This window comes from Lissotriton helveticus, chromosome 5_1, assembly GCF_964261635.1.
Source record: "Lissotriton helveticus chromosome 5_1, aLisHel1.1, whole genome shotgun sequence".
Taxonomy (NCBI): Eukaryota; Metazoa; Chordata; class Amphibia; order Caudata; family Salamandridae; genus Lissotriton; species Lissotriton helveticus.
In genome coordinates this window covers 1,223,705,457-1,223,849,635 of record NC_136065.1, presented here as the reverse complement: position 1 = coordinate 1,223,849,635, position 144,179 = coordinate 1,223,705,457, and the positions used below count along the sequence as shown (strand labels likewise).

Sequence of the window (144,179 nt, the reverse complement as noted above, 5' to 3'; positions counted from 1 at the left end):
CCACGTCTGATGCTGCATTGCAGAGTCCGGTAGTTGGCTGACTACCCCGAGTTGGAGAACTGGTCAGAGAGAAGATCGAGAACAAGAAAGAATTTGGTCCCTCATATCGAGCTCCAGTTCCTGTACTTGGCGTGCAGGGCACACGAACAGTCATTTTACCTCCACTTCCAGGTCGAAAGGAAAAAAGGTACATCTCCATTGACAATGTCAATTGCACAGATTGGCCGATTCTTCTTAGTATGACTCCTGCGCTCTCCTGTCCATTGATACTGAGAAAATCTGTTTTGGCTCCTGCCCCTAACAACAGGCCTGATGTTGCCTTTGAGATGCCTGCAATTTCAAGTCTTTTGTTGAATACCCCACCTGATGCTCAACTTGATGAGACTGAGTATACTTACCCCACAGACTTATCTATGCCCGATTTGCAAACATGTTTGGCCACTGACTCCATATTTTCATTTGACACTAAATCTACCACCTCGAAGTCCCCTTCAAAACTTTCTGTTTTTGCAACATGGTTTAAGAAACATTTTTTGATTCCTCCTTGGACTTGCATTTGGTTAGTACTTTTGAAAAAAAATGTGTTCATGTCAATTGGCACCCCATTCCTCTTCACACAGTTTGAAGAGGGATCTAAGCTTTGTAAACATTACTGCTTGGCCCGTTTTAGATGGGATTGTATGGGATGCTTTTAAATTTCAAATCCATGGTCCCACAGAGGTTAATAATGTCCCGAATGTACTAAGAGTATCTATGGGGGTTGTAATAAAACAAAATATACACTCTGATGATTGGGATGTTCAAGCCGTAGAGGCTTTGTTTTCAGATTTGGAATATTCTGCTGCCTTTGATGCTGAAGATTTGTACTTAGATTCTGCTAATTATGGTGATCTGTTCTGTTATCAACACTATGGCAATCACTACCTGCATAAGGCAAACACAAGGAGGAATATGGTTAATTATACACAATTGGAACATTGCCCCGCGCCTATAGAAGGCAGCTCAAATTCTCTTTTAAAGCGATTCACTTATTTTACTGATTTCAATCAGTCCAATCCTGATGCATTTTATTTTAAGATGACCGAAAACTCCTCGATTGACCCACACTAAATTATTGTATTCGAAGTCCTTTCTTGACGAATTGGCTATTGGGGGCTATGAACTGTGGAAGGATACTATTGATCTTCAATCTGTTTGGGGGGTCTAAGAGTTGGTAAGTCAAGGCACGGAGGCTTTGCATCGTGCATGCCTCCTCCCAAACCATATGTTGTTTTTTAATTCAACTATTTCACAAACCACCTGCTTTGGATTGGCTACAACTAAAACATTAAATGCTCCTTCTTTTCCAGGATTGGAAGAGTACCCCGGTTGGGATAATAATGCCAGTGTTTCTATCAGGGAGTTACAGACCCTGTTGCTGAATTATTCTTTTAACATATCCAGTTTGGATCCTAAGGGTTGGCTGTTGTGGCACAGAAGTGCAGATTCTTGCCAACATAGTTTTCTGGGTTTAGCCCCTGGCTACACACAGGTTAGGGTGGATCCCATTTTGAGAGTGACCATTCTGTGACTACCTATTCTGTCGCAGGGATTCTGCTCCTACACAGAACTGTGCATAGAGACGTAGAACCTCAGTGAATTAGGGTGTACCAAAACTCACCTCAGTATCCAAAATCCCCTACCAGACTAGCAATCAGTGTCTCATTGGTTCTTCCATACCCCCAATGATTAGACAACCCAGAACATGGACTTAGAACACCTCAGGTAACGTGGAACACATGAACACTCTTTCGTTATACTAACATACCATTCCAAAACGAGGAGTAAATGAAGACACGTGCAAGTTTGAAATGTTTATTTCTAATGCCGTGTTCTCAAGCGCAGTATCTTAGCTAATACTAGCAAACATATTACAAGCAACAAGTTTATCAGCATAGTTACTAGTCCATAAAATACAAAGGGAGAAAGCATGTTAATATGCTAAAGGGAAGAAGGCTACATGGCACCTAAGTCTTACCCTCCCTTGCTAGTATATTATATTTAGGGCTCCCGGTTTTATGGTATTTATTTTTTTGTCATTTCCGTCTGTATTTATCCATATTTATTTTTTGGACATTTTTTCTGTATTTATCCACATTTATTTTTGTCACAAGCAAAAGACGACGCTACAGCTAGTATTTTTCTACATTTATTCAAATTGTGAATGCACACATGCGCTCGGTTGTTATTGGTCAACACTATACATTTATCTGAAAACGTTGCCATTTGCAGAATGTCCCAAATATGCTTAAAAGTGCTATCACAAGCCATTTGTCTCAGAGCCTTGCAGTTTCTGCCATCGGCAGAGTGCCACATCCTCTCCCCCACTGAACACCTTACTGCCCCACTGAGAGAAACTCACACTGCCTTCAGCTGTAACCCGCTTGTGCCCCACTATAAATACCTGAAAGCAATTCAATTCAAATTATGCACTAGACTCCAGTAATATGCTGCCTGAAAAAAGTAACAACATACTGGAAAAAAGCAAACACTCATAGTTGACAGATGTTATTGATACCCAAATAATAAGTGAGCTCTGTGAAGCCACCCTGGCCCTTTTGTTTGAAAGGATAGAAAGCTCCACCATGGAGTACACCTATCATATTTAATAAGAATTTCCTCTGAAAGAGTCCTTAAAGTTCATCTCTCCAGATTTAAAAGCTTTAAATGTGGGAACCCCTGAAAAAGCATCCCTCCTTGCATAACTGGGTATTGTGAAGTGTAGAGGTGCAGGGGAGAGACTAGAGCAATTAAAACTGGCTCACTTGAGCTTGTCAAAAATATAATTTCAGCCAAACTCAAGAAGCCTTAACCAAGCAGAGTGCAAAGGACTTTGTGTAAAGTCGACGCTTTAATATTGTAATAAAGTATTTATTTAGATCAGCACAGTGCAGGGGATTAAGAGACGTTTTCGACATAAGATTTTTTTTTAAAACGAGAAACAAACAGAGAGCTTTATTGTGCGTGCGCTGAGAAATGAGACAAGAGGTTGAAGCACCACAATGAAATGGATCCAAAAAAAGAAGAAACACTTTTACTGCATATGTGTTTGTGGCTGTGTTCTGTCCAACTTTTTCGACAAACAGGACATGTGGCATGCAGTCGTTGTGGTGATTGCACCTCGTTATACACCACAATCCTCACAATTCCTAATTATACAGAATCCTACACACATTTAAAAGTTAGGTGCAAACCGGGCACTCTAACACAGAATCTGCTCTTGTAAAACCCAGTCTGCGAGGAAAAGACGGGTCCTGGAGCAATCAACGGAGTGAAGAGGCAGGGGCTGAGGGGTGAACAATAAAGCCTCCTTAATGGTCTTTCAAAGACCAGTGAAGTACTTGGGTGCGGCTGTGTGTGCGAGCACCGGGAAACTGTCTCAACCGGGCTGACACCTCTTAACCCTCTAGGGAGGGGGAGACACCAGATGGTTGGGGGTGTGAAGTCAATGACAAAATATACTAGTATTTTCCCATTTTTATATATAAATACAGATAAAGGAAAACTTGTTTTCCGTCTGTATTTATATATAAAAATCCGTTTAAGCGGAAAAACGGGAGCCCTAATTATATTATATCTAAAGAAGGTCTCTTTGGGTTTTAGAAGGGCGGCTCCATACCTTTGATCTTAGTGGAAAGGGATCACATCATCTTCCACCAGCTCTCTGCATGCGAATTTTCATCAAGTGTATGTGAATGCTCTGCGCAGTGCATTATTAAACGCGGCAAAAGCCAGAATTGGCCACAGCTGCATATGTGTTATGTCTAGGACGTGCACTGATCAGACCTCACAACAACCACTGTGTTGAAATAACCTTGAAGGCCTCAGCACTCACTGTATAGACATAGCTTACCAAGCAAAGCTGATACAATAGGAAAACATATTATTCTTGTGTGAAGCAAAATATTCTACTAGGCTCAAAGCTCTAATAACAATATGTGCCGTGTGCAGAAGCAGCAGAAAGGAAAAATGGCGTTTAAACTTATAATAAGCTCATGCTAACTTACCACAGTCTGAAGGTAAAGCACATCTATATGACAATTCTGTAGGCAAGCTGTGTCAGAATTGGCTCAAACACTCCACTTTAGCGTCAGTTAAGCTTCATTTGTCTAAATTGACTGACGATGTTGATCTGAATGACTTTGTCAAGGGCCCTGCTTCTGGCAGATCCAAAAGGTGAATATATGCTATTTACAATGAAGTTTGGAAACTGTCCCAAATTGAAGCTGCTTCCCGCTTACGAGCTATAGATCAAGCTAATTTAGAAAAAGTGCTAGCAGTTGTAGATAACAGCATTAACACGCTTTCTTCCCGCATTTACACATTAGATAACATTGTTTTGTCTGTTGTTGATATTGTGCAAGAAGATGTCTTTGTTTTGTACCATGGGCCGAATCAATTGCGTTCCATTATGCAGTTTGCATGGTCTTTACAAACGTTAAAGGCTGGGAAAGTGCCTTGGGACTACATGAACACGTCCTCATTATTTGCCCCTTTTAATTTGACTGACAAACAGCAGTTTATGTCTATGAAAGATGCAACTTTTTCTATGTTACATATTGAAAAGTTAGAACCTTTGCCGTTTTCTGTGGCCGAGACAAATTCTGCTGTGTGGCTCGTACATGGGCGAATAACATTAGCTTTCCCTCTGTTCAAGGTCAAAGCTTGCATGAAGTACTATGCTATTGGCAGCTATGAACCTCTGGGTACCTCTTATCTCCATGAAGCTTGGTCTCTTCCATTTACCTATAGGTGCCTGAGGGAGGGAAAAGAGGTTTATTTGAATGGTGAAGATTGCACAACAACACCGGACCACTCGTTAGCGTGTAGAAATATCCAATTGCATGGCTCATGTAACCAGAATGCGCCTAATTTAGCCTGTATTTTAAAAGGTACACCTACGCCTGCTATCACACCCACATTCACATTACTAGCAAACGGTAGTTATTTATTTTTAAATAATGAAGATTGTTGTGGGATGTTAGCTGGAATTCCTTACATCATTACGGTCTCCCAACTTGTAGTTTGTTGTAAAAACGTAATGTTTCCTCCTCTACATGGGAAGCTGGATGTTTCCATCTGGCCGTCGATTCCGACCTTGAAAGCAGAGTTCAACAAGATGAGTTGAATAAGAGCTCTTTTGTCCCAGAAAGAAGTCGCCCTTACTTCGGCCCATGAAACATTTGTCCTTCACGTGGCAAACACCCGCACAGAAGTTGCATGCCTTATTAAATACCGACCTGCCTCTGCATTTCGGGGAGTTAATTCACACTATCTTCAATGCCTCCTCGATAACAGGGCTGGTTCACTTTTTTTAAATTGTTAGTAGTGGCCTTGTGACTTCTTTCCAAACTATATTCGGTGTGTTCCTAGCATTTTTTTATTCAATTTTCTCCAGCCTGTTTGGTGGATTTCCCTTGATGCTTGCTCTGGTTGGCGGAGTACTTCTACTGCTTTGCTTATTTCAGAATGGATGCACATCCTGTGCCACGAGACGATTTTCCCCGGCTGTTGCTGCTCTGCAACCGAATGCTTAATTTCTATGAAGCACTGCCTCTTGCTACGGTGAGTGCAGCTTATGGATTATCGTTTCGATTTTCCTTTTTCACATGCGTCCAGCCTGTTTTTCATTGCCTGAGCTGCGATTTTGAATGGGCTCTGGATTTGTGTCTCTGCAGTACGGTGTCTCCCAACGCAGATTATGATCAACTGATGAGCCCCTTGGTTGCTCATGAATTGCTTTGTTCTGAAGGCGGGATTATGGCCTTTGCAGCGATGCTTGGAGTACTGGGACGTTGGAATATATTTGCTGCGGCGCATGAATTCTTGGCACGCAGTTATATTGAAGTAAATCCAAGTTGTCCTCTGATGGTACTAGTGGCTCCGGTTATTGAGGAACATGTATGTTCATTCCCGTTATTGAATTGGATGGCTGAAATGTTTTCGGATGAGAACAATGACTTCCTGTTGGAGGCTGTTGCAACGTACTGTGCATATACACTGTTGGAGTGAGGTGCATTTCCTGCACTCTCTCTTTCAAGACTGGATTCACGTGTTGGACATCAGATTTTTTTAGTTATTTTTTTTAAGGCCTATTGGCTTTGCTATGCCCAAAAGTGATTACTAATTTGAGGTTATTTTTTTCTCTCAAAATTCGGAGTTTTACTCCTGTTTTTTCCATTTATGGCAAATTTGAACTTGATTCTATCTCTCGAACTTGAACTCTGCGTTCCTGCTTTGCCCACATTTCTTATCCGTGCTCCGATCAAGGGAGGGTGTAGTGGGGCTGAGCCTTGCATTTCTACAGTGTTAAGTCAGCACAAGCTTATTAGAAGTTTAAACGCCATTTTACCTTTTTGCTTTCTGTTGCACATGACACACATGTTAGTTATTGTTTCACGTTTGGCTGAGAGTTTTGTTTCACATGAGAATGACTTGTTTTTCCACATTGCTAGACTTGCCTCGTAAGCATAGTCTGAACAGTGAGTGCCGAGGCCTTCACGGTTATCAACACTGTTGCTTTTGTTCCTACTAATCAGCGGACGTTCTGGACATAACATATATGCAGCTGCAGACAACTCAGATAATGGCGCCATTAATAATACACTGTGTAGGCATGATTGAACACACTTGGAGAACTTTCGTATGCTGAGAGCTTGTGCAGAATTCGATGTGATTCACTCCTGCTAAACTCTGAGGTATGGGGTCGCCTATGCAAGCCTAAGAGACCTTCTGTAGTTATAAAATAACCTACTAGCAAGGGAGGGTGAAATATAGGTATATATTTAACCTGTTTCCATTTAGCATTATAACATGCTTTCTCCCTTTGTATTTTATGGAATAGTAACTATGCTGGCAATCTTATTTCTTATTATATGTCTGCTTGTATTAGCTAAGATGCTGCACCTGAGATCACGGCGTTGAAATAAATATTTTAAACTTGCTCGTTTCTCCCTTTACTCCCTGTTCTGGACTGGTATGAGAGAATAACGAAAGAGTGCTCATGTTTCCCACCTTACCTGAGGTATCCTAAGTCGCATGTTCTGGGTTGTCTAATCATTGGTGACTTTGCTATAGGACGAAGAGCTAATGTGACACTGATGCTAGTCTGGTAGGGGATTTTGGGTGCTAAGGTGAGTTTTGGCACACCCTAATTAACTGAGGTCTTGAGTCTCTGTGCACAGATGTGTGACTGAGCAGAATCCCTGCAACACCAGCACAAGTTTCTAAATGCATATTGAAAGACCCCACACAGCACTACCAACTCCGTGCCAGGACAATTGCTATTTCGGAAGCCCACGAGGGATAGCATTCCCGCCAGCCCAGAATGGCACCAGGTGGACTTCAATAAAGAGGCCGCCCAAGCTAGAAGAGAAGTAACAAACTTGAAAGCTAGTATAAGCCGGAGAGTCCATTTCCCCTCGCTACAAGTGGGTGGGAGTGACGTCGTCAAGAACAGATACCCTGGATGTAAAGTCAGAACAGCCTATGAACCGGAAGTTTGGAAAGTCATCACGGTTAATGGCACGATGATCACCGAGCGAGCAGCGAGGTCCTCACACAGTCATAAGGAATGTGTTGTGGTTTAAAAAGGTGGCTGCCTTCACACAGGTAGTTGAAGGGGAAGCCGAGTTGGCAACTGAAGAGGAGCCCGCCAAGTCGGAAATCGTCGTTCCAGCGAGAAGCAGGGGATGCCCATCACCGTACAGAGAATGTGGAAGCAGCAGCTATGGCCAGCAAAGTGGAAGGACTCTCGAAGATAACACTGTGAATGAAAGCCTGCTTGAGCAAGGGCTTGGAAACAACTACTACTACCAGCTGTATGGACTCGGGACAAACCCTGCTCCCAGGCAAAGAATCAGAGGCAACCTGCTACCCGAACAATAGAGGGTTTGGTCGATCTAACTAAAGAATAGGAGGGATGTAGAGAGCCATCCGGCCTCTCTATTACTTTGTTGCCAATTGTGTCTGTGGTCTTGCTGCATTCCACTTTGGAATGTGCCCTGCATCATTATGAGGTATGTTGGAATATAGGGTTGTGGGTGTTCTGGGGGCAGCAGTTGGACTGAGCCAGGTTGCGAAGTGGCTGTACTTGCTGTCCCGTGGGAGCAGAGCTGAGAATAAAGGGAGGTGTTAAACTATATGGCCTGGTCCTTACATTACGAAGTTGGCGACGGGCTTAACTCTGCAAGTTCCTGCGTGTCAGTGTTGTAATTGGCCAAGGATGTGTTAAGCAGTCAAGAGATTCAAGCGACAGAGGTGGTTGAATATGGTTTTAAAGAAGTTAACTGCAAGCGCAGGAGTTGGTATTACGGATTTACAAATGGTGAGCAGAGGTACGGCAGAGAAGTGAGAGACATCTCAAGGTTGGAAGGAGGCATAGGGGTCTTGAGGAAGGCATTGTTGCCCTGCAGTAAGGAGGAGGTCACAGGCAGAGTTCCATGAAGAGAGGTGACGTCACAAGCATCTGCGGTGAGGAGGAGGTAGCGTGAGGTGAGACGACGTGCAAGGAGTCTCGGGAGAAGCAAGCTCATACGTCAAACGTTGGTGGTGGCCATCTTAGTTTGGGACAGAGCATACTAGAAGTGGGCAGCGTCTTTACGTCATACATCTGAGATGGCCATTTTGGTTCGGACGAAATACTGTTTACTCTGTGCTACGCACACCATGAGTATTGGAGTTTATTCATCCCAGCGGCATACCTACATCTTCGGTGACGCGCACACCAGTTAAGTGTTTACTTTTCAATTACGTTTTATTATTATTATTATTATTATTATATATTAGGCGCAAAATGAATCATCCCTAAGGGAATCTCTCCGTGCCACAATAACAGGCAGAGCAGAAGCGGACACAACTAGTTATTGATGGAACAGCCGGGTTTTAAGAAGTTTTTAAAACTGCATGTGGTTGGTGCAGGCGCAAATGTGGTCGGGCAGTTTGTTCCAATGGCAGGGAGCCAGATACAAGAACGTATCTAGTTTTATTTATCCTCATAGGGCACAGCAACCGCTGGCTGCTAGGTCTCAATTGACGGGAAGGAATATACGGTTTTAGCCTCTTTTTTAGGGAGCCTGGACCATTCCCTGTAGTGTTTTAAAGACCAGACACAGAAGCTTAAACACTGCTCGTTTCCTAATGGGCAGCCAGTGGAGAAGTCGCAGGAGGGGTTTGGAAGGTGTTCGAGAGGGCCGATTAAGGGCTAGGCTAGTGGCTGTGTTCTGCACTACCTACAGCCTTAAAAGTAGATCTTCCCTTAGCCCTACCAGTAGGGAAATTCCATAGTCTAGTCTACTTACTAATAGTGCCTGAATAAGAGATTTTCTTGCTGAGAGAGGGATCCATGGGAATAGCTTCCTGAGCATTCGCGTCAGGCCGAAGCATGTGTCCAAGATGCTTTTCACATGTTCTTCCATGGAGAGTTTGTCATCCAACAGGACACCCAGGTTTTTCACCCATTTTTTTAGAGTAAAGGGTTCACTAAGCTCAGAAAGCCACCAATCAGTAGACCAGAACTTCTCCGCCTTTCCGAATAGCAAAATCTCGGTTTTGATTGTGTTAGGCTGTACAAAATTCGCAGTCATCCATGCAGCCGTTTTTAACATGCAGTTTTAAAAAATTTCCCTGGACGTAACGGGATCTGTGTCAATGGTGATTATCAATTGTGTGTCGTCTGCATACGAGATGGTATCAAAGCCACAAGATCTAATAAAGTGGCCAGGGAGGACACATAGATGTTGAATGAAGTGGGGCTTAAAATGGATCCCTGGGGAACCCCTTTGCCTACAGCCGTGGTTTGAGATGTAAATTAATCTAGTTGGACTAGCTGTGTTCTGTCCGCGAGGAAGCTTTCAAAACATTTTAGCACCATTATGCTGACACCTATCTCTTGTAACCTTTGCACTAGGATTCGATGAGAATTAGTGTCAAACGCTACTGACAGGTCGAGGAGGATCAACATGGTTGGAGTCCCCTTATCTAAGGCCAGCTTAATCATATCCGTTACTTCCGTTACAGCGGATTTAGTACTATATGACGCACAGAAGCCTGACTGGGAAGGGTCTAGTAAGTTATTCAATATAAGAAATTCAGTTAACTGCTTAATAACTGATGCTTCCATAATTTTAGAAAAACAGGAAGAAGTGATATGGGTCTATAGTTTTGTGAGTCCTGTGGATCGGCCAGTGTTTTTTTTTAGTATGGGTCTTATTCGAGCCTTCTTCCAATTCTGAGGGAAAGTGGCTGTGGTTAGTGATAAGTTACAGACTTCAGTGATAGGAGCCGCAAGGGCCGAGGCAAGAGCTGAGATGATGAAAGGGGAGGCTGGACAAGAGGGGAGGCTGATTTTATTTGAGCTAGTAAGGACTGGACTTGCTCCAAAGTGATAGCATTAAAAGCTTCCAATGGGGGAGAGATAAGATCTGGAGCTTCATGGTTACGTGATGCCGCGCCAAGTTCCTCCTCTATGCTAAAAGAGCTATAGATTTTATCGATCTTTAACTTGAAGTGATTTGCAAGATTATCACAGAACTTTTGAGTCAAAGGAATAGTAGGATTATTAACCCTTGGGTTGGTGAAATCTTTAAGAATCTTGAACAGCTCTTTGAAGGAATTTTTAGCTTCACTGATTCTAACCCCTAGGTGGGATCTTCTTACGGTGTTACACTTTTTAAGAATGCTCTGAGAGCCGTTTTATAGGCTAGTTTATCTTCCTGCTGTTTTGATTTCCTCCATTTCATTTCCCATTTCCTACAGGCAGCTTTCTCTTTCTCAAGACTGTCGGTATACCATAGTGCAGGGTCTACCTTTTTCCAGGTTTTGCCTACTTTTCATGGGGCAATAGTGACTAGAGCCTTTGCTTAAGAGTCCTCTAGCATTCCCAGTGCCGTATCACTGTTTGCACAGTCCTGAAATACTGGGGGTTTAAAAGCAGAGGTGAATGAGGCAAGGGTCCCCTTCCTCCATGATCTCCAAGATCCCAGGATGTACTGATGTTTGTTGATAACATTAGGGATTTTTAACTAGAATTTTAGTGCAAAATGGTCCTGTATATTAGAAAAGATGGTATCCAATGTGTGTCCTGCTATGTGAGTGGGGCTAAGTACTTTAGGAGAGAGACCAAGAGATTCCATAGCTGACATAGACAGGCGGAATCAAGGTCTGGAGGAATGTCTAAATGACAATTAAAATCTCCTACTAGTAGAAAGTTATCTGCATGCAAGGTGAGGAGAGCACGGAATTCCAATAGTGATGATCCAAAAACTTTTTTGGTTTCACCCGGGGGACAATAGACCACATCTCCGATCCAGTTTGGGCCATGTGCGATCTCCAATTTGAATGTCATCATCTCTAGGCTAGAGGAGGCGATTGTGTCCAAAAGCTTGATGCATAAAGGTAAGCGGGTTGCAATGGCTAAACCACCTCCCTTCTTCTCCACTCTGTCAAGTCTCGAAACTCTGGACTCTCCTGGAAAAGCATTAGCCAAAGAAGGGGAGTCAAGCTTATGCAGCCATGTTTCAGTGAAGAAAGAGATGTCTGGTTTAAAGATGTCTAACAAATCCCAGACTTCAGCCGCGTGTTTGGGGATGGACCAAGAGTAAAGAAACAGATCCTGTAGGTCGTATTGTTTACCTCCCTTCTCATATGTCTTCTTACTAGAAGAATTATTGCTTAGACCTTGAGAGGTTGTGGGGTGAATGTGAGAATGTGTGGCCAAGGTTGGGGGGGAGGGGGGATTGGGAGGTGCCAGGAACTGATTGCATCTTGAGCAATGGCCAAAAAGCGGGCCCCTAATCAGGGATTTTTTCCCCTTACATCTTGTTTTTTCAAAGTTGTTTCCAATCTCCACGAGCACAGATTTTGAATAAGTAAGTGGGGGCATTTTGATCTAACTATTTGGAGCGATAGGCAGACTCTCTGGCTGCTGGCCGCGTTCGGGTGCGGACGGGTGCAGACGGGCTTGCATTTGGTGGGCGTTTGGCGTGCCAGCGGCTCGCCGCTGCGAGTCCACGTAAGGGCCTGTTTAATGTACGTGGGCCCAGGCCCAGTACACTGAGCTATGTGGAACAACTAGAGTGTAAACCGCTTAAAGATGGCGGCGATCAACAGGCTAGTCGAACACCAACAGAGCTGCCTCTCTTCACGTAATCGGTCTCCTAGTAAGACCGCGGTGGACCGGAGAGTAGCCTCAGAAAGGTCAGGTGCCCTAAGGTAAGCAAACTAAGAATAAGGGAAATATCACACAATAGCAATACTATGCAAACAGTTAAAATTATGTTTTAAAGTTAAAATTCATACAAAGATACTCAATATGCACAGAGCATAGTTTCTGGTGCCAAATAGCTAAGAGTAAAAATAATCTCTGAGATCAGATGTCTGCAATTCTGGCATCACCTGCTATTTTGTGGAGCATACCATACAAGTAAATAGCGGTAGTGTTACTGTTGGGACAGCATTTAAACGCAAGAGCCGTGCAACTGTGTGCACACTCCTCACATTAGAGTGCATTTTATTTAATTTTTTTTACAGCAATTAATTTGTTTATGGATTAAGGAGGGAGTAGGAAAAGTAGAGGTAAAAATGTTTGTTGTGAGGGGTTATTTCCAATTTTTTGTGATGTATGCAGCACAACCTTTTACATTAACCTCTCCTATTACATTTTTACCAGCTCTAGGGGAGCCATGCATGAAATGGCAAGAATGGAAAGACAATTTTATTAACTATATAGTTACCATTAACAATGGCACTTTAAAAGCTGATATAAAAAAGGTATTCTGTTACATTCACTAGTGCCAAAAGTTATTAGGCAATACAATTGAATGGAAAAGAAGGTGCGTGGTGTGCTGCAACTGGTGTGTATGCAAATGCTTTCGATGATTTGGAAAAATATTATATTATGCACCTATGGTGTGTATTGCAATAGACAGATATACGTGTTTCCCTAGGAAACAAGAACAAAATGAAACAATTGACAATTAGTTGTCTATACTTAAAAAAATGTCAGTTTCATGCAGATTTGGTCCAATACAGGAGGAGCTAATAAGGTATCAGATTATTATGCTGACTTATAATAAGAGGGTCTAAGAAAGATTATGGGCCATGGGGGATGGCACCTTCAACAAAGTTTTAGCTGTGGTGAAAAAGGCAGAAGTATCTCTGAGATGTGCAAAGGCCGCTTTGGAAGATGGTAAAGAGTGGGAAGAAGTATGTGTGATTAATGAAAAAAAATAGTAAACCACCTAAAAAGATGGCAGTGAGTTGTAAAGCGCCAGATTTACAGGAACAAAGGAGATTTCCTGTTCCAGCCAAGGTGGATTTTAGAAAGGAGGGTCAAGGAGGTTTGTGTTGTTATAGGTGTGGTAGTCAAGAACATTTAAAGAACAGTAAAACTTTTAGAGCAAGGGACCAGAAGTGTTCTACATGTGGATTAATTGGACACTTTGCATGTTTTTGCAGGAGAAAGGGTAGAAGAGAGAGGATTCAGTGTGTGTCAGAGTGTCAGAAAGAGACTATCACGGATGAGGAGTTTTCAGGTGAGGATGAGTAAGCTTTAATAGTGAAGGATGTGGTTTTAGATATTGAGAGTCAAGGGAGGAATAAACTGATGTGTGAAGTAGTGGTTGCAGGTGTTCCTGTTGTTCTAGTGGCAGACTCAGGGTTACCGTTCTGTCAGTACTCAAAGCGTACTCACTTATAGTTCTGGTACTCTCAGGAGCAGAATGTCAAGAATTGCCCAATTCTCCCTACAGGCCTTCCCACGAACACCCAATAGCACAGGAGGTCGCGTGAACCCTGCTGGGGAAAAAGGGGTAGGGGAAAGAGAAGAGACTACCTGCCTTGTCTTCGGTTCTCCACTCTCTCACCTCTTCTTCTTTCTTTCACGTGTCTGCAATTTGCTTTTCTTTCTACTCTCTCTCTCTCTAAGTGGGTGAACTGGAAAACAAATTATATCATTAATACCTCCTAAACTGTTTGCTAAACTCTGGCTTCCTTACCCTCTAAGCCTATGGCATTAGCTCCTCTTTGTAAGTTTAATTGAGAACAAATTATATGAAGTGAAGTTTTAATTGACTTTTCCTTTTTTACATGAGTTTTATACTCCACAGGTTAGAAGACTTGAATTGCGGTAATTATTTCACTAGACTATTGTAACTCACTCTTGTTTAGCGTAAACATATCAATACTCTTATGAACACTATACTATTTTCTCCAACAGGAGAATACTTGTGGTTTGGTGTCTGAGCCAGAAAACGCTGTCTCCAGGGATTCAGCCGAACCAGCCGTGAGAAGACAGCCACCTCAGAACTACTCGGGTCTCTGGTAAGCATGCGCGTTTTAAAGTGAATATTTAATATTCACAGGAACGCCTCACTAACTTACCGTTTGGGGAAACTAAACAGACGTCTAACCTGCACCTAAAACTGGCAAAAACTCTAGGACTATACCTGACCTACTACGGAAGCGCCCAAGTTGTTTCCTCCTCAAAAGCGTCGGTGAAGTGCTCGGTTTGGAACGCTGCCGCCGCACTTCACACCTTGTCCTGCCCTTGCGCTCGAGACCAGACCCGAAAGACTAGACCAGTGATTGCACTGGCACACCTCCATTTTAGGCGTGCCCATCCAAACGCTCGGCATTTAGTCACAATAACTCGAGGTCTCCGGAAGATTGGTACGGAGCTCGGGAATTGTTTGACTGGTGTTTTGAATATGCAGGGCAGTACATGGGTTCTTGCAACCCGAGCCCTTACAGAATCCCCCCCCCCCCACAAGGCTAAGCCTCTGGGCTAGGGTTTGTGTGGGTTTTGCAGATGAAATGCCTTAATCAGTCGTGGAGGATGAACATCAGATTGCACCTCCCAAGACCTCTCCTCAGGACCATAACCATTCCAATACACAAGATAGAAAATTTACCTCGAATTAGTTTGGAGTTTAAAATTCTTTTAACCTCAAATTCTTCTTGCCCATCTACGACTAGGGGTCTAGGTTTTCTTGACTCTTTGAAGTTAGGAGATAACTTCTTCAGTAAGGATATGTGAAACACTGGATGAATCTTCAACCATGTTGGAAGACTTAATGTATAAGTCACGGGATTCAAAACCTGTTCTACTGGGAAGGGTCCTACAAAATGTGGCTGGAATTTTCTATTTCCCTTGAGTCGTAGATGTTTAGAATTCAACCAAACTTTATTTCCTTCCTTTCTTCTCTTCTTATCAGCATACTTCTTATAGCTCTCCTTAGCTAACTCTAAATTCTTGGTGGCAGACTCATGCACCTCACTAAGGGCCAGATGTAGGAGCCAAAATACCGGTCGGTAACGGCCGATTTCGGCCGTTACCGACCGGTATTCAGGATTTGGCATGTAGGGGGCATGTCATTTACAGAATCGGTAAATTTACCGATTCGGTAAATATACAGAATCTGTAAAATACCGAATCTGTAAATTTACCGATTCTGTAAATGAGATGTAGATGGCACTTCAGAAAGTGCCACAGGCCCTTAAGAGTCGGTATTTTACCACCCAATCCTATTGGGTGGTAAAATACTGAATACAGGTGTGCATGCACATCTGTGCATGCACACCTGTGCAATGTGACACACAGACATGCCCTTAGGGCATGTATGTGTGCCACATGTTAGACGTGCCTGTATTTGGGGTGCTAGAGGGTGTCAAAGTGACACCCCCTGCACCCTTGCAGAAATCGGTATTTACCGAATCGGTAAATACCGAATCGGTATTGCCCATGGATTCCTATGGGCTTCAAGGCCCATAGGAATCAATGAGCAATACCGAATCGGTATTTACCGATTCGGTAAATACCGATTTTTACAGATTCGGTAAATCAAATAAAGATTTTACCTACATCTCCCTCCTTCTGTTTTACCGATTCATAAATACCGATTCGGTAAAATTCGGTATTTATGAATCGGTAAAATAGAATTACCTACATCTGGCCCTTAGTGTTGGACTAGTTCTTGTGCTGCAGGTACAGAAACTTCTTGAGTTGAAACCACAGAGTTTGGATGCCTTCCATAATTTAAATAGAAAGGGGAATATCCTGTAGAGGCATTTTTCTCATTATTATTTGCGAACTCTGAGGTCCAAAGAAGATAGGCCCATTCTCCTTCTTGATCTTGAAGAAACAGTCTAAAGTACTTTTCTAGTTCCAGATTGGTCCACTCAGTCTGGCCATCTGTTTGTGGATGGAAACTAGTAGACTAATGTGTCTCTATCCCTAATTTCATGGTGTAGGCCCTCCAATAATGAGATGAAAATGGAGACCCTCGGTCAAAAATCAAAACTTTTGGGATTTCATGTATCTTAATCAAACTCTAATTTAACTGTGTGGCTATTTGTTTTGCTGATGGGATTCCCTTCAAGGCAACAAGATGCGCCCATTTTCGAGAAGGTGTCCATCATCACCAAAATTGAGTTGAATCCCTGGCTAGAAGGCAATTCCACAATTAGATCCATTGGACTGTGTGCCAGGAGTATGGGGGAATAGGTAAGGGCCTCAACAAACCTTGAGGGGCCCGCCTATCCTTCTTTCCCATTATACAAGTCCCACAGCCTTCTAAGTAAACTCGAACATCTTTGGAGAGCCCTGGCCACCAGAACTGTCTCTTCAGCAACTTCTCGGTGCAATGGTTTACGGGATGACCAGCCAAGGGAATGTCATGTCAATCTGCAAATACTTGTTGTTGGAGTTCTTAGGTCAGTAGGAACAAGGTTTTGGCATGGAATGACAACTCATTGTGAATTTCTCGAGCCAAATCTTCTTGAACCCAGTTCTGCATTTCCTCTGGATTCATAGCTTCTTTGATTTTGTCAACTAGAGTATTCTCTACTGTTGCTCCTATGATCTTTGTCTCCGGAATAATTTTTTGCTCACAAATTAGATTCTTTTTTCCATCAGTGTCAATTTGTGACAATACATCCGCTTTTCCATTATTTTTCCCGGGCCGATAAGTAATTACGAAATCGTAATTGGCGAAGTACAGAGACCATCTCAATTAAAGTGGCGTTAGAGTTTTTGCTGACTTTAAGAATTGAAGGTTTTTGTCATCAGTGAACACTGTGACCACATGCCTCACTCCGAGAAGATAGTGTTGACATTCTTGGAAAGCATCTTTAATGGCGAGGCGCTTATCAGAAATGGTATAATTTATCTCTGCTGGTATTAGCTTCCTGGAATGGTATGAGACCGGGTGCAACTGTCCAGTATCCTTGTGTCCCTATGCTAGCACCCCTACAATTGCCTGCTCAGAAGCGTTGGTCTCAAGGTAAAAAGGCTGAGTAGAACCAGTGTGCAGAAGAATGGGTGCTGTGGTAAAACTTTTCTTCAGAAACTGGAAGGCATCTTCAGCCTCTGTAGCTCATTGAAAGGGGACTCCCTTTCGTAATAGTCTAGTAATGGGTGCAACCTTTAAGGAGAAATCTCGAATGAATCTAGGATAGAAATTCGCAAACTTAATGAGCTCTGTATTTCTTTCACAGAAGTTGGTGGGGGCCAATTCAGTACGGCCGCAATCTTCTTGACATGCATGGTAAAGCCTTCAGGTGCGATAACCAACCCCAAGAAATTCACAGACTTCACTCCAAAGGCACACTTTTCCAATTTAACCTAGAGGTCATTTTCTTTCAGACAGCGTAAGACCTTTTTAACTTGGCGTTGATGTTCTTCCTCAGAAGTAGAGTAAATCAAAATATCGTCGATATAGATGATAGCGCATTGGTCTATGAACTCCTTCCAGACATTGGGCCCGATTCACAGAACTAACTTAAGACAAAATCCTAAACTTACTACCATGTTGGTATTCACAGAAGGCACTTACTCATTTTGGTATCCACAGAAGGCACTTACTCATTTCGGTATGCACAGAAGTTAGGAGTCCTAACTTTAGGAATCCTAAATGCCTTCTGTGAATAGCGAAAGTCTTAAATTCGGATTTTTCTCAGTTTAGTAGTAGTAAAGTTAGGACTCCTAACTTTAGGACTCCTAAATGCCTTCTGTGAATATCGGAAGTCTTAAAATTAGGATTTTTCTAAATTTTTTAGTAGTAAAGTTAGGACTCCTAAATTTAAGTTAGGAGTCCTAACTTTACTGCTCCTAAACTGAGAAAAATCCTAACTTTAAGACTTTCGGTATTCACAGAAGGCATTTAGGAGTCCTGAAGTTAGGACTCCTAACTTCTGTGAATACCGAAATGAATAAGTGTCTTCTGTGAATACCAAAGTGAGTATGTGCCTTCTATGAATACGAAAATGGTAATAAGTTTAGGATTTTGTCTTAAGTTAGTTCTGTGAATCAGGCCCGTTGTTTATGAAATATTGGAATGCTGCGGGGGCGTTACACAGCCGTAGGGCATGGCTTGGAACTCATATAATCCATACTTGGTTCTTAATGCGGTTTTCCATTCATCGGCACTCCGCACTCTGATTAGATGGTAAGCCCCCCTGCAAGTCTAACTTTGTTAAAATGTTTGCATCTTTTAATTGATTCAGAAGGACGGGAATCAAGGTTAACAGGTAACTGTTCTTAATTGTAATCTTGTTCAAGGCTCAGTAGTCAATACACAACCTAAGACCCCCATACCGTTTTGGGACGAAAAATAGTAGAGAGGAGACCGGGGACTGGGATAGACAGATGAACCCGTTTCCCAAGTATTTTTGTATGTAATCCTTACAGTGTTGATTCTCAGCTTCTGAGAGCCATATATCTGGCTACAAGATTGGCTCCAGGCTCAAGACCAATTTTATAATCATATGACCGATGAGGGGGAAGCTTCTTTGATTCCGACTCACTGAACTCTTCAGCAAACTCCAGGTATTCGACTGGTAGGCTCTTAGTTTGCACAGCACTCACCATAATCTTATTCTCACATAACAAGGCTGCTGGATTTCTCTCTTATATCTCCGACTTCTCACAGTAGCAAAGCTCCAAGTAGTAGCTGGAGTTTAACTTCACCGTCCTCTCGCTCCAGTTTATGGTGGGGTTGTGCTGCGTCATCCAAAGAAGACCCAGAATGATTCCAAACTGCGGGGCATCAATCAAATTGAATTGAATCTCTTCTCTATGACCTTCATTAGAAATGAGTACCATGACCTCCGTATGACTGGTAATGGGACCGGACGATAAAGTAGTACCATCGACAGCCCTCACTGCTTCACTTTTCTCCTTAAGTAAGGCCTTCAGACCAATTTTAGAGGCATATTTGAGGTCATAAAAATTCCCTGTAGCACCCGAGTCCAGCATCACAGCTACTCCAGGAAGAATGTGTTCTCGAAATTTCAGAGTCATTGTCAAGATGAGGTGCGGAGCAGAGGACTGCAAGGTGTTAGCAACTTGGTGATGAATTGGAGTTGTATGTTCGTTAGTAACCACTAGCCCAACTCCCTCTACTGGTGGTGCAGCAAGTTTTCCTTCTTAAATGTTTTAGGTTTCTTTGGGCACCCTTTCACAAAATGACCACTGGTTCCAAAATAAAGGCATTGATTATTTAGACTTCGCTTTTCTTTCTCTTCCTCGGAAAGTGGGCCTCTAATGGTTCCTATTTGCATAGGTTCTTCACTTTGCTCTTTCTCAACAGATCTTGTAACATCACGCCTTGACCTGTCGAAGCACGGGACACTCGGACGAAATTCTCGTTTTCTTTCACCTCTTCTTTCAGTTTGCCTATTCTCGATTTCTAAAACCAGGTCTATCAAGGCTCTGTGGGCCGATTTGGAATTTGCGACAAGGCATCTTTCAAGTCGTCTTTTAAGCCACGATAGAATAAGATGGCTCTTTTGGACTCTGGCCATTCTGTTTCTACAATGAGCTTGTTGAAATGTGCTAGATATGTTACTAGTTCTCGATTCCCTTGCCTCAATTCCAACAGTTCATTATCTGTAGCCTGCCTACCTTCCTACGATCAGAAATGCGCAGAAATTCTTTCTTGAATTCATCGAAAATATACAAGATTGGTGTGTCTTGAGTGACAAAGGGCATTGACCACGCAGCTGCGTTTTCATTGAGGTAAGACAGAATAAACGCAATTCGAGACTGCCCATCTGGGAAGACGGTAGGTCGACATATAAAATGCAAGGAGCATTCGATCAGGAAGAACTGGGCCTTTTGGGGATCCCCACTAAAGCGTTCAGGTGGTGCCAACAAAATAACAGGGGCCAAAGAGTGTACTACTTGGGTGATGGACCCTGAGCTAGTCACTGAACTGGGATTAAATATGTTAGCTCCTGAAGGGGGAGCATGAAACCTATCTCCAGAACCTTCTCTCTTCATCTGAGCTACCATTTTTTTTGTCTCTAGTCTAGTTGCCTCCATCTCAGACATAATAGCCTTATTCTCCTCCCTAACTGCAAGTAATTCTTGCTGAATCACCCATAGGACCTTCCCTAAGTTCTTTAAGTGGAACCCCTCTGCCATTCTGATCAGTGAATACAATTCATGGCTACTTCACTCTGTCAGTGCTCAATGCGTACTCACTTCTAGTTCCGGTACTCTCTGGAGCAGAATGTTGAGAATTGCCCAATTCTCCCTAAAGGGCTTCCCACAAACCTCCAATAACACAAGAGGTTGCATGAACACTGCTGGGGGAAAGGGGGTAGGGGACAGAAAAGAGACTGCCTGGCTTGTCTTCGGTTCTCCACTCTCTCACTCTTTCTTTCACTTGTCTGCAATTTGCTTTTCTCTCTACTCTCTCTCTTTTAGTGGGTGAACTGGAAAACAAATAATATCATTAATACCTTCTAAAATCTCCCTCCTTGGCTCTCTCTGAACTGTTTGCTAAACTATGGCTTCCTTTCCCACTAAGCCGAAGGCGTTAGCTCCTCTTCGTAAGTTTAATTGATAGCAAAAATTATATGAAGTGAAGTTTTAATTGACTTTTCCTTTTTTACAGGCGTTCTATACTCCACAGGGTAGAAGACTTATATTGCGGTAAGTATTTCACTAGACTATTGTAACTCGCTCTTGTTTAGCGTCAACATATCAACACTCTTATGAACACTATACTCGTTTCTTCAACAGGAGAATACTTGCGGTTTGATGTGTCAGCCGGAAAATGCTGTCTCCAGGGATTCAGCCGAACCCGCCGTGAGAAGACAGCCACCTCAGAACTGCTCAGGACTCTGGTAAGTGTGCAGGTTTTAAAGTGAATATTTAATATTCACAGGAAACTGCTTCACTAACTGACCGATGGGGGAAATGAAACGGACCTCTAACCTGCGCCTAAAACTGGCAAAAACGCTAGGACTAAACCTGGCTGACTACGGAAGCAGACAAGGTGTTTTCTCATCAAAAGCATCGGTGAAGTGCGCGGCTTGGAACGCTCCCGCCGCACTTCACACCTGGTCCTGTTCTTGCACTAGCGTCCAGACGCGAGAGACTAGACCAGCGATTGCACTGGCACGCCTCCATTTTAGGCGCGCCCGTCCAATCGGTCAGCATTTAGTCATAATAACCTGAGGTCTCCTGTAGATTGATAAGGAGCTCAGGAATTGTTTGACTGGTGTTTCGAATATGCAGGGCAGCACACAGGTTCTTGCAACCCGAGCCCTGACACATTCACAATAATTAATCTGGATATGTGGAAGGAAAAATTTGAAAGTGTGATTGGTGAGGAATTGAAGGTGTGTGACATAAAACCAGAAAGTTTTACTGGTGAAGCCATACCCATGGTGGAATGCAGGGATGTTTCATTTGTGTTTAAGGGTCAAAGAGCTGAAGGAAGAATGTATGTGGCTGAGTATGGACCTTGTGTATTGGGTTGGAGAGATCAATGAAGTTTGAATATTATTCTTAACCCTAATAGTAAGGAACAGGTGTTGGTGTTGAATGAAGAAGACACTGTAGGGAAAAAACTGTGTGAAGACTGTAAGGTGAGGTTTTCAGGAAAAATTGGATTCTTGAAAGGATTCACACATAAGATTAGACTTAAGGAGAACACAGTTCTGGTATATTTCAAAGTAAGGAATGTTCCTTTTGCTGTACAAAGTGAAATAGAGAAAGAGTTCAATAGGTTGAATGAGGCCGGAGTGATTGAACAGATAGAGTCATTGGTTTGGATGTCTTCAGTGGTATTGGCCCGGAAGTCCAATGGCAAAATTAGGCTATGTGTGGACTTGAGAGGTGTGAATTGACAAATTCAGGTGGACAAATTTCCCTTACCGAAAATTTGTGAACCTTTGGTAAAAACAAAGGACATGAAATGGTTTTCTACGGTGGATTTGTCGTCGGCATATCACCAAGTCCAGTTACACGATCAAAGCAGGAAAATAACAGCGTTTATTACACCGTTTGGGTGTTTCCAACATGTGTGGCTGTTGATCTCTCCCGGCTCAGCGCGGCAACCTGAACTATGGGGTCTAACTCTTCTCGGAAGCAAGGTCTCTAAAGAAAGAAAAACAGATTGCCCGTGAACACAACATCGTGCCCACCGAAATTTCACTGAGACTACCCCTTCAGTGCCTTGAAGCCCCATCATTTGAACAGTAGGATCATCAGTTCACTCACTTTACAACTCTTCACTAATTCAACGCCAACAATCAGTTTCTCAAGACCCAGTCCTAGTCCTGAGGAGAACCCCCCAGCAAGTCAAGGTTCGAAACACGTTAGCTCTGGAGTATGGGTTGACTAACACAGGGTGTGCCTCGAGGGAATCAGTTTGAATTGTTGCTCCCCCCTTTTGACAACACCTTCTCTAATTGTGTAACCCTGCTACTCATCTCACAGGCAGGACAATAGGCGCAATATTGCTAAACAAGACAGTGTCTGCCTAGTGCTAGTTTGTAAATAAGGACTGGTCATTCGTACTGTTTATTAGTGTTTATGCATGTTTATTTTTCTTTTGATCTTTTCACACTAGGGCTGTTTTAATGTATTCATGTGTATTATTTATGTAAATGTTTCCACACTCACAAGGTGCATCTAAATGACGTGTTGCCCATCTCATGACATGAAATGAACTGTACAATTTTGTTCTTGAAAAAGTCACAAGCTTAAGTGAAATAAAGCACGTAGACTTTAGAACTGTGTGTCTAAGGTTCTATTCAACTTGGCAGTAATAGCCTACCTGGTCATTCTGTTTGTTTGATAATATTGGAGTGGTCCAGGCCAGGTAGTGAGAGGACCCAAGCCTTTCTTGTTCTTACAGTTTGGGAGGGCATCAGCAGCCTCAGTTTTCCAGAGGTTGATGAGTGAAGTCATGAAGGATATTAAAGGGGTTTTATACTTCCAAGACGATGTTCTGATCATGGGGGAGAACAGAAGGGAGCATGATCAAAGATTAATAGAGGTCATAGAAGTGTTTAAAGCAAAAGGTTTAACAGCAGAGTTTGCAAAGTGTATTTTTGTGCAAATCAAAGAAACGTATTTGGGTCATGTAATCGTAAAGGATGGAATTTCACCTAAAAAAGAATTACTTGAAGCATTAAGTGAGGCTCCAGAGCCGGGAAATAAGGAAGAACTTCACTCATTTTTGGGACTTGTGGAGTTCTACTCAAAATGTGTGAACATTTTTGCAGAAAAATCATATGATTTAAGGCAGATGTTGAAACAGCAAAGGAAAATCGAGTGGGGGGGAAATGTGTGGAAGTTTTCAAACTGATAAAAAATGAAATTGTGTAATGCAGCACCTATCCAAGGTTTTGATCCAGATTTGCGTTGTATACTTACAGTGGACGCGAGTGGAAAAGCGTTGGGTGCAGTGCTTACTCAGATTGAGGATGGTGCAAGAGAAGTGGTGATTGGTTTTGCTTCAAGGAGTCTCACACTTGCTGAAGAAATGTATTCTGTAATTGAGAGGGAGACTCTTGCATGTGTGTGGGGTATGGAGCATTTCTGTGGGGTACCGAATTTGATGTCTGAACTGATCACAAGCCATTATTGAACTTACTTACCACTGGAGGTTTTGTGAAGGCCTCAGCGAGAATTGCTAGACTTTCAATGAGGTTACAAGACTATAAGTACAGAATTAAGTGCGTGCCAGAGGTGCACAACAAAGTTGTGGATTGTTTGAGCCGTATTCCTTTGCCTGTTAAAGAAGTACCGAGGAGTAAGTGGGATGATTACCAAATTCCATTTGTGTAAGAAGAAGGGTTGAATTCTATAAAGAGGGGAGAGTGGATGGCGGAATATGAAAAGGATGGCTTGCTCAAAAAGGTGAAGGCTTGCATTTTGGAATGTTGGGGTGCCAAGCAGCCGGACAAAGCAGAGGTGAGGAGTTTTTGGGAAGTACGTAATGAGTTGGGAGTGGAGTCTGGATTTGTGATGAGAGGTGAAAAAAATTGTACCCCCCTAGGTCTTACAAATAAACTTTTGGATTTATGTCATAAAGGACATTTCGGAATTGTAAGAACTAAAAAAAGAGTTAAAGCTTCATATAAGTGGCTGGGGATTGATCTTGAAGTTGAGAGGAGAGTGAGGAATTGTGAGCAATGTGTTAATTCAGATACAAGTCTACATACTATGAGACCTTCTTTGATGCCTATTGAGTGTCCGAAGATGGTTTGGGATATGTTGGCGGTGGATTTTGTGGGTCCAGTGCAGTCCTTGTCAGGTGAGAACAACTACATTATTGTGTTAGTGGACTATTGCAGTAAGTGGGTAGATTTGGAGGTTGTACAGAGGGACATAGTGGTGACGTTTTTGGAAGATTTTTTTTTTTTTTAGAGGGGCTGCCAAAAAGGCTTCTGGGTGACACTGGAGCACATTTTACAGCATCAAAGGTGGAGCAGTTTTTGAAGAGAAATTGTGTATGGCATGTAAAAACTTCGGTCTATCATCCAGCTGGAAATAGTGCCATTGAGCGTTTTAATCGTGTGATCAAAAGTACTATTCAGATTGCATTGTGAGAATAGGAGGAGATGGGAAGTGGAATTTTAAAAAATGTTGTGGGGTTACAGATTGACACCATCCCTTACTGGGTACAACCCATTTGTTTTGATGTGAAGCAGGGAGCCATTTACTAATGATAGCATTGGCTGGATGGATAGTACTAGACATGTGGAGTGGTCACCTGCAGTGGTCAAGGGTAACATCATTAAAACACAAAGTGTGTACAAAAAAATTATGATTTGAGGAATGCAACTAAGATGGAGATGTTAAAGGCAGCTGATTGGGTGAAGGCTAAGTAAATGGGTAAATTGGCAAAAGGGCAGGGTGTATTTTCTGAACCATTGAGGGTGGAGGAATGTTTAAAAAACTCTGCGAGACTGAGTGATAATCGTGTGTGACACAAGTCATCTTGAAAAATGCAAAGGTGTTGAAAAAGATAAAGGAGGAGATGTTGGGGCGCATTGGATTTGAGTAATTGGTTGTGGGAGGGTGAAGTGGATGAGGAGCGTGAGGAGCATGAACAGGTCCTGTGTGCGCCTGAGGTTCTAGATGGAACTATGGTGGAACAGAAGTGTGTGGATGCCGGTACAAGGAGGTTGGGTAGGATGGGAAGAGTTATTCACACTCCTTACAGGCTGAAGGATTTTGTGTTATGTTAGCTCATGCTTGTTAGAGCTCATTATTTTATTCTTGCTTATGTTTTCAATGTAAAGCATTTTTTTGTAGATAGTTTCATGTGTTAATTTGTTACATTCTTTATACTGTGGTTACTCATTGTATGCAGAAGGTGGATGTGTGGCATTACTACATTCCACTTTGGAATGCATTCTGCATCATTATGGGAGATGTTGGAATGTAGGGTTGTGGGTGTTCTGGGGCGGCAGTTGTACTAAGATGGGCTGCGAAGTGGCTGTACTTGATGTCCTGTGTGAGCAGAGTTGAGAATAAAGGATGGTGTTTAAACTACAAGGCCTGGTCTTTACATTACAGTGTCACGGATAAATAAACGGGCGGGTCCTTGGGGGCAAGTGACTATGGTGTGTGCGTATTGTCACTTCATCGCAGTGTCTAGCGAGGTCATAGCGGGGATAACCCAGCGCCTCCCCCACTACAGGACTCTTCCTTCTCTCACCACCAGTGGTCGAAGTGGGCAGGATCAGCAGGGCACGGCGTGCCCCAACTTCTTTAATTCCATAGATTCCATTGCCCTACTTTTTAAATTTGAACAAGTGTCCCAGGATGGCAGAAATAGCCACGGCCTGTAGATAAGGCTCAGCGTTTGTGGCCGTTCGAGGACGGGCTGGGCAGGGCAGGGCAGGCAGAGAAGGAAAATTACCCTGTCTTTGCTTCTTGCCCAGAGAATACATCAACAGTGTCGACTTCTGCTTTGCCGCTTCATCTGCCCCCCCTTTTTCGTTCTTCCTCTTATTCCCTTTCTTTCTGTCTAGCAGCTCCTCTCACATACTGAAAACCGTGACCTCAAGAAACGGTTCTCACCCTCTCTTTCCTCCTTTCGTTTATTTGTTCCCCCGTGGAATGGATCTAAAAAAGAAAAACACTTTGCTGGAAACGTTGTCTTTTTCTGACATTTTTCTATTACAAAGTGCAGCCTCGGGAATATAAGGTTACAAATATGAAAAAGAAAGAAAGACAGAGTGGTAGCAAAGTGGTCAGATTGATTTTAGTCCCACCCAAACAAATTAGGACCACTTTACAGAGTTTGCCAATGAAGCGCTAATTTTGTTTTCTTGTCTTTCTTTGAACAGCATTGTTTTCCCCGGGCCCTGTATTCAGGGATGTGGTCTTTTTACCATACTGCTTATGTTTTGTAAGGATATAAGCAATGGGCATTGAAATGGATCCATTCCAGGCCCTGAAGTCATGTCCTTAAATTTTCAGGCAAAAACACTCAGTGATTTCTAAATAGTGAGTTTAAAAGCGTTAGGGTAACCATGTTGTTCCTGCTTACATTTCACATGCTTTGCAATCCCTATGAGTGTTTGCTCTTTCCAGGATGTTGTTACTTTTTTTTAGGCAGCATATTGCTCTTATCTAGTGTGGAATTTAAAATAAGCTGCATAGCGGGCACAATTGGGCTGTAGTTGAAGGCAGTGCGAGTTTCTCTCAGTGGGGCAGTGTGGTGTTCAGTGGGGGTGAGGATGTGGCACTATGGTCAGAGCTGCCAAATTTAAAACTGGGAAACCAGGTTTAGCCTTCATGGCCAGTCCCCCAGACCACTCTCCTGAGGGAGCACATTCCCATGCTAGACCTTAGAAGGCCCTGCAAGACCTTAGAAGGTCTGGTGTTTTAGCACCAGCAGGTGCACCCTAGCGGTGGCGAGTGGGGGTTAACCTTGAAGGCTTGTCCACCACAATCAATGCTGAAGTTCACCTCTAATCTTGCAGGCAGGCCTATGAAGGAGTACACCCTAGTGCAACAGTGACTCTGCCACTGAGGTCACAGGACCCTGGAGAAGGGCCAGCTCTAGGATGGTGTAACCGGTGTGACCACACCAGCCACTTACTTTGGGTGGTGGCATCGTGCTTGCAAGTATAATTTGGTTTTAAAAGTGCTTGCTTCCTCCTTCCTCGACTCCAGCAATTTTCAGCAACAAAAATGTTATGATAAATCTGGTGAATAATGTTCTTCCTAGAGAGAGATCGGAGTTTTGTCTAGTGGAAGTTTTGACTCATGTAAAGGTAGCACAGAGGATTAATGTGCCTGCTGCAAAGAACATGTACCATGCAGATCACAAAGTGTGCATAATGTAAATAGGTCAGTGAGTTACTGTTCTTATCAGAGAGATCCTTTTGTTACTTGCAGTTTATAAATTAAAATCCTAACAGTGAGTTATTAACTGTCATACGAACTGCAAGGTATAAATTAGAGCGTTATGTTTTCCTCCCTGTGTTCTTTTGGATAGAAATCAATTCTGAGTATTAAAGAAAACCCCCAACCATGGTATTAAAAATTCAATTATGAGTTTATGTTTCTCCAGACCAATCACTATTAAACTAAGCAGCCTAGTAGTATGGTTGTGATATGACTCCTACACCTTGTAGTCTCTAGTCTTATGTAACATTTTCAATACAGTGATTTACACACATATAATTGTTTGTCTCTGTGTAATGTGTGTGATGTAAAGTGCTCTGACACCCTACACTGGTATTAGTGTGCTGTAAATCAAATTAAATGCATCTGAGAGAGAGAGTGGGTATGGAGAGTTGAGGGGCACTGTTAAAGGGTGGGAGTGAGGGAATCGATGGCGGAGGTGGTCATTGGGGGCACCAACAATCATTGTTTCACAGGGCGCCACTAGCGCTAAAGCCCGCCCTGCCTTTGAGGCCAGTCTGCCTCACCCATCGGTACCTCCACTGGCTTTTGTTTCAGCAATAGTAGCTGCAACTCACCAGGGATCGGCAATGCAGGATTTGCACCCACACCAAACTAAGTTGGCAAACTTCACAGTCTCTCTGCTTCATTCACAAGCACTTTTAGCATGTGCTGCCTGCTTTGGGGCAATGGGATTATGCAGCAAAGGAGGACAAAACGATGCCCCAGTGTTGACTTTATTATGCAGCAAAAAAAAGGCTGCAGAGTAAGGCAGTATATTTTCTGATATTTTATTATTTTTACATTTGTACACATGTTAACAGTCTCTGGAAAGATTTTGCCATATTAGTACAAGTGTAACATACAAATGAAGCAGTGAGAAAGGTGATCAGTCAACCTTTGCAAAGGGCCATCCACTTCGCAGCAACACAAGTCCTATTTTTTAGTAACTTTTGATCCGTTTGAGCTACAATTTATTATTTACAATTGTCAGATTATGCAGCAGATCTTGTATTATGTGGCAAATATGGCAGAGCCATAATTTTACAGAAGATATTTGCAAACCAGGATATTTTGCCATTAATGTTTGAACTGCTATTGTGGAAAAAAAGGGAGGAGAAGTGCTGATGACAGAAACTCCGTGGCTTGGAGACAAATGGCTTATCCTTCCACTTTTAAGCTATTTGGGACATTCTGTGATTGGAAACTGTAGTGGCGGTCTAGTGTTCCGTCTCCGGAACAGGAAGTGCGGGAACAGGAAGCGGAAGGCGGCCATCTTGTTATTGGCGCCGACCGCAGGGGATAACAGTCACGGCTCCCGGCGCTCCGGGTAATAAAGTAGTTAAACGACTTCCCGAGTCAGTGTGGTGATTTACACGGTTCTACAATGGCGACGAAGGTTGGTCTCTAAACCCGCGCACAACCAGCGGCGCAGTACGGCACCGCCGGCGAGGAGAACCACCGCCGGCATCCGGAGCGTGGCAGAGGAGCCGAGGGGGCACCAGAAAAAGAGCGCGAAAACACGCCAGCGCTCCACAAGGCCAAAACGGACCCAGGAGTATGCCAGGTGGCATCCTTCTGTTGAGAGAGGCTTGGAGAATATATAATCTAGCACAGTGCGGCGTAGTGGGCACAGGCAGGGGACACATAGCCACATTCAGTGGTGCACCCCACCCCTGGCTGTAGCGACGGTGTGCCCGGCAACCTGGCGGAGCAGCGATCAGGCGAAGAGGTGCCTGGCTCGATGAACCCACCCAAGGGGAACAGCCTACAGGCGTTACCAGGTCCCTCTGAGGTAGAAAGGGGAGAAGATAGCAACAGTGATCGCGGCGAAGGGGACACAGCAGAGCAGCATACGCCAGGGAGCCCACCTGGTCGGACGATCCCCGTTCCTGCGAACCAGAGAGGTGCACCCAAGATGGCTGCCCAGTCATCCTCCCTCACTCAACTGGTGCCATTCCTGACAAAGAGCGGAGAACCGGAGATGCAATGGGAAGACTGGAAAAGGTACTTCCTTAACTACCTTGATGCCCTGGAAGAGGAAGGTGATACTCCGTTCTCGAGCAAGAGAAGAAAAAAATACTATTACACAACTTGAGCCCGGAAGGGATCAGGGTATATGATACCATAGTCAAAGGCGTGAGGGACGCCGCGGACACAGACGTCTTCAGCCACGCCATTGCGGACCTTGACGCACACTACAGGCCGGTTGTGTGCGTCGCGATAGACAGATACAACTTCTTTCAAAGGAAGCAGAAGAGCGGAGAGACGGTGGACGAGTACGTCGTAGCCTTGCAAAAGTTAGCCCTCACGTGCAAGTTTGGCACGCTACACGACGACCTAATTAGAGACCAAATTATCATGCACACGTCCAGCACCCACGTCCAAGAGAAACTGTGGGTAAATGGAGACGCTCCCCTCAAGGAAATATGGGCGATGGTAAAGAAGGCTGAATTGTCGAAACGTTGTGCGCAGGCTACCAAGAAGGATGCCGGTGGGACGCAAACAGTATGCAAGATAATGACGCCGATGAGAGGTGAACGGCCGAGGCAGAGAGACCTACAAAGGAATCAAGACGGAAGACGAACCGCCCACACCAACCAGATGGACAATAGGACGAATAAAGGGAGACGGCCGAGCTGCTACAGGTGTGGCAGTACTTCACATATGGGTAACGACAAAGTGTGCCCTGCGTTCAGGGCGAAATGCTCGTATTGCAGTGTTTTCGGGCACTATGAGAAGGTGTGCCGCCGGAAGCCCAAAGGAGCGATGGTCAGATATGTGGACCAAGAGCAACAAGATAATGCAGACGGCCAAGAAGACACTGAAGACCAGGAAGAGTTCCTCTACATTGATGTCCAGGTATTGGAAATGGAAGGATCGGAAACGGACAAACCCAGACTGAATATGCATATCGGTGGGATACCCATGGAAATGATTGCGGACAGCGGGGCACCCATCTCCATCATACAGAGACGAGTATGGGAGGAAAAGTTCGTATCTAAGATTGAGGAGAAACTGCACCCGATGGACTTGAGACCTGTCACATATACAGGACAAAGAATTCCCATGTTGGGGTATTGCCCCCTCCTGTTCGAGTTCAGGGGCCGCCACGCAAATTGCAAGTTGTACATTGCTGAGAAAGGCCCCTCAGTGCTGAGCTGGAAGGACCAAAGAGCGTTGGGTATACAACTCAATCCAGGGGGCATTGGAAAAATCCTACTAATGGACATGGAAGGGAAGGACGACGTGGAGTCATGGCATAGGGCATACCCCAAAGTATTCAATGGACAAATTGGAGAACTGGCAAAATACAAGCACCTCATAATGCTAAAAGAAGGAGCGAAACCCGTGGTACACAAGGTGAGGAACATCCCGTTCCGATGCAGGGAAGCAGTGCAAACGGAGCTGGACAGGCTAGAGTGATCAGAGCCATAGAGAGCGCGGAATGGCTTTCACCTCTGGTGGTAGCCCAGAAGCCCAATGGTAAAGTACGGCTGTGTGTCGATCTCAGGGAACTGAACAAAAACATCGTAATTGACAAATTTCCCCTGCCCCGCATAAATGAGATGCTAGCGAAGACTAAAGACATCAAGTGGTTCTCCACAGTGGACTTGTCGTCGGCATACCACCAAGTAAGACTACATCCATCTTGCAGCCATCTCACGTCTTTCATCACGCCTTTCGGCTGCTACGAATTCGTGAGAATGCCGTTTGGCCTAGCATCAGCGGCTGCGGTCTTTCAGAAGATGATGCACAGACTACTGAAGAATGTAGAAGATGTACAGTTCTTCCAAGACGACATCTTAGTAATGGGACGAACCAAACAGGACCACAACGTGAAGCTCCACAAGGTGCTACGAACATTGCAGGACAATGGTCTAACGGCGGAATGGTCGAAGTGCAAATTTGGAGTGCAGTCCGTCACGTACCTAGGTCATGAGGTGAGCGAAAAAGGGATAGAGCCAAAAAGAGCCAACATGAAAGCCATTCTGGAAGCCCCCACTCCGAGCAAGAAAGAAGATGTTCGGTCATTCCTGGGAATGGCCGAGTATTACAGTAAATTCATTCCCCACTTTGCCACAAAAACGCATCTCCTACGCCAGTTACTGAAGGAAAAGAACAAATTCCTATGGAGTCAGGATGAACAGGCGGAATTTGAAGCCCTTAAACGAGAGATGAGTGCTACCATTCCCCTGAAGGGATTTGACCCAAGTGCAGAATCTATCCTCACAACGGATGCCAGTGACCGTGGCCTAGGGGCGGTACTGATGCAGCAGTCGGAGAATGGAGAAACGTCGACGATCAGCTTTGCCTCAAGGTCACTTGCGCCCAACGAGGAAAAGTTTAGTGTCATTGAGAAGGAGATGCTGGCCGTGGTTTGGGCGATGGAAATATTTAGGCAGTACTTGTGGGGAGCGAAATTCCTGGTGAGAACGGACCACAAGCCCTTGGTCCGAGTGCTGACTTCCAGTGGCCATGCTCACGCGGCCCCTAGAATTGCGAAAATGACGCTTAGACTGTTGGACTTCGTGTACGAAGTGGAACACATTCCGGGGCCGCAGAACAAAGTGGCGGACTTCCTCAGCAGAGCAGCGGCCATGGAAGAGGCGGATAGCCATGAGAAACAAAGATGGGAAGGATACGTGGTAGCCACCATCCAGGATACGGAGAAAGTGATCAGTGCCCAAGAGTGGGAAGAAGCATACAAGGAAGACGTCGACTTGGAGGCCATCAAAGGGTATGTGGTCCATGGGTGGCCGGAAAAGAGACACCTCAAAGAAGAACTGAGGAGGTACTGGGAAGTAAGGGATGAACTATCGCTGGCGGAGAACCCGATATTCCTGCTTAGAGGTGACAAGGTGATCCCACCACAAGGCATACTGGATCATTTGATGACTTTATTGCACGAGGGGCACTAGGGCATCACAAAGACCAAAGCCCTTGCCAGGCAGGCGTACTGGTGGCCAGCCATTGATGCGCAGATGGAACGATATGTGCGGCAGTGCGAGTCATGTGCCAAGGCTGACAAATCACAGAGCATGTTAAGACCACTCCTGGGAAAGTTTCCAGTACCAGATGGACCATGGGAAATGGTATCAGTTGACATAATGGGCCCCATCCTCAACAAAGCAGGAACACAGAAGTATGCAGTAGTTCTCATCGACAAGTATTCCAAGTGGCCAGAGGTAGAGGTGATGGAGAACGTGGACACGGAGGCAGTGGTGAGCTTCTTACGCGCCACGTTTGTCAGAGAAGGAATCCCTAAGATCATCACGTGCGATAATGGGCCGCAATTCACCTCGGCAAAATGGGTTGCCTTCACGGCCAGGAACGGAATAGAGGTAAAACATACGCCCATCTACCATCCCGCTGGAAACGGTCAGGTGGAGCGTTTCAATCGGGTGATCATGGGCACCATTCAAGCGGCCATTAATGATGGACAGGACTGGGAAAAGGAATTGGAGAAGATGATCTGGGCCTATTGGATCACCCCGGGGAGCACGGGATACAGCCCATTTAAGGTGTTGAGAGGAAGAGAAGCCTTCACCAAGAACAACATGGCATGGAGGAAATTAGTGGTGCAAAGTAAATGGTCACCAGCCATGGTCAGAAGAAATCTAGAGAAGGCACAAGAAGTATAAACGACACACTTTAACAAGAGACGCAGTAGAGCTGGAGAAGGGCGACTGGGTAAGAGTGAAACTGGCTATCCTCAAGAAAAAGGGAGAAAGCAAATTTTCACCACCCTTGCAAGTGCTGGAGCCCTATGGCCGGTCTGCCCTGCTCAGTGACGGGAAAGTGTGGTCACAGGACAGAATGGTCAAATGCAGCAAGATCTTGAAGTGGGGAGATGAGACAGAGGAAGGAGCAGAGTATGTAGGAGATGAAGGCGAAAAAGAAGGTAGTGGAAGGAGTGACGAGAATGTAGAGGAAGGAGTGCAGCAAGTGGAAGACAGCGATGGAGAAGGAGGAACGAGCGAAGGTACGAGGAGCTGGTGCAAGGAAGAACGCAGTGAGGACGTGATGGACAGAGAAAGAGAATGCGCAGGGAGAAAGTCGGACAGAAGGGAACCGGAAGAAGAAGGAAGTATTGGAGTGGTGAAAACCAGAGTTGGAAGATCTGTAAAGGTACCTGAGAAGTTCAAGGACTATGATATGAACTGGAAGTAAGAACTGCATTGTACAATGTTTTGTTATTGCATAAAGGGGGGAGATATGTAGTGGGGGTCTAGTGTTCCGTCTCCGGAACAGGAAGTGCGGGAACAGGAAGCGGAAGTCGGCCATCTTGTTATTGGCGCCGACCGCAGGGGATAACAGTCACGGCTTCCGGCGCTCCGGGTAATAAAGTAGTTAAAAGACTTCCCGAGTCAGTGTGGTGATTTACACGGTTCTACAGAAACATATCCCATTTTGTGAATGTATTTTAATGTCTCATGCGTATCCATTGGTTGAATTAAATAACATAAGCTTTAACTGGGCAGTGAAATGCCGAACAAATACTGAAAATTGGGCTGTTGACCTCTGACTCCGACCTCTGATCCAATACTTGGGTTATTCCTGGCCTCTGGTTCTCTGCTCACAGTACCCCTATTTCCCCATCGCCCCCCACCCCACTTCGACCACTGCTCACCACCTTTTATATTACACTTACAACACTGCGTACAGTGTTATTGTTGTAATATCCAAAGGCTCCCATAGCTATTTTGGGACTGTCATTTCTCATTGCGTGTCCGTCGTCACTTCTCAGGTTCAGAGAACTTTTCTTGGCTAACTTTTCTTCGCGTGTCTGTCTATGTCATTTACAATCTATAAGAGGTTTTAGGCTTGTTTTCAGAGGCGCGCGGTCCTACTGGTTTTACTTTCGACCTATCAGCGTAACTTCCGGTTCGAGTTTGCTTTTCTGTCAGTGGCGGCAGCATACAGAGCGGCATGGTGCAGTCTGTGCAGAGAGGAAAACAGGACTCCTTGCGCGTCGGGGAGGCCTGGGAGAGATTCTGGGACAGTGTCCTCGGAGATCTGTGAGGCGGACAGCAGGAAACCTTTGTCAAGTGCCGGAATAATACTGTGACTGGGAAAACAACTTGGGAAACTCCGTGCAGGAAGGCGCAGGAAGGCCACAGGGGACCACAGAGGAGAGATCCCGAGGAGCTCCTCGTGGAGTAACGGGAAACTGAGGACAGCCAGTGATACTGTTTTGGAAGCGAGACTGGGAATATAGTGAAGAACAAGGACCGGGTAAAAACGCGGTGTGGCTCAGGGAGGCTGGGCAAGACCGAGAGGACCTCGTTTCCACAAGGAGAGCGGGGGAGGCGCAGCTGCATCGGGGATAGAGGCGTGAGGCTCCGAAAGACACTGGAAAAAGGCTGAGGTTTTGGCCCATTGAGGCTGGGAATAAAGAGGCTGTAAGGGTACCTAAAGCCGGGAAATAGTGGCTCTGGGTGTTACTGAAGAAGAGTGAGGTGAGCAGAGCAACTAAGATAGAAGTCCACGGAGGGACTTGTTGGGGCCGGGTACCAATGAGAAAGGCCCCTACACTTTAAGACGTTTAACAATGTCGGAGTCTAATACTCCCGGAAGGTCGGGGTTCAGAGGTGGTTCCCATCGAGGATCAGGGCACACTCCGGGCCCTCTCCCATCACCCAGGACCCCAGGCCTCCCCCGCTCGCCAGGCCCCGTACCTTCCCCTCGTACACCAATGCTTGTAGGATCGCCCGCACCTTCTGATGAGCAAGAAGAGGTCCTGAACTCGGGCGCCAGCAATGGAGCTGAAGGGGATGATACAAGCCGCAGGCAGATTCGGCATCAATACCGTGAGCTCATCAACAGTGTACAACGTAAGTCTCTTACTTGCAGTCATCTGACTAGAAGTCTTAAACTGGGTGCAACTAACAGCTCATCTAAGGCAAGCCGCGCATGCGTGAGGTTAACACTAGCTATTTTAACAGAGCATTCGGGCTATACTCCTTACTTCTTAATACACCTTATCACATTCAGTACTGTAGAACTCGCTTGATGCTGCATAAGCAGTTCGATTAGCTATCAATGCAAACACACTACCTTGCACAACGTGAACACATTCAGTGCAGCCGAAGTTGTATCCCAACATCCAGCGCCACATATACCACATGAACCAACACCACACTCACACCGGTGGTCGAAGTGGGCGGGATTAAAGGGCACAACGCGCCCATACTTTTTTAATTTAAGGAAAACAGTTCCCATACTTTCAACATAACCGTCCCTGGATGGGTATTTCAGAGAGCTGAAATGCATTCGCTGCAGTGTAGGGCCAGAAAGATGAACAAGCCTCTTGCCAGGGTGCCTGCTTGTCTGAAAGAAATGTAAATATACACAGCCGGTCAATTCGCAAATGTAAAGGTTACTTGGAAGCCGGTATTGGCTTTGATTAATGGAATCACTTGACATTATTGATGACACATTTTTTGGAGTGGCAGTGGAAAGGAATAACCAACTGAACTGTGAAGTGTGTGCTTTTTTAAAGGGGTGTAGCACAGGCCCCTGCACCCCTGACTATTCTGCTCCAACCAGGATTCAATTCCGTGACTCTCTGGTTACAGACACAGACCTCTGCAGTGCATTAACTACTATATGATAGTGCATTTCCCACTGATTAATTTAACTTGCATGTAATTTAATTTCTGCGTTATTTTATATGTACATACCTAAAGATGAAAGAAGGAAAAAAGTAACAATATTTTGTTTTTTGATTTAGCCACGCCTTTGACCCCACCCCCAACACTAACCTGCCCCCATTGTCCACTGTATCACAGTTCCCTTACTTTTTTAATGCACTTCGACCGCTGACTCCCACACACCTATCACAGACCATACAAATTGTAACCTGTCGCTTTACAGTATTCAAAGGCAAACTTAATGCATTCCTTGGATGCCCCAGTACACTGTTGTCCAATCGTAATGAAATGTAACCAGTTTTAGGCTCAAAGATCGTACAGTTGGCATCGGTTCGCTCTGCCAAGCCCAGTCTTCCCTGCTTTTTATGTTGATCAGAGGCATCAGCAAGGTTGTCAATTCAGCTGGGCTAGTAATCTGTTGACCCAGTGTTCAGTCAGATTAGTGAGGTCAAAGTTTGCTAGATCTGCCCTTAGTATTTTATCATCTTTCATAAGGTGCTCCGATGCCTCCCATATAAATATGCACACCCATACTTTGGTGTGACGTTTTTTGCTACATTCAAAGACACAAAAGATGACGGGAGGATGCTTTCAATAAGTCAAGCACCTTTCGTGTTTTTGCTGCATTCACCACAGATTTAAGGCATCATTTTGATGTGAACACTCACAACCTGCTTTACCTTCCCTAATTCTGACATGCTCTACATTTCATAGCTAGTCTCTTCGGTTTACTTCCTACCTTCACTTGTCCACTGCCACAGAAGCTAAGGTCACCCTAACGCTAATATTTTGCTCTCATCTCAACACGTCCATCCCCCCTACATCTGCCCTCACATGTCTACTTACTAACCCACTGGCCAGCACACCGACTACTAAACCTGCACTAAGCATTTCCTGCATGCTGTCCACAACAGTTCCATAGGCCAGTACACTGGCACTGTCACTCGGCGCCAGTGCTTAGTTTGTAATGTAATGGTAAGGGCTGTTGCCCAAAGCTGTGCTCAGAAGCCTGCTGCCGGCGATATTAAATGTCAGGGTACCAAGGCTGTGTAGTCCTGAATCCACCCCAAGTGTCTTTAATATACTGCAAAACAGTCCTTGCCCATTTATCTCTCTTGCTGGTCCCTTCTTCCTTCCTTTGTGGTGGTTTTCAGACATTCTCTTCTTACACCTTACCACTTTGTGTGTTTTCCCCCTCTTGCAACCAGAAATTGTCTGACGTAGGAAAATAAGTGCAGGTACCCAACAATTAGTGCTGGTGCCATCCACCAGCTCAAATTAAGCACGGTTCAGCGCAACACCAGTTCCCTCTACCCATCCTTAAAGCAATGTTCCTAAACCATGGCTCTGAATGCCATGTTGCTCTTAACTCAATGCTTGTACACCTTTCCTCTTTTCCCATCCCTTGCACTATCTGTACTTACATCAGCAGGCCCATCATCACATGGACTTGCAGCTGCATGTTTTATTTCCTTCACATGGTTTGACAGATAGTGCCACAAAAGGTGATGGTAGGAATGCTTGCAGTACGTCTAACCACAGTCAGTCGCTCAGGGTAGCATTTCAACCCATCATTATTTTGGCCACCATGCCACCTCCGTTTGCACCCAGCCATATGAATATCAGCCTTGACCATGCTCCAATGCGAACATTCATGCAAATCAGTCTTGACCATGCCCCGATATGAACATCCAACCCGAACTGCCAGGCCTAGTCTTCCCCCAACCCGGAACACAAGCAACCCAAGAACATTTTTGCCAAGATTGGGGCTTTTCAAATGGGTGTAGCTTAGTGACAGTGAGAACAAAACCCATATCTGGGCATACACTTAGCCTCTGAGGGCATTGCATCTAACACAGAAAAGGTGATCGGAGAAATGCTTGCAATAAATTTAACCAAAGGCAATTGCTCGGGGTAGCATTCCACCCCATTGTTCTTTTGCACACCATGCCACCTCTGCAAGAGATTATGCTACACTACCTCTGGTGTCCGAGCCTTTAAGAGCTGTCTGGTAACGTAACCTGTGACAACGCATATTTTGATCATGGTCATTCAAGACAATCCAGAATACTGCAGCAATGTGCCCAAGCACAAAGGTCCAGTCAGTGGTAGAAATATGATTGTTATACACATCAGTAATTCTTTTTAATTAAAAAAAAAAATACACATCAGTAATTTAATGTGATTTTTGAACATGGATGTTGGCAACTATTCCCCCTCATGTCGTCATTAAAGAGCAGTGAACAAATACACAACTAACATGTTCTAGTTCTTGTTGATTAAACATACATCCTGTATAGTCAAAGGCCACATGGAGCCTGTCCCCTTCCACCTCTGTAAGCATGATCCAAAATATCGCTAACACACATCGTTTTTTAGGTCTCGCCTGTCGATGCGCATGCGCATCGAGCAAGGCGAGAGTATTGGCACTTATCCGCTCTTTATCCACACTGCAAGGAATCGTGGCGATTCCTTGCAGTGCACGAGAAATTTAAGCTCAATGCGCATGCGCATTGAGCTTAAATGCGCGTGCACATGCCCCCAGCCGCCTGCCTTGCCTACTCTCTTCCACAGCCTCCCCCAGCTCCGCCCCCTCACTACTTGATTGCACGGCCGCTAGGCCGTGCCTCCCCTACTCTCCTCCCCCCTCCTCCTCTCCTCCCCTGCCTGCCTGCCGCTAGCCTTGCCTCCCCTACTCTCCTCCCCCTCCTCCTCCTACTCTCCTCCCCTCGCACCTCTCCCCTCTCCGCCCCCTCCCCTGCCCGCCGTGTTACGGTGAAAGCACATGGTTATTGGTGTGTCTAGGCTCTAAAACAAACGTGGTCACAAAGGCATTCACTTTTCCTTTTAATTTTCAATGGGGAGAGCTGATACCGAGAACCCGTCCACACTCTGTTAATACTGAACAGGAAGGTATTAGAGACTAGATGCAGCTTTCCATTGTCACCGCTAGCTTCAGCCTCCCCTTTTGCGCTCCTCCTCCCTCAGATTCATTTGCTCCAGAGCCAAAACACCGGCCAGGAAAGCAGACCACCACTTCCTGGAGAAGTCCTGGCTCCAGCATTCAGAGTCCCCTCCCACCGAAGCTAGTTCTCCCTCCCATTGTTTGACTGGCTTTGGGCTTCTCCAGAGCGCCCTTCCTGCAGCTCCAATGAAGGTAGGCATGGTATAAGCAGCTGCCTTAAAGTCACAACAATGCACTGCAAAAAAGGGCGCACATAGAGCCAGGAACACATATACTCCAGTGTTAGACGGGGACCCTGAGGGTCGGCCGGATACCGAGGGAGAGATCCCCGAGGGGGACCGTCTCCGGCGATCGTACAGACAAGTACCCTCCCTCCCCACAAACAGGCACCACACCAAGTCGAGTTCAAGGCTTTATATAAGGTTCTTAAGGCAAGGATATCAGCGATACAGGATAACTTGGACCCGGGGGTCCTCTCACTTCTAGTCTCTGTAGGGAAAGGGGGTAGCGGGACAGTCTTGGTACCGGATCGGTACAGGTTGTGGTAAAAGGCGAGCTCACAATCCTCGAGCTGGAGAGTCTGTGGATCGGGCCGCGGCAGCGCCAGCAGGCCAAGGTGATAGTCTCATAAAGCAGAGGGCCGCGGCAGCGCCAGCAGGCCAAGTCGATGGTTTCACGAGGCAGAGGGCCGCGGCAGCGCCAGCAGGCCAAGACGATGGTTTCACGAGGCAGAGGGCCGCGGCAGCGCCAGCAGGCCAAGACGATGGTTTCACGAGGCAGAGGGCCGCGGCAGCGCCAGCAGGCCAAGACGATGGTTTCACGAGGCAGAGGGCCGCGGCAGCGCCAGCAGGCCAAGACGATGGTTTCACGAGGCAGAGGGCCGCGGCAGCGCCAGCAGGCCAAGTCACGGATGAGTTCTTCTCGGGTCTCTCGACTCCAGGATACAACTGGCTTCCTGGTCTGGCCCTGCCCCAGTTATAGGTCTGGTCCCCTTTGATGTCCGGACCCTCGCGCCTGGGGGCCGGGAGGTCCGGGATGAGGGAGTCCAGACACCCAGCAGGGGGGTGGAGCCAGCGCCCAGGCGGCCGGGGGTGATCGACACCTGGCGGAGGAGAGCCGTTGACGATTCCCTCTCCCATTGACTCGCCAAGTGGTCACTCTGCCTCCTGGGGGGAGGTTGGTGCCTCGATGTCGGGGCCGGTCGGGCCCAGGGTGAGGGTCGAGTTGAGGCCACGCGGCCTCGTGCTGCAGTGCCCCAAGATGGCGGCTGGGCCGAGGCCGTGGTGTGGATGGTGACCCGGGCCAGCTGGGTCCGGAGCTGGTGTCTTGTGGTGGAGGAATTTGCAGTGTACTTCGGGTGGTCGTCGGGGACTCTGGCTGGGGATGCAGGGGGAGCCAGGGTCCAGGTCCCATTGCGGGGATGGGGGGCAGCCCGACCATGCGGCCTGTCCAACATGCGTCCCCCCCAGCTGAAGGCGGGGAGAGTCAGCCATCTTCCTGGGGACTCTCCTCGCTGAGGCGGAAAAAGCGTGACAGGCCGTCGGCGTTGGCGTGGTCCTGGCCTGGACGATGTTCCACCGTGAAGTCCATCCCCTGCAGGGAGATGGACCAGCGCAACAGCTTCGGGTTTTCCCCCCGCATTTGCATCAGCCATTGCAGGGGTCGGTGGTCTGTTTGCACCCGGAAGTGGGTGCCGAAGAGGTATGGCCGGAGCTTCTTGAGGGCCCAGACTACGGCGAAGGCCTCTCTCTCAATGGTGCTCCAGCGCTGTTCTCGGGGCAAGAGGCGTCTGCTGATGAAGACCACCGGATGGTCGACCCCTTCGGCGTTGAGTTGGGATAGGACGGCCCCCACACCATGATCGGAGGCGTCCGTCTGCACAATGAATTCCCGGCTGTAGTCGGGAGCCTGGAGCACGGGGGCCGTGCACATGGCGGTCTTTAGCTTTTCGAAGGCCGATTGGCAGGCCGGGGTCCAGTTGACGGTTTTGGGGCTCTTTTTGGAGGTGAGCTCCGTGAGGGGCCCCACGATGCTGCCATAGTCCTTCACGAACCGCCGGTAGTATCCGGTGAGCCCCAGGAAGGCTCGGACCTCCGTTTGGATCGTAGGGGGTTGCCAGGCCTGGATGGCAGCGATCTTGAGTTGGAGAGGGGCCACCAGCCCGCTTCCCACTTGGTGTCCCAGGTAGGTCACGGACCCTTGGCCAACTTGGCACTTGCTGGCCTTGATGGTGAGCCCGGCTTGCTGGAGGGCGTGTAGAACCTCCCGCAGGTGGCGGAGGTGGTCGGTCCACTGGTGGCTGTACACAGCAATGTCGTCCAGGTAGGCGGCGCTGAAGTCTTCCAGGCCCGCCAGTACCTGGTTTACCAGCCGTTGGAACGTTGCCGGGGCGTTTTTCATGCCGAAGGGCATGACTTTAAAGTGGTAGTGCCCGTCTGGGGTAGAGAAGGCGGATCGTTCTTGGGCCCTAGGGGTGAGGCCGATCTGCCAGTAACCCGCTGTTAGGTCGAAGATGCTCAGGTAGCGGGCGGCCCCCATCCGGTCAATTAGCTCGTCTGCCCGGGGGATGGGATGAGCGTCGGTCCGGGTAACTGCATTCAGCCCTCGATAGTCCACGCAGAACCGGAGCTCAGGGGCAACGCCCGGGGCAGCTGCCTTGGGAACCAGGACGACCGGGCTCGCCCAGGGACTGTCTGAGGGTTCGATCACTCCTAGGGTCAGCATCTTGGACACCTCGGTCTGGATGCAGGCTCGTACCCGGTCTGGTACGCGGTATGCTCGGTGTCGAATAGGAGGGCTGTCCCCGGTGTCCACATCGTGGAGGCACCAGGGGGTGACTCTGGGGGTGAGGGAGAACAGGGAGGCGAACTGCCTCAGGAGCGTTTGGCAGTCTTGGCGTTGCTCCGGGGACAGGGCCTCGGAGAGCTGGACCCCTTCCACTGAGCCATCCTGCTCGAGGGCCCTCAGTAAGTCCGGAAGGGGTTCGGAGTCTTCTTCTGTCCCAGTATCGGTAGCCATCAGGAGGCTGAGTTCGGATCGCACAAAATGGGGTTTGAGCCTGTTGGCATGGAGGACCCGTAGGGGGTTCCGGGCAGTCTCCATGTCGATTAAATAGGTGACGGGCCCCTTGCGTTCGATTACCTTGAAGGGCCCGGACCATCTGTCTTGGAGGGCACAGGGCTCAACCGGGGACATCACCCAGACCTGTTGTCCAGGTTCGAACTCAATGGAGGACGTGTGCTGATCGTACCACCTCTTCATGTCCTCCTGACTGGCCTCGAGGTTGGCTTTGGCGGTGTCTCGGAACCGCCGGGTCTGGTTGCGGAGAGCCAGGAGATACCGGTAGATGTCCGGGGGAGTTTTCTGGGGAGGCTGCTCCCAACCTTCCTTGACTAGGCTGAGGGGGCCCCGGACGGGGTGCCCGTACAGTAGTTCAAAGGGGCTGAAGCCGAGGGACTTCTGCGGGACCTCCCGATAGGCAAACAGGAGGCATGGAAGCAGTACGTCCCACTGGCGTCGAAGGGGTTCTTCTAGACCCATAATCATCCCCTTGAGGGTGCGGTTGAATCTCTCGACCAGTCCGTTTCCTTGCGGGTGATAGGGGGTCGTGAATTTGTAGGTGACCCCGCATTGCTGCCAGAGGGACTTCATATATCTGGAGATAAAGTTCGTGCCCCTGTCACTGACGACCTCCCGGGGGAACCCCACCCGGGAGAAGATCCCCATCAGGGCCCGGCCCACCACGGGGGCCGTCACAGTCCAAAGAGGGATGGCCTCGGGATAGCGGGTGGCGTGGTCTACAAGGACCAGGATGAACCGGTGTCCTTGGGCTGTTCGAGGGTCGAGGGGCCCCACAATGTCTATTCCCACTCGTTCAAACGGGGTGGTGACGACAGGAAAGGGTTGTAATGGTGCTTTGATTTTTCGGCCACTTTTTCCGCTGGCCTGGCAGGTGGGGCAGGCCTTGCAGTGGTTGGTGACATCCTTCCGCATGTGGGGCCAGAAAAAATGGGTCACCAGGCGGTCGTAGGTTTTATCCTGCCCCAGGTGTCCGGCAAGGGGGACATCGTGGGCTAAGTTCAGGAGGAAGTCTCGGAAGCGAAGGGGCACCACCAGCACCCGACTGGCCCCTAGTTCTGCAATTTTCTGCTCGCTGTAGAGCAGGTCTTGGTCCCAGTAGATCCAGTGGGCCCCCGAGGTATCCCCGGTGCTCTGGGCCAGGGCTTGCTGCCGGAGTCCTTCGAGAGAGGGACATGTTTTCTGTTCGGCCCGGAATTGTTCCTGCGTGGGGCCTCCCTCCTGCCGCCATTGTGCCAGGTCAGGGACGTCCCGAAGCTGGTCGGGTCCTTCTTCGGTTTGGGTCAAGGGAATGGCTTCTGGGGCGGCCTCCTCTGGGATGAGCGCGGGAGGAGGTTCTGGCCACTCGGGCTCTTCTGGGCTGGGGACCGCGCGGGCGGTCATGGACCGGGTCGTGACGCAGACCCATTCGGGGAGGCCAAGCATCCCCAGGTGCTCCCTCCGTTCGACAGCTGCCCAGGGAGAGCTTTCAAGGTCGTTTCCTAGGAGGCAGTCCACGGGGGCATCATCGCGGACAGTTACTTTTAACATCCCTGTTACTCCTCCCCACTCGAAGGGGACGCAGGCCATGTGGCATAGGCTTTCGGAGTTGTCGGCTGATCGAACAGGGCAAAGAATGTTCGGCAAGATTTGGTCTGGAGTGACGAGGTGGCGTCGGACCGCCGTTACACTGGCCCCGGTGTCGCGGAGGGCTTCCGCCCGGCGACCATTGATGTTAACCCATTGACCGTACTTCTGTGTGTTGGCGGGAAGGGGGGCCCGCGGAATCATGTCTCTCTCCCCTAAGCAGACCAGTGCCATGGCGGCGGGTGCCCATTCCGAGGGATCGGTCTCGTACTCCTCTTGGTCTTCCGGGATTATTTCTTCCCCTAGGGCCGCCGCTGCAACTTGGCGGGGAGTCGTGTTCGGATTCTTTGGGCAGTTGGGATCACTGGCGTAGTGGCCGGGTCGCTGGCACCTGTGGCACGTAATGTTGGCCCGGAAACCGGCCCGGACGGCAGGGCTTCCCCGGCCAACCGGGGTCGAGGGGTTTCTGGGGGGTGACGAGGGGCCGGGGTCTCTCCCCCGACCCTGACCTCCTCCTCCCCCTCGGGGGCGATACGATCTGGATACTTCGCTGGGTGCGCTCCGGCCAACTCGGGTGCTTTCCCACCGGTCGGCTTCGGCGGCGAGTTGTCGAGGGTCGGTTAGCTTGCTGTCCAGGAGGTGTTGCCGGAGCTCCACGAAGCAGTTGTTCGACAGGTGTTCCCATACGATAAGGTCAAAGAGTTGTTCGTAGGTGGTTACTTTGTTGCCCTTGATCCACCCCTCGAAGGCTCGGCTAAAAAAGTTCACGTACTCCACCCAAGTTGTACCCGGAATCCGTTTGCAGTCGCGGAACCGTTGGCGGTACATCTCAGGTGTGAGCCCGTATCGAGTGAGGAGGGCGGCCTTCATGTGGTCGTAGGAGGTCATTAGCTGGTCCGGGAGTTGCAGCAGGGCGTCCCGCCCTTCGTTGACAAACCTCCCCCATAATCCGGCTCCCCAATCGCTTCGGGGAATCCGGTGGGAGGTCATTGCCACCTCATAGGCTTTAAACCACTGCTGGATATCATCGTTCTTGTGGTATTCCCGGATGACATCTTTGGGGATGTGAACCTTGGGCTCGGTCGAGGCAGACGGGGTCGGTCGTTCGGGGAGCCCGAGGTCTTTATTCTGTTTCTGAATCTCCAGTGCTTTGAGATTGCGCTCATGTTCGTATTCTAGTCTCTTTTCCTCTAGCTCCCTCTGTCTTTGCTTGTCTTCCCGCTCTTCCCTGAGCCGTAAGTGTTCCAGGGTTATTTTTTGTTCTGCCAGCTTGAGTTCCCCATCCAAGCGAAGTCGGGCAAGTTCTAGTTCGTGGAGTCTGGTTTTTTCTCTTTCTCGGATCTCTTCCAGGGAGAGATCCGCTCTTTCTTTAGCTGGTGCGGGGCTCGTTTCGGTTGTTTGTGTTCGGGGTACGGCCGTACCCGTTTCTGCCCAAGCTTCTAGGGCTCGCTTGAAGTCTTCCTTTGTGCTAAGACCTGTGGTTGGAAGTCCAAGTTCTATGCAATATTGCTTCAGTTCCCGGTGGTTGTAGTCTTCCAATTTTTCCATCTGAAATTTTTCCGTTGTTCCGCTCTCTATTGACATGGTTGTTGTGTGTGGTGGGGCGAGTGACTTTCTGTACGATTATGCGTAGGTTCGGATCCCGTCGCTGGCCACCAATGTTAGACGGGGACCCTGAGGGTCGGCCGGATACCGAGGGAGAGATCCCCGAGGGGGACCGTCTCCGGCGATCGTACAGACAAGTACCCTCCCTCCCCACAAACAGGCACCACACCAAGTCGAGTTCAAGGCTTTATATAAGGTTCTTAAGGCAAGGATATCAGCGATACAGGATAACTTGGACCCGGGGGTCCTCTCACTTCTAGTCTCTGTAGGGAAAGGGGGTAGCGGGACAGTCTTGGTACCGGATCGGTACAGGTTGTGGTAAAAGGCGAGCTCACAATCCTCGAGCTGGAGAGTCTGTGGATCGGGCCGCGGCAGCGCCAGCAGGCCAAGGTGATAGTCTCATAAAGCAGAGGGCCGCGGCAGCGCCAGCAGGCCAAGTCGATGGTTTCACGAGGCAGAGGGCCGCGGCAGCGCCAGCAGGCCAAGACGATGGTTTCACGAGGCAGAGGGCCGCGGCAGCGCCAGCAGGCCAAGACGATGGTTTCACGAGGCAGAGGGCCGCGGCAGCGCCAGCAGGCCAAGACGATGGTTTCACGAGGCAGAGGGCCGCGGCAGCGCCAGCAGGCCAAGACGATGGTTTCACGAGGCAGAGGGCCGCGGCAGCGCCAGCAGGCCAAGTCACGGATGAGTTCTTCTCGGGTCTCTCGACTCCAGGATACAACTGGCTTCCTGGTCTGGCCCTGCCCCAGTTATAGGTCTGGTCCCCTTTGATGTCCGGACCCTCGCGCCTGGGGGCCGGGAGGTCCGGGATGAGGGAGTCCAGACACCCAGCAGGGGGGTGGAGCCAGCGCCCAGGCGGCCGGGGGTGATCGACACCTGGCGGAGGAGAGCCGTTGACGATTCCCTCTCCCATTGACTCGCCAAGTGGTCACTCTGCCTCCTGGGGGGAGGTTGGTGCCTCGATGTCGGGGCCGGTCGGGCCCAGGGTGAGGGTCGAGTTGAGGCCACGCGGCCTCGTGCTGCAGTGCCCCAAGATGGCGGCTGGGCCGAGGCCGTGGTGTGGATGGTGACCCGGGCCAGCTGGGTCCGGAGCTGGTGTCTTGTGGTGGAGGAATTTGCAGTGTACTTCGGGTGGTCGTCGGGGACTCTGGCTGGGGATGCAGGGGGAGCCAGGGTCCAGGTCCCATTGCGGGGAGGGGGGGCAGCCCGACCATGCGGCCTGTCCAACATCCAGCCTGACCGGAGGAACCATGTGCTGCACGCAAACACACTGTGTAGAGCGCCTCGCCAGCCGCCCAATAATCATTACCAGCAGTGCAGCGCGTGAGTCAGAGTTGAGGGGTTGGTGTGTTGTATTTTATTGTTATCGTTGATTTGGAGTGAGTTGTTCGGCACTCTTCTTAAGGGCAGCTTCTAAGTCACAGGTATGCTTAGCTGACTAGAGAGTCGGCTTTTTGTGGCAGGTGATATCTGTATGTTTAAACTATTCTGTGTTTTTAGTCGGTTTTCACATGATGTTTACTTCTTTTTCTATGTTTTCTATGTACCTGAGCTCGAGTGGAAGCTATTGAAGGATTTTACAAAAGCAACACTTATATAATAGAAGGGCACGTTCATTTTGCTTTAGGCACGGGGAAATTAAGTGACTTGCCCAGAATCTCAGGTTTTGAACAGACGCAAGGACTAAAGCCTGGTTCCACAGTTCCAAAAAACGGCAGCTGTAGCCCTTCCTACAACTGCTCAATACGTCAGTTGCAGCATCTCACCCTCACATTATCCAGTACATGATCTCACCCTCACGTTACTCTTTCTACGTGTTCTTCACCCATCACCTATGTTCCTTCCCCCTCCCGTGCCCTCATATGGTTTTACAAAATGCCGTCTCTGATTCCTTACAACCCCCACATTGTTATTGCTCTCTCCTCCCGCTCCACAGTTTTGTTTTTCTATACCAGTCAAACTCAAACCAGCAAGCAAAATCTTTTTTATTTAAAACTGCCTGTGTGTAGGTGCATGCATGCTTGGTGCTTGCGCCTACAAATTACAAAGCCGACTGCTTGTACCCTTTTTCCTGTTATAAAAAAAAAAGCAGCGCTGTACAAAATCGGGATGCTGTACGACAGGGCTTACAATCTTAGCAACGTCAATTGGGGCAAGGGCGAGATATATTGACTTTGCCAAGAGCGGTTTTTGTACTAATATCCCCTTCTCTGACATCTCAGACATGCCCAATAATCCCTATAAAATCTCTCACTTATCAGCAAATCTCATGTTGAGGCGATTACTATTAGGTCTTCTCTCTGGGACTTTGCTTATCACACATGTTGGTGTTACAGAGAGAGCCTTCAGTGTCTCTGTTTCACTTTACAGTTGTTTTCACTTCACCCTGTGATGTTTTTTCACATGTTCATACTGGGGACCCAAATGTTTGGGTTATGCTTTACAAGGGTTTCACTACGCTCTGATTAGTTGTTTTTTTAAAATAATTAACAGACGTTTTTACTATCTCATGTGTTTTATTTAACATGTTCACATTGGGGATTTTGGGAATTCCACTTTAAAAAGGTTTACTACACCTTAAGGTCTTAATACTCCTTATGATGTGTTTAACCTACTTGTTTTTGTGCAACTGCGGATTCCAGTCCTTACATTTTACATTTTAGAGGTTTTGTTTCGCACCCACCACTGTCAACAAAATGCGTCTGTCTTCTATTTCTGCAAATCGCAATGCCGAGAGCATTTCCCAGCCGGCCGACTTACTGCTTCCTTCCTTTCCATTTCTTTTCACGGTTTCTTTCATTCGCCCATCTCTCACTTTTTAATTAGTGCTCTGTTTTCTTCATTATTTTTCTTTATTTTAATATTTCCCTTTAAATTACCTTTCTTCTCTCTGATCCTCATTGTAACCTCTATTCGCTCTGTGTGTCGTCCCTTTCGCAGGCATCCCACCCCCTCCCTCTCCAGCGCCTGCCTTCTCTCTGCCCACGCATCACTCTCTCACGTTCCATTATTCTCCAGCTGCCTCAGTCTGCCTCGTCTTCCTCATCCTCCCTATGACAGTCCTTCTCTCACTTCAGGGCTTACTTCTTCTTTCCCTGTACTCCACAGTTTCCTTCTCTCAATGCGTAATTCTTTTTCTTCCTTCTTTTTTCCCTTTAAATTACCTTTCTTACGACTCTGAAACAACGCACAAGGAACAGTCGCACGGGCAATTGTTTAACTCACAATCACCACAAGAAGACTTCCATCCGTTTCTAAAAAACACGAAAGACCCAAAACTGTAGCAAATGCAGACATACCGAATTTGTGTACTAAACTCACCAACAAACATTGACATGCGTATAAAACAATACAAGACAACACTGAAGGATTAAAGAAGAAAGTTAATCCACCCGAAAACTAACTGACAATCAGAAACATTATAACTAAACGTGCGACACTGGTTATAGCAGTGTATATTGAACTAAATGCAGAAAAACAGCCTACACTTTAACTGTAATAATACTAAGAAAATAGAGACTAATTTATTTTATATGTGCACATAAACCCAGCTGCTCATTTTATCGACCGCAGAAACATGAGAGGCTGCGTCGGCCCTAAGGGTCTCCAGCGTGTTAACTGCATATCACAGGTAGATCGGTCGTCAGCGCTTTAACCCTCTGAGCTAGCTTTATTAATCCAGCTATCAGCAAACAACAAATTGCACATTCATGAACTGTACATATATTGTGGGAGTAACCCAACATCATTTCTTGGCCTTTCATCATGTATAATTTACGTGTAATCTGGGGTCATTTGAGCACGAACACTAGTACAGATGAGTGGAAATAAATAAAAAAGCCCTCTGCTTGCATGCTACTTTCGCGGCTCCTTTGATGTGCGTCCATTTGCCACCAGCCACTTAGCCACTTAGCCAATTTGTGTGCAGGCGCCGCCTCTGCTGGCGCGCGCCGCCTCTGCTGCCAGGCTTCAGCACACCAGGCTGCACACCCCTCACCCCCCAGTCACTTCATCCGCGCCCATTTCACACGCGCTCTGCAGGTCATAAACAGGACCATCTGCTCCACTCCCAGCACTGCATGACCATCTTCAAAGCAAGCTTGTAACACGAGCTGCCCTCAGACGTTCCAAGACACACACTTTTAATGCTTCTGAGGTCGATAACATGAGCCCCGTTGCATTGACACACACTGCCCTCACACACACAAGTTACTGTCACACACACACCCTCAACCCCTCACCCTCAATCCCTCACCCTCACCCTCACTCACCCTCACTCACCCTCACCCTCACTCACCCTCCCTCACCCTCAACCCCTCACCCTCAACCCCTCACCCTCAACCCCTCACCCTCAACCCCTCACTCATCCTCACTCACCCTCAACCCCTCACCCTCACTCACCCTCAACCCCTCACCCTCACCCTCACCCCCTCACCCCCTCACCCTCCACCCTCACTCACCCTCAACCCCTCACCCTCACTCACCCTCACCCTCACTCACCCTCAACACCTCACTCACCCTCAACACCTCACCCTCAACCCCTCACCCTCACTCACCCTCACTCACCCTCACCCTCCCTCACCCTCAACCCCTCACCCTCACTCACCCTCAACCCCTCACCCTCACTCACCCTCACTCACCCTCAACCCCTCACCCTCACTCACCCTCAACCCCTCACTCACCCTCACTCACCCTCACTCACCCTCACTCACCCTCACTCACCCTCACTCACCCTCACTCACCCTCACTCACCCTCACTCACCCTCACTCACCCTCAACCCCTCACCCTCACTCACCCTCACTCACCCTCAACCCCTCACCCTCCCTCACCCTCACCCACTCACCCTCAACCACTCACCCTCAGCCACTCACCCTCAGCCACTCACCCTCAACCACTCACCCTCAGCCACTCACCCTCAGCCACTCACCCTCAGCCACTCACCCTCAGCCACTCACCCTCAGCCACTCACCCTCAGCCACTCACCCTCAGCCACTCACCCTCAGCCACTCACCCTCAGCCACTCACCCTCAGCCACTCACCCTCAGCCACTCACCCTCAGCCACTCACCCTCAGCCACTCACCCTCAGCCACTCACCCTCAGCCACTCACCCTCAGCCACTCACCCTCAGCCACTCACCCTCAGCCACTCACCCTCAACCACTCACCCTCAACCACTCACCCTCAACCACTCACCCTCAACCACTCACCCTCAACCACTCACCCTCAACCACTCACCCTCAACCACTCACCCTCAACCACTCACCCTCAACCACTCACCCTCAACCACTCACCCTCAACCACTCACCCTCAACCACTCACCCTCAACCACTCACCCTCAACCACTCACCCTCAACCACTCACCCTCAACCACTCACCCTCAACCACTCACCCTCAACCACTCACCCTCAACCACTCACCCTCAACCACTCACCCTCAACCACTCACCCTCAACCACTCACCCTCAACCACTCACCCTCAACCACTCACCCTCAACCACTCACCCTCAACCACTCACCCTCAACCACTCACCCTCAACCACTCACCCTCAACCACTCACCCTCAACCACTCACCCTCAACCACTCACCCTCAACCACTCACCCTCAACCACTCACCCTCAACCACTCACCCTCAACCACTCACCCTCAACCACTCACCCTCAACCACTCACCCTCAACCACTCACCCTCAACCACTCACCCTCAACCACTCACCCTCAACCACTCACCCTCAACCACTCACCCTCAACCACTCACCCTCAACCACTCACCCTCAACCACTCACCCTCAACCACTCACCCTCAACCACTCACCCTCAACCACTCACCCTCAACCACTCACCCTCAACCACTCACCCTCAACCACTCACCCTCAACCACTCACCCTCAACCACTCACCCTCAACCACTCACCCTCAACCACTCACCCTCAACCACTCACCCTCAACCACTCACCCTCAACCACTCACCCTCAACCACTCACCCTCAACCACTCACCCTCAACCACTCACCCTCAACCACTCACCCTCAACCACTCACCCTCAACCACTCACCCTCAACCACTCACCCTCAACCACTCACCCTCAACCACTCACCCTCACCCTCACCCACCCTCACCCTCACCCACCCTCACCCACCCTCACCCTCACCCACCCTCACCCTCACCCACCCTCACCCTCACCCACCCTCACCCTCACCCACCCTCACCCTCACCCACCCTCACCCTCCCTCACCCTCACCCTCCCTCACACTCAACCCCTCACCCTCACTCACCCTCACTCACACTCAACCCCTCACCCTCACTCACCCTCACTCACCCTCACTCACCCTCAACCCCTCACTCACCCTCAACCCCTCACCCTCACACAGTGCAATAGGTCTCAGACCATTTCAGTTACAGCTTTAAGAAATGTTTATGGCTTTTTTTATTTGTAATTCTTTAACATTGGCTACAGGAAACAAAAATGCTAAACATTTACAAAAAAAACCCATAAACAATTCTAAAAGCACTAACTCTAATGGTGCGAGACCTATTGCATTTCCAATGCTTGTTTTAGTTTACCACATAGACTTTCCCTGGTAGCATTTTATTTAGTATCAGATGGTACAGGCTTCATTATGCTGCTTTGTCTTTTACACAAGTGGCTGTGATCGTTAATCTGTGCTTACTTGAAGGTTTAGCCAGAGACTGTTTCACCATTTTCGGTTTATTTAATTAGAAATACAAGATCAGTTTAGATGTAGCATCTTAAAGAGACAGTTCAATGCCGTGGCGCAGTAGAGTCAAGGTCAGAAAAGGCGTAGCTCTAGGTGGCGGTGTTGCAAGGGGTCATAGCAGTGGCCTTTATTTGGACAGGCAGTTCTCTAGACTTGGTATTGTCTCCTGAAGTGTAAATGTGCATGTGCACACCCTGCGTCTCACATTGGCTGTATTACTGTATGTTCTCCCTTTAACTCTTCTGTCATGTGTGACCAGTGTTTTGATATGTGCTTGCTTTTCTTTAGTTCTGCAACTTTTCAAATTTGTTTTGTGCAGAGAATCGGGAGGACATGCTAAGTTCACGGAGCAACAAGCTGACAGAAGCCCTGCAAGAATGTAACAAACTCTTTACAGGAGGTAAGTTTATCTCTTCTTAGATAAGACTCTGCTGATAGATATCCAGTGGCAATGTCGATCGCATACTTCAGCTTGTCTATGGCCAAATATGGCTGGATTGTATTTTGACTTCAATATAAGACACAAGGCCCTCTGTATTACCGAAGGCTCCCAGCACCTTTTTTCCTCTTACACACATGACCCATAATAATTTACTTGCACTTGGTAATTCTGAGGCAAGTGAGCTAATGTCCTCCAGCTTTGCCTGTTCTGCAAGTCACCTAGATCGTCAATAGATGGCAAACTCAAGGCCATAAATCTTTATATTATGCTAGCCATACTTTGAGCTATGGATGGGATCATGTGTATTTTATGGTGGTTCTGCCCCAGGCAGTCTTGTACTACTTCATAGTTGCAATAGTTATGTAGAATCTGTGACCTATATTTGAAAATTACTTCTTACTTACCAGATTATAAATTGATTGTTCACTGAACCTTTTAATACTAACAAAAGCCATTATAGATCAGTGCAAATGTGATGTTACTGAGTTTTTAATTCCAGATTTCTTTTTGTTCTGTATTTCTTTTTTTCTATATCCAAGCTTTGAAAAGAACATTGAAGATTTTTTTTATTTTTTAAATATTTTTAATATTTTATTCATCATTTTCTCAAAGAAGATGCAATACAACAATACATGACAATATATGAGCTCCACATCAAGACACCACGCAGGGTGACAGGTTATTTCCTTACACAGCCATGTTCAAAGCAGTAGATGGCGAAAAAGCAGCAAACAGTTCTCAGAAACATTAATGTGGCAACCCTGTGCTCCCAGGTAAGAAAGTCACCCGGGCTGGATAGCGTGAGTGGCGGAAACCCCTGAATCAATGGTGCAGAGGCGGTTAAACAGGAGACAGGTGGAGACCAAGCGGAAACCAGCACCAGCGGCCACCGCGGGCCAAGGGCCAGCGGGGGAAACAACAGCGGGGGGATTCACAAGCAGCTCATTCATAGGGCGGGAATAGGAGGGGCAATCAGGTCTCTGCTACATCTGCGGCCGCCGCGGACCCAGGGCCGGCGGGGAGCGTGGGAGAGGCAGCACCGCTAGAGGGGGAGCAGGAAAGAAGATAGGCAACCAGGGGGCCCCAAATGTCAAGAGGCCGCGATCTAGCAGGCATCAGGTCCCAAAATTCAGAGAGGAGTGTTTGACAACGAGAGGCATCTGCAAGCCAGTTTGCAACCGCAGGGGCGGGACGGCGGCCCCAGCACATCGCAATCCTGCGTCTCGCCAGCACCAGGAGCTTAGCGATTAACCGACGGGAAGCGTCTGGACACGGCTTAACAAAACTGAGAAGGCAAAGGAAGGGGTCCGGGCGCATGGCGGCACCGGTAATTTCAGAGATAGTGGAACAGACCTCTATCCAGAACCCCTGCACCTTCGGGCAAAGCCAGGACAGGTGAGCGAAGTCCGCTGCTGGTGCTGAGCATCGCCTGCAGGAGTCTTCCGGACTAAGTCCCACGCGATGCAGATGCACCGGAGTGCGATTAAAATCTGTGCAAAAACTTGAAATTAATCCAGCGGAGCCGATAGTTCGGGGAGAGTTTGGTAGTCTGGCTGCAGCAGTAAAACTAATCAGCGTCTGAAATATCCACGCCAAGATCCGCACTCCACGCGCCGCGTGCCCGAGTCGAGGAGATGGGAGAGGCCACCAACGCGAAGGCATACAATCTGGTGACAAGCTTGTGTGGAGACGCCGAAGTATACACGAAATCCAGTGCCGGGAAGGTAGGCGGCGGGTGCGGAAATGTCGGGTGCAACTCCTGGCAGGTGCCACGCAACTGATAAAATTGGAGATTGTCCATCAAAGATGGAGACTCAGTGAGGGAATAGAAGGAATCATCCGGGTACAAACACGCAACGGTCTTAAGGCCCTGAGACGCCGCATGGCGAGACATGCTGGAAGACTGCAGGGGTGGAAAATCCGGGTGGTCGACGATAGGTACAGTGTTAGCGGACAAATGGGAAAGACCTGAAAGAAGGCGCAGATATGACCATGCCCAATGCAACGTCTCCACAGTGTTTACTTCCGCCCGGGGACGCAACGCAGGAGCAAATAAGGCTGTGGACAAGGGCCAGGGGGAGGCAACATCCAGCTCCACCGTGACATGGGGTTGGTAAGGGGTGGGATGCAGCCAAAAATGAAGAAAACTAGCTTGAGCACAGAGAGCGAACAATTTAAAATCCGGGACACCCAGCCCGCCGGCTGACATAGGCAAGGTTAGGATGTCGTAAGCAATCCTGGGTTGTTGTCCGGCCCAGACCAGCGATACTACCAGCGAACGGAGCCGGCGGAAAAAAGAAGAGGTAAGAGGGATAGGTATGTTAGGAAAGAGGTAAAGGAATTTGCGGAGTACCACCATCTTGGCTATAGCAACTCGACCCGCCAGGGATAATGGCAACCGGCTCCACTGAGGGATTCTAGACTCGAACCAATCCACCGCGCGGCCAAAATTGGATCGCCAGAGCTCATCCTGGTCCCTGCTCAGACAAATCCCCAGGTAACGCGTGGGGCCAGATGGCCACTCAAAAGGAAAATCAGGCGCAAATGGGAGAGTGGCGTCAGTCAGGGGAAAGAGCACAGATTTAGTTCAGTTGATCTGGACGCCTGAAAGCCCGCCAAACCGAATCACCTCCCGCACCAGGGGACTGAGGTTGTCCTGGGGATGACAAACATAAAGAGTGACATCATCAGCATACATGGAGACCAGGAGGGAGCGGGATGAAAACCCAATACCCCTGTGAGTATGGTGCTGCCGCAGCTGGGCGGCCAGGGGTTCCATAGCGATGGCGAAAAGCATGGGCGATAATGGACACCCCTGCCTGGTTCCACGCGAAATGGCGATGGGATCTGACACAAGTCCGTTTATGCGATGCTGAGCCGTGGGGTAAAAAGAAGTTTAATGTTCTGCAGACAATGGGCACTGAAACCCATTCGAGACAGGACATAAAATAGAAAGGGCCATTTCAGGGTATCAAACGCCTTCCTGGCGTCAAGCAATGCCGTCACGGCTGGGAGCTCAGGGTTAATTTGGTGTAATACAGCAAAAATGGTACGGAGATTGTGGGAAGTAGCCCTACCAGGGATGAAGCCAACATTGAAGAGAGTTAGTGCTGTAGAACTGTGATTACGTGTAACTAGAGATGAGGAAAGGAATAGTCACAAGACTGGAAATGGCAAATGAGCTTCATGGTGTATTAGTTTAGGCCAGGATTACGGAGTCTAGTATGTTAGATATGTGAATCACAGATTATGGCACCAGAAAGTTTCAGTGCCACAGAATGATTAAAAATGTTCCACGTCTTTAACCAAGCTTCATGTGAGGTTCCACGCTCAACGTAGAACCGTATTTATTTATTTATTTATTTAGAGAGTTTTATATAGCGTGAACGTGACCCTTGGGTATCAGAGCGCTTCACAGTTACATATACATGAGGTAGGTTTGAGATACAACTTGCATTACATTACCATATAGTGAATGAGGTAGGTATGTATAGAGCTATATAGTAAACGCATCACACTGACATGAGGTAGGTTAGGTATACGTTAAATGGGGATATATCCTAGAATATGTACAATGGTTTGATAAAAAATTAGGCTAGAAATAGCATCAGGATTAACTTTTCTATAAAATTTCAGTCTGCGTCTATCTCCCAGGTTATCAAATAAGTTATTCTACTAGCCTACTATACTGTATATTACTGCTGAAAACCAAGAACTGATCAATAAGCGTGGAAAACACATTTCTTCCTACTGCTTGAATCCAAAGCTAGCTTTCTTTGAATGCTCCGTGATAATATTTAATTCGATTTAAATGTGTTTGATTGAAATCCTAAGAATTCATCACAAAAATATCTATGTAAGACTATACATGTAGAATATAAAGGCTAAACACTGAAATGTTACAGAGCCTACTCAACTGAAATAGTTGTGAGCTTGTTTTGTACTCAATACAACCTAGCATACTACCAATGTAATGTACGTAGTTGCTAATTTCATTGTGCGGACATATAAATATCACTTGCAATCTGAAGAATATACAAGCCTAAGAAGTGGGCTGAGCTGTGCTCCTCCTCCAGAAAAGAAACTTGCAATAGTGCAGTCAGAGACAAGGCTTCTGAAACAAAATGAAAAGGAAGAGCTCGATACTGCACAAAATGAATAATTTTTAGGAATGCTATTTAGCTGTTTAATGGAGAAGTTAAAAAACGTAGTTCTGTTGCTGATTAAAGTCTTCAAAGGTAATAAATAGGAGTAACCTAAAACCAAGTGGAGTCTTTGATTTTTCATTAAAGGGGAAACTTAAATACTTTTGGGTGTTTGATCAACAGAAGATGACAAAAAGCTATTCTATCATTTAGAAAGCTCGTAAGTACACTGCAGTCCAAACTAGAGTCCCACACTGGTGTGCTTCAGTCAGGTGCCTGTTAACAGTCCCACAATGTCTTTGAGGTAGTTTGTTTTCTTCGTTGCTGCCATTTGATAGTGGAGCCGTTTCCCTGTTTACAGTGAAGTATTTTTCTTTTTGTTAACTTATTTATTCTCAAACATATTGTCAGTTGTATTCATGTGTTTGTTTACCGTTCTCTTTACCAACTCTGCACGCTGCAGAAAAATAATTATTCACTATATCCTTATTCAGAAAACCTGAGTAACGTGCTTATGGTATCTGATCACTTGGTCGGTGGAGAAAATGGCATAAAAAAAGACCAGCTATTTAACCTCAAATTCCTGCTATGCGGAGAATATCCTTTACAGAGTTGGATTTCTATTTCAGATCTGTTCTTTCATAGCCGTGCAAATACTTCCTCATTCTTAACTCTCCCATCAACCTCCTCTGTGTATGATCATATTGAGAAAACAAGATGCTTTATTCCCACAGTATCTCAGGCCAGAGAGGCAGCCCTTGATGCCCAGTTCCTGGTGTTGGCAACAAACCTGGGGAAAGAAAAAGCCAACCAGTTACATTCAGATATGACTGTCTTTGACCCAACAGCGTTTGCTGAAGATCTGGTGAGAATTACTTTTTGTTTTGGGCTCCTTCCTTGAGCCATCGTGCTGTTTTTAAAAAACATTGGTCAGTATTAGAAATGCAATCTGTATACACACAGGGGTTGATGCACATATACAAATACATAATTAAAAAAAACATCAGTTTCACAGTCCAACATAAGCAGTAGCTATCGATCTAATGCTCCCCACGTAGAAGCGTGGGTGGTGGAAGTTGTAAAATGTCTCCTCTTGTACTCCTATATTTTCTTTAAGCTCTTTACCTAGCAGTAATATCTCTCCTGTAAAGTGTAGTATTTTTATCTTTATAGACTTAGCCGGAATCAGACCTGTCCCTATTTTTTTTTTTAATTGATCTTTTTTGACAAAAATGGAAGATATGAAGGTTACAGAACAAGTTCCGGCTCCGTAATGCCTCCGACTATAGCGTGTATGCCATACTATACATTGTCTTTAGGCGCGTAAGTAAAAGGTAACATTAACAGCTGCTCTGCTGAATTTCACTCGTTATGACCTTGAAAAGATGAAAGGCTGGGTCTGCCTCCGCAAGGCTAAAACTTGTAATCTTCAGATTACACAGTCATACTTGCATTCCCCTTCGCTTACCTTTCTGCAGCTGTGCTCAACCAAAAAGTATGAACATGTACGATCCTGCAATGTACTACTAAATTGTCCCCAAATTAGAACAAAAGTAGCACTTTGCTGGGCTTAGAAGCCACTAGTGCCCAGACGTACCTGTTAAAAGGAGCTGTGGTACAGGTTCTTCTTAGGATATTCAAGGAGAGTCCCCCTTCAAATGTGGGTGCCAATATGCACGCACAATCTGCATTCGTCATCCAGCCTGCACTGAGATTGAGGTAGAGCTTTCTACAAACTATGTAGAATTTCAGTGTTTGCCCATGCACCCTGATGCTGAGAAAGGATGTTAGAGAAGCGTGAGGGAGGAGCCGCCGAAAGCAGAATTCAGACCTAGAGTTGGACTCTTGATGTCCTCAAGTTGAAGGGTGCCGAGATGTTGTAAAGATTAAGGGATTCAATAATTCAGTCTTTTGATGGCGTATAAGGTAGCAGGAACAGGTACACTTTTTTTGTTTATATAAAACTGAATATATTTGATTAAAATAAAAAAAATGATTACTGATTCTCATAGTCCAGGTGTGTTAATCGAGAAATGACAGCATACTTTCCTCGGAGGATAGCTGTGTTTAGGCCCAGTAGAAAATGGTAAGCTCAAACAATCTGATCCTACCCAAACTCTGATATATGTATAGGAACTTGGCATATGGGTGAAATTCTGTTTTCTTATTTCACAAGAGAACAAAGACGCGAGTAGGCAGCAGGATATTGCCTGTTTTAATTTATATATACTAGTCAGAGGTATGTACTAACCAGATGAGGAAATCTGGCAGAGTAGAAAGTGGAAGACCTTTGATGAGTGTCTCCGTAGAAACAGTACCTGTTAGTTTCTAGTGAGGCAAGAGCGCAGCAACCCCTGCAAAATTGTGAGGAGAACGGTTACAAGGAATTTGAAAATATCAGTGATGGCTTTTATATAGAGATCTTTGGGACAAGTCATGTGGACAGGCTTTCCAGGAATTTCTGATGCAAGCCTTTTCAGTGCAGTAGTTTCTACGTTAACGACCATTATAACTTTAATGATATTGCATTCTATCATTTACTATGCTTCTTACACCTAAAGAGAGTACACAGAACTCCAGTTGGCATCAGCCTCCACTAAGGTCTACAGTAACAGTGATGGGTATTTCATCACTATTATAGTCATCTTAGTGCCATGGCTGTCACCTGTACTTTGTAGTAATCTTATAATTTCCCTATGCTGTTCACCAAAGCTTGTTGCGGTTTGCCCTGCACCATATGATCACTCCATGATATAAGTGCTAGTTACAAAGTCTTACCCAATCTTCCTGCAAAAATTCTTTGACCAACTTGACCGTATGTACAACGTAAGCCACATGGCCTGAACATATTTCCAATTCACTTCTTAGGTTATTACATTTACCTTATTCTACCATTCCCACGTTTAGTATTACTAGACAGCCAATTCCTCTCCCCCTCCCCCCCAAAATGATCCTTTTACTATCATTCAGCCAGTGATGCGCCCTATTTGAAGTGTTCTGCCATAAAGCATTAAACCACAGATTCTCTCGTATAAAGTTTTTTCTTTCTGACCCCAATTTTGAATCATTTATTCCTGTTTTCCTGGTATCATAACCTGACTGTCTCAATTCTTTAGTTAGCATGTCTCTTTAAAAAGCAAACATCTGAAATATGTTCTCAGTTCCACTCCCTTCTTTCTCGAAAGCTACTTCTCTAACCAGAATCTTCTCAACCCATGTAAGAAACTGGGTTGCTGTTGCCAGGTCCCCAGTACCAGTGGTCTTTCTCAAAACTGTATAATTGTTCCCCCAATTGGCACTGCCTTCAGCACCCGCTATAAGTCCCCAGTTAATGTTAACCCTGGTGCCTGAGGTACTAAAGAGGGTCCCCAAGAGCTGCAGCATGAATTGGGCCACCCTAAGGGACCCCTCCCAAAACTCCTGCAAGACTGCTATCGCAGGCTATGTGTTTTGGTTAAAAACACGACCTGACACCCATATCTGTGGGCCAGGTCCCCTAAAACTGCATGTAGCACTTGTAAGTCAACCCCACAGCAGGCTTTACAGGGCATACTTGCATGAGCACATATGCCCTAGTGCAAGTGAACAGACAAGCCATTTTAGAACATGTGTTGGACACTGGTGAGACCGACCCCAGCTACATAATGGCTTCACTGAAAATAGGTATGTTTGGTATTAAACATCTGGTATTTACAAACCCACCCTGATTCCAGTTGTGAATTTGTAAATATATGTTCACAGAGGGCACCTTGGAGGTGCCCCCTGAAAGTCTACCAGCCTCTTGTGTGTTTGCTGACTGTTCTCAGTCAGCCTGTCACACAAGTCCGAGTTCTGACCTCCTAGGATGAGGGCCTTTGCTCTCAGGAGGTCAGAAACAAAGCCTGCCTCGGAAGAGGGTGTTCACGCACACCCTCCCTCAGGATGACCCAACTGATTAGCACTCCTGGCCAGTGAACTTCAAAGAAGCTCCTCCCTTTGAGATGCAAATCTGGCTCCATTCCCAGGAGAGGAGGTGACTTCGACACTTTTGTCCAGAGCCCTTTGGCACCTGAACAGGAAATTAGCTAGTCAGGTAAGCATGCCACCCCAGACTAATGGCACCCCTAAGATGGGCTAAACTGAGGTGGACACCACTTTTCTTAAGTAGCCTTCTTTGTGATGGCATATTTAGGAATTCTGGACAGGGTTATGCCCACTTTCTACAGAAAATGATTATATAGGGGACGTAGTGACCCCAAGGGTCAGTAGCCCGTTGGCTACCCTACACTCCCATAACGCCCCTACCATACACTCCCCTAACGCCCCTAGATTCAGTATTTAGGGGAGCCCCTGGCACAAGCGAACAGATCCTGCCGACCTAAAAGGCGAAGAAGTACATGAAGAGTCGTATCCTGCAAGGACAGAAGATCCAGCAACTGACTTGGCATCAACCCTGCCGGCCTGCCTGTTGCCTTCACCAATTGCACCAAAAGTCGACTGTCCTGCAGCTGCTGAGTCCCCAAACTCCAGGTGACCTGCCAGCACTTTACCCAGGAACCAAGATTTCCAGAGAAGCAGCAGACCTGCTTCCCTGCATCTGCAGGCATCCAAAGACCCCTGGAAGGACTCCGTGACTGCAGAAACCCAATGCCTGAAGACACCACTGCACTTGTCGTTCCAAGTGAGAGTTAAAGTGGGCCAACGGTGTCCGTGTGGTCCCCCAGCCCTCCAGAGGCCTAGTCCAGTGTGGTGACACCTCTCGAGGACTCCCCAACATCGCTGCAACCTCTGCACACAGGCCTCTGCTACTGCGAATGCTCCCGGTAAGAAAACCCCAATGCCTAAGGACACCTCTGCACCCATCTCCCCTGGGCTGTGGAGAAGAGGACCAACGGTGTCCCTACATCCCCGAGCATCGTGAGGCCTGAGCACCCATGTTGGTTCAGCACAACTGGCTCCTCCAGTCAAAGCTTGCAGCCTCTTTTTACTGTGACCGTTCTCCATAGAATAACATTGGGCACCCAATGCTGTTTTGCACTTCTGCACCCGGCCGTCCTAGGGCCGCTGGTGGTGTTCTGCTGGTGCCTCCTTGGACCTTGCCCACCACTGTAAGTTGCTGGAATATAACCGAATTCCGCATGAACTTTTCCACTCATAGGATAACATTGCAGCTTCCTGAAAGCAGCAGGCACCATGGCAAACTCTGCTCGTGCAGTGATCTATTGGTGGTGCTTGAGGCAGGGGCAGGCCCCTTGGAAGGTTTAGCCTTGGGTAGTTGCCTACTCTTTCCATGTCTTATAATGGCTCTGTGGTTGAGCCATGGCTGAACTAGCTCATTAAGGAGCCCGGTCATTCCTAAATGCCACAGAAAATTTTGAATCTTCAGACTACTTGGGATGTACATTTCACAACAAACAGCATTTAATAACATGATACAGACCTCAAAATATAGGAAGTGTTTTCTTTATATATGGAAGTGTTTCTTTTTAATACATTAGATCACAACATTACATTGACATTTGTTTGAATTGAAGGCTTATAAATATGAACTTTGAAATATATACTACCTCTTGACAGTGGCCTGCATGAACAAAATGAGCCAGTTGTCCAGTGTCCCTAAGGTCATTGCCAATATTATTGTTTTAAATGGTGGACCGTTACAGGCTATTGAAACATGTATAAGTGATGTTTTTGTACAGGTTCCAACTTCAACTGACGTTCTTGAAATTGTTCTCATTTGTTACTATCAAGTAAATTAATTTGACTTGGATCACACAATTTAGTCATGCGGGGGAGCAAGAATTTGAACGCAGGTTTCCTAGTTACACGTAGTGCCGTTAAGCCACTGACTAAGAGACATTTTTTCCTCTATCCTATTTAACAACATAGGACAGTGTTTTTGACCAATTCTGTCCGATGAATAGTACTTTGTTAAATAAACACAGATCACATGTTATGCTGACACTTTCTTTAAAAAAAATCTGTTACATAATGATGGCAAGTGAAGGCAGGACACCATAGATAATAGCAAAGGCTTCCTCAGGTTTTACATAGCTTTTGAACACTGTCAAACTGCATAAAAAAAAGTACGGGTACTGTGATCCTGAGTGCACTAGAGGTGGGGCCAGTGAGCGTGGAGGTGGAGTCAGTTAACTACATATAAGATAACTCACATCTATAACGGAAATGCACTACATTATTATATGTAACATCTATTGGTTAATGGAATCACTGCAGATGTGTATGTGTGCAACCAGAGAGCCACATAATTGAATCCAAGTTGGTGCAATGGTGACTAGTCTATTTATAGTGCTATGAGGTCCCAACCTGTGTCCGAAAGCTCTGGAAATGTGTAAGTCATTATTTTAAACTTGTATTACACACAGTATAGGCTAGGCTGCTACAAAATGTGCAAACAATAAATGTAAGATTGAAAAACAAAATTACTTCCAAAGTATAGACTGTAGTAAAACGCTGATTGTATTTGATACAAACATTTTTTATATCTGTGCACTGAAAGCAGGTACTATACTGCTCAGCTGGTAGCACCTTTACAACAACCCCCCCCCCCCACCCCTCCAAAAAATGAATGAATCTTTGTTATCAGAAGCTTCATATGACTCCATCAATTAACACATATACTAGCTTCCGAGCAGCCTTTTTACATTTGTGAATTAACCAGTTGCTCACATTGAAAAAATAAAAATGTAGGCAGCTGGCAAGATGGCTTGTTTCTTTTTTAGCTGTCTGCACCTCCCTCAGCCTCAGATCAGATACTGCCTCTCTCTCAGCCAGATCTTTTGACTGGGTGTGAGTGTTTGATTGGTTCAGATGCTCCGTCCATTACCACCCCCTTTTGTACTGCTTTGTTCGCCATAAGTTGGCAGGGTATGCTCAGACGTGAGTCCCTTGCTCACTTTGCCACTGGATTCAAGCAAGCCTGGCTGAAGACGGGAAGCTTGTTTCCGGTCCAGGGAAGGCATGACTTGGCAGTTCGGGCTGGACTGTTCCCATGAGGCACAGGGTCAGACTGATTTGCATATGGCCATGTCTGAATTGAGGTGGCAGAGTGGGCTAAAGAACGGTGATGGATTAAACCCAGATCTTTTAACTGGGTGTGAGTGTTTGATTGGTTCAGATGCTCCGTCCATCACCACCCCCTTTTGTACCGCTCTTTCTTGCCTGAGGCATCTCAACTGTCAGAAGAAATGCTAAAATTCGGACCAATGCCTTCTATTGAAACATCAGTCATGGACATTAGGGCAAATTTATGTACAGGCTGTGCAAATTACAGACAGGTGGTCACCTTAGACTGCGCATACACCTCTAGGAGAAGATTACGTTGTCTATGCATAGCGTATTGGCTTATTTTCACAGCCAATTCAGAGCTTAAATGCAATCACCCAAGAATACTTCCCTAAGTGAAATTCAACCATTCTATATCATTGCTTCTGAAGCATAATCCAGCGCAAATGAAACAAACCTGATCACTGCCATTGTTTGGTATGCTCAGTATGTGGAACTCACTGTATTGGTTGCTAGGTATCTGGAATATTTAGATTGAAGCTGCAACTGATGAGTGGTTGAGATGGAGTGGATGGGTTCCTGTTTGTGGTGAACTTCAAATAAAACTACCTGTAATCTTCTTGGTTAAAAGACCTTTGCAAAGCCAATATGTCCCAAAGGCGAGAGCTATTGATTTTGTCAGCGCTTGATTTTGTTTTTGGCAGAATAAAAATACGTTTGGGTTGGGGTTGCGGTAGTGTGTCTTTCATCTGCTCCCCCTGTGAAAGCTAACACCGTTATTAAACATAACCGTTTAACTTTTCAAAATGAAAATAAACCACAGAATAGATGCGATGTCCCCACTTGGCCTTCGTCTGCAAGCCCACCAATCTTCAATGCACAGATACCTTCATGCTCCCCTGTGCTGCCTACAGTGTGAGGTGGCGAGTACTGCAGGCTTTTTGCCCTTTGATTACCCATGTTCTCAAAGTGCAAAAAGCCTGTGGTGCTGGCCAGCCCCTCCTCTGCTACTCCCAGGCAGGTTTGGAGAATATCACATTTACAAGAGGGAGGGGCAAGAAAGGAAGCACTTTACCCCCTCTGCCCATTAATTTTTCCTCAAGAGATAGAAACCAGAGCATTCCAGTAACACACTCTGTTTAGGTGGGGTCTAACAAACATTTCCGTTCAGTGTGTTGGAGCTTTGACACATACAGTGCTGCTGGCTAATATGTAGCTGTTAAGTGTGAGAAAGGAGTTGGCATTTCTGCCTGTGATGTATATTTTATAAGTTAGAGAAGCTTGCCGTTCTGCTGCCCATCTGTACCGCATAATAGGGATCCCTAATGTCTGATGCTACAGTAATAGCTCAGGTTAACTCTGTCGAGGTAAGGGTCTTGCCTGAGCAGTGCCTGGAGACACTACTGGACCGTACGACTATGACTCCGCAGGTTAATTAGATTGTTGCTGACACCAGACTTGGGCACCATGCCCAATAGCCACTCCCCTCCTTTCCCCCTCCAGTGCAGATCCAGCTGTCGTCCTTGCTGTAAGCACCATATTCCTTTGTAACCACTGAATAATGAATTATTAAATGTTTACACAGAAATATTCCCTTAGTTTGTTGTTTAAATTTCACAGTGCCCTCTGGTGTGTACTGCTGTCCGACGTTTAGATCAGTTTTGCTGCTCAGCAAAAAAATTCCTTCCTTGCCTCAAGAAGCACATTGGAGCGCAGACTGATCCCTGAGGGAGATTAGGCAGGGAGGTTGGTGACCGTGCCTGCTTCCCACTGAACATCTTAAACTGGCTCCTGCTGAGAAGAGTCTTGTGGATCAGCTGTCACTTAAAGCCTGTAAAACACCCCTTCTTCCCTCACCCACCAGTCCCCCAAACTTGCTAGATCTGGTATGTTCTTTACCATTACAGCTAGATATCTCCACATGGGTCGACATGCAGAGTTATTTATTGTTTTAGCTCAGTTTTTGTGTTGGTTCTTTGAACCAAGTTGAGCCCCTGTCTTGACTCTTCCCATACATTTTCTGGCTTGCCCAATTCTAGATATGTTCCATCAGAAGTTCTTTACGGCCAAGGGTTACCTGAATAATATGGAAATGCCTGTACAGTTGGGATACGCTTTTAGGTAGAGCTGTAGCGGCAGCGCACATGCGCTGCTTCCTCTGCGAGCCATGCAGTAGTAGAGTATGGGTAGACAAGCTGCTCTTACTGTCAGCCCATATTTTTCATTGGCTACTGTGTTTGTCCTTCGTAAATTCTGTCTTCTTATTGATTGAGGCTTGTTAGTCCCGCCTTATTATGCCATGTCATCAATTGTACCCTCCCATGGCTACCGGCCCCTTTACTTCAAATGTTACACTGTATGGTACGAGTTATTTAAAGGACTATTCCCCCCCCCCCTCCCGCCTGCACTCCTGTTGCCGTGCCTTCTCGCTCCCCTACCGCCCGCACTCCTGTTGCCGTGCCTTCTTCCCCCTCCCCGCACTCACGTTGTCCGTGCCTTCTCGCACCCCTGCCCACCCACTCGTACTCCCGTTTGTAATGCAATAGGTCTCGCGTAAATGCAAGTCCTATAGCATTGCAAATGCTTGTTTTAGTATAGAACCTCATACCATACAGCTGCAGTTTCTAAGCACTGTAAATAATACATTACTTAATTTACAGACCATCGAGAGGATGGAACACTGAGTCAGCCCTACTGAGAATTTAATTTGTAGGCTGTCGGCCACCGCTTTGTTCACCTGGCAAATGTTCAGCTCACTTAACTATGCCCCCAGCTCTGAGTCTGCAGGAGTCCTGATCGATGCTGGATCCCGCAGGGCCAGATGCTTTTGATTTCTGCATGTCTTTTCACTTGTGCAGCTTGTGAGGCACTCCTGCGGGAGGCGTATTCCACCCACGAGGCAGATCTGCAGCCCCTCTGCTCCCCTTGAACCTCTTGTCTGGCATCAAGAGAAGAGAATTGATGCTGGCTGCAGTAGAGCCTGGTAACACACATGCACCTCTGCGCCCTTCACCTGGGTTGTCTGGTCTGGGTGGTGGTGGGCTACTGCTTACCCTATGTGAGGCTAAAGTTTGGAGGATCTCTGATCCTCAGTTTCCTGCATAGGGTTCACCCTTGAGACCTGCTGGCCCTATGCCTCCTTACAGGGTCTCCCGGTACCATGTGTTCAGGAGGGAGAGGGTACCGGCTACGCTCCAGTAACTTCACCTGGTTCTGAGCATCACTGAGTCGCCTCTTTTTAGAATTGGCAGAATGCAAGGAAGGACAAAGAGAAGTGAGAGGTCCCAGGTCTGAGTCTTCATCAACCTCAGACCAGAAGGCACCACTTCCCTTCCCCGGGAGGCTGCGCCAAGGCACCAGTAGGCAGACTTTCATGCAATCAGAAGAACACTTTGTGTCCATGTGCTATAGCCTTGACGGGCATCCTTTTGTGGACCTCCGATGAAGCTGCCAGACTGGGAGTTGCCCCCCCCCTGCCCCCCCACTGCCCCATCTCCAATAAAAGAGACAGTGATGGGTGGATATGCCTCGTTTTAGTTCAAAAAGGCAATAAAGATACTGGGACACAATTATTAAATACAAATAAAGCAGAAAAAAATAACTGGTTAGTGTTGGGAATTGATTCAACTTTTGAGCATAGTAATAAAGAAATTGAAATAATTGCCGGATTGGAAAGGAAAACTAATGAGGGCACTGTAATTTCTCAAGCAAAGGCCGCTATCGAGAAAGTCAATAAGACAATTATTGAATCCGTGAAAAGTGAGTGTAACAAGAACATTAACAAGGTCCAAAGGGACACTTCTAATCTTAGCCAAAAAAAAGCACATCCTTGCTTGGCTGGTGCAAGGCGCAGATAAGCTGGTCCTGCTACACTATTTACAGTAATTCGTTTCATCGACCTCTGAAAGATAAAGCACTAAGTGGCCCCAAAGGAACTGGAAGTAGTAAGCATCAGGCAGATTTCTGCAACAGCAACCCACTGAGCTATCTTACTAATCTGCCTGGTGGGCAGCTGCTGCCGTCATTGTGGCGGACAATGCCATTGTTTTCATCTTTTCGTCTGCTGTGACTCCATTTTGAGCTTGACCCTGGGCACCCAGTAGTCCATTATCGGCAGCTTGTATGTAGCGCCATGCGAATCATTATACCTGTATACATTTGGTGCACTCCAGGAGTATTTGAAAGTGTGGTGGTCCCTGGTTTGGAGGACATTACGTGTACACAGGGCGTGGACTCTGTTACTGGGGGTTGTTGTGCGATGTGTGAAAGTCAGTGATGGAAGCTTGTGTGGCGGAAGATGATGGAAGGGCTGGCCTCATCCAGTCAGCATGGATAAAACTGGAGTCCCCGTCTGTGCCGTGAGACTTCAAGTCATTCGTAATGCCCCTGTCTTGACCTCCAGCCTCACCAATGCACCAAAATAGCTAAAGGGGAGAGCACAGAACAAAACCTCTAACCTCTCCCAGTGGTACGTCATGGCACATGTCCATACGATGCATCTGAGATCTAGAATATGTTTGAGGAGCCGTGAGCTTTGGAGCCAGTTAATGTCGGGGCCACTGGAATTATGCGATTGTGCAGCTGTGGCGTTTTTCAGAGCTTAATTTATATATAAAAAATAAACAAGCATTTACAATGCACCAGGTCTCTCATTTACGTGAGTTTGAGCTATTGGCATTGTAAATCACAATGTCTTTTATTTATGTTTTGGGTTTTTAAAACATAAATAAAGGTCATTGCCATTTACAATGCCAATAGCTTAAATTTGCATAAATGCGAGACCTATTGCATTGCAAATACTTGTTCTACATGGCACACAGGCTCTCCGAACTGGAGGTGTCCCAAACCAACTGGCTTCAGTAAGTCACTATTTATTGATTGGGGAACACAGCTTTTTTTCACCAGCATATTCATTCAACATTTACACTGATGATGGGGAATATAGGAAACACTGCTGTGTGTGTGTGTGTGTGTGTGTCTTTCTGTGTCTGTCTGTCTGTCTGAAGGAGAGTAAACCTGTGAACTTGGTGGTTAGAAAGGTAAGGAGTAATGTAAGGGAAGTTAAGTGTGTAGGAAGGGTAAGTAAGTGAGCTTTGCAAGATAAAGGCAGCCTTGATGGAAGGTAACAGGTGTTTTCGAGAGGAGCATTTAATTGAGAGGAGAGTATGAGTGCATTTGTGTGATAATGGAAATGTCCGAGGAGTGTGCAGGACAGAAAGGATCTTTGAGAGAAGGTGTTGAAACTAGAAAACGTGATACGAAGATGTAATAAAGAAACATGAAAAATGACAATGGGACAACTGTCAGGAAGTACATTATGTGTTTTTGGTGAGCTTGAGGGGAGTGAGAAGGATGGGGAGGGCAGGGTATTGGGATGGACAGAAATGGGTTTGTGCGAATGGGAAGTGTACGATTACTTTATGTGAGGTAGAGAAAGGGAGGAGGAATGAGGATGACTCATTTAAGAAGAGCAAGATGGATACATGATGAATTAGTTCAAGATGGCAGCTATGAGTCTTAGTAGAGAGAGAGGCAGGCAGTTTTTTGAGAAGAGAATACTAAGTGTATACCTAGGCTACACCAGTGAGGGTGCCATATTTCCAGTGCAAGCAGCAAACATGACCCCATTACTTCAGTGTGTAGAACAGAAACAAGCATTTACAATGCAATAGTCTCGGCATTGTTAAAGTTAGAGCTTTTGGCATTGCTCATGACATTATTTTTATTTATGTTTTTGTTTTTAAAACATTTAAATAAATGGCATTGTCATTTACAATGCCAATAGCTTAATCGCTCGCAAATGCGAGACCTTTTGCATTTGCACACACACACACACACAGCCACACACACACACATACAGAGCCACCCACACACACATACAGAGCCACCCACACAGTCATTCACATAGAGCCACACACACAGCCACATACACAGAGCCACCTACACACACACACAGCCAACCTCACACAGACCGAGTCACCCACACATAGAGCCACCTTCAAAAAAAGCTAGCCACACACACAGAGCCACACACACACACACACACACACACACACAGAGCCACACACACGCACACACACACAGAGCCCCCCCCCCACACACACACAGCCACACACACAGCCACACATACATTCAGACAGAGGGCAGAAAAACAACGTGGGAACAGAGGGCAGAAAAACAATCCCAACGAGGGAACAGAGGGCAGAATCGCAGCGAGGGAACAGAGGGCAGAATCACAGCGAGGGAACAGAGGCAAGAAAAGCGAGCACTCAACAAGGGGGCACGGGGTTAAGGGAGAGCTTACGTGCGTTATCCAAGGTGCGGGCCGGGGGTCACATAAGTTCCTCCTCCCTGGGATCCTGCGTGCGGGGCAATCACAGCGATCGCAATCCAGGAAATGAAAAGGGAAAGCTCGGCCGAGCCAGCACCCGGGGCGCGGGAAGGCGCTGCGCGGGCGGACGTGGCTGTCAGCTCATTGGATCCAGTTCAGCGGCAGACCGGGGAAATCTCAGCGCAGCCTTCCCTGGCAGCGCCGCCCGGCCAGCGCCAAGAGGCCAAACAACAATCCACACAAACAGTGATAAACTGTGCCTGGCCCCGGCGCCAGCGACCAGGAGAGACTCCGCGCCGGCTCGGGCCCTGCAGGACAGAGGGACGCGTGCTGCACTCGCTGCTCCCAGGGCTGCTGCACCTTCCTACCCGCCTCCTGCCCCTCCTCCTTTCACTGCCCTCTCCGGTGCATGGTGCGCTCCCAGCTCCGCAGGAAGGACAGCGACAGCAGGTCCCCCTCAGAGCTGCAGTTACAATCTCCCCAGTAACATGGCGGCCGGCCTGAGGAGCGGGAGAGGGAGGGAGGGAGCGAGGGAGCGAGATGGGCTGCCACGGAGTGGGAGGGAGGGAGCTGGTCAAAGGGTAAGTGCAGGTTAGGGTGACCCTTATAAAAAAATAAGTTTCATTTAGATTAATTCTATGTAAATTTAAATTTGGAATAGATCACCCCCCCCCCCCTCGTTAAACGTAAAACTATATTAACATAGATCGCACAGGAGAACAGCAAAACTGCACACCTTGGGAACACATTTGCTGTTGTCGGTCGATCAAAGACTGGGTGACGTATAGGTTCACAAAGAGTGGTTAACAAAAGTCAAAAGGAAGCCCACAGAGACATATATAACTTAACACCACAGTACAAACAAGCATCACTAGAGGGCAGATACTTACCCTCGGTAGCTCCTGCAGGAAAGTGGACCATGCCATAACACCACAACCGTCTTTCTCCGAGGTGAAGCAGAAATGCCTCAGAGAAATGCAGCGTCATTTTTGGATTTGGGGGCATGTTTTTCTTTCTCTCCTCTTCCCATTGGCTGGAATGTAAAATTCCAGCCAATGGGAAGAGGAGAAAAAGAACATGAAAAAACATGCACCCAAATCCCAGAAAGACTGGGCTTAAACGGACAGACGCCCCTCTTCTCCAATGGCTGGCCTCCATTTAGGAAGCCAGCCAATGGAGAAAAGGGGTGGGTTCAAGCCCCACACTCTAAAACATAAGATCTCGCCGGCGAGACTGCGCAAGCGCAGCCTACGCAGGCCGAGACCTAAAAAGTACCTCTAATTAGTGTGGCAAATGTTTTGTGCTAGCCTGTGGTCCCGAGAGAGCTGGGATTGGTAGCGAGGAGGAAGTAAGAGAAGGGGGAACGGGGGGGGGAGAATAGGTGGTGTAGGAAAGTGCCCCTTTCTAACTTGGTCACCCTCACTTTTTGCCTCGTATTTGATGTGATTTTGACTGGAAGTACACTGGGTTCCTGCTAACCAGGTCCCCAGTGCCAGATCTCTTTCTCAAAAGTGTACAATTGTTGATTCCGTTGACAATATCTTTGGCACTCCCTGTAAGTCCCTAGTAAATGGTACCCTTGGTACCTAAGGCAAGAAGGCTAAAGAGGGTCCTTAAGGCCTGCAGTACAAATTGTGCCACCCTAAGGGACCCCTCCCCAAACAGACTGCCACTGCAGACTGCGTGCCTTGGTGCAGACAAAAGTGAAAACATGACATAGCACACATTCCTGTGTGCCATGTCCACAGACAATGCATGAGGTAGAAGTAAGCCACCCCTACAGCATGCCTTACAGCCCTAAGGCAGGATGCACTATACTACTTATGGGGACAAATCTGCATGTGCTGATATGCCCACGAGCTGGTCAGTTCTATTGCTGCCAGTACAAGTCATCAGGGAAGCCATTTTAAGTACATGTGCTGGACACTGGTGAACATTAGTTCCCCATGATGGCTCCACTGAAGACAGGGATGTTTGGTATCAAACATCTGATACTAATAAGCCCACATTGATTCCAGTGATTAATTTATTAATAGGCTGCCCCCAACCCCTAGCACCTTGAGACCCTTGCGTGTGAGTAGTCGTGCTTAACAAATACTTATTTATTGATTGAATACATGCTCCCAGAGGGCACCTTAGAAGTGTCCCCATAAAACCTACCAACTACTAGTGTGCTAGCTCACTGGTCTTAGCCTGCCTACCACAAAGGGAAAGGGTTCAAAAGGGACCCCCTTCCCTATTGCAAGTGCATTACCACCTCCTATGAGGTGTCTGTAAAATACCAATGTTTTTCAAACAGAAACATCAATACATTAGATACTGATTTGGTGTTTGGAAGGGACACCATTCAACACGCTCCTTCCAGTTACTGAATCTGTATCCATTCGTAGTCCCATTTTTGTAGTAGAAAAATCTTTTTAGACTCCTAAAAAGGGATTAGTTCATGTAAAAAAAAATGTTTAATGGTCACAAATGCCAAATTGCTAGCTATCTGATTTCCTGCCTTTTTTCTTGTAGGCAATCAAGGGTGAAACAGTCTAGTGGGTGACCGGGCAGATGTAGCCTTTCAAATGCTGATCTAAGCATCGAACTGTTAAAGGGACAACATTAACACTCCTTTGAAAAACAAGATGTTCATTTACCAAAACAATGCAAGCAGCAGCTAAATTTGTGTGAAGACACTGAGAAAGGAAACCCAGTGTTTGGCACTTCTCTTCCGGAGTCCAATGCTTGAGCTAGGGTTTCGTTTGACTTAAGTGGAGTGCCATGTGCCGTGCCATGAACAGGTGAGGCCCTGTTATGTCCTTTATGTTTCTCTGCACTGAGTTGTCAGGAGTGACAATTTTACTCTTACACAGAAAGATGCTCTCTTCTCCAGCTTGTGTTAAAAAGACTCCGTTGTTGTAATGACTTATCAGTAGAGATTATTTTAAGCTGCACCAAAATGTTACTTTTTAGCTAAAAGACCAATGCTTAGTGTGATGATGTGGTTTATCAGTGCATGCATGGTCTGAGTGGGCATTCTGTGAGACTGTGACCATGTGTGAAATGTTTGTGTCTGTGCAGGGTGAAGTTAGGGAGTTGATTATAGTTGAAGGGAGGATGAAGCCCTAAAACTAGCTATAAGGCTGTGGCTGTAACCTAACAGCCTAATGTAAAATAATTAACTTATCTCGTAATTGAAGCCCCTGCCCTCCAACTGCAACAGTTAGGTACTCAAAGGAAGGTTTCTACATAAGGTGCCCAACCATTCTTGAGACTGTATATAATAATTTAGCACAATTCCTTTGATAGATGACACTTAACAATTTTCATAATTCTTTAGAGTATTTTTTAATTACATTATCTCAGATCTCACTCATTCCTTCATACTGTGTTATATGTTCTGTTTTTTACATGAATCCATATAAATTCTGCAGCGGTGATGGGGAATTAATGAGTAGATGTGTTTGGGACGGCCCACGGCCGTCCTGCCCACATGCCCACTGAAGTCGGACGGCTGGGGGCCGTCCGACATACCCATGGTATTAAGGACGAAAGGTTTCCAGGGCAGAAAAGCAGAGGCCCTCTATTTTTTTTTTTTTCATCCTTCAAAGCGTCTTGAACGCGATTGACCAACTCATGTAGACAATGAAAATCAGCACGCAATTTACCCAGATCTAGATAGCCATCTTATGTAGCACGCAAAGCTGCGCAAGTCCAGAGGATGGAAGAAAATACTTTAGCCAGTCATTGGCCTCTGCCACACGCTGGCAATTCCACAAACAGCCACATTAATCACCTGTTTAATTATTTCTCGCACAAAAGTCTGAGGTGCAGGAGTGCTAGTCACTTCCAATTGCATGCCCTCTTCCCCATTTCCTCTTTGCTTTTTCTCCTTTCTTCCTTAGTTACGATTCCGTAGGTCAAATGTTTACAGATTTCTTAGAATGAAAGACACGACTGCTAAAAAAATATTCAATAGAAACTAAACACCCGTCAAAGGTGGAAAATTATATTATTGCATCCTAGTCAATGAGAAAGTAGGAAAACTGTGATAAAAATCTAGGGTCATAGACACATTACAGCGGAGTTAAATATGTTTTCCCCATTCCCATCCCTGAATTTGTGGAATAAGGCGGTCATGCAGTAGGAGGAAAGACAAAGCAGGAAACACCGAGGGATCTGTGGTTTTGTGGCAGGCAGCAAGATTTAGAAGTTGCGATGCCATCATTCGCTATTCCTCCAAACACAATTGAGCAGGAATTGTAAATCCATCCACACCCTTTCCAGTGCATCAGGAGCAAACCGCAACATCAGTTTAAATGGATTTTTATAATGCAAATTGACGTAAAGTATCAACTCAAATGATACACAGCTGCTTCTGAGGTGTGTTTTATGCACTGTGTGCATGTCACTTTAGAGAATATTTAGAGAAACTTTAAGACACTGTAAGCCTAAAAGTGAAAATGCCAAAACAAAGCAGTATGCAGACAGGCATGGGTAGCAGAGTGAACCTTGCGCATCAAGGAGGCATGCTTTCTGAGTCTCTTGGTGGCCCCTACATAACTCGTTGTGACCCCTTAAAGCCTTAAAGACATGTCCTCTAGGTATTGCGATAAGTAGTGCTTGATCTACACATTTGCTTGCACTACTTCTCAAGCGTTTCACAACCGTAGATACTATTGCTATGCCATAACCACTATGGTACACTACTGGAATTTTTATGAGGGACACCTCAATGATTTTCTGCACTGTATTTGTTTGGCAACTGTAGTTTTTGACATATTGTTGTACTGGAATGTTAAAATACAAATGTCAATAAAGAGATTTAAACTAAAAAAAGACATCTGTAGGAAGCAGTTCAACTGCAAGGGACTAGTGACCCATTCCTATGATAGTGAGCTTTGGTCTCGGGTTCAGAGAGCTGATTTGAGGGGCTTAGCATGCCTCATCAAAGAGGCAGGTCTTTAGAGTTCTCTTGAAGACATGCTGCCAGGGCAGTTCCTTCATATATTGGGTTCTAGGCGTTCTAGAGTTGAAAGCCCAATACATTGATAGTTCTACCTGTGTGCTTTTTTAGGTTGATTCTGGCTTGAGTGACCAATTTGGCATTTCCCTACAAATGTATAGGTTCTGTAAGTGCTAGAGACTGTTACATTGTAGTCCTTGTACAAGGTACACAGTATTTTGCATTTAATCCACTGGGAGGCTATGAAGCTCTTTCAAAGCTGGCATAGTTGTGTTCTAATCTATGTAGCTTTCATCCATTGGGCTACTTTATTCTGTAAAGTTTGAAGCTTCAGAATGTCTTGCAACAAAATTCTAGAGAAATGCATGCTCTGTATTTCACTTGAAATGTATTTTCCAAAAGGTATCAGTTTAATTGGAACAAGCAAAATACGCACAATGATAATGTGATTGTGTTTATTTTCAGGACTTCTGTAATTTGAGGAGAAGAGGCTCTATGGATAAGACAGTTCAGACCTCAAAAAATATATTTGTGCCTACTCCTCTGCAGCAACCTTATACAAAATACAAACAGACCGTGTTTGAGGTCTCTCTTTTTAGGTCATGTCTGGCGTTAGTAGCGCGCAGCGCTGCTCTCACCATACAAGGGCCTTTTGTAATTCATTCAAGATGTGCACGCGTACGTAGGGACAAAAAAAATGCATGTGCATGTGGACAGCCCAACGCCATCTTTGTTTTACTTTATATGGACTTTCACGCTCTCGTCCACTTTTCCAACGGCCTACGGAGGGACAAAAAAATGCACGCTCATGTGGACAGCCTGATGCCATCTTTGTTTTTACTTTAAATGGACTTGCGCGCTCTCATCCACTTTTCCGATGGCCTAATTAGCTTGCGCGCTCTCGCACTCTGACTCCTTCTTTCCTTTCACATTTCGTGAAGCATTCAAAGAAACTTCATGTGTGCATTACTATTCCTCGTCGCTGTGCTTCTCTGCACGCCAAAGCTCCATGTTACTGTTGCCTACTGTTTTGCCCCATCCACACCCATGTAGCTCTCTCCGCCATGTGTGCTTCCCTGCACCTTCAGACTCCACGTTATGTTTTGCCACTTTTACCCTAGGCCCACCCACGCCCCTGTTACTTTAAATACCGAAGTGCGCCTCTGCGCCTGCTGCTTTCGTTTCTTCAGCCTCTTTCTCAACCCACCTGTTTTCCTGTTTAAGTAAAACTTTGTATAAAAAAACCTAATGTACCAATCCATTTCGGATCTGTAAACTAACAACTCAAGATGGATCAAGGGCTCCCCCCATGAGTGAGAGGCACTCCTGTGCATTGCCTCAGCCGCACACTCAGGTCCTGAGGTGTTTGGCAGAGTCCCCTTTCTGTCACATTGCCCCCCCCTTCTCCCCCAGTTATGGCTGCGGGTGACTGTCATCCAACGACGAGGCGCAGCTCCTGTGTCCTATACTTTCTCTATCTCAATCATGCTCAACAAGGAGATCTCACCTCACTAGTATGTCAGGGCTCACTAAAGGTGATCTGTACTGGTATTGCTGATAGCAGTTTCATTAAGGCTTAAAGAACTGAGCAAGTGGTGATGACTGAAAAGTTTCTGTGTCCCTTCTCATTGAAGGCACACCACCAAGACTTGGCGTACATTGCAGTTCAGACACTATAAACATTAACCACTGGCCACCCTGCACTGATAAGACTCCTCCCCCTGCTCCCTTCATGTCTTCACAAAATGTTGCTCACACTGGACCTATCCTCTTTCTATGAGTCATACCTACTTGTTTTATCTGAGTATTTTATGATTGTTTTGTTTATTGTGTCTGTATACTCACTCGAAATGCAATTTTTGCAGCTCATAAATCAATTGCATTTCACGCCATTTCACGGTGCGCACATTACAGGCACGCTGAAGTGTAGCCAATTCCAAACATTGAATTTAGGGGGAGATGTAAAACCTGACAGGACATCACAGCACCAGCGAGGAGAGCAGCTGTAAATGGAGCCAGCGCGCGCTGAAGTAACAAACGGGGCGAGCAAATTACTGCTGGCTTAATGCGGTGTTGCGTGTAAACCGAGCCCGCGCGAACATGCCTAAAATCAACTACAGAGGGAGGGCTGCATGCGCCGGGATCCCGGCGCTCCCAGGGAGAAATACTGGGCATTGGGGGCAGAGGTGTGATGCTTAAATCGGAATTTTTATGTAAAATCATCAGTAAATTTCTGTGACTGGCACATGCATCGCCCTCAGAATCACATTGGGGCTGAGAAGAGCTTCCAAGATAAAGGGAAGATCCAAAGTACAAGTGTAGTGCACGAGAATGTTGATCCATAATCATCACTCTTTCTAATTGCAGCCTTGTAATGGAAATTGGATTTAGGAGATAATTACAGTGAAACACGCAAACAAAGATATGAAAAAGCCAAGGAGAAATTAAATTGAATGAGTCTTTTATAAGTACATATACATTTTAATATTTAAAACGCTATTAAGAGGTTCCGAGACAGGAAGGGAAATTCTTGAAATTCTTCATTTTTAATTAAAAAAACAATAACAATAAAACACTGCCATTGTGCCTCCTCTGTTTTTGCTTTCAAAAATCAGCCCAGGCAAGTCAACAAAAAGTTAAACATCATTCAAAACCCGGCACTGCTATTTTCTTTGCCATTTCCCAAATCTATAAAGCATTTTTGTAGGGAGGAAGAGAGGTTTCCACTCAAGATCGCACACGGTGTCTGGCTGAGGACATGTTCATTCTGCATGAAAACTGCAATAGGTCTCACCTTTCATTAAGGTAAAGCTATTTGTTTTGCTGTACAATACCATTAGCAAAGCAAATGGCTTTAACTTAATCAAAGGCGAGACCTATTGCATTTTCAATGCTTATTTAGGTAGAAACTTCTGCAATTCTTCAGTTAATTTACTTCTTTTATTGAAATTGATTTTGCCACACATTGAATTCTTTGTTACGTAGGAAGAAGGGCCAGCACATGCTTCACAACTGCAAATGCTGCATCATCAAGGCCAGAGAGTAATAAATGACAATATTCAAAACCTATACCTTTTTCATAGTAGTCGATTATCAGGCAAAAATGCGACACTCCAATATGCAATGAATAATTCAATCTCCTAGACAAAGACCTGAAGGGTAACTTAATTTGTGAAATAGAATATATTAACCATTGACGTATACTTTTAATTTACGGCATTATATCCGGGTTCTCCATTCTTGCTTGTTGAATAATATGCAGAAGTCTAAAAAAAGAGGCCTGAAAAACTGTCTGTTCACTTCTGTGTTTGCACTCTTAGTTGGCAACAAATAGTTTGGTTTCTCCATTGGCTTACGCTGTGTAAATGTTTTTATTTCTCTCCTCATCCTGTTTTCATTTGAAGTTGAAGTTCATGGGTCTGAACCGCCTGGAAAGTGGAGGTAACGGAGGTGATGGAACTGACAGTGAAGATGAAGGCTTATCAGGGGGATTTCTACCGAGTGACGCTTGGCAGAAACTGGGCAAAGAAGCGGAGAAGCACTTCCGGAGGGCTCCAGCGTTTCACTACATGTGAGTGCACAGCTTGGTAAGAGTTTGCATAGAGTAGGGGACTCTCAAAGTGGGGCATAGTGTTGAAGGAGAGCCTCCTCTCGAACGGATTAAAATTGAGCATATTGATTTGCAGGCCAACTTTTACAGAAAATAGGTTGTTATTTTTGGAATATTCACCTGTACTCCAATTTAAGAAAAAAAAAGTAATTTAGTTTAGGTCATCAGACAATTATTTATTTAGACACACCTGCATATTCTGGATCTGTTCTTTACACCACAAAGACTTTAAAAATGAATCAGTAACTCTTCCTATAGAAAAATATATTGACTGCATATGGAAGGCCTTTTCTCTTCAGTTTCCCTTTAAAGAGGGTAATGGGCAGGTGTAAGTGCCAAGAAAGACAGTGCAAATGAAATGACTTCCTTTTGCAAACGAGTTATATACAAAGGCTTACTTAGGAGGTGGATTGCTTCTTCTAGAGAAGGAAGTCGGGCCAATCGCAATACATTTATTTGTGTTCTTGGACAGAACTAATTAACAGTGAATGAAACCCACCAGTTTTTTTCTTTAGTTAGCTGATTGTGCAGGAACGAGTCTAGACGATTGGGCGTGAAACCGCTTTAAGTGATATACCCCCTGTTGGAGGGCATTGACTATGCCCAAAATGCATTGGGATGACCTGGACCTTGTGACATTATGTTTTACCAATGCAAGTTATCACATGAATTATGGGGTTAACTTATGGAATCATCAGGATGATTTCGACAATTTGAATAAAAATGTTTTGCAACAATTTTTTAAACTTTTAATTGAAATTGATTTCCATTTGGACACAGGCTATGCATCTGAGGGACGTTTCCCAGTTGGAAACTGCTTCTCTATTAGTGGTGTTGTAATCCTGCGATAAATGTTAGAAGTTTTGTTGAGCCACACAACTTACTACATTGTCTCTCACCTAGTACTTTTCTTGAAACTATCTAGGGTTTGGGGAAAGTGAAATATTTTAATTATTATCACAGTCCGTGAAGGGCGTTTTCTGATATGTTGGAAGCTAGTTTGTGAGAGGATCGACTTTTACTGTGAAGTATAGTTGCCCTTGTACAAGAAAATACATTTTGGGATTGGTGAGCTGGTCTGGGTGGGCTGACCTTAGACGAGTGTTTGGAGCAAAACATAATCCTACTTTTTCATGTTAATTGCATTTGTATATTAACAACCACCATTACAATAGCATTGGGCTCCCTTTTGCAGTAATCTGGGAAGGCCATCGATCTCTTGCGCATGTTGTCACATGATTATGAGGTTAGCAGAGAGTATATTATGATATTTAGTCTAGGATTGTGTATTAGCAGGGCAGTAAATTGTGTTTGATCTGAAAGATCTTTTTAGTTCCACTTGTGTATGGGTGGGTGCGCCATAAGACCTTTCCATTCTCTTTTTTTTCACTGGATTGCGTGGTCAAGAAGTAGTAAAGTGTCCTCCTAACGTGAATCACAATCCTGGTAGGTAATTATGCTGTGATATTGTGTTTGAGGGCATGGTAAGTTAAGGCTGAATTTATCGGAGTGATTCCACGGTGTATGTTGTGTGACAGTGTTGCTTGTTTGGCAGCCCTTTGCGAACTACATGGCTTTCATGTTTTGTTCATTTGAGGTTGTAAGGTCAATTGTAAATCTCACTACAAAAATATCTACATTAAAAAAAAAAAAAAGTAATATCTTTGGCCCACCCCCACCTGAGCTAGGGAAAATCAGAAGACACAGTCATCTTAAAACAGTTTAAATTCTATTCTTCAGGACAAGGGTACAAAATCCCTGTGTCCTACAATGGATGCCCTCGCACTTTTGTCAAATTTTCGATCAATCAAACTTCACAAACCCAAAACATAAGACAGGAGATGAAAAGAAATCCGGCCAATCTGATATGATTTTTTAATTTTTTTAAATAAATATGGGTAGATGATGATCAAAGAAAAGGAGTTCATGGGCCTCTGTGGACTGCCTTTCCAAATATCCCTCTTTCTAAGCCAGATTGACAGATTGGCTCAGTTTAATGCTAACAAAATCATTTTTCAGGGCTCGAAAAATGGCACTAGTCCTGCAGGTCTAGTACCTTGGAAAATCCCCTCGATCTAACTGCAACCTACTTGACCTCCGTCTCTGAAAACGGAGAAAAATTGACAAGATAACAAGATTTAAAGGCATCTTTATTGCTCATTCCCTTTGTGAGCAATTAAAGTGCCTTTAAATCTTGTTATCTTGTCACTTTTGCTCCGTTTTCAAAGACGGAGGACAAAAGTTATTTTGTCTTCCTACTCACCAGAAAGGGCGAGTAGGACCTAAAAATAGCTCGTCCTCCTCAATTCTCCCTTGCAGATGCGAGCGGGCGAGTGGATTAGTCGAGCCCTGTTTTTCCAACACCAATTTAAAAATTTCTAAAAAAAAAATACTGTTCGGATTAGTACCAATACCTTACTGGTCTTAATGTATAATATAGTTTCTTATTGAAGGTGTTGATTCTCTTTTATAGCCTGAGCGGATGCCAACAAGGTCTGCTAATGTAAACCTCACTTACAAAATGCCCCCACAATTCCCCATTTTCCTATACTCTCATGGGTAAGCCTCTCAGAACGGGTTTGTTTTGGTATATAGTTTTTGGACTATACCATCAATGTTCTTGGGTGACAGCTCAAACTGAACACCATACGTGTAAGTTGAAAAAGTCATAGTCATTTGTGTTTCTCTCTAGGTTGGGAACTTTCAAAATGGACCCCCCAGTGGTGCGGCAGAGGGTAGAGAGACAGAAAAAGAAGAACAGCACAGAGGAACTACGGGCCATGCCAGCACAGGTAGGACTGAATCTGGGGCTGTCTCATCAGATCTCCTTTTCAACTACCTTTTTTTTTTTTCCCGAAGGTACTGCTGCATCAGTCAGTAACAGCAGCAGACTGAGGCCTGCCTGAATGCCATAACCTCAGAGGTCAAATCTTGATAATATTAAATTATCTGTTGTCTAAGATTATTTGAACCTCCTTTAAGGGTCAGCAAATACATTCCGGACCCTTAAAGGGGATTAACAAAATCTACTGCTCCCTTGTTCCTATATAAGTGGTGACCCCACTATATAGGAGTTCAAGCAACACCCTACCCTTTATTTGACAGCCCATGTTGAGTATTCTGAGTAAAAAGTGTATCATGCCGCTTGCCACTATGCTTCAGCCTTTACTGAGCACAGAGTAGAGCACATGCGTGAGGATCCATCTGGCTGAGGTAGTATCTTGTTCCGAATCTCCTTTCTCCAATCACCAGCTATTAGCTGCTGCCCCTGAGAGAAAGATGCCAACCCGTGGCAACCCTGGATTTGAAGAATATCCTCAGATCGCCAAGCCTGGGGGGTCATCAGTGTTGCTCAGCAGGTAAGTAGGAAGCAGAGCATTGTTGTGTGTAAGTGAGGAAGTATGTGTGATTGTGCAAGTGTGAGTGCATTTATTTCTGTCCGAGTTGAGGTGCAAGGTGGATCTAAATAATTGCCACTTATTCAGGAACTGCGTACTGATCATGAATGGTGAAAGAAATTACAAAAACAGAAAAACTTTGCATTTGCATCTTCTTTCTCACTTTAGCATGTGCCAATTTGTGTAGTAATAACAGCCTTGCAAGTGAGAGATGATGGACTTGCTGCTTAGAACATTCTTAGAAAGAAATAAGACCATGATCAAATGGTCAGCATGCGTGATCTGACAGGCATCCAATCTTTGAATATTTAACGACATATGTGTTGAGTTTGGGGAAATAAAGCTGCAAATTATCCCTTGACACCAAAGAAATTACATCAACAGTAAGTTTCCTCACCTCCACAAGAATTGCCATTAAAAAATCAGTTTAACTTATTTTGTTGAGAATGCATTAATTTTTTCTACAACATCATTATATCAATTTATTAAAAACACACAGCTTTTACATACTGATTTTCAGTTTTAAAAAAGCTCAGTTGTACCAAACAAAACTCATCATTTTCTAAAGAACACATTTTTTTGGTCAAAATATGTATTTTTAATTTTAAATCCCCTCAGTGTCATTTTCATTAACTACAGTCACTGACAAAATCTTCCTCCGATGGCCACCGTTAATGCCAAGGATGCCTATAATATTTAGAGAATGGCCACCTTGATGCCAGGGCCACCATTAATGCCAAGGGTGTGCACAATAATGTATACTACACTTCAAGGGGCCAAGTCTGAGGAAAAAAAATAGCGAGCGGAACTTGGATAAAATGAAAGCAAGACTATCGCTTAACTGTAGGGACTAGATGTAATAAAATGCCGAATTCGGCACAGAAGTACATTTAGACATATTAAGAATAAGGACTGAGAAAGATTGTGAACAGGCTTGATAATGGTGTTAAGGGGACAAAAGTTCTAAAGCTTTTGGAAAAAGATAGATGCCATAGTCACTAGAAAAAAGATAAGTGCATTACCAGCTGAGCAAAAAGTCTGGGTTGAGTACCTAACAACAAAATGCAAACTAAAAAATATCCAAGAGGAACTTTACTAGAAAGCCTAGTAATTGAGGGAGCAATAGACCAAAATACTCCTGCTAAATCAACCCATGGGTCCCCCAGCTGACTGCTTTCATTAGAGCTTCAAAATCTTCTAGAGCACACAGGTCTGGTGGGATTTCGGCTAATATGGTGAAGCTCCAGCCAGAACTTTGGGTAACTGTGTTAGAAACACTATACAGTGGAATCCTACAACACCATTCCAGAATTCTGAAAATGGAGTTTTTTTCAGAACTGAAGTCAACCTGACAACTATAGAATGCACAGATACTTCTGGTAAAATCTACACCAAACCCTTACTAATCAAACTTGAGGAGTTGTTTTCCCTATTACCAAAAATGAAATCCAGTTTTGGGACTAATCTTTCAATGGTATATAGATTTGTATTCCTGAAATTACTCCCGGTAAAATACCCCAAAAGTAAGTAGATCTAGCCACGGTCTTTGATTTACTTGATAGGAAAGCCCTGTGGATTAAGATGCTGGCACGGGGCATCCTGTACCTTTGCTATGGCTTATAATTAAATTCCACACTGATTCTTAAGCACAAATTTGTCTTGTGGATCGACATGAACTTTCAAAAACAAAACAGACACTGAAAGGGCTAGTAAAAGGCTGCATTCTGGCACCTCCCTTATTTTCAGTCTGTTTCTGATGCCACCAAAGTCTTAAAAAATGCATGGTGTTTCACCCTTAGTTGCACCAGAATGTAATTCAAAGTGTATGTGTCATACCATCCTACTTAATTTTACTCACACCTTAGAAAAATGTAGTCCATATTATAAACTAAATTGTTTTTCACTAATCTTTCCTTCAGCTATCATGTTAACACTGGCATTTAATTGAGTAGAGTGGTTGCAGTAGCGTTAAACAAATGAGATGTGTGTCTGTGCTATAAATCTATTGAAATGCTGAAAGAAAAGTATGGGTCGGAAATTGTTAGCCTGTTACTCTGTGGGACTGAAATGTTAAAGCTTTAAGATCTTAACAAATCCAAACTCAGTTAATGTTGATTTGGAAGAATTGGGTGATGCTAGGTCATGGGACACCTAGCTTTGCTATTTGATTAGAATAAGGACTGACCTGTCATGTTTTAAAAGTTAGGCAAGAGTTTTAACTTGCTGATATCACATTCTCTCTGCAAAGAAGGCACTCTGTAGACTACCGTCAAAAGCGTATCTTGCAGTGCACTCCAGAGCATTCTGATATTCCAAATTGAAATTTATCTTTCTCCGAAATTAAATGAACTACATAATGGTCAGATTTAGGTTATTTACCAAGGAAGAATAGAATCAGACGAGGAGCAATGAAGAAAGTCATAAAAGTGATCCTTCTGAATGTAAATGTGCATAAAATATGAACGTATAGTTAATATGCCTAGACCACCTAAATGATACATTGTCAATATCAAATCCCAAGAAAATAAGTGGTAGAAAATGTAGCTAGGACCAGGACAGCTGCCCTTTCTAGGAGATAAAGTGTGTGTGGAAGACCTAGAATAACTCCTAAACAACATGTTCTCTATGTCAAGGAAAAAGTCAGTCTCTGTTGCATGTGATTTTATTTTGTGATGCACTTATTCAGGGGTGTAAATACTTGTTGCACTCTTATTTAAGAGTATTGGAGAGTTGAAGTGTGTAACAAGTAACATGTTTTATAATGAAATGTGTGGACATAAGGTTATGTAGTGGATTTGGGAAATCCGTAAGACTTTTTGATGAGATGATGGAGACAATGTTTCGTATAGACCTACGCTTCACTTTTTGTGAAGAGTTCACTAATTGCTGGAGTATGAGACTGTATTACAATCTCTTAGACTAAGAAAACGTTTTAGGTTTTTTACAATCTTCTCTCTTCATTCATCTTCCTTTCTTTTATTGCATAATCTAATTTGGCAAAATCAAATTAATGAAATAAACTTGAAACTAGAATATGAGGCTGCCCTCAATATGCCATGGATCACTACCATTATGTCATGGCCATAATTGTGCTGGGACCTAACACTACAGTACAAAATATGTTCGCAATATTTCAATACCACCATTGTTAGGTCACTGGTTTGCCACATCATGTTTAAAGTGGGTCTCGATTATACCTGGTATGGATAGTAAAATATGTTGGATGCCCTCAATATGCCAGGGATAATTACCAAAGTGTTAGGCCGCTGTTGTACTGGGGCCATGCACAGTAATGAAATGGATGTTCTGCATTATACCAAGACCTCAATCAGTATGTCAATGCTGCGCACCAGAAAGCTAAGCATGGCCGCAGTTGGTACAAGGGTGCCCACTTTCTATGAAAAATGGTTACCATATTGTCGCAAATGACAGCCTAATTCCAGGGACCTTGCATTTTGGAAAGGATGGCCAGCATTATAAATCCGATGTTAATTCATGATAGGAGTGGCATGATTGTCTGAGGTTGCCTGCAAAATGCTGAGAAGGATAACCATTATGCCAGAGGTGGCCCTTTATTGCCCGGAAATGATCATTATTGTGCTAGAGGTAACCTGCATTCCATGGCAACTTCCAGATGGCACTTGTGGTAACAAATGCCTGGGATCGCCACCAGGTAGGAGCATCACACTACTTGCTCTGTCTTGTGCGCTCTCTTGTGGCGTGGGGTATTGTCATTGGGTTTGGTTCAAGGTTTTGAAGCCAAGTGATGCTCCTGCAAGTTACAGGAAGAGGTTGCACTAAGCTCTATACCCACTGAATTAATCTATGGCTCCACGGCTATGAGCTACTTACTGGCAGCTCATGCTCTCCCTGGAACCATTCTAGGGAAAGTTGGGCTCGCTGGATTCACGCTTGTGCTTGGCTGAAATTGAGAAAGGTATTTGCGCCCTGCCACTTCCAATGTTTTCCAGCTGTCACTACCTTCAACTTATGCCAGATTCGACTTAGATGGTTTGTGCCCTTTTCTAAATCATAATGTTGTGTGTGGTATTTTACTTCTTGGTTATGGGTCAAATTTTTAATTTTATTGGCTTATTTATGTAAGTAATCTTTCTAATGAAAGTGCACACATAAGAACAAAGTGCTGTATGTGGCAATAGTTAGTGGGGTGGTGTCTAGCAAATGAGCAGCTGCAATAGAGTGGAAATTGGCAATGGGTACGTGGACAAAGACTTCACACACGGAGCGTGTTTACATATGAAGCAGTTCACATGAAGAGCATATTTACATGGGTTTGAGGGTAATGCCTGCTTTTAAAGATGACGAAGTGGGAAAAATCTGTGGATCTTGAGGCAAACTTTGAGTGCCGGTTTGAAGGAGGTTACTTGATGTTGAAGAGCATTCAGTAAGATACATGCAAGCAGGTTCAAGATCATGTGTTTTGATGATGACTAGGATGGTTTTGTAACAGATTATAGCTAGCTGAGCAATGCAGATGTGTCGGGGGAGGATAATGCCACAGGTGTCAAGAGGCAGATTGTTGATGTGCCGATAATACCTTTAACACTAAAGTGGGTGGTTTGTGACTGATCCTCTTTATAGCTGAGTACCTAGCTGCTTAATATCTTCAGGGAAAATATTTGCATGGTTGACGACCTTGATTGAATGTAGGTTGGAAGGCCAAATGCTTCGGAAGCCCCACTAGTAGATCTTTGAAGTAATCACCTGTTATTATGACTTTGTTATTTTGTTGGCCTGGAAAGGGCTCACTAAATAACATTCATGTGCGTTGGCCTTTTAAAATCTGTCCGCTTTTGCATTGATAACAATACATGAATCCAGTCTTGTGACTTTAATAAATTGTATGCCTATGTTTCTGACACAAGTGCAGAATAGGCAGGTGTCCCAAGGGCCTATGTGAGGTCTTGAATGAGTTGTTTCTTTTAGGAGCACAAGTCCGTTCAGTGTTTGATGACTGTAGACAGCTAAAGGTTGTAGTTTAGAGCTTAGATGGATGTGAAAGGTGTTATGAAAAAAATATTGTGTGTCATGAACATAGTAATGAGTGGAGATGTCCTCTAGTAGTTGTGTAGATAAAACTGATGAGCGAGCCAGACTGATCCTTTGGGAAACTCTAAACTGCTAGTACCATTGAATGGAAAAGAGTTGGTGGAAGTCTGAGTTGAGCCAGTGATACAGAGTTGTGGAGTGATTAGTTGTATAGTCAACTGTTCTGAACGCAGCAGAGAGGTCAGAAAGAGGAAAATGGAGGTGAGATGTAGCTATTCTGTATAGATGTACCACGCCATATGCCTTTATCATTCATGCATTTACAACAAAATTAGTTGTAAAGGCTTGTGTGGTAAAAACGCGGTTGTTAAGGCATGCAATATAATTGCATGTGTGGTTCCGTCATACAACCATTCAGTACTCCTAAGGCTGCCTCTGTGAAATCAGTGGTAGTCCAATTGAAATGGGTTGAGAAGTGTGTAGTGAAGCAGGTAAAGATCAGTCACAGGAGGAATTGTCTAACTAATACTTCTTAACACTAAAGGTAATGTATTAGGAATATTAAATATCAGAAGTTGTAACACTAGTCAGGTACTGAATGGGGAGGCAAGGTTACTTGTGTTTATTTTCAGTATGGTAGTAATGGGATACAGATGTTACAAAGGATTTCCTCTGCACAGTTTGAGTTCTGTTTTTGTTAAAGTTTGGCAAGGTTTGTGAAATTACATAGAAGTGTATGAAAACAAAAAAAGAGAAATAAATTGTGGGAATATAAAATAGGTTTCACAATAAACAATCAAAGCAAAACAAACAGTTCGAGGCATGTGTACTGTAGATACACAAGCTTTGCATACTCCTGCCATCTAGTGTTGGGTCTGGATGTTTGTAAGTTGTTTTTCTTCGAAGAAGTCTTTCCAGTCACAAGGTAAGATGACTTCCCCCCCTTTCGGTGATAGTGCGCATGGGCATTGACTCCATTGTTAGATTATTTTTTCCCACCATCGGGTTCAGACGTGTATTGCTGCGCTCCGGTTCTAACCTCTTCTTCGGTTTCCCCTCAGTGCGCAATCCACTCTGTCCTCAACTGTATTGTTCTCGAACACTTTTCTCTGTTCCCCGGTCATCGAATCGATCAGGAAACACTCTTCCTTCAATCGGACGCATCGGGCGGCCCTCTGGCCTAGCCGCGTCGGCCTACCCTTTCCGCCAATGGAATGAACTCCATTCCAATTCTGTCCTCAGTGCTGCGCTAAGTACCCTCGAACTGATCTACATCAAGTTTATAACTTGTGCCTCTCACCGGACCACTAGGAAGAAGACTGTGACACCTGTAAGTTGTTTTGGTCGAAAAAAACTACATGCGATCGTTGGGCTTAACGACAAGAAATGCAACATCAAAGCATTCAACACACATTCCGGATATCTTCAGCTAAGAATCCGAGAATGAAGACGTCAAAGCGTCCGCAGCAGAAGAAGAGGCCATCTCTGTTCCAGAGCCAGATTCTGAACTTAAGATTGACTTGGAGTCTGAAGACGTGCCTCCGGGACAGGGTGCCTTAGTACCAATGACCCCTTGCCCCTCAAAACTTTTTCTAAAAAGCATAATGGCTACGGCACCACCTCTGCCTTCGGCCCACGGTCGGCACAGAGACAATGTTCCCGACGCCCTGGCTCGGCACTGAAACAAACAGTCAAGCCTTCCGGCTCAGGATTGAGTCTGCCATAATCATCTTTGGATCCGAAACCCTTTGGTTCCAGAGACCGATCTGATTCGGAGCCAAAACACTCCGGTGCCAAGGGCAAATTTGGTTCGGAGCCAAAACCCTCCGCTCCGAAACCAAAACATGCCTCGAAGCCGAAACCTTCTGCTCACCAAAGCAAAACTTTTTTGGCGCTGAAATCCAAAGACCGCCTCCCTGAGCCTCCCAAAACAATTTTAGACGTTCTCAAGGCTAAATTGGATCCTAAACAAAAGAGGCTCTATATCTATCCTGATACAGGACATATTTCTGCCAAGACACCAGTCAAACACAAACTTCTTTCAGAGGACCCTGCAGATAAAATTCCTCTGAAAAGAAAAAGGGACATGGCTACTAGCCTTGCTTTTCCTGCCCCTCAATCCCCTCCACCTCCATCTTCTCCAAAGTTACCAGACCCCTTACACATAACTTCTCCGGGATCTCCACATTCACAGCCTCAAGGGGATGATACTGATGAAGAAGACACGCATTTGGCTGTAGACGCATGGAATGATTACACCATTGACCCTCCAGGGGATACTGACCCAGACTTTTACCCAGCAAAACCATTACCGCCATATGATAACATGGCTATCAAGAAATTATTGCTAGAGCAGCAGAGTACCATTGGGTGGCCATACATAAAGAGTCCTTAGAAGAAGACGTTTTATTTGAAACCTTTAGGTCCAAACACAAGTCAAGTCAAACACACTCTATGTTAAAGGGCATGATGAGGCATGCAGATGACCTCTTCGAAGATCCTGTGTGAGCACGTATTTTAAACTCCCAGAGTCGATAAAAAATATAAACCTTCTCCATCTGACCCTGTGTTCATCTGAGGGCAATTACCTCTTGATTCCCTAGTAGTGTCCATTGTTCGCAAAAGGGATAATTCACAAACATATGGTGATGCACCTCGCCAGACAAAGAATCTAAGCTTATAGATGCTTTGAGGAAACGAGTGGCTGCCCCAGCTGGTAACCAGTGATGCATCTCAAACACACAGGGCCTGCTAGATAGGTACGATAGGGCACACTGGGATGATATGGAGTAACTGCTCCAACATCTCTCAGACGAACACAAAAGCAAAGCATAAGAGTTAGTTCAAGAAGGCGAACTCATTTCTAACTCTTCTATTAAATGTGCTCTAGATGCCGCTGACACCGCGGCTAGGGAGATAAATACCAGCAGTCTCCTCAGAAGGCATGCATGGCTTAGGATTTCAGGGTTTAAACCTGAGGTTCAGCAATTTTAAACACCCCTTTTGACAAAAAACACCTGATTGGTCCTGAAGTCGATAAGGCTTTAGAAAAAATGAAAAAGGACACGGACGTACAAAGTTCATGGGAGCGCTCCATTCTCCATAAAATAAAGGCTCCTTTCGCCTCTCCTTTTATAGAGCAGGAACCAAAACAACATCTTCTGACCCAAATGCTTCCTCATATAAAGGCAATACTCCATCCTCTCCCTCTTTAGGTTTTTATAGCTGGGGAAATAGAGGAAACTAATTCCAAAGGTAGGTGTAGAGGGGCTACAGCGCATAACTCCCCTTCTTCTAACAAAAAGTGACTTGGCAACATTTCCCCCGATTATTTAACACCTGTTGGGGAAGACTTCAACAATCTCTCCCCATTTGGCAATCCATGACATCCGACAAATGGGTAATCGATCTTATCCAACATGGTTATTGCCTGGAGCTTACCACCAATCCTCCAAATATCCCACCTCGCACTCACAAACTGTTGTCACACCACTTACAGTTACTCAAACAGGAAGTGCAATCTCTCTTAGAAAAAGTAGCCATAGAACCAAGGTTCAGGAGTGTACTTTCTCTGCTTACTAATCCCCAAAAAGGACAGCTCCTTGAGACTCATTTTGGATCTCAGTGTTAAACCTATACATACTGTCAGAACACTTCCATATAGTAACGCTCCAACAGGTGCGTCCACTTCTACAAGGCGATTTTATGTCCACACTACACTTAAAAGACGCATACTTTCACATTCCTGTCCATCTGACTCATTGCAAATATCTCAGATTTCAGATAGTAGGCAAACACCTTCAGTTTAAGGTACTCCTGGGGTAACTACAGCTCCCAGAGTGTTTACCAAATGTCTAGCTGTAGTGGCAGCTCATCCCAGAAGACAACATATTCACATCTTCTCCTACTTAGATGACTGGCTAATCAAAGCCAGCACACACCAAAAGTGTCTAAAACACACTCGGAACACTCTAAACATACTCCTCCGATTGGACTTCACAGTGAATATGAAAAGGTTTCATCTACAGCCTTTACAAATACAATCTTATCTGGGAGCGACTCTTAAAACTCATACCTCCCAGTGCAGCCAGAATTCGCAATATTCAAACTCTGTTATTACCGTTTCAAGCCAATCAAACCTTTACAGACAAAACTTTTATGCAACTGGTAGGAATGATGGCGTCAAGCATCACAATAGTGCCTCACACAAGACTACACATGCATCCTCTACAGGAATGCTTAGAAAGTCAGTGGAATCAGTCACAGGGTCGATTAACAGTTCTAGTGTTGGTAGGCAGCCGCACCAATTGCTCTCTGCAGTGGTGGAACCCACAAAACGTATCAAAAGGAATGCCTTTCAACGACCCTGTTCCACAGGTCCTGCTAACAGCAGACGCTTCTCTCACAGGTTGGGGTCCCCATCTCCACAATTACACAATTCAGGGTCTCTGGGACAACAAGCACAAATGTCTCCACATCAACTATCTAGAGCTTCTAGCAGTATTTCTAGTACTCAAAGCTTTTTAGTCTCATGTCATAGACCAGGTTTTCCTCGTCCGCACGGACAACATGACAGCCATGTAATACAAAGAAAAACGGGGTGGGGGGGGACACACTTCCCAGCTGTATCTTCTCTCTTGGACCATCTGGAGCTGGGCAATTCATCACTAAATTCATCTTCTGGCAGAGCACTTTCCAGGATTCAACAATCCAATTGCTCCTCAGCAGAAGCAGACCTCAAATACATGAGTGGGAACATCATCTCCAAGTTCTCCTTCCATATTTTCAAAAATGGGGATTACCACAAATAGTTCAGTTCGCCACAGTGGACAGTGCAGAATGCCCAAACTTCGCCTCCAGGTCCCCACACTCTCGATCCAAAGGCAATGCCCTATGGATCAATTGGTCAAAGATATTTGCCTAAGCTTTTCTGTCTCTCCCACTCCTTCAGTTTCTTGTTCGAAAGCTCAGGCAAACATCACTCAAACTGATTTTAGTAGCTCCCATGTGGGCCTATCAACCATGGTACAACACACTTCTGGAACTCTCAGTAGTTCCACATCAAAAGCTACGCCTCTATTCCAGACTTTTCACTAAGAACCGTGGAGAAATCAGACGCCCAAACACCAAGGAGCTCAACTTGGCGATTTGGCTCCTGAAGTCATAGAGTTTGGATACTTAAATTTGCCACCAATCTGTATGACTATTCGAAAAGAAGCGAGAAGGACCACTACCAGAGCTTGTTATGCAGCAAAATAGAAACTATTTGTTGTTTATTGTAATAACAACAAGATTAATACTTTAGATGCTTCTGTTCAAAACATTGTTTGTTATCTTATGTACCTAAATCAATTGAATCTAGCTTACACATCTATTTGATTGCATCTTGCAGTAGTGACTGCATATCTGCAAAACAGACAGCATTTATCTTTGTTCAAAGTCCCTGTGATTTAAGCCTTTATGGAAGGTTTAAAAAGAATAATACCACCCAGTATACCTCCAACATTGGTATGGAATCTCAACATTGTACTTACAAGACTCATGAGTCCACCCTTCGAACCATTATACAATTGTCCCTTACAGTTCCTTTAATGGAAGTTGCCTCATTGCAGTCACTTCATTAAGGAGAGTTGATGAGCTACCGGTATTAACCTTAGAAGAACCCTTCTTTCCGCTTAATAAATATAGGGTAGTTCTTCGCACCAACCCAATATTCATCCCTAAAGTAGTTTCTGCTTTTCATCTTAACCAATCGGTTGAGTTACCTCTCGTCTTCCCTCAACCTGATTCTGTAGCAGAACTAGCTCTTCATACACGTGTTGTCAGGAGAGGGTTACTGTATTATATCGAAATGACAAAAGATTTTCATAAAACACAGCAATTGTTTGTTGCATTTGTACCACCAGATCTCAAGGACAATCTTATCTCTAAATCTGGCATTTCAAGATGGATTGTTAAATGTATTCAAACTTGTTATGCATAAGCAAAAATAACTTTATACCCACTAGAGCACATTCCACCCGCAAAATAGGGGCATCTATGTCCTTTTTAGGTAACATTCCTATAGCTGACATATGTAAAGCAGGAACATGGTCTACACCACACACATTTACCAAACACTGTTGTGTGGATGTGTTAGCTCGACAACAAGCCAATGTAGGGCAAGCAGTGCTAACACACTTTTTCAGACAACTGCAACATCTACTGGTTAGTCACTGCTTTGGAACAATAGTGCTATATAGTTTATGCAAAGCATCTGTATCTACAGCAGACATGCCTCGAACAAATAATGTTACTTACCCAGTAAGCATCTGTTCTTGGCATGTAGAGCTTTAGATTCAAATTCTCCCTCCCACCTCCCTGGTCACCAGTAGTTGTTGCACTTCTCTTTATTTGCATTATATACGCATGGACATCTTTATATTGCACTCACTTACTCCATTATCACCCCCTTACCGGAAAACAATTTAACAATGGAGTCGATGCCCATGTGCACTGTCACCGAAAGGAGGAGTCACCTCACCTTGTGACTGGAAAAACTTCTTAGAAGAAAAACAACTTGCGAGCATTCCGACCCAACACTTGATGGCAGGAGTATGCAAAAGCATGTGAATCTACAACTCTACCTGCCAAGAACAGTTGCGTATTGGGTAAGTAACATAATCCTTTTAATGTTTGTGTTTTTGTACAAACTTGTTTGTTTAATATTCTTCTGTTTTCTTTTTTTGAGGTATCCCCCACCCACCTATGGGTTAAGTATTTAAGTTGCATAGTTTGTCACCCTTTCTAAACTTTGCTGATGTTATTTTGATGTTATTTTGCATAGTATGTGAAAGGACCAGAGGTGAGATTGTAGATGGAAAGGTAGGTGTGACCGATTAGGACTCTAAATTAAAGCAAATAAGTTTTTCAGATTCTATGAAAGCAGGAAACCTGTACTTCATTGACAGATGAGAAGATTGGGTTTAGGTCTGTGTGAGATGCAGAAAGACATAAAAAGAGTTGGACCGTCTGTTATAGAGAAGGAGTGGGTGTAAGCTATAGAATTGTTAGGTGATATTGGTTAGCGTTTCTTATGGTGGCGAGTAAAGAGAGACATTAGAATGCACGTTAGCGAAAAGGTTGGGGTGTGTAGTGTGTTTTGGTGAGGGGAAGCATGGCAATGTAAATGAGTAACATCACTGAGCAGAACCTGTGCATGGAGTGAAGTTTGAGTGAGCTAAAGGCAGATTTAACTCTTTTGAGGGTAGTAATTTAGTTACAGAATCCTCATTCTAATTGTTAGGGTGCTCAGAGGTGCAATTGGAGGAGCTCCTGCATTTCTGAGGACATTTACGCAGTTGAAAACACATATGCACCTTTTAGTGCATAACAGGATGGTGCAATTCATTGCTGTGAACAAGGAGAGGAGTCAAAAATGCAGAGAGGACATGGCACAATATATTGTAGTGCCAACCACTGCATCATGGAACAAAAGCATAGGCAGTCAAGAGAGAAAACCCCTTATAAGGGCCAGCTGATCAATAGTGCAATTAAACAGATGTAAACTACACATCTGGACGAACTACTGATGTGTCCAACGAGCACCAACACAATAATGAAGCACATAAATACACTGCAGAAAACCTCCTAATATTTCCACATAAAAATTGACCAGATGAACTGTATAGAGGTGCACGCATCAGGAACTGAATACTTCACTGTGAGATAAGCCAGTGCACCCTGAAACGAATGTTGACAATCTAGAAATTCTCTTTAGATTGACTTCAATGTATCTGTCGTACATTGGTCCCCTACATCACCCCAACCAAAATCTAGCCAGTGAAAATTTGATTTTGAAACTAAACATGGTTTCATGAAGTTCACACAGCTCACATCCAGAAAGTTTGGAACTCTAGTGAAATAAATAATAACTCACAAGAACACTCAATCGTGCGGCAAGTCTTACTATTCCTAGTATCCAGTGTGCCATAAAATGCTCTCTACTATGATGGCTTCTCAGAATTTCTGATTCAGGTAACATTTTTAAATATTGTAGAGAAGGAGGCAGTCATGTTCATGTTTAACAATTGTGTGTCCTACTAGCTTCCCCTTTAACTACCTGACCATACAAAGACACCAAAGAGTGTGTTCCTAGTAGTTCTGTCCCTACTTTAAGCCCTCGCATGTTCATTCCCTCGTCCCCCAGATTGCTGATGTTCTCATGTTGGACGATGCATATTTCATAGCTGTGCTTTCTCTAAAGAGACTGTTTGACCACAATTACACACAGTAAACACCTGGCAATTGTTTGGTTCTTGAAATCCATACAAGTTCAAGACAAGTATTTTGCTTCAACTGTAGCACGGTGAGATGGGATTGCTCATGCAGAAATATGTTTAGAATAATGTATAAAATGAGGAACAGGTTGATAATCTTAATTCCACTGGAAAACATCGACAGGAAGGAAATTGGCACTAGCAGATATTGGATGAAGCTGTCATAAACAGTAGTTTAATCTATTTAATTTGTTTTGTTTTTGTATTCAGCAACTAGATTTCTGTTCGTAAAGATGTGTGGATCGCACTTTACAAATGTCATTTAACTATTGCAACTATTTAGTGAAGCTCATTGGTCTTGTACACAAGTCTCTGAAAAATCATATGTGAAATAAAATCCCTTCGTTGTCCTTGTAAACTCTCCTTGATTTTCAGCAATTTTGCCACTTGTGAAAAGTAGATTAAAGTGCCCTGGAACCCAACTCTGTACCAAACTTTCCGCTAGGCAGGCACTCCACTAAACAGACTCATTAGCCTCCAGTGTGAAAGCATTTATGTCTAATGTTCTAGAGCACTAGCAGTATATGAATTTAATGTTCGTAAACAACTAGAGAGTAAGGAAACTGAACGGGACCATGCCCTTTTCCCGAAATTATGCACAAAACAACGTGGACAAGTCCCTAGACGGTTATAGTCCTTGTTAGTGACCTGTACCCTTATAGGGGGGACCGCAGACAACCAGTGGTTGCTTTAGAAGACCCCTCACCCACCTACCTTCTAGGTTGCATGCTTCATCACCGGGGTCCCAGCTGGATTGCCGAGTGCAATCCAGCTGTACTTCAACGCCTGATTTACAGCGGAGCAGGTTTTTTTGTGAAAATCTGAAGTGTTATGTGAAATGTGAATAAGTGATAAAAATGTCGCTAAGAGATGCCCTTGTAAATGTCTTAATGAAAGGGTCTTAGGACATGATTAATAACATAGTTGGGATACTTTTGAGGTAAAAATGTGCCTCAATATCCCTACAAGGTGTAGGTCAACTAGTTTCAGCCTTCTGCTGTATTCGTGAGGCTTTCGTCAGGACAATGTGTGTGAGTGTGGCCAAAAAACTAGGAGGCCACTCCACGTGTACTTATCAGCGCACGCCCTAAAGCGCACTGTGAGTATAGTGGGAACGTGTTAATTACAGATCCTTTGCGATGAGTATCTGAAAAGGAAAACTATGATAGACACATAGTTGTCAACTGGTTGCTCATTTCATGCGTGTCTAGTACTTCTGCACTCCTCCACGAATTGCCCTGTAAATTTCAAGGCTGTGAAATAGAAACATCATGCATGTGAATGGATGTGGGCATGTATGATGACTATCTAGTGGATGACCATGCGTGGCTACAATGTGCCATAAGAGCACACATTAACGATATATATCCAGTGGCCCTGGCGTGGTCACAATGAAGCTGTTGCGCAAAACGTGATGCAATGCGGGTAATCTGCGCCTATAGTTGATAATATCTGGGTATAGTGGCAAAAGTGTCGCATTAGGGTACACGTGGTTGCCGAGAGTTAAAAACATTTGTTTATCTGGTGACATTACTGAGCGTGATATGATTAAAAACAAGGAAATACACAGTGACATGGCACAAATTACACACACGAGACTGACAGACATAACAGAAGCGGCTTACTTTAACTCAGCGTGTTTACGGACCAACTGACCCTGTCTAATGTCCCATGACTGCGCCATCCATGAACTATATCTACAGTGTAACTGATTGCATTTGATTAAATAAAAAATGTAAGTACAAATCTAATCCTCTTCACTGCTCTCGCCTCGCACTATCTTGCTAAACGCTGCCCTGCATTGCATCATAACCAATCTGTGCTCCCTGTTTGATTGTTAGTTGTTGTTTCCTTCACAGTTGAAAAAGATGGACGAATCTCACCAGGAAGCCACAGAGAAGGAAGTGGAGAGAATCCTTGGGCTGCTTCAGACTTATTTTCAGGATGACCGTGAGTAGATTTTGATTTGGCATAGGCTTGGACTGTTATAACCAGGTTTTTCTTGGGTATAGTTTGGCCATTAATTCTTATAGATGAGCCAGAGCACATTAAAGTATCTTCAGTAAAACTTTTCACTGGGGCATCTACCATTATCTCTACATATGACCCAGGATGGCTATGGAAAGGTTTTATATCTTGAACAACCTCATTTGATAGGTTACAGGATGAAGACATTGTCCATTCCAGGAATAATGCTTTTCCTCGGTCTCCATCCACCAGATTATCGTAGGAATGCTGGAGTGGGTACTCGAACAGGGCAAAAACACTTTTTCATATGTGCCCCCTTTCCCTGACAAGATGCATAGACATCATTGATAGAATGTTATTACATGATTTTTAAATGTCTTACTTTGGCCTAAACGTGTAACCAGTCCCTGATATATTGTAACCCAAGTGCACCAAAGATGTAAGGCCAGGTCACAAAGGTGGAAGAGATCCTTTTGCATTGAGCCTCTTTTTGTCGACATGGTGGTGATTTTATCACAACTGAGTTATACTTTGTAAAGCTCAAACCGCTTTTTAAAGGTCAAAGAAAAGATTGTTTAACATCCTAATACCTTAAGTTAATACACGTGTAGGCAAGAGTTTTTTCCTCCAAGGTCCATACAAATGATGTGTTATAGTTACAGATATAGAAAAATATAGGAGATCCTTTTGCAACATTTGATTGCATCCCCTTTCTTAGGAGATGGTACATAAATAAAAAATAAAAATAAAATCCATATTTGTAAAGCGCAAACTACTCACCCTTACGGGTCTCAAGGCGCTGGGGGCCATCGTGGAAATTAAGTGAGCCATTGCCCAGAGTCGCATGGTGCTGAGCTGTCGCCGGAGCCGGGGATCGAACCGTGAACCCTGTGCTCCGAAGCCAGCTGCCCTGACCGCTGCACCACACCTCTCCACAGGAAAGTATTCCTTTGGGCGGAAACCACAGACAGGATCTCATGACCCAGGTATATATCAAAGCAGTAAAACTCTCAGGCAAAAATGTGGTCCTTACCTTTCTTATGAGACAATACAGCTTTCTGTTTTCTAGGAGCTGAAGCCTCCCACAACAGAGGGTGAGAGTTTGTCAATCTCCTACGAATTTACTAGCAGTAGAAAGTGGAGGAAAGGATATTAATCACCGCTCCTGAAAAAAACGTATTTGGTTCTTCAGTTTGTACTAGCCAGATCACTCCTGTCACTCACTGTAGCAGGTTAAAAAAACACCTGCGAAATGAGGCTAATTGGCAAAGGGCACTAGGCTGATGCCACCACTGTAACAGTTTCTTCAAGTGCTGCTCTTACTGTCAACAGGTCAGGGTGGACCGATATTATTGGTCATGTACTATGTGCACTCAAAAAGGCAGCTCGGCCATTTCTATCCATCACTAATTATTCTGTGATACGATGTATGTATGTTAAACAGATATTGCACACCAATTTGATCGTCATCATAAGACATAGGGGCTTGGGTGCAGCCTTTGAAGAAATGGCGGATATAATTGGTAGCATTAGGATCGAGGTTGCAGAAAAAAATGATAAACCAAAGAGAAACCTTTATTAATGTGTGCCACCTGCCCCGATAAGGAGGATGAGGCCATGCCTCCACTGCCCTCATTTGTAACCAGTAATCGCAATCACTTTCTTAGTCCTGTTTCTCTGATTCTGAAATGCAAGAGAGAGGAATCTCTTCCTCTGAAGCTATGCGTTTGTGTATCTGCAACATATTTAAATTTGCCCAAAACACATGCATGTTGGTGCAGTCTGTAGTGATGGTTGGGACTGAGATTGCAGACCGTATTTTTGCTTGTATTTATCCCCTTACCAATTAATGACTATGCTGAGTTGAAGATTGGGATTAGGGACCGATGTCAGTATGGGGAGCTCATTATCTGCCTTGACAAATGGTGAGGGCCATCACTGCTAGTTTACATCTTGTTGGGCAGTGTAGGATCCTCTTTGGTATGATTTGATGAAGCTGTTCTCTTAAAGAATGTTACCATTATGCAACAGTCGCAATGCTTGTTCTCAACAGGGCTTACACTTACCAAAGTCAAACCACTTAAGCCCAACGATAAAATGAGGTACTTAATAATCAATACCAGGGCCACCTTAGAATAGATGACTCCTGAAATAAGTAAAAGAAGAAAAATTTCCCAACCATATGTTTTCACCACCTAGTCTTTCCTGTGAAATATTTAAGAGTGTCTGAAAATGTCTGCTACACCTTCAGTAGCAATCTAAAGCAACTGGGAAAGTTTGACTTCTGTCATCCCAGAACTAAAGAAAATTTAGGACGGTACCACACTGGAGCAGCTTGAGCCACCTGCAGATCTCAGTCAAATAAAGTGTATAAACTTTCCTGGACATCAAAGCCTGAAATTCAGACCCACTCTATGCGGACATTTTTCTAATCCCTGGTCCATATGCAAGACAGTTGGTTCCCCCACTATCCATGTCACAAGAACTTACATTTATATTTGGGCCACATCCTTTTACATCTGTCAGCGTTAGCAGGGTGGTGGCAGCTCCATTGTAAACGCTTGGTGAACGGCAGATTGCGAGGGGCTCCTCCTGCCTTGGATATTCAGCATATAAATACTATTTGCCTGACTTTACTGAGAATTGTACCTAACAGAGAGATCTTTTTAGAAATATTTTAAAAATCACGAAGCATCGTTTTTATCACTGTGTAATTTTCTCTGTGTTACCTTGCACCGATCCACCGCGGCGTGTGCCGTTTGAGTGGCGGGCAAGGGTGGATACTCAGCTTGCAGGCTCCCGCTTCAACCGAACGAGTTAGCGTTCGAGTTGGAGGCGGGGCCTCGCTCCGTCATTATAATGCGCTTCACCAAGCGCAGCGGTCGAGCGCAGCGGGCACGCCTTCAGCGCGCCGAAGCCGCGCCTAAGGGGTTCCAGTCTGCGCCAGTCCGCGCCCAGGGCGTGCCAAGTGCCCTGAATACTGGCCCGACATCATTCTTAACCAGTACGTTTTTAAAATATACCAAATCGGATCTGTTAGATATAAAAAATACACTGGGACTGAAAAATTGCCCACATCTTAGTTTAGATACACACTCCAATCTATCCCATTCTATCTGCCCCTGCTGCAAGTATAAATTTATGCGTACAAACACACAAAACCCATCTGCCCCTGAAAGGCTTGCTAAAGAAGCAAAAACTATCAAATGTGCACTTGTGAATGCGAGATCATTGTGCAAACACAGAGAGGACGTGTCTGAATTCATTTCGGCTCACAAACTTGACATCCTCTTCGTTACAGAGACATGTGCCGATCTGGCATCGGGCCCAGACCTGGTAGCAGCCATTCCAGAGGGCTACTATATTGTAAGACAGGATAGACCGCAGGGAAAAAAGGGGGGCGGCCTCGCTATAATCCTACGGCTAGAGCTAGCATTGAAAACAGTAATACCAGACAACATTTCTGCTGAAGTATTAGGCTTTGCTATCAATCTATCCCCTATTCAAACGTTTAATGGTATTCTCCTATACCGTCCCCCGGCAGCCAGAACGCCTTTTCTCCAATCGATAGGCACGCTACAGGAACTGGCATTAGTAGCCCCAGATTTTACAGTACTCGGAGATTTTAATTTTCATTTGGAAAATACAGCAGATAAAGATACATCAAATCTCATTGATGATTTTAAGGCAGCTGGGCTAAATCAGTTAGTCACCTCAGCCACGCATACAGCAGGCCATATTCTTGATGGCCTATTTACGAGCAATCCAGCTATCACCCCCCCACGGTTGTCCCAGTTGTGTGGTCAGACCATGCAGTAGTGGTCTTCTACATCCCCGTTAAACAACATAAAAATGTACAGACGGCTAAAAGTAATCCTAGGCTATGTAGGGACTGGAAAAACATAAATACCAAAGCTTTAGCTGAGAAGCTTGAAAACAACAAACCACCTATAGTGTCAGACTCTCATCTAGCAGTCAATTACAATCAATGGCTCACAGACACTATTAACCAAGTAGCGCCCTTAAAGAAATTGCGCCCGAATCGTGTAACACCATCGGCCCCTTGGTTCTCAGGATCTTTAAGACTGGAGAGGCAGAAATGCCGCAATCTTGAAAGACGCTGGCGAGTCAGCTATGACAACAATGATAAAGAAAGATATAAACGAGCATGGTCAGGCTATCGAAAGACATTAAGAACGGAAAAAAGCAGATACTTCTGCGAACAAATAGAGTTGGCCCAGAACTCCAGCAAACAACTATACCAGGTAGTGACAATATTATCAAATACTCCCAACTCCCACAACCTTAGATACGAATCAAGAATTCTGTAACAAAATGGCTGATTTTTTCAGGACTAAGGTCACAGAAATCTTTGACAAATTTAATAACATTACAGAAGTGGAACCCTCGAGATCACTGAACAACATATCACCCACTACTCCCTCTTTGGTTGAATTTAACCCTCCATCCCTGCTAGAAATAAAGGATCTCATTAAAGCCACCATGTCGGGTTCTCCTCTGGACCCCTGTCCACCGGCCATTATAAAATCATCCATCGACGTGGTGGCCCCAATATTGGAAAATATTTTCAATACTACCTGTAAATCAGGGAATTACTCTCAAAGCTGGAAATCAGCTATAATAAAGCCACTTTTGAAGAAACCTACTCTTGATACCTCAGAACTAAAAAGCTATCGTCCGATAGCAGCGTTGCCTTTCCCTGCCAAAATACTTGAAAAGGTAATAAATAAACAGCTAGCGAGCTACATTGACCAGAACAACATGCTTGACAACACCCAGTTTGGGTTCAGAGGAGGCCATGGCACGGAGACAGCGCTTATAAAGGCCGCTGAGGAGATCAGACAGATCATGGACCAGGGTGGCACGGCAGTCCTGATTCTGTTGGATCTCTCAGCGGCCTTTGACACGGTCGATCATAATACTCTGATCGACCGTGTCACCGCCATGGGCATACAGGGCAAAGCTGTCGAACTCCTGGCTTCTTTTCTGTCGAACAGGGAGCATTCGGTAAAAATGGGAAGTTTCTATTCCCCGACCTTTATGTTGCCCTGCGGAGTCCCCCAGGGATCCTCGCTAAGTCCGACACTTTTTAACATCTATGTGTCGGACTTGGCGAGGGTCATCAAAACCTTTGGGATAGGAGTGACTTCGTATGCAGACGACACTCAACTGGTGTTGGCAGTGAGAAAAAACGGGAGTGAGGTCGCAGCTAACTTCCAGTCAGGCATGAGAGCAATTAGTCAATGGATGGATAGGAACTGCTTAAAACTAAACACTGATAAGACTGAGCTAATGGTGTTTGGAGATCTACAGCCATCTTGGTCTCCAACTTGGTGGCCTTCGGAGATGGGTAATCCACCTATCCCGGTTCCGAAGGTCAGAAATCTGGGAGTGTTGTTTGATAACAAGTTAAACTTTACCAGTCACGCCAACGCTGTGGTATCCTCATCCTTTTTTACGCTTCGTAAGGTGAAAAAGTTGTTACCATTCCTTCCTCTATCGGCTGGAAAAACCCTCATGTCCTCCTTGGTGTTGTCCAAGGTGGACTACTGTAATGGGCTTCTGTTGAATGCCCAGGAGCAGGTTTTTAATAAACTACAAATGGTACAGAACGCAGCCGCAAGAATTCTGACCAAAACCCCAAGGTTTGCTTCCATTTCCCCCATTATACACCAACTTCATTGGCTCCCGGTCAGAAAGAGAACTAAATTTAAAGCTTTATGTAAACCTACAAAGCATTAAACAGCTTGGGACCTGAGTTTTTCAGGGAATCTCTGTGTAGAAATGTCCCTAACAGGGTCTTAAGATCAGCCTCTTCTGCGGCTCTATGTATTCAACGGGTGAGAACGGTCACATGGGGAGACAGACGCTTCCTTGTGGCCGCATCTAAACTCTGGAACTCTTTGCCTACCCACATAAAAAGCAGCCCATCTTTGATGATTTTCAGAAAGAAACTGAAGACATGGCTATTTACTCAATAATTTACAGGGAGTGTTGCCTTTTTTTTTTTCCTGCTAACTCAGCGCCGAGACACCACTTGTGGTATTTGTTGCGCTCTACAAATCTTAAAAATAAATAAATAAATAATGTCCATGAAAGCAGTAGGAGTTAGACCATTGTTGAAGCCTTTGTTCGAACTTTCAAACCCTCTAAATGTTCATCCAGTCTTTATTTAGCTGAACGTTTGGACGGCGGGTGGAGTTCCGCTGCAGTTACAGTTAGAATATGGCATTTAAGACCCTTTAGGAAGAATGGTCTCCTCCAAGTGAGCATTGGGAGCATAGTGCTCTCATACGGGATGATCTTGGAAATTAGGGAGTGACTGCTTGATCGGATGGTCTTTTATATCGTTTGACTGCCTTCAACAGTCGTCCAGCCACTCTTCAGACATTGTTTGTCTGATATCACTATTGGAAGCACAGTGTCAAATTGGTTCAATTAGTTCTTTTCTACTTAGTGGCAGCATGAGGCTATCTAACTTTATGAATCGGCATCGAACCCCTAGGTGACTTCAGAGGAGCTTTAGTCTCACTCCTTAAAAGTATGGACGAATCCCTGTTTAATTTGAGCTAGAAAAATAAAACTGGAGTTGCCCTAACTGTTTGCCTAGCAACTGTGTGGGTTACTCGGCAATCCTACCCCATAAAAGGAACATATGGCAAGTTGCACAGTCAAAGCACTAGCTATGGGTATCCTTTCTCTGTGCACCTAGCACCGCTGTTTGTGAACCTAACTGTAGGAAGGTAGATCCCTGACTATGGTTGCCCCCAACTTTTTGCCTGGTGTTTTGCTGGTTTTCTGACTTAGTTGACCTGGGACCCTGCTATTCAGGGCCCCAGGCCTACTGCTCTCTCTGTAAAATGGATTCCATGTACCCTAGGTACATATCCAATTGGATACTGAGTCACCTTATCAGTCCCTGTACAGTGTACCTTAGGTACCCAGGGCATAGGTGTACCCAGGGCCTACCAGGGGCTGCAGCATGTATTATGCCACCCCTGGCTGGCCATCCAAATCTGACACAACTGGCTGCTTGACAGCTGGGGCAAGGTGGTGTAATCACCCTTTGCTTTAGATATAGTATACCTATATCTAACCCTAAAATGGACACACAGATCTCCTATCAGTCACTCCTATGGCAGGCCTTAACAATCCTGAAGGCAGAGTGCTTGGAATCGTGTGAGATGGTGCTCTGGCATGAGCTGAGCCTGTCTGCGGCTTTCGGGATCTATCCCTTAGCCGTTTCCATGATATCGCATACCATATACTCTTAAGTGCATTATAATCCTCGCGGTTATATGCCAACTCTGGTATCGCTTTACCAAAACATGTCGAGTAAGGTGTCATACGAATTGGAATACTAACCCCTCGCCAATTCTGGCGACGGGGTTAGCATTCCACCCTTCTAGAGGGACACGACATGTATGTAACCTGTAACCCCGGTTAAAGTCAGACAGAGCCTTAGCATCCACAAAATGGATGCTGCCACCGAGACACAAGTCTGCCCTCCTGCTGCTGGGAGTCCTCCCAGAGCAGGAGGCAAGGACAAAGGGTTTCCTGCCAGGGGCGGTGCCAGCACCGTCCCAGACAGGGTTTTGTGTATTCCAGGTAGGCAGGGCTACAGAGGAAGGTGACTGCAAGTGGCACCCCGGTGCTCACTGTGCATAGGCCGGCTGAAACCAGTTCCAGGGGCACTCCAGCCCCTGGCCTGGGGAAAGCCCGCCAAAGGAGAGGGGTGTAACCACCCCCCTCCTGGTCCCAGTCATAGGGCAGGACTTAGTCGCGTGCCAGCCCCCTTTTCCCAGATAAAGGTAGGAGCAGGCCCCCTTCCAAATTAGATCATCTTTGGAATCAAGACACGACTTTCTACGAAAGGACTTCAAGATTTCCTTCTTCAAGATTCTCCCTTGTGGCTAAGGAGTAGTCACCCTGCATCCGCAGGCACCATCAAGAACACTGCGGTCTGCTGCACGTCCTTCCTCCGGAATCCGACTGCCCAGCTCGACAAGACCCGGCTTCCCTGGCACCTCCGACCTCTACTCACCTCTACAGCCAAGCTGAGAACCGTGAGTGCGACGAGACCTCAAGGGACCGACTATTGCCAAGACTGCACGACTTCTGCACAGCAAGCCCGCCGAGTAATTTCCTGGTGAGTGCTTTGGGGTCCGAGAAGCCCCAACCCTGAGCAGCTCCAGCACCGAAGAGCAGCTCCCCAGCATCTCCACGATCGGCGTGGGGCCCTTCTGCTTTTTGCTGCTCACCGCGTTGTTTTGGCTACTAGCCCGCTGGCTTGTGGCCTTCTGAACGACGCCCGACGACATCACTGCTGCTGGTCTGGTTGCTCCAGACTGGCCCTTGCTCCCTTCCCGAAGAGGAGCACCCCGGACCCTCCTGGTCCACTCAAGACGCCATTTTGAGTCCACCGCGTGGGCTTGAATTAGCCAAGGCTTGTTGCCCAATCCTGGGTAACTTCGACGCCGACAGCTTCATCCATCGTGGGACAGCTCGCCTCTCCATCCTGGTCGCCGACAACGCCTCCTGGTCCGTGAGATCTGCAGAGCCAGCGTCGCCCACTCACCTAGTCGAGGTGACTACCATCCGGTGCCCTCCTGGTGCCCACTGACTACTGGCTAGTAGTCACGAACTTGGTCCCCTCTGCTTTCAGGTGTCATCCTTCTTCCAGATCCAGGCTTGGATCAACTCGAACAATCTTCACTGGTCGCCTGCCAGCATCTTTCTTCCAGGCTCCTGGTCCGGCAACGAGGATTCCCGACGTCTTTTGAGACATATGCAGCTGCAGCCCCTGGGCTAGGTAACTTCGGCATTTCGGTGCCCCAGCATAGCCTCACTATCCAAGGGTCAGGATCCACTGTCGTTTTCTCCCTACCAGGTCGGGTTCGCCCGTGAACACTAACTTTAACTTTACTAGCTTCCATAGACTTTGTCCCGCATCCCGCGTGAGAGTGCACACTCTGCACCCGAGTCCCCTAGGCCTCCTAGAAGTAATCTAACGATTCTATAGACAAGTCCTAGCGATTCCAAAGCCTATTAGTACTGTACTTACCTGCTAGTAATTTCGCATTCCACTTTTAAAGTATATGGTTTTTCGTGCCCCTCGGGCATTTGTATATACTGTGCTAACTTAAGTATTTTCGTAAGAGTTTTGTTGTGTGCCTAGCACCCTGTCCTCATAAAGAGTACAGGGTTGTTGTGATTCTAATAAATAGACTGTTTATTTTCATAACACTTGTGTGGTGTCCTTTCACTGGGTGTTCAAGGGGTAATGTGATGGTAAAACAGCTGGCTTAACACGCCCTCTAGAGTCTTAGCCTTAGACTGCTCGTATCCATGCTACTAGGATAGCTGGTCTATAAGGTTGACTTACAACCAATCATCAATAAGGGTTGTTTGGACTGATATATAGTGATCACTAGAATAGTGAGCACTGCACATCAGGCCAACTTCTCACACTAACACATCCTGTCTTTCTTCATAACAGAAGAAAGGTGATAGCCTAACAATAGCAAGAACAAATAAGCATTAATACGACATTGAAAGCTTGTGTGTCTATTCATTTTTCTTTTCTAATCATCCTTCTCACTTCTACTTCATAGTGATCTGTAGGATGATGTCCAACGACAAACTTTTATAAGGGTCTTGTATAGTGATCCATATGATCTTGTCTGATGCCCTAGTTGTCATGGGGTCTTCTATAGTGATCCGTAGGATATTGCCTCTCATTTCGAGTATAAGGGACTTTTACACTGCATCCCCTCATATTTTAAACAAAAAACGGAAGATATGTTCTGCTTCCTTTCAATTGTGAAGTCTCTGGTTGTCTTCCAAGTGTTACTTTTCTTGGGACTTTTTTGTTTCTTCCATTTAACTCCACAAGAAAGTCACTTGTCTGCCTGGGATCTGTGACCCACCTGTAACCCACCTGTAACCCATATGTTAACAGTGTCCAACAAGGTGTCATTTGCAGTAACTATGTACCAAGTTGAATGGAATATTTAACTTAATGAGTATTAGTATTTTCATTTCTGACCACACTTTTATTTTGGTCAAGTAACTGTTTTATACCTGTTAGGAAAATACAAACCCTAATTTTGTTAGTAATTTCTGTTTACACTGTCTTTATTTGCGATGTTCATCATTAAACTCCTTTTTGGATACAATGAACATACCATTGAAAACTATTAAAATTCCTTATAGTAAATGACTCCTTGATTGACACTATTTGTTGCTAGAAGTATAATCCACGTCCACCTAAGACTTATTTGTTGCATCTGTGGTTCATTGTTACCACCTGTAAACTGTGGCAGGGTCCTCAGACTTGGTTGTGAAGTGGTTTTTGTGGTACTGGGAGCTTTGTGCATCCTCCTGGGGACTCCTTGGGCAGTATTCTGGGAAGCAAAGGATGCAAGCAACATTTCTGTGCTTTTCAGTGTTGTTGGAGAGTGCACGTTAACACGTGTTTGTAGCCAGTCCACCTAATTGGGTTATACTGCTGTCCCTCCTCTTCCCTGTAGGCGGCCATTCCATATACCATACCAATCATTGTAAAGCGAATACTATTACTTAGCCTTGCTCTTCTTACAATTTTCCTCTTCTTTTGATTGACTCTGAAATACCCATTTCTTGTGGCATCTAATACAGATATGAGACTTATACTTTCATTTATTTCTCCCAGTGGCTGCCCTTATTGCAGGTTCCCCTGGCAAGTAGTTGTCATTGTGCTCTATACATAGGGGAAAATTATGTTGATCTCTGATGTAAATTATGTTGATCTCTGATGTCCCGAGCCACACGTACAGTTCCTATCCAGTTGACTAATCAAGTTACTTCTTTTAGGCACTTAACTGTCAAGGACAGGCGAGGGCAAGCAGGGTAAGGTTTGCCTTAGTGATTGACAGTGATGTGGAAACTAGGATACAGTGTGACATAGTGATATCTGTTCCTTAGACCAGAATATTTGATCTGCCACATGTTATGTTTCTATGAAGATTAACGACATAAGCTCAGAATCAGGACATTCCAGTACATTGCAGTCCCGAGATTTGACCGCAAAGCACAATTCTAGCCATGGGTGCAGTAAGGAGCATGCTAAAATTACTTAGGGCCTCATTGAGAGGGGGGTGGTATTGTGATGCTATAGAACTGTCACAAATGCTAGGGAAAACAAATAAGGGCATTTGTTGTCTAGCTGTAACCAAGAAGGCATGGATTACTTTTATATTAGTCTCAATTGAAAGAATTTACAACTTCTGTGATTACCCTCAAAAGGCCTATTACAGCTAGGGCGCACTTTTCCTGTTTGCACTAGGGCTCACCTTAAAGCAGGTGCCCCAGGTGCAAACAGGGAAAGTGCGCCCTACTATGGGGAATGCATTCCCCCGGGGCAACCGCAAACTCGTGCTGCCCCTTGAGCAGCGCATTCAAGAGAAATGTATAGCAGCTGTTTAAAAGCTGTTCTGTGTTTCTCTGTGCAGGCGGCAACTCGCCTCCTCTTTCAAAAGGGATTAGAGATCCCCTTGCAGGTGGGCGCAGTGAATAACTTCACCCTCCTGCAAGGGGATGTCGGGGGAGGGGGTGATTAGGAGGTGCACTTCAAAGTGCTCCATCTTTTTTTGGCGCCCCTGCGCCCACGTCGGTAATTCACACCGTGCAAAAGCAAAGGGATTCCCTCATTTGCATGGGGCCACGCCCCCATGCAAATGTGAGATTGCCCTTCTATAATAGAGCTGGCCACATATAGCACCAGCGCTATCTGTATTACAGAAGGGGCTGCACAAGTGTTTGCAGCTCCTTCTGTAATTATTACTGAAAGTGTCCCAAGGGCACGCAAAGTGAGCGCAAACATCTGTTGTGATATGGCCCAAAGTCAGTTATGGATTTGTCCCAGCTGGCCATCCTTTACGCAAAACTACTTAAGGACTTGACTTGTCTCTGGGCGTGGTGGGGTTGGGGGACTTTGTGATTTAAGGGGTGAGGTCCGGCAAGTACTGTATTCTAGTTCCTACAATGCTATTTATTCCCAGGTGTTCCAATCTATTTAGTTAGTAGATTTAAGTACTGGACCAGTAAGAACTGGAGTTTTAGTGCGAAGAGCCAATCACTACTTTTAAACATGTACGGTTTGGACACCACTTTAAAACATTGCAGAATTAGTGTGACCGCCAGAACCAGTAGGGCACTACTCCAAAGCCTGAAATTACTTTTGAAAATCTGTCAAGCAAATGACTGCAGGTTATGACTGATGATGATAGATAGCTATGCAGAAGAGGATGATGCCCAGTAACATTTTGTGCTCTAGCCAATGACCATTATTACTAATAGATACTAGAAAGTAGCTGACCTCAGGCAGCATCTGTTTATTCAGCTGAGTTATATTGCAAAGTTCCATTCATTTATGAGGAGGGCCATAGCTAAAATTCTGTCCCAACTCAAAGGAAACCACGCAAATCCTTGGCGGTTAGTATGGTGTGGCAACACCTATAGGAGAAAGGGCTTCCCGTCATTAAGACCCCAGATTTGTCCTTGACGATTATTGATGTAGTTGAAAAAACCTGCAGAGTTCTAGACTCTTTACTAGATTCCCTCACTAATCAGACTAGATATGACCTAAATACACAGCCACCACAGATCAACATTTGTGATTTCTCAAAATTAAAAAGAAACTTGTCTCAATGTATCTGGAGAAAAGAAACATGGCTACCAGCAACAAGATCTCAGTTGCCCTTGATATCTTAGGAGGGCCTTTGACCAACATGTGACCTTGCAATGTTACCTTTTTTAATAATACATGAAAATAGTGGCGTTGAAGCATGAGGTGGAAATGGCCTTGTCTTTCATCATTGATAGTGCAGTGAATATCACTACTTCAGGCTTTAATCAACTAGACAATGTGGTGGTGTTAAAGCAGAGGTGGCTATGTAGCCCCCCGTTTGGTCTGAGGGCCAAGTAGTAATTGTAGGTCTCTTGATGAGGAGGGATGTAGGTTTCGGTATTAAATAGTCTTCTTTCATTCCAAAGTTGAGTTGTATTTTCAGGTCTGGATCTAGATGATTAATTTTCCCACTTTTACTCTGTTGAATCTGAAAGAAAAAGGCTTATTTACACTGCTAGATCTCCAGTTTCATTGATAAGTATAGTTTGTGTACTTGTACAATAGATTTTGAAGGCCAATTCCTCCCCAAGCTTTCACAACAATGGATAGGATTTCAAACGTTATTCTTAGTGCCATTGGAAGAAGATTCCTTTCTTTAAGGGCCAGTGTAAGAGAATACTTATTACAGTTGAAGCATAGACATGCTAATTGGTTTTGAAATATCTGGAATCTTTAGTTCTTTCTTTTGTTCTCAAGCCTAGGTGACATTGAATTGTCGAGTCCAGATAGTGCAAAGATGTAACAGAAGGATCTGCCTCAGTAACATGAGGTGTAAGTTGGTGCTTTTGATGTCTTCTGTTGTATGATGATTTAAGAAAGGCCTGTGTCATACCATACTCTGCTTTTGTTTGTGTGGGTATCTGTTTTATTTGCTTAAGCTGTTGACATGAGTTATTTAATTTTGAATTGAAAAAGTGAAGCATGCCCACCATACAAAACAAGGTGTAGGCCAATCTCCATCAAATAAACTATTTATTTATTTTGGTAGTTATAATTAGGACCATGTTTGCATAGGAAGTGTTTTTTTTGGCTTGCCTATATCTTTGACGCCGTTTGACGAATCTTCATGGAATTTTCCCGAAAAAAGAGTGCTGGTGATTCTTGTGCTCACAGACCCACTAAGACACTCACGCACCCACTCACTGACCCACTTGGAGACTATTTACAGACTCATTGCGGCACACTCACTGAGAGACTCATGCATTCACTCACTCAAAAAGGTTACACTTGGGAAATTGAAGTACAAAACCTTGCTAATTCACAAAAAAAAGGTTACCGGCACGTTCTAGATTTCACTTGTACAAAACTATATAAATTCAGCAGTTCTAGTTATCTAAACTAACTACAAAGTACGCCCTGCGATGCACTGCTTATGGCCTCCCATATTACATCACTGATGACATCTAGTTATTGTAAGTGTTTTCTAAAAGTTTGAGTGTTAAAAATTGATCCTATGATACTACAAAAATTAAATGTGCATACTTTCTTTAGTACTAACGATCAATACTATTTTAACACATGTGAATAACTGTGCATCCACGCGTGAGTAGCTATCTGAGTGGCTCTATGGGTGTCTTGAATGCTCATGTGCTTGAGTGAGTGGCTATGTGTGTGGCTATGTGTGTGACTGGGTGGGTGGCTGTCCATGGTGGGTGGGTCAGTGAGTGGGTATGTGAGGCACTGTATAGGTGAGTGATGGGGTGTGTGATGGGGTGTGTGAGTGGCTGCATGGGTGAGCGAGTGGATGCATAAGTGGTGTATGGGTGAGTGAGCAAGTGTGTGAGTGACTGTACGGGTTAGTGAGTGAATGTACGGGTTAGTGAGTGAATGTGAGAGTGGCTGTATGGGTGAGTGCGGGCTTGTCAGTGACTGTATATATGAGTGAGTAGATATGTTAGTATCTGTGTGAGTGAGTGTGCAAGTAACTATGATTGAGTGTAGGCTGTATGAGTGACTGGGTGAGGGACTAGGTGTGTGAGTAGCTGTATGGGTGACTGAGTGTTTGTATGGGTGTAGAAGTGGGTGTAGAAGTGACTGGGTGAATTACTGTATGAATGTTTGGGTGTGTGAATAGCTGTAAGGGTGAGTGTGTGAGTGAGTGGCTGTATGGGTAAGTGAATGGCTGTGGAAATTACTGCATTGGTGAGTGTCTGAATGAGTGATTGGGTGTGTGAGTGGCTGCAAAGGTGAGTGAGTGGCTGTGTGAGTTGCATGGTTCTGTGAATAGTTATGCGAGTGGCTGTATGAATTAGGGAGTGAGTGTAAGAGGGTCTTTGGTGTGTCAGGGGTGTGTGAGTGGTTCTGTGGATGATATAGTCAGTGGTGTTATCAGTGATGTCATTTGAAATGCCATCAGGGATGTCACTGACCAGGTCATGAGTGATGTATTATGTGAGGTCATAAGCAGTGCATTACAGGTGCATAAGGTATAGTTTAGTTGGATAAAGGCAGAATTTCTGTGGTTTTGTACGAGTGAAATCTGAGCTTAACTAGAACGCCCCTGGAGATAGATAGAGAGAGAGAGAGAGAGAGAGACAGTTTTTGTGTTTTCTCTCCACCCCCCTATTACACACGTTCCACCAAAGCCGCCGAACTCCAGGGCGGGTGTACCGCTTGTGAGGGTGAAACTCACGCAATATTAGTTTAACAATCCTGAAAGGAAAGGCGAGCACTCATTTTATTGGCAAAACAAATCAGCATTTCACCTCGTTTTTTAGGTCTCACTGAGCCAGCGCATGTGCTACTCTGCGAGACTTTTAGTTTGTGGCTCCAGAAAATGCTACCACATGCTTTTGCTTGTGGCAGCCTACAGCTTGCGGTTACGCTCGCTGCCGCCATCTGCTCGTCAGGGCTCATTAACTCTCTCTCAACCACACAAACCCCCCTGTCTTCCTTATTAAGCATGCATGAGATCACTTTCGCGGCCGCGTCACTTTCACAGCCGTGCAGCCAAATGCTTGTTAAAATAGCATCATTGAAATTTACTGCACTAAAGCCACTAAGCTACTGTTAAGTTTCTTTTAATTCACCTGCTCCCACTGACTTTCTGGTCTGCCACAGCCTAGCCAACTGAGTTTAGGAAGTCACCGAAAACACCCTCCATTCTACTTGTACGCCGTCAATGGTTGTTCGTGGTATAGTTTTGCCGCATCTCAATTATAAAAACAGATGACAGGCCGGACATGCAGCGATACACTGAAACGCTTTTTATGGAGCGTTAACAGGTCTCACTTTTTAAAATAGCGTGATATTAATTTTACTGCACTAAAGGCCTTAAGCTACTCTTTAGATTTTTTTCAACTTACCTGCTCCCACTGACTTCCTGCTCCGCCATGGGCTATTCGATTGAGCGGAGGAAGTCGCTGCAAACACCCTCACTTCTGCCCGTATGGCATCATCAGGGGGTTAGCGGTATAGTTTCACCGCACCTCCACTATCAAAACAGATGACAGGCCGGACACTCAGCGGACGCACAGTGGAAGTGCCAGGTTAGCCCATCTGTGCCCATCTTCAGACTTATCAGGAACAGCTCCAGCCCCCCTGTCAGTTTCTTGCCAGACCACACAAGTAGGATAGCGTGCTCCAAGGACAGCCTTTTATTATTGCAGCCAGCCGATACGTTTGAAATTTGCATCACTCTCCATCCAGGATGAGATAAAAAATCATTGTATGTCCAACTTGCCTCTTTACCCCAAATCCCCACATGAATGAAAGCAGCTAACTACCTCCCACTGCTAATAGCAACTGATAGCACATCCCATTAAGTGTGCCCTCATCAATTCAAGATCATTAGCAAAAAATTGCTATGAAATTTGAGATTTTATTGAGCAACACAAGATAGATGTTATAGAGAAACCTGGTCCAATGCTTCCTAGGAACCTGAACTAATTATAGCCCTCCCGGTTTCACAACCTTCACCCACGACCGCATAGATCACAGAGGAGGTGGGATTGCATTTATTTCAAGGGAAAATATCAAAGTTTCCTGCAATCCACTTACACAAAATTCTGAATGTGAAGCGCTTGTTTTTAAAATAAATTTAGATGGGGAAAAAACCTTTAATGGAATATTACTGTACCAACCTCCCATTACAAATTCTCACTATCTATAAGTATTAGGTGCCTACTTAGAAACTTCAGTTATCACCTAGAAAATTCTAATGACTCAGAGGTCAATAATCTAGTAGATTACATGTCTTCTTTTGGGCTTAAGCAAATAGTTATATCTCACATGAGGCCAGACACACTCTTGATGGGAGTCATATGGAGGGATCAACTATCCCTCCATTTCCAGGAGGCTTCACCACTAGTATGGTATGACCACCACGCCATACTATTCAATTTTCCCTCCTCTAACCTGGCCAGCTCTACTGCCTTTCCTCCACCGCCATGTACAACGTAGCCCTGGCACAAAAATGACTGCCAGGTTAATGAATTCTCTATCTGCTTCTGACTCCATTCGGATAACAGGCATTGAAAGGATGGTAGAAAATTACCACTCTTGGCCATAAATAACCTAGCCACAACAACCAGCCAATGTAACAAGCATTGGCATAGCCAATAGGTTGCGCTTTTGGGACCTTATGAGTATTTAGTTATGCAGCACAATATCCTTGGTGCACCATCAACTGTTGCATATCTAAACACATAAGGTCCCAAAGGCGAGACCTATTGGCAATGCCAATGCTTGTTCACATTGTGGCCCGCTGGAGGGCTATTATTGTGTCCTAAAACATCGTGGCAAATGCAGAACCCACTGGAGGGTAAACATTATTAACAAGCATTTACAATGCAATGGTCTCTGCATTATTAAAGGTAGAGCTATTGGCATTACCCATGACATTTTTATTTTTTTTATTTTTTTAAAAATCATAAATAAATGGCATTGTCATTTACAATGCCAATAGCTTAATCGCTCGCAAATGCATGACCTTGCATTGCATTTACACCCACACAGAGCCACACACACAAAGCCACCCACACACACATACAGACACACACACAGCCCCCCCACACACACACAGCCCCCCACACACAGAGCCCCCCCACACACAGAGCCCCCCCACACACACAGAGCCCCCCCACACACACAGAGCCCCCCCACACACACAGAGCCCCCCCACACACACAGAGCCCCCCGCACACACACAGAGCCCCCCCACACACACACACACAGAGCCCCCCACACACACACAGCCCCCCACACACACACAGAGCCCCCCACACACACACAGAGCCCCCCACACACACAGAGCCCCCCCACACAGCCCCCCACACACACACAGAGCCCCCCCCACACACACACACAGCCCACCACACACAGCCCCCACACACACAGCCCCCCCACACACACACAGCCCCCCACACACACACATAGCCCCCCAAACACACACATAGCCCCCCCACACACACAGAGCCCCCCCCACACACAGAGCCCCCCCACACACAGAGCCCCCCCACACACAGAGCCCCCCCCACACACAGAGCCCCCCCACACACAGAGCCCCCCCACACACAGAGCCCCCCCCACACACACAGAGCCCCCCCACACACACAGAGCCCCCCCCACACACACAGAGCCCCCCCCACACACACAGAGCCCCCCACACACACAGAACCCCCCCACACACACACAGAGCCCCCCCACACACACACAGAGCCCCCCCACACACACACAGAGCCCCCCCCACATACACACAGAGCCACCCACACATACACACAGAGCCACCCACACATACACACAGAGCCACCCACACATACACACAGAGCCACCCACACATACACACAGAGCCCCACACACATACACACAGAGCCCCCCACACATACACACCGAGCCCCCCACACACAGCCCCCCCATACACACAGCCCCCCCATACACACAGCCCCCCACACACACAGAACCCCCCCACACACACAGAGCCCCCCCCACAGAGCCCCCCCCCACAGAGCCCCCCCCACAGAGCCCCCCCCCACAGAGCCCCCCCCACAGAGCCCCCCCACAAAGCCCCCCCACAGAGCCCCCCACACACAGAGCCCCCCACACACAGAGCCCCCCCCACACACAGCCCCCCCCCCCACACACAGCGCTCCCCCCACACACACAGAGCTCCCCCCCACACACACAGAGCTCCCCCCCACACACACAGAGCCCCCCCCCACACACAGAGCCCCCCCCCACACACAGAGCCCCCCCACACACAGAGCCCCCCCCACATACACACAGAGCCCCACACACATACACACAGAGCCCCACACACATACACACAGAGCCCCCCACACATACACACCGAGCCCCCCACACACAGCCCCCCATACACACAGCCCCCCCATACACACAGCCCCCCCATACACACAGCCCCCCCATACACACAGCCCCCCATACACACACAGAACCCCCACACACACAGAACCCCCACACACACAGAACCCCCACACACAGAGCCCCCCCACAGAGCCCCCCCCACAGAGCCCCCCCCACAGAGCCCCCCCCACAGAGCCCCCCCACACAGAGCCCCCCCACACACAGCCCCCCCACACACAGCCCCCCCACACACAGCCCCCCACACACAGAGCCCCCCCACACACACAGAGCCCCCCCACACAGAGCCCCCACACACACAGAGCCCCCCCCACACACACACAGAGCCCCCCCCACACACACACAGAGCCCCCCCCCCACACACACACAGAGCCCCCCACCACACACACAGAGCCCCCCACACACACATAGCCCCCCCACACACACAGAGCCCACACACAGAGCCCCTCCACACACACAGAGCCCCCCCATACACACGGAGCCCCACACACACACACGGAGCCCCCCACACACAGCCCCACACACACACACACACATACAGCCCCCCACACACACATACAGCCCCACACACACAAGCTTACACCCAGAGCCACACACACACACACCCAGAGACACACACACACACACACACACACACCCAGAGCCACACACACACGCACACATACCCAGAGCCACACACACACACACACACACACACATACCCAGAGCCACACACACACATACCCAGAGCCACACACACACACATACCCAGAGCCACACACACACACATACCCAGAGCCACACACACACTCAGAGACACACACACACACCCAGAGCCACACGCACCCAGAGCCACACACGCACCCAGAGCCACACACACACACACGCACCCAGAGCCACACACACACACGCACCCAGAGCCACACACACACGCACCCAGAGCCACACACACGCACCCAGAGCCACACACACGCACCCAGAGCCACACACACACGCACCCAGAGCCACACACACACACGCACCCAGAGCCACACACACACACACGCACCCAGAGCCACACACACGCACCCAGAGCCACACACACGCACCCAGAGCCACACACACACGCACCCAGAGCCACACACACACGCACCCAGAGCCACACACACACGCACCCAGAGCCACACACACACGCACCCAGAGCCACACACACACGCACCCAGAGCCACACACACACGCACCCAGAGCCACACACACACGCACCCAGAGCCACACACACGCACCCAGAGCCACACACACACGCACCCAGAGCCACACACACACGCACCCAGAGCCACATCTACGCCCAGAGCCACATCTACGCCCAGAGCCACATCTACGCCCAGAGCCACATCTACGCCCAGAGCCACATCTACGCCCAGAGCCACATCTACGCCCAGAGCCACATCTACGCCCAGAGCCACATCTACGCCCAGAGCCACATCTACGCCCAGAGCCACATCTACGCCCAGAGCCACATCTACGCCCAGAGCCACATCTACGCCCAGAGCCACATCTACGCCCAGAGCCACATCTACGCCCAGAGCCACATCTACACCCTGTTAGAAATGGGATCCCTGGTTGGCCAAGGCTTGCGCCAAGGCCAGGCAGAAATCGCCATTTCTAGTTAGGGTAGGGAAGTCACCCGCCAAGACAACCCCTGCTCACCCCCTTGGTAGCTTGGCACGAGCAGTCAGGCCTATCTCGGAGGTCATGTGTAAAGCATTTGCGCACGCACCCCCAGCAACAACCTCCCGGGCCCCCCACAAAAGGAACTCCACACAAGATGTATATGAAAATAGCTTTTGTATTGAAGAACACACTTAGATATAAATACATAATTTACAAGGTGCCAGGGGCACGGGCAGAGTTTACAAGGGACTATATACAGGACAGGGCCATGGGACCCCTGCCAGGAATATGCACATGATGGAACTGGCATTTAGAACACACAACAACGGGGAGCTTCCTAGAACTAGTACTAGAACACATAACAACCAGGAGCTTCATGGAACTAGCAGTGGAACTCACTCTAACCAGGAACAACATACAGGGGACATCGGATATTCAGGAGGGAAGTAATGACAAAGCACATAACGTAACAGGAGCACTTTTAGAGGTGCAACACAGAATACTCTCAGGGATCACATAACCATTAGCCAATAACTTTCCACAGGCCAGCTGGCCTTTCTGGGCTAGGACCTCTCAATGTCAGGACAGGCTGCAAGTAGCCCGTCATACACCTACACGTGGCAGCTGCCCACGAAGTGCTGGGCAGCTGAGGGCCAAGGATGGGCCAACACGATGGAGCCTTGCAGGCTCGGAACAAGTGGGCTAAGGGGAAACCTCTCAGGGCTCGAGGGGTTAAGATAGTGAAGCTGCTGGAGCCGAGCCTCTCGGGGCTCGGGGACAATGGTGGAGCCTCTCGGGGCTCGTGGACAATGGTGGAGCCTCTCGGGGCTCGAGGACAAGGGGGCCAATGATGGAGCCTCTCGGGGCTCTTGAAAGAACAGAGACTGGCACTCGAGCCTCTCGGGCTTGCGAACAAAGGGGGAGTCCCTCTCGGGGGACTCGATCTCACTGGGGCCCCACGGGCCATGGTAACACAGCAGAAGGTTCATTGGAGGGGAGGGGCGGGCACCGGCAATGTGCCCCGACGCCCCCTCCCCTTCGCTGCACTCACCGGGTCGGCACTGGTCTTTCCTCGCTCTCCGGGGCTCCCTCTTGCTCCTGGGGGCCCCGGGGGGAAACGGCAGGTCTTCTCGGCGAAAGCAGGGGCGCGGAGTCTGCTCCCGCCGCTCCCTGCATTCTCGGCTCTCTCCTCCGCCTCACAAGCTCCTCGGGCCGCCGTCCAATCACAGCGCGGCCCGGGGAGACGTCAGCAACCAAGCCCGGGCCGGCAGCCAATCCCAGCGCGGCCCGGGGGGGGCAATACGAAGGGTCCCGGGCTGGCGGCGGTGCACTCGGGGGGGGGGGGGGGGGTTAGCGAGGAGTAGGCTCCCTCGTAAAGGTGCCAAATAAGGGGGTAGGCGAGGTAGGCACTCGCTGGGGCTCCAGGCACCTCAGTAGAACAGGGCATATGCCGGGTGGGCACCGGCTTGTGGAATACAGCGCTCCCAGCGCTAGTAACCGGGATGAGGCGCTCCCAAGCGCTAGAGGGGAAGAACCAGCGCTCCCAGGCGCTAGGCAGGAGGAACAGCGCTCCCAAGCGCTGGGGGTCAAAGGAGAGCGCTCCCAAACGCTAGGTGAAAATAGCAAAGTCCTTCAGGGGTCCAGGACCTCAGGTGGAGCACAGCAGCTCCTAGAAAGGAAAGTCCACAGGAGTCCAGGAGCAGGGCAGGGCCCAAGGAGGCAAGCCAACCCTGGGCCCAAGCAGCAGCACGCCCCTGGTAGATTCAAGTTGGGAACAAGAACATTTTAGAAGAGGTCACAGCCTCTTTTTATACATGAAATTCCTTTGTCTAAGGGTGCTGGGTGGGGGAGAAACCAGTTGCAGCTGGTTTTGGGAGTATCTTGTTTTCCCCAGCCACCCCTTCCATTCATTAGGCAGGCTAGGGTCATCAGACGCACCCCAGGGGGGTGGAGCCAGCATTGTGGGGGGAAGCCCAGCCCCATACAGGATACAGGCACAGCCCCTCCCTCACATCAGCATGTTAATCTCTCCATTCACCACCGGGGAAGACCCACACAGACTCCTGGAGCCAGGCTCCCCAGCCGGCTTCAGCCAATCACGCGCCAGCAAACCTACTGCACACACACACCCATGGCACTTCCCTTCTAGACACACACACGCCGCATACATCATCTTGCAGCATTCAATCACACGAGTCCACACATACCAGACTCGAGCCTGTACCCCCCACGCATCAGGAACTACCCGGGACACACACATTCCCCATGCATTCCTATGGGAGGGCAGGCCTCTCTCATCTACACGCACTCAGAGTGGGAATCACCATCCCCAGGTCACATATAACGAGCAAAAACTTCAGGGGTGGACCTGCCAGAAGGCCCATTCCAACACACCCAGAGCCACATATACACCCAGAGCCACATATACACCCAGAGCCACATATACACCCAGAGCCACATATACACCCAGAGCCACATATACACCCAGAGCCACATATACACCCAGAGCCACATATACACCCAGAGCCACATATACACCCAGAGCCACATATACACCCAGAGCCACATATACACCCAGAGCCACATATACATACACCCAGAGCCACATATACATACACCCAGAGCCACATATACATACACCCAGAGCCACATATACATACACCCAGAGCCACATATACACACACCCACCCAGAGCCACACACACCCACCCAGAGCCACACACACCCACCCAGAGCCACACACACCCACCCAGAGCCACACACACCCACCCAGAGCCACACACACCCACCCAGAGCCACACACACCCACCCAGAGCCACACACACCCACCCAGAGCCACACACACACCCGGAGCCACACATACACCCGGAGCCACATATACACCCAGAGCCACACATACACCCAGAGCCACATATACACCCAGAGCCACATATACACCCAGAGCCACATATACACCCAGGAGAGCAAGCACAGCGAGGGGGAAGGGAAGCAAGCACAGCGAGGGTGCAGGGAAGCAAGCACAGTGAGGGGGCAGGGGAACCAGGGGGCAGGGGAGCAAGCACAGCCAGGGGGCAGGGGAGCAAGCACAGCCAGGTTGCAGGGGAGCAAGCACAGCCAGGGGATCAAGCATAGCCAGGGAACCGATCACAGGCAGGGAAGCAAGCACAGCCAGGGCAGGGAAGCAAGCACAGCCAGGGGAGCAAGCACAGCCAGGGGGCAGGGGAGCAAGCACGGGCAGGGAAGCAAGCACAGCCAGGGCCACAGGGAAGCAAGCACAGCCAGGGCCACAGGGAAGCAAGCACAGCCAGGGGGCAGGGAAGCAAGCACAGCAGGTATGCAGGTATTTTGTGTCACGGAAACGTGCAGATTACTGAAACAGACAGGGTTAATGAGTTTAGTCACCCTTCTGGCAGCTGATGGCACCCTGGTAATTCTTGTGATACCTAGTGGGGGTCAGCAGGGCGAGTGAGCCGGCGAGATCAGCACCCCTGCGGCCCACTGTGCGACCGGGTCGCCCGGACTCTGGGCCTCATGGACACTACAATACCCACGGGCCATCGCCCCCATGGAGCACTACTCACCGGCTCTGAACGCTGCAGGTTTCCGCTGCTCCTTCACTCGCGGTGGGGGCAGCTATGCGGCGGCACTCCCGGGGCTCTCTCCTCACGAGAGCCCCGCCCTTACAAGGCGCTTCTTCTCTCGGTCCCCCATCTCGGGACCGGGACTCGGAGTGTGGAGCACTCATGGCTCCGGGATGCTTCTCTTCGGCAGCGCTTCTCCTCCAGATGCTGCAGGGCTCCCTCAGCTCACAGGAGCCCTGCCGACCAGCCGCCATGCTCCTTCGTCCTCAAGAGGAGAGCATTCTAGGCAGGTCAGAGGGGAGAAACAGCTGCCCTTTCCGCACACCCGTTGACCCACCAGCTGCTCAGCACCAAAAGGTGGAAGCGGCAGCGGGCGCGTGGTGTTGTTTTTACACTCTCGCACTGGTGTGGAGAGGTGGGCTGGAGACCGGGTCAGCTCCTCCCTTGCCGCGGGGAGAGGGCTTCCGCGGTGGTGCTTTCTGCATCATAACCAGCACGTCCCTGTATTTAGTCGGCATTTTCCTTTAGCAAATGTTGGCAGTTTGACCTGCCGACATTGCCCTTCAGATAACTGCTGAGGTGCGGTGCTTGCCATGAAACCTGTCCCTCTGATATGTGCAGTAGCCGGAGTTACTGTTCGTGTGTGAAGGGAAAACCTTGATGTACGAAATCAAACCGTCAGCATAGACGTGCATTGGCACAAACAGGAATTCACAGTTAACAGTTTGAAGACCAAATACATTACTACAACACATAAAACAAAACAACTACTGTTTGCCAGAGATGAGAAAAAGAGCCTCCTTTCGAGACTGCAGAGCTGTTGCCATTTTGAATTTTAACTAGGCGGCTCAGTGGAAGAGCAGCGCAAAGGCGAGGCCACATCATGTCACAGTGCAGGCTGGCAGCAGGATTTAAACATTCCTGGTTAAAAATAGCAGACGAGAAGCCTTAAAAGGACATTCACAGAAAACCAGTATTCCAAATAAGCCCCGCTGCTTAGGAACAGTAATGATGTTCCACTCGTTTATGCAAATACGCAGACATAAATGGATTGTACGAGATGGTAAACATTGTGGCTGAATCCGAGAAGGGTTGCAGCCAGGCCAGGAGGTGTTGATGGCTTAGTAGAATGTTTCACAGTCCAACGAAACGGAGCATCCTCCGAACCCCTGACCGTCCTCTGGGCTGCAGTGTGGTAAACAAAAGTTCTAACGGGACTGCTTGGTGGTGCCAGATGAATCAATTATAAGTTGTAAGATTAAGTGACAAGGGCCGGATGCGGTCGGGCTGAAATGGCTGCCGCAAAGCTCCGACATTTTTGTGATTCGGGGGCGTGTTTTTTGTTGAGTGACGGATGACGACACGGGTAGAAAGAACGCAAAAAACACGCCCCCGAATCGCAAAAAAACGGGGCTTGATCAGAGTGACGCCCCTCTCCTCCAATGGCTGGCCAGCATTTACGAGGCCAGCCAATGGAGAAGAGGGGCGGGTTCAAGCCCCGTACTAAGAATCATTAAATCTCTGACCGAGACTGCGCAAGCGCAGCCTACGGTCCTCGACCTAAAAATGAACTACATGTCCCAGTGTACAACGGAAATACATACCATTGTGGGAGGCACACCGGAAGCCTATAAATCAATGAACATACAGGGGACTGTGTTCGTCAGGTACTGCTGCATTTTCACGTTTTGCCCTGGAAGAATCATAAGGCTTCGAAACGCGTAGGCATCAGGACTTTTAAAAAAACAAGGTGAAATGCTGCTTTCTTTTGCCAATAAAAGTTTGAACTTCGCTGCTGGGGAGTGCGTCCTTGCAAAGGGGCAAAACTTGGAAATATATATATCTCAATATCACAATCCTGGATCACCATAGCCACGACGAAAATCTGGTACGGACCCAGCTTGATGTTTCAAAGTGCAGTGCTTTTATTGCAGAAGAAAGTATCGGCATCAAACAATGTAGTGGCAAGTGCCCAGCATGGCTCATTTCGACCGCGTTTTCACGGTTTTGATCACATGATACTCTGGACCTATTACAACCCTTAAAAAGTGTCAAAGACTTTGGTTGACGAGTTTCAGCCATACCATATGTATATATTCGATAAATGTACTATTGATGTTCATTTTGCCAATAAAAATTAGCAGTTGATTGACATACTATTTTATTGTCATTGTAAGTCCTCATATAGAAAAAGTCTAACCATAAGGATACTAAGCCTTCATCAAGACTGCACACAATTGTCTCAGATGTAAGGGATCCATTACTGTAGTATGTAGTTACCTTATAGCATGTACACTTATCAATATGCTCCATGCATAAATACCTAGTTCGTTAGAAATCCTCAAATTGATCGTGGTTTTTATGTGAGAATCCAGTAGAGTGATAACTAACTTCATACATATATGCAATACTCCACTCAAATTTCCCCATGCTGGCATGTCAACTCCACTCTCTAACCTCCCTTCCTACTATCATTTACTCACTAGTCCAATTTTCCACATATTAAATATGAAAAGAGTTGTGACAAAAATAATTGACACTTAGAACTGACACAGAGGTACCGTGCCCTACTCTGTCTTACTCGCAGTCGAAGAACGGTATCCATTTCTTTTTACTATTTTTTCACCTTTGGTTTTTGGCAAAAGGTTGCTATTCAGAAGTGGCTTTTTGTACTAACAGAGCAAATCTATTTGTGGGGGCTAACAACTGATTGATTTGTAGAATTATTATTTTTTTTGTTTTTTAACCAGGTCTAGATAGCCCATTTATCTCTTACTTGTATTCCTCTTCATCCCTGGCATATCCTGTTGATGCAATCCAAGTCCTGTAGAATATATCCCTGAGGATAGTTCACTTTCAGAGTCTCTGATTACAAATCTCACCTCCCTCCCTCCAATTGGATGCTGTTGTTAGAAAGAAACTGTGTGCCCCAAGGTCCCTCTAGCCCTTAAACAGACCGGTGCAATTGACAGTTTACTATAAAATCTATGCATTAATGTCCGTGTATAAGAATATGCCATGCAGTTCAAATGTTTTACTTTCTGTTTTTCCCCTTCCTAGCGGACACACCAATCTCCTTCTTTGATTTTGTGATTGATCCAGAGTCGTTTCCTCGTACTGTGGAGAACATCTTTCATGTGTCTTTTCTTATACGGGTGAGAATGCATTGCTTGCTACGTGCAATGGAATCACAACTGTTTCAATGCTCTATATGTTATAGGTTTTTCTTGAAAGTATCCAATATCTTGAGTCCTTTTAGTATAACTGTGTATGGTGATAATTGTCAAAAGTTTAGTATTTGGGTGAGAATGTGCTGCCACTGTACTCAGCAGATTAAGTGACTTAAGTCTAATTTATTATATCCCTAGTAACAATGTTGATCTTTTTAACTTTTCACAATCGCTTAAGATTTAGGAATATTTTGTGTAGTTCTGTATTATTTAATAAAGCGAGCTACTGTATTACTTGCTCCTGATTGTTTCCTCTTAAGATGGTTGTTAAACCAAGCTTGGTAAACCCAGGTTTTTTTTTATTCCTGGGACATGTAACTTTCGACTTTAACATTCATTTCTGAAAGGAGAACTTTCTGTGTATCCTCTTCTCAGTATTTTTATCTGTTTAATGACAAGTTACCAGATATGTAGCCTTGTTTTGGCTATATGTGGAAAGCTGAGCAGATGACCAGTCTTGCAAGGAATGCTGTGTAGCTCTTTCAATCTGCTTCATATTCAGGTCCTCATATGTTCAGTTATGGTTTCCCTGATTGGCTCATTGTCAGTTTTGCTCAAAAGAACACTTTCTTCTGCATTCTGTTCTAACTTTAAATATTGTGTTTCACCTAAATTGAATTTTCAGTTTTGCTGATAACTATTTACTGTTGTGTTTAGGATGGCCTAGCAAGGATAAAACTTGACCAAGACAAACTCCCTGTAATAGGTAAGACAAGTCTGTTCTGTGTGGTACATAATGAATGGGTGAGTAGGGACTAAATGACAATAATGAACACAGAAGATTAATGTAGCACTAACGAGTGTCTGCATGGCGGAAGTCATAGGCATTTATTGCCAAATTATGTAACTTAAGTCCAATTTAAAGTCCCTTTCATTGCATCACCTGGCAGCTGCCTAGTTGGCCTGGTTCATTAACGTGGGTGTTCTCAGGTTTGGGTGCTGCGATTAACAGTAATAGGAACTTAGTTCACCCATTTATGGACATGATTGTCTAGCTACCAAGCTGTGCCAGAGAACACATGTAAGGGTGCCGCTTTGCACGGTCTGATTTGTTACCTTTATATGGGTTTATTGGTAGCTTGATGGCAAGAGTGTCTCATTTACCCAAACCGTCACATTTAATGCCGTATACCTAACTGGAGTCTTAAGAGATTATCAGACTTTCTTAAGGGTTTTCTGCCTAATGTTTTTAGGTCTGTATTTAGTTGTCATATGGAGCTTGCGCTACCTTTTCCAAAGGAGCATTGAACTACTCCTCCACATTAGTCATTGGCAGCTGTCGCTCTCCACCGGGCATTGATTGATCAATAGGTCTCTCCTTTCATTAAGTTAAAGCCCGTTTCTTTGCTATACAATCCCATTAGCAAAGCAAATGGCGTTAACGTCATCAAAGGTGAGACCTATTGCATTTTCAATGCTTGTTCCTTCTTGAACCCATTGCCTGATGTCTAGGGATCATAGAACTTTTGGAGAAACACCGAGGACTGCTGTTTGGAGAATCCACTGGAATATGTGGATATTGGTTCAGATTGTGAAAAACGAGTGATTGCTGCACGTTTTTATACAAAAAACATTTCCCCAAAGAAACCGTGATGTTGTACAGCTATTTCCTGCAGGGTCATGGGCATTGCCTTGTCTCGGAGTGAAAAAACACATGCACTTCCACCTCATAGCAGCCGTTTTTGTGTTTTTATACATCAGATACTTTGTTGATTTTTTTTTATTTACTTATAAAGACCCATTTGAATAAAATAAAAAAATGGGGAATGTCTACCAATTCCTTCATCACATGTTTCGCAGGTATGCCATTCCAATCATTAAACTGTTTTATTTGTAACTGTATTAGTTCGATAAAGTGGCTGTGTATATTTCTTAAATGTAATGTTTTGGATTGCAGTTCATGTATCTTATGTAAGAAGCTTTTTGGAAGCTTAGTCACTGTTCCATTGGCAATAGCAACTTTAATATACTACATTCTTCACTTTAACAAGTACACCTCCCACCCTGCACACAGATAGGAATGATCCTCGCCTTGCTCTCACACAGACATATCCTGGAGTCTCACCTGGCACTCCTCTTTCCCTGCAGGCATAGAGACACTCTTCACCCCGCAACTACACACATTCCCCTCACTCTGCAGTAACATAGGTACAACGCCCACCCTGTATTCACATAGGCACACTGTTTACTCAGTCATGTTGCTCACCCATGCTAGTCACCCAAGCAAACGTCATGTAAATCCCTTTCCCGGCTTTCCTCATATAAACAGAAACCTCTCCTGGACACACACAGGCACACGCACATATTCTCGTGCTCACACACTCTCACAGGCACACATGCTCTTCGTGCTCACCGATTCGACTTGCAGCACCATAGGAGTCCCCCAGGTGTCAAGAGGTGTAGAAGGGTCACCTAGTGGAGTAGCAGCTGGAGAAGACTGGAACAACACTGTAGCATGACTGGAGTCTGTGAGAACCCAGAGGTGGTGAAGGATGTCCTAAAGGAGGAACAGGTGATAGCAGGCGAGGATGGGGACAAGTAGTGAGCATAACTAGAGTCTCACGGGTTCCCAGAGTTGGGGAAAGGGAGACCCAGCAGAGGAGGGGAAGGTGGATCAGGAGAGGAACAGAATAACGGGGGCCAGGATGAGGGAGTTTGTTACGCGCCCATAGGTGGGAGGGACAGCAAGAGAGAGCAGGGCCTGGATTCTGCTGGGCACTCAAAGGTGAGGGAGCAGGGAACAGCAGAAGAGCAAAAGATACCTAAGAAGCAGCGCAGAGCCATGAGCAGGCGATTGTCTCTCTAGCAGACCTGTCTCTCTCTAGCGGATCCTGTATCGAATTGTTGATTAGCTTCTGCAGCACTGGTGGTAAGGAGCAAATAGTAACCCTCTCCCCCACAATCCCCCTCCACATCCCCTCTTGCCACTCATACCTGGCATAAACTTAACCTATTAAGGAAATGGTGCAGGTGGGGCATAGGTCTAAGGAAAAGACTACCTCTGACCCATAGATGTTATGTTTTTATTGAACTTCAAATCTTTTATGAATTTGCATATAAATACGAATAAAGATATCTTTGACTACCTCTGACCCATTTGATGAGTTGCTGCAGCATTGAGGGTTTCCTTTTGTGCACACCAACAGTTCACTGCAATTGAACACTGCTGCAAGGTGAGTGGAAACCTGGCATCCTCACCCATGAGCCAGTGGGGTGTAATAATCATTGATTTTCAATACCAGCACAAAACGTTTGCCCAAGCAATGCTGTACTCATTAAAACCAATATATGTGATGTACCAAAACCCATCTGACACTGCTTTCAAACGTGGTGGCTAGTTTACGTGTGGGGAAACCCCACAAGACCCTGTAGGAGTGCAGCCAGCACTCTTGTTTTATGGGCAACCATGTGCAAATTCCGCTTTATAAAATGCTGTACTTCATCTACCCAACATGTAGGTGGATCCAAAACCCTTCTCACACTGCTATTCATTATATTTCAATTTGTGGTAGCCATCTTGGCTGAGGGGAGTTCCTCAAGAATGCAAAAGCACTTTTTTGGGTGGCATCACACAATTTCTATCTAATAACATTTTCTAAGTTAACCATTACGTGGGAAGACCTAAGCCGCTCTCTCAGTAGAGTATCTTAAAGCTCTTTTTTTTGTTGATCACATAACGCTTGGCAACAGCTGCACTGTTAAGCCTGACCCAAAGATGTGTGCTTACCTATAATAATGCTAAGGCGGAAGTAACTGGAGACATTCCAAAGCATGGCAGGCTACCATTAATCAGTTTTCCAGGGTAGTACTGAAAATATTTCTTTAGGCTCTGGTGAATGCAAGTGCCTTACCTTGCCCTGCTGGGTGACCTAGTACATCTGACTATCCAAGAAGTTTGATTAAACGCTTAGTAAATTACCTTACTGTTTAATGCAAGGATGCCACATACTGCCTCTTGCCTTCTTTTTTCGTTCTCTCGGTCATGGTCGATTACCAAGCACCTCTCCTACTAACAGAGGTTTTATCTGTGTAATTTTGATCCTAGTTCAGTCTACTTTATAGAGAAGCATTCTCTTTTATTCTAAATATACTCCCCATATATTCTCAACCCTTCCACTTTCAGGTCAGAATTGTTTCTGTAGTGCATCTTGTAAAGCTTTCATGTATACTGTTCTCTTGCTGTTAGCTTGCAAAGGTTTTTTTTTATCGACATGATTCATGATTTTTGGCTAGAGGGTGTTAGGACACGTTTGGTTAACTGATATAAACGTTCTATAGTTCAGTCTCCCAGAAAGTGTTCTTTCTTTGCAGTTACGGGTTTGCAGGTGGATAGGGCTGAGTTAGGCTCAGTTTTCACACGAGAAATTGTCTAAAATGCACTGTTTTATATAGAATGGAGTGACTTCCTGAATTGGGCATACAAGAACGGTTTGCTGGTTTGAAGACAAATTTCCTCTAATGTTTGAGGTTGCCACAGAGAAAAGATCAAGTGGTTTGATCTTGAAATTAGATAGATTACATGTAACTGCCTGTGTAATTGGCTATTGTGTTAGGTTAAGCGGAGAGTATAATGATGGGATAAGGCAATATCCAGTTTAATGGGTGTTAGAATAGGAAGGGCGCAGCCTTAATTATCCTTCATTGGTTTACAATATACTCTTGTCTAGAGTCTTCTATGATGTTGGAGGGAATCACCAGTCTGTCTTAGTTGTTTCCATTATGTTTGGTGTCTCAGTGCAAGTGTTAGAGGGAGGAACCATCTGGTTTGATGACCTGTTACTTTGTGTGCTGTGGTGATTGTGGTGTCCGTTTGAAAGGGGCATGCCTGTCTTGGTGGCTTACAGTTTGTATGGTAGAATCATGTTATGGGGGGCTCTGCTGTTGGTCTGTGATCTAAGAGGAAAGGAGCAGTTGGTTTGATGATCACAAGGATGATAATTCAGTTATGTACTGTTTTATATCACACTTTTGGCTTTTCTATTTTCCTCCTACTTCAAACAGAACCTTTGAAACAAGACGAAGAGAAAGAAGCCAATCAGGATAATAGAGAGCGGAATCAGGGGGTCATAGCTCTGAGCCCCCAGGACTGGAGGGTAAGCACCAGCATCTTTATTGTGAAGTGTATCCTAGGATCTTGAAATACCTTGCTATAGAAGTAAAAGAATGGTAATTTAGGCATCTTCAGTCAAATCTTTAAGTAGATGGGCAAACGATTTCAACAAGCTGTACTAAACGGCTATCACAGCCAATGCCTACTCCCTAAAATTACTGGTGATTACTATTTCACCAAGCTGTGAAAACGAGGATCTTCTCATGACTGATTTTCTTTTTTGTATCCTGTTTTAAAGATGGATCCAGTTGTTCAAATTTTATTCTATTACTTCTCCTTCTCTGATGCAGGTTTAGGAATATATTTTGTTTTCCACAACATTGTGCCTTTATTTTCTCTCTGTTACACTAATTGTGCATTTGGGTATTTATTTATACATTTATTTATAAAAATAAAATGACTTCGCCTACAGATTTTGTAAGTCAAATGTTTGCATCAGAATTCGAAGATTGAATGTTTGGCCCTTGGAGGGAAGAGTAGATGTAGGTGAGGGAACAAGTAGGAAAGATAAACAATTTTTACTAATAGAAGTGGAATTACAGATTTTCAACTCTTTGCAGAAGGGTTGGGTTAGATGCAGGTTCACAAGTAAGTTCATCAAACTGTGCGTCACTGAAAGAGAATGCTTAGTTCTAGATATTTATCTTTCCTAACCAGGAAGGTTTTATGACTTTCTGCTGACTGCATCAGGATCGAAGCCCTTAAGAAATATGTTGATTTTCTATGAAGACTTGCTGCTGGCGATGGCCTTTCTTGTGTATGATGGAATCAAGTTTTATTTCAAAAGTCTCACTGGGCAGGTGAAATGATGCTTGGATGGGTTTATACTAATCTGAGCATCTGATGGCTAAAATTAATTGAGCTGCTGAATGAAAAAACACCTCGTATCATAACAGTTCAGTACTTCGATTACTGTCCCAAAACCATGTGCCAGATATGAACACGTTCACCTTGCAGATCATAAAATAAGATTAGATTAAAGGTTCTTCTTAGTTCGAGATTTGATAGCCCAAAATAGCAATCCAATTATCATGTAGGGGTTATGACAAAAACTATAAATGTATTTAAAACTGTAGTCTATCCTGACCTTGAAATTACTGCTTGTACACGAACCCAGACGAGATTCTAGTTTCTGTTAAGCCATTGTAGGAAACCTGTTTTATGGAACGTAATTCAGTAGAGATGTCCTCCCTAAATTAAAAAGCTTTAGCTTTGAAAATAGTTTTTCATATGCTTTGTGACTGTTGGCATCTACAATTCTTTGAAAATGGAGTTTGGCATTGTTAATATTGTGCTCAATGAATTTTCTGTATCCGTCGGCCTTATAACTCGTATGTCAGAGAGCCCTCCTTCTTGGTTTACAACTTTGCACTTTTTTTCTAGTGTCGCTGTTCTCCCGATCGCATTTCCTTCCTTTAACCAGTTAGAGACCTAGGATATCATTATTGTACAGCAGGCCTCTCTGACTTGTCGCTTTTCCACTGATGGTCTGATAGATAGTATGACGCAATTGATGTTAAAATCAGGAGTGTTCATTTTGAACATTTAATAAGTTGGCGTTGGCAGCATAGCAGCAAGGATAATTTCATTGTTCCTTTTTGAGCGGTTCAAAAGGCAATTTCCCAGATTTTTGACCCTCTTGTGATCTCAAAAAAATATCTTGATGACTCCCCCTTGTGATTACTTAACTTCTAATGGCCCATACAAATTTAGGAAGAGATTCCAGAGAACTACCTCCTTCTCTGTATATTGCTGGACCTCAAAATTAATTTACTGCAAAGATGGATTTAACAAGTTAATATGTATTTAAAGGAATCTTCTTTCTACATGAATCAGACAGTTAATGTGACATTGTCAATTAAATACACACCATGAGGGAATGCATATACGATTTAGGATGTAACCGTAAGTTGGAAAGCTGCAACCTCATTTTGTGCTGGTGGCAGGAAAAGTGTAAACAAATTAACAGTTGGAAGAGAGAACACAGAGTGAGGTAACAGCTGAATACTCAGGTTAAATGCATTATTTAACGGCATACCAAAGGTAGCTAGGAAGTGATAATTGTGTTACAAAGTATGGAAAAAGAAAAGGAGTAAATGGGCAGCATACAAAATCACAAATCAACAGTGGAAAAAGGGGCACAAAGTGAGATAGCACCAGAATACAACGTGTAAGTCCATTATCATGCGTATAACAAAGGTAATTGGAAATTTTGTAAGAACGTATGTATAATGAAAATGAGTAAATGGACAACACTCAAAATCACAAATTTAAAATTATTTTGGTGGGCTTGGATGATAAAGTAACCTTTAATCAAATCTCTTGGCATCTCTGCCAGCTACGCAATTTTTGTGAATCAATTGTGTTACTGCAGCGATCTTACAGAATATAAATTGTAGCTGTCCATAAACCACTCGGTCAGAAAACCGCTCTCAAGTTGTTATTAGACTCTCTGTACATGTAATGCATAGTACTCTATACAATAACAGCATGTTATCTCCATAAAGCGAGATTTCCTCAGCTTGCACAGTTTAAAAATGTGTCTTCCACTTTCAAAGAAATGGCAAAGCTATTTAAATATGTATTGTAATATATTTAAGTTTTAATGTTAGTTTTTTCCTCTCTACTAGGATATTATAGCAACATTTGAAATAACAGAGCCCATGATCCCTCAGGTGTCTGTTCCTTCAGAGTGACTTGGCGATGCAAGTTTTCCTAAAGTAGGTCTGCCTCGTTTGTGTTGCGTATTTTTTATTCTGGTTTTGTTATGCTATGTTTTCTCTGTGTGCTGGTGTAGAGTTGACCTGCCCCTTCCTTAGCTGTGTGCCTGTCAGAAGCTGCCTGCAGATTTCTGTAGAAAATCTCTGTATTTATAGCAGGTCTCTTGCTGCGCTTGAAATCAGAGAAGGCCTTTTAATTTCCTTCATCGTGGGGTAGAATTCTTTCTCCCTCTATCACTCATTCATGCTCTTCTAGCTCTTCAAAAACAGCTGTAAACATATATGTTGCAAAGTCATCCTGTGCCCTGGGCACCCCCCAACTTTTTGCTGACTGGAACTGGTGGTAACTGACTCTGACTGACCCTGGGCTCTGTTTAACCAGGCCCAGGGCCAGTGCCAAGCCAAAAGGAACACATTAGAACACAGTTAAGACACCCAACATACACTAGGGTACACTACAGTATGGTGGGGTACCCCTGTAGTTTGCATGACCTACCACCTAAGCCCCTAGTATGTAATAGGGCAGGGGATTGAAACTACCTAGAAGTCTCCAGTATCCTGGGGCATGGCAGTTTAGAGGCCAGCAGATTCTCTGCATCAGCATGTGTGCAGTGCTGAAGCCTGAGGTCAGTTTAAAAGCTGCACTGGTGGCCAGGGGTTCGGGCGACAGCGTCCACACGGTTCCGCCGGAGCCGCAGGCGCCGCGGCCAGCCCCATTCACACCGGTCCCTGGGCTGAATGTGTCGCCGGAGGAGATCGAGGCCTTCCTCGTGGCCATGAGGTCGCTCTCTCCTCCAGGTTCCACTGTAGCTCCTTTGGGCCCCTTGGCCCCGTCTGGGAGCCCAAGTGGGCCGGGGGCTTCGGTCCCGACACCGCAGGGCCCTGCCGGGTCCGGATCTGGGTCGCCGCTGGTCGACCTTACGACCTCCTCCGCCGACTCCCAGGGTGTCGCCCTCGACGCCGTCTCCGGACGACGTCGTCCATGGTCCCTCCTTCAGTCTGGATCCGGCGCCGCTCGACGCAGCATTCGACGCCGAGAGAAGAGCAATTCTTCTATGATCCGGCCCCATCCTTTGCACCCGGCTATGAGGAGATGGGAGGCGAAGAGGATTGGGAGGGGTCTGAGGACCCTTTGGCACGGGAGTGCTAGTCGTATCAGGACTGGACAGTTGAGCTAGGGAAGGCCAGTGGTCTGGACACTTCGCTCGTCACTGGATTTGTCTCCCCTCCTACTGTGGCTATGGAGGAGGGGATTCTGCTTACAGCGTGGTGTTGACGAGGGCGGCCAAGGCCTTGGCTCTTGAGCTCCCCGTCGCAGCCGTGAGGACTAACCTCCTTATCGAGGTCCTTAAACCGCAGGCAAGCTCTAGGGAGCCTCTACTGCCGTTTAAATAGGCCATTACTGACATTCTGTTAGGTACTTGGTCCCTGTAGATTGGAACGTGGCCAGACGCCACCACCCGGCCCCGGGCGACCCTTGCTTCCTGTCCTCCCACCCACCCCCGAGAGCCTGGTTATCCAGGCCTCTAACTCCCAGACCGCATTCCCGACTGCTGCACCTGATCGGGAATCCAAAAGGTATGAGCAATTCGGTAAGAAGCTGTTCTCCTCACTTAGTTTGGGGGTTGCGGTCGGTCAACACTGCTTGCCTTTTGGGCCGTTATACCCACTCTCTGTGGGACACGGTCGCAGACGTGCTGCCGGGTTGCCCGGAGGAGGCCCGGGTAAAACTCGCTCAGGCCCCTGCAGAAGGGCGAGATGCAGCACGGTACTCTATTCGATGTGGGCTGAATACCACGGACTCGTTGAGCAGGGCGATTTCCACGACAGTGGCGGTTCACCGCCACGCCTGGCTGAGGTCCGCCAACTTTTCGTCCGATGTCCAGAACTCACTCATGGACATGCCGTTTGATGGCCGTCGCCTCTTTTGCGACAAGGCAGACAGTGTGCTTGAGCGTTTCAAGGGCTACGGGCAAGTCCTTGGGCCTGTCGGGCCAGCGCCAGCAAACTTCTGCCTTTCGTGGCCAAGGAAGGGGCGCCCCTTCACGTCCTGCCAGCCACGGTTGATTGGTTCAGATGCTCCGTCCATCACCGCCCCCTTTTGTACCGCTTTTGGCCGCCATGAGTGTGGCAGGGTATGCTCAGACGTGAATCCCTTGCTCACTTTGCCACTGGATTCAAGCAAGCCGGGCTGAAGACTGCTGTAATGCCAGAAACCGGTCCTCAGAAGCTTGTTCCCGGTCCAGGGAAGGCATGGCTTGGCAGTTCGGGCTGGACTGTTCCCATGAGGCACAGGGTCAGACTGATTTGCATATGGCCATGTCTGAACTGGGGTGGCAGAGTGGGCTAAAGAACGGTGATGGATCAAACCCAGATCTTCTGACTGGGTGTGAGTGTTTGATTGGTTCAGATGCTCCGTCCATCACCACCCCCTTTTGTACCCCCTTCGGCCTTACCAGCGCCCCTCGGTGTTCATGAAAGGGATGGCGGTGGTTGCAGCTCATCTGTGCAGATTAGGGGTGTCAGTCTTCCCCTATCTCGACGACTGGTTGTTGAAGGCTGGCTCGCCCCAGACAGTCTTCAGCCACCTCCCGACTACGGCCGACCTCCTGCACCTGCTGGGGTTCTCCATCAGTGTGCCGAAGTCACACCTGTGTCCCTCTCAGAAGCTCCTCTTCATTGGAGAGGTTCTGGATTCGGCACAGTTTCGGGTTTATCCTCCCGAACAGCAGGTTCGGGATATTCAGGCTCTGATTCCGATCTTTCAGCCTTTATCCTGAGTCTCGGTCAGGTTGACGCTGCGGCTTATTTATTTATTTATATATTTTTATTGATTTATTTTAACTTGTAACGCGCAACAGCTACCCGCAGTGGGTTTCCCGGCGCTAGGGATAGACTCAAGAAGAAAGAAGTATCAGGTAATATCGAGCAGACCAGGACAACGGGCAGATCACTCAAAAAGCAAGGTCTTAAGTCCCTTCCGGAACCGCAGCAAGTTATTCTCCAATTTTAGAGCAACTGGTAAAGCGTTCCAGAGCTTGGGCCCTAGATGAGCGAAAGACCGCCCGCCCATTCTGGCAAGTTTGAATCTTGGGATAACAAAGTCTCCATTCCCAGAAGATCTTAGGGTTCGATGAGTCCTGTATGGTTGAACTTGTTCTGTAGGTATTTAGGGGCTGTGCCCTGCCTAATCTTGAACAGATATCATAAGGCTTTAAATTTAATCCGGCTTGAGATTTTAAGCCAGTGTAAGTCACGCAGAGCAGAAGATGCTGAAGTTCTCCTAGGAACCTTCCGAAGCAGGCGGGCAGCCGCATTGTGGACTACCTGAAGAATCTTAATGGTTGCAGCATCAGCTCCCAAATAGAGAACATTACCGTAGTCCAGGCGGGAGACAACCAACGCCTGGACAACAGTTCTCTCTGAGTGGATAGGGGCAGCATCCATACAATTTTCTGGAGCCATCTTAAGGTGGAAAAGCAGATCGCTGCAACCTTTGTAGCCTGCTGCCTCATAGATAACTTGTCTTCAACAAGGAAACCAAGGTTGCGACCACTGTGGCTGGTTGTGGAAGGGGTCCCATATCACTAGGCCAATGTTGGGCCCCATAGATTTTTATTCTTGCCCAATATCACCACCTCTGTCTTCTCCCCGTTTAATTTCAGAAAGTTCTTCTGCATCCACTTGGCCACGCGTACCAGGCCGAGCTTTAGAGCAGAGGGGCTGTTCTCATCTCTGCCTGACAGAGAGAAGACAATTTGGGTGTCATCGGCGTAGGAGAATAGCGTCAGCCCCGCTTCCTCCACAATGGTGGCCAGGGGTCTTACGTAGATATTAAACAATAAGGGACTGAGTATAGACCCCTGGGGAACACCATAAGCCAATGAGCAGATTGTAGATGTAGCTTTGGCCGAGAAAACCTGGAAAGTACGGGTTTCTGGGGCTTCTGGGGCTTCCGGGCTTCTGGGGCTGATGGCCTCCTGCATCCTTCTGGTGCATCACGCCAGGTGACGGATGCGGGCTCTGCAGTGGGACCTGAAGTTTCAGTGGGCCCAGCATCAGGGCAACCTGTCCGACCACGTCCCGGAGGGCACTGCGAGACAGTTGCAGTGGTGGCTCACGGACCGCAATTGGGTCAGTGGCAGATCTCTCCCTACCCCAACCAAAGCACGTAGTGGTGACGGATGTGTCCCTCCTGGGATGGGGGGCCCACATGGGAGAGAGGGAGATCAGAGGCCTCTGGTCTCCGGCGGAGTCCCGGTTCCATATCAACCTTCTGGAGCTGTAGGCGATCCGGCTTGCTCTGAAAGCCTTTCTTCCCTCTGTCCGGGGATGTGTAGTGCAGGTGTTCACGGACAATACCACCACCATGTGGTACTGCAACAAGCGGGGCGGGATCCTGGACCCTTTGTCAGGAGACTCTGCTCCTCTGGCAATGGCTGGAACACCAGGGCGTGTCCCTGGTGGTTCAACACCTGGCAGGTTCCCTGAACGCCAGGGCGTCTGAACTCAGCCGTCGATGCATGATGGATCACGAATGGCGTCTGAACTCTGACGTGGTGCAAGGTTTCTTTCAGCAGTGGGGAGAGCCTTGGTTAGATCTGTTCGCCACAGAAGAGAACGCGCAATGTCATCAGTTCTGCGCGTTGGAATTTCCGAGGCGGCACTCGCTCGGAGACGCTTTTCGTCGCGAGTGGAGCTGCGGTCTGTTGTACGCCCTTCCGCCTATACCACTTCTGCCCAGAGTGCTGAAGGTCAGGCGCGACCGGGCCCAAGTCTTTCTTGTGGCTCCGGCCTGGGCACAAAGATAATGGTATCCCGTGCTACTCAGCATGTCAGTCGATCCCCCGATTCGTCTGCCTCTTCAGGAGGCCCTTCTGTCGCAGCAGCAGGGGACGGTCCTCCACCCGAACCTGTCCAGTCTCCACCTCCATGCGTGGACATTGAGCGGCGACAGTTGAGGCAATTTCACTTGCCTCCTGAAGTCTGTGATGTCATTCTGGCAGACAGGCGTCCTTCCACAAAATCGGTATACGCCTGCAGGTGAAACAAATCTGTGGCATGGTGCACAGCAAAGGCCGTGGATCCCCTTTCTGCCCCCTTTCAGAGGTTCTCCTCTTTCTCTTGCCTGGCAGGGCTCTGCTCTGGGCACTATCAAAGGCTACCTCTCTGCCATTTCAGCCTTCTTAAGGCTTCCTGATCAGCCTTCTCTTTTCAAGTCCCCTGTTGTAAATAGATTCTTGAAGAGCGTCACTCACATGTTTCCTCCTGTTCCTTTCGTGATGCCTCAGTGGGACTTGAACTTTGTTCTGACGTGCGCTCCTTTCGAGCCACTTCACAATTGTCCTCTTCGTCTTCTTACTCTTAAGACTGCATTCCTGGTTGCCATCACCTCTGCCAGGAGAGCGAGTGAGCTCCAGGCTCTATCTTCTCAACCTCCTTTCCTCTCTGTCCATCCGGACAAAGTTGTCTTGAGAACGTGTCCCTCTTTCCTGCCCAAGGTAGTCACAGCCTTCCACATCGGGCAGTCCATCACCTTACCCACCTTCTTTCCGCCTCCGCATCCCTCGAAGGAGGAAGAGAGGCTCCACCGCCTGGACCCAAAAGTGTGCGCTCTCATTCTATCTGGACCACACACGCCAGTTCCGGGTGGATGACCAGCTCTTTGTTGGTTTCGTGGGCGCTAAGAAGCAACGGGCGGTGCGCAAACTAACCATTTCTCGATGGGTAGTTTTGTTTATAAAGGCTTGTTGTTCACTGGCTAAAAAGGAACCTCCTGTGAGGCTGCGTGCCCATTCCGCTCTGGCCACGGCGGCTACTACTGCCCTGGGTCGGGGAGTCCCTTTGCAGGACATCTGTCAGACAGCTACGTGGGCCTCGCTGCACACGTTCACTAGACATTACTGCCTGGACAGCCAAGTCCGGAGAGATGGCTTTTTCGGCCGTTCTGTTCTCCAGGACTTTCTGGTGTGATCATTGGTTCGGGGTTGGTATTGCTGGGGTATCTATTCTAAGGTAAGGAATCTAACACTAACCTGTTTCTTTCAGATGTACAAGTTACTTACCTTCGGTAACGATATATCTGTAAGAAACAGTAGTTGGTGTTAGATTCCTTACCGCCCCACACATCCTCCCCGTTCTGCGAACCGATATCTAGGGTTAAGGTTCTTCCCTTTGAGGGCTCTAGTTTTATGGTACCAGTGTCGGTTTTAATCATGGCTCTGCGTTTCTGGCGCGGAAAAGCTGTGTATAAGAACTGAAGTCAGCGCGCGAGGATGGCGTCTAAGTACTCTGATGTCATCCCGGCGTCGACGACGGACGCGGAGCCGCAGACGACTCCTACCGGCGCGCAGGGGTACCGCTACGCAAAGCTTTCCGGATCCAGTCTGACGCCTGGGGATATTCTAAGGTAAGGAATCTGACACTAACTACTGTTTCTTACAGATATATCGTTACCGACGGTAAGTGACTTGTACATTAGGTGTAAATCTTTTCAGCAGTTTTAGCTATAGATGCGTATACATTGTCCTTTTGAGCCAAAATAGGAAAACTCATCTGTTTTTGACTCCGCCCTTATTAACTTGTTTTACTCTGAATGGAATTGCACTGACATTGGATTGCCATGTCCTAGCTGAGGAGGCTGAGCAAGCAACAAATTTGTTGCAGTCCTGTCCATGAAGGCCAAAGTTATAGGCAGTTCAGACTGGACTATTCATCTTGGAGTAAGGTCAGGGCTGAATTGCAGATGGCTGGGGCCAAACTGAGGTGGCGTAGTGTGTAAAATAACAGTGGACTGTGATGCAACCCTAAGTAAATTACCAGTGGCTGAGATTAATTCAAGCATTCCATCATCACTTTTGTGTATTCTTCCGTTTAGCAAACTGGGGCGATTGTTTCTTCGATCTAAATACAGTACACTTAAATCCTCTACAGACGCTATGCTCGCTGTTCCACACTTCAAGAGGGAGAGAGCTGCCTGGCCAGTCCTTTTAAGTTTGTGCAGCTAAAGAATTGCAGATGATACTTCTTCATCAGTGCCTTTTGACCATACATGTTAATCTCAGAAAAGCCTTAAAGAACAGGCTTTTTATTAATTAATAAAGCAGTTTGATATTCTCACCTTTTGTCTACATACTGTAGGCACTCTCTTGGGTAAAATTTGAACTCTATAAATATATAATTACAAAGTCTGCGATAGCGACTGTCTGGTTAGTGTGTTAGGCTGAAGCATGCTACATTTGGTGTGTATTGTGAAACAATTAGAAATTTATAAGGAGGGGGTCTCAAAATGTAGTTGTAAGGAAAAATGTGTGTGCCATGCTTATTTGCAGGGAAACCTTTCAGTGTGTAATGCTTATGTGCCATTGCTGTATATTTTGTAATTGGATACAATCTGGAAAATAAACGCCATGAACATTGTGAAAAGGGGCATGCACACTGCAGAATAACTTGTTTGCAGAAATGGGGAGATAAATGTAGAGAATCTTAAGAACATTGTGTGTGTGTGTGTGTGTGTGTGTGTGTGTGTGTGTGTGTCTGTCTGCATTTTAGTAAATACAACATAGGGAGAGAGGGGCATGGTTGTTGGGGACAGATAAGGGCTAATTATTGCACTTAACTATACCCTTTACCTTGCCTGCTCCAACACTGTGCAGTCTCCGCTGTAGATATGCACAGGTTAGTAGCATCATCTTTATCACCTCGTCAGTTCATGGTCTGCCCTGTTCTTGGCATTAGAAGATCAGTTTTGCACCTCCACGAAGGCTCTGATAGCCCCTTATATAATGCACCCAGCTACTGTCTTATCGACTTCTCTTCGGTTTTAGGTTTAAACCGGTTATAACTGATAAAACCCCACCGAAAGGGAAATAGCCCTCACCAGTGTAAACATATAAACACTGATAAACACCTGTACAACCACAAAGTAAATGCCATTCAAAGAAAGGAAAAGGAGCGTGAAAGTCATTTTGTATTTCTTCCGTAAGGGGCCTATACAGTGCAACCTTGTTATGTAAAGTAGCAGCAAGAAAGACTGGGATAACATTATTCTGCTTGAGTTTTGTTGTTTTGGGATGTCACTAAAATAGTGTTTTTCTTTCTTTTGCGGTCTTTGGTCTAAAGATGCAGGGTTTAGAAGCATGTTTAAGGGTTTGCCCTCTGGGACCTTTGCACTGCAGCGCTCTTCTCCTTGACCTGGCACTAAACTCCGTTACAGTTGTTCAACCAGCAGTCGTGGCTGTCCTTGTAAACCTTAAGGTCATCACAACTGACCTGCCTGTTATCGAGACCTTGACTGATAGTCAAGGGTCTGAACTGTCTGTGAATAATACTTTGGATTATGTTGTACTGTTGCTGCACTATGTAGCTGGTATTTTGTCATTACTGCCTTTGCAGCTGAACACCAAACAACTGCCTACTTGATATATTTAAGCTTTACGTTATCGAAGGCAAAGCCTTTTAGCTCTGTTGGGACTTGTTTTGGGTGCCATTCCAAGATGATATGATGGCACGACATAAAATCTGAGTGTGGTCTTACGCTTCTTGAACCCTCTGCTTGTTTAACAAGGAAAATGCTTGCGCCTCTTGCCATGCGTTTCCTTCATAATGTGGCTTGTTTGACTACTGTGTTTAATACAACATATGTGGTTCGTGACATAGCAATGCTTCTTGTTGCGTCCGAGTGAGTGAGGGCTGTCCTGTAGCATGGCTACCTATGCGGCTCCATCAGCCTCTAGCAAGAAAGATGTATGCAACCAGTGGCACATCTGGGTCATGTTGTAACAGCATTTAGTAACAATGTGCGCACCCAATGGTGCCTGTGGGTCATGTTGTAACAGCATCTAGTAAGAATGATGTGTGCTCCTAATGGCGCCTGTGGATCATGTTGTAACCGCATCGAGCAACAGTGTTTTGTGCACACAATTGCGAGTTGTGGGTCATGTTGCAACTGTGCTTAGTAACAGCGATTTGTGCTCCCAATTGGGCCTGTGGATCATGTTATAACTGCATCTTGCAGCAATGCTGTGTGCACTCAGTGGCGTCTGTGGGTCATGTTCTAACAGCATCTAGTAACAATGATGTGTCCACCCAGTGGTGCCTGTGTTGTAACTGCATCTAGCAACAATGCTGTGTGCACCTATTGCCGCCTTTGGGCCATGTTGTAACAGCATGAAGCAACAATGATGTGTGCCTATACACTTGATGAATTTGTGATCCTGGAACTCATAATGTTTCTCTGATAACCTTTCAGGTGGAAGAAAGAACTGGACCGTTTTATCAGAAATAGTTTTGTCGGCTGCAACAGAAGTTTTATATGTACATGTATATATGAGAAGAGATGTTTCATTGAAGAGGATCCTACTTATTTTTTTAGTTCACTGTTAACACTGTTTTGCTTTTAAACCAAATTACTTGCATATAAATTGTTATATTTTAATATCAAGTTCTCAAATTTGTGCATTGCTTGTTATTGTAAACTCAGATATTCACACTTGGATTCTGTTTATTTATTTTTAAAACGTGGTGGGTAGAGTTTAGTGTGCTGATGCTGCCAGCACACTATGTGCTTGACTGTATTTGGAAGATGCTGTAGTTGGCAGCATTACGGAGCTGATCATCTTAGGCGGGTGCTAAGAGCACCTATGTTCATCTAGTACACGGGAGCAGCTCGTGTCAGGGAAGAAAGGTGGGGCGGGGGTGGACGACTAAGGGGGGGAAAAAAAGAACTTACCTGCTGCCATCCAGCATCGTGCTATTCTGCTCCTCTCCATTGTAGACACAGGCTCCCAGACTGCCCCGTGGCCAGTCCTGCAGCTGCTTTCATGCATGAGAGCAGCTTCAGAATTGGCCTGAGTGCCGTGAATTTGCACTCCAAGACAGACTGGGAGCCTGTGCCTTCTCTCTCCAACCCAGCAACGCAACTCGGGTTGGAGGGAGTTTCAGTGCACATGACTTACTGAGATGGTGGGCCAAACTGTTATGCACACTGATAATAGTGTCTACTACTCTCCCTCCAGTTATTTCACCTCCCTAGTCCTGCACACAAGACTCTGCACACAGTCACTTAAAAGAAAAGTAAAATTATAGTAAAACAGGTTTTAAACTTGTTTTATTTTTCATGTTTTGGAGGGTGCTGGGGGTGGGTGGAGCCACGATGCTCCTTCGTCATAGCAGAGGAGCCACCGATGCTAGTACATCATTAGTTTGATTGTTTTGTTGAGCGAAGATCCTGTCACTTCAGAGAACTGTACGCCTTTGTGAGAACACACATTATGTATTACGCCAAACTGATTTTACACACTTTAAAATTCTATCAGTACGTACCAGAATTAGAATTTTACAGAGTGAATTTCAACAATGGTTTTTCCATCCATCTGTTTTTTGCTCTCTTTTCCCATGCCTTAGGTCTGAGGGTTTTTCTGCAGGACCGAGTTCCATATTTTGAATGCACAGCTGGAATACGTTTTTGTTCAATTTTTACGAATGTCTTGGTTTCCAACAACAAGATGATCCCACTGCACAGTGTGTTTCCAGATTTGTTTTTTGGCCAGTCAGCTCTACTTGTTTTCAAGCCATGGCCTTATAGTTTAAACATAAAGCCTTAACAAGCATTGGCATAGCCAATAGGTCTAGCTTTTGGGACCTTATAAGTATTTAGTTGTGCAGCACAATATCCTTGGTGCAACAACATCAGCGGTTGCATGGCTAAACCTTGTAGCTTATAAGTGTTTAGCCATGCAACAGTTGATGTTGTTGCACCAAGGATGTTGTGCTGCATAACTAAATACTTATAAGTTCCCAAAAGTGAGACCTATTGGCTATGCCAATGCTTGTTTTAACCTCGCAGCTAAATTGCACCAGGCCATTAGTCTTAGTCTTCCTTTCTTTCTGTCTCCTTTAGTAAGTTTCATCTTTACATGCAACATATAAATGTGATAAAAAATTAACAAAGTGAAACCTTTAATTACAGCACTTGATCCGGCCTGTTGAACACTTACTTTGAACTACACATCACTCCAGTTTAAAAATAAATGTGCGTCCCACCTAACCTCTGCATATGCCTGCAGCGAGTGTTGTCTGCCTGCAGTCTCACAACAGAACAATTGTGTGTCTCTATCTGTGTGCGCTTGTGTGTAGGTGAGAGGGGGGATAAGGGAATGAGTTAGTAGGTGGATAGAAGCATGACTAGAGGTGTGTGGGTGGGTGCACGACTGGTTAAGCAAATGAATGAAGACGAATGGTAAGATAAAGCCATGGATGACGGATTGAGTACACGTATGCGTGAATGTGTAGGTGGGTGGGTGGGGGGGTGGATGAGAGAATATTGTAGACCTGAATAGTTCCGGTTTCAGAGCGAGGCAGCTTTGGGAGACTGACCAGCAAGAGGTGTTGAATGCAAATGAAAGGACACACCAGTGCGTTGATGGGAAGCGTCACT

The 144,179-nt window shown here is 46.1% G+C and overlaps 1 protein-coding gene across 1 annotated transcript; it reads left to right on the top strand.

Moving 5' to 3' along the window:
- Positions 1-34,584: 34,584 nt before the first annotated feature.
- On the top strand, positions 34,585-142,187 carry NSMCE4A (NSE4A component of SMC5/6 complex). Its single transcript, XM_078643945.1, has 11 exons — positions 34,585-35,541; positions 52,606-52,686; positions 57,608-57,738; positions 78,565-78,731; positions 81,463-81,562; positions 97,356-97,446; positions 124,743-124,837; positions 125,570-125,618; positions 129,914-130,005; positions 132,653-132,742; positions 141,993-142,187. The coding sequence occupies exons 1-10, from the start codon at positions 35,259-35,261 to the stop codon at positions 132,716-132,718; spliced, it is 1,155 nt and encodes a 384-aa protein (XP_078500071.1). The 5' UTR covers positions 34,585-35,258; the 3' UTR covers positions 132,719-132,742; positions 141,993-142,187.
- Positions 142,188-144,179: the final 1,992 nt, after the last annotated feature.

Excerpts from the sequence above, each read along its gene's own strand:
- NSMCE4A (XM_078643945.1), top strand. The coding sequence starts at position 35,259 with ATGTCGGAGTCTAATACTCCCGGAAGGTCGGGGTTCAGAGGTGGTTCC. Across the intron at positions 57,739-78,564 it reads CAGCGTTTGCTGAAGATCTG|TTGAAGTTCATGGGTCTGAA; the intron begins GTGAGAATTACT and ends TTTCATTTGAAG. Across the intron at positions 125,619-129,913 it reads AGACAAACTCCCTGTAATAG|AACCTTTGAAACAAGACGAA; the intron begins GTAAGACAAGTC and ends TACTTCAAACAG.